Genomic DNA, 134,378 nt, shown 5'->3' with positions numbered 1-134,378 from the left:
CCTGCAGTGAATGACTCCAGAGAAACATGTTCAGAGGTGTATGACCATGTTCTAGTGTCTAACTACAGAACCTACTTTCTAGCTGAGGCATTTTAAGGTCAGTGCCACCACAGTTTTTCTGGTGGTTTTTTTCCCCTTTTTTCTTTTTTTTCTGTATCAGTCCAAAATTTCTTTCTCAGCCAAAAAATGATAAATTAAATTCTCATTAATCTGAGCATGAAAGATGGTCATATTTATTAAAAGAATCAAACACCAAGAGGATTAGTTAGGACAAAGTTTATAATTTGAAGTGCCGCAGCCAGACCCATGATGGTCAGTGACAGATATCCCTGCACAGGCAGGACAGTGGCACAGAGCCCAGCTGGCATCCTGGGGAGCATTTTTGGTGACCTGACCTCCCTTCTGCCACGGCCCTTCAGCCAAAGTCAAGGTTAACAGGTACCCAGGTACCATTTATGAGACTTGACTTATCAAGTTACCATGGACATGTGGCCGCTGCTTTCCCATTGCTCTTACTTTGCCAGCAGGACCATTCTGATGCCAGGGTGGTTTTCTGGCTTCCAGCAATGCCCTTTTTGTGAGCAACATGCTCTGTGGCACAGGTATGACTGTTCCATCTGTGTCTTTCCTCCAACTCTCCTCCAATATCTCATATTTTTCAGGAATATTTTTAATTTTCCCATTCAGGTCCATTCTGGAAGCATTGTCAGAAAGGCCGAATGGTCTCTGAATATAATTCATTGTTACAAATATCCACATGATATTCAGCCAAGGTCTCCCAATAAAGAAAGTGCAGCTTAAATTGCAGAGCACAACATTTTGCTGAGGTTCCATGGCAAATTTCCTCATTGTCTTCATGTCTTGCAGTGCCAACTGCCACTGACATCTAAGTGCTCAAAAATAAATACTCTAGTGTAGGAGTTTGAACCTTTCCCCCTGCAATTGGAATTTCACTTGGCTGACAAAGCATGGATTAAATCTTCCTTCTATGGCATATACCTAGAGAGGGTTTTGGAGCAAGAAAATGTTTCTGTTGACATTTCAGATGAAAGCAATGCACTCTGTTTTGTTCTACAGGTATTTCACATAAGGGCAAAGCACTGTAATATTCACAAAGACAGAGTTCAGTGGGGGTTTACAAGTACCTTTTATATCTGTGAACACAACTCCTGTGCTGCAATAGCATCCAGAGTCAAAGAGTCATACTGCCACAGGCAAGACTTGGTTTACTTTTGTGTCAGCAGAAAGGTTTACTTTCTTACATTACTTATGATTAAAATAGCCTTATTTAGCTGAAAAAGTCACAAGTTGTTTTCACTGGCAGGTTATTCAGGTAAAAGCACTAAGGATCATGAGGTGTTTCCAATGGAAAAGGGAAAGGCAAGTTTTTGAGACAACACAGTGGACTTAACATCTAAACTTCCCTTAGGATCATAGAGTGGCTTGGATTGGGAGGAACCTTAAAGACCATCCAGTTCCACTCACGCCTTCCACTATCCCAGGTTGTTCCAAATCCAGCCTGACCTTGGACACTTCCAGGGATGGGGCAGCCACAGCTTCTCTGCCCAAACTGTGCCAGGGCCTGCCCACCCTCCTAGCCAGGAATTCCTTCCCAATATCCATCTATCCCTGTGCTGTGTCCACGTGAAGCCATTCCTCCTGTCCTGTCCCTCCATGCCTTGTCCAAAGTCCCTCTCCATCTTTCCTGTAGGCTCCCTTCAGGTACTGAGGGGCTGCAATTTGGTCACCCCAAAGCCTTCTCTTCTCCAGGCTGAAGGTGGACCAAGACATTGAAAAATGGGTTTTACAAATGAATCCAAGCAGGAGCTTCCATCTCTGGTAGCAATAAGAGTAGCTCTCAGAGTGCTGCGTGTGCATATGACAGGTTTGACAAAAGCTAAACTACAACTCCAGGCCTGCTTCGCTCCCATGCATTAAAAAATCAGGCTGCAAATGATGTTTGACTCATTGTAAGGCCACATCCCAAACAGTGTCTGCCTCGGGGCAAACATGAAAACATTGCTGGGTGATGCTCCAAAAATCTGATAGCAAAGAAGATAATTCTGGGCACACACTCTGCTCCTCAGTTGTACAAAATCATCCCAAAGTGTGAAGCTGGCAGAGGATTGGGGTATCAGAACACCAGAATGTGAGAGGGGGGATTAAGCAGCGACACTTTCTCTTGAGCAAACGGCACACCCTTAAGAGCCAGATGGAAATACTCCTGCTCACCATAGAGCAGCAGAATATTTATTTTATTTTGTTTTGTTTTGTTTTTATTTTATTTTATTTTATTTTAATTTTATTTTATATTTTATTTATTCATTTATTTAATATTTCATATTCTATATTTTATTTATTTTATTTTATATTTTACATTTTACATTTTATTTTATATTTAATCTATATTATTTTATTTCATTTTATATTTTATATTTTATAATTATTCTATATTTTATTTATTTATTATTTTAGATCTTATGTTTTATTTTATTTTTATTTATTTTATTTTATTTTTTATTTATCATTTTATTTTAGTTTAATTTATTTTATTTTGTTAATTAAATGCTCTTTTTCCCCTGTCTAAAATGTAAGTGGTTCCAGTTCAAACACTGATACTCTTAAGTCCTGGCCAAAGGTGTTTCATCCTGAGGTCATGGACATCACAGATCTGCTTGCACAGCCAGCCCTTCCCTCTTTCTCCACAATGGATGGGCAGATGAGACTAAATTTTTTTTTCCAGTGCTGCAAAATTTGTGCTCTGCAACACAAATAAATAATTCAAAGAAATATTTGTGAGGTTTGCTTGTTGTTTTGTAACTCTGGGGAAATACAGACATTTTCCCCCTGGAGATGGCCAGGCTTTTTCCTGCTAACTTTTCCAGGAAGGAGAAAAAAAGCAAACTTAGTCCAGTCCTCAGAAACTGCATTTAGGATTTTGCTTCTGTCACTACTAGATCATCATTAGTGACAAAATAAATCTTTAGTGTTTGCTGAATTCTTGTTTAATTTATGGAAATCTGGAAAACAGAGGCTAAAATATGTACAGGTGCTAGATAATAAATTATATATTTGAAAAGATAAATGCAAAGACAGGAATCTAAGAAATAATTTATGTCTTTTCTGTCGCTGAGTTTTATATATCACTCCTCTGCCTGGAAAACTTTGTAATTATGACAATTAGAAAATATTAAATGATGCAAACATATTTCCCCTTTTTTTGTGCATTCCACATTGTTGCACACAGCGAATTTCTTTGTTATGTGTGTTTACTCCTTGGGGTTTTTTACCCAATTCCTTGTCAACCAGTCTGGTTTGCCTTGCCATGTGTTTACGAGGAGTTCACACACCATGAGAAGGACTCTCCACTCTCCCACTGCTCCACGGGGATTGTTGTCCCCACCACCTACAACAAAATTAAAAATTCTGGGATTTGCTGTAGATACATTGCATTCAGGTGGGGTTTTTTTTTCCTGGAACTGAGATGTTCAAAAGATGTTTTAAAGCTCTGACAGTCACTCCTCCAAGGCAGAAGAATGTTTTCACACCTAGATCTTTTTTAGCAAATGCCATAACCCCTTCAAGCCCTCCTTGACCTGCTTTGCTGCACTGGGGAGTGTGTAACACAGTTATGTGTAATATATATAAAATAAATATATATGGGTTATGTCAGAGTATGGGCTGCACCCTGGATTAAACCCTCCCAACTGCACCCAGCTTGGCACTGATGCTTTGAGAAGTTCCTGGACCAGGGATGGGAAGAGCTGGGATGGAGGAAAATCCTGGACAACATCCTCCTCTGTTACGGCTCTTCTCACCCTCCTCTCAGGAAGTGCTGCTGGTGCTGCTGGAGGTGGGATCCAGAATTCCTGAGCCTTTAGTTGCCCCTGGTGCCTAAGAATTTAATATATTTTGGTGGATTTGAAGTCACATAAGTTCTTCTGAACTGCTCAAATTCTAAGGGCACATATTAACTGTCTTTCTCGCAAGTTTGGGTGTTAGGCTCAGCCAAGGCCATGATGTTTTTGAGGAGCCACCTGCAAGATAACAGGAGACAAACAACAGAAGAAGGGGGCAGATCAACAGAGAAGGGGCCAGATCGACAGGCCCCTTTGGGTGGGCTCTCAGGGGAAATGAGAATAGTGATTGGATGGTAATATTGACTATAAAAGTTGTGAACTTCCTGATCTAGGGGTCAGACCTCTTGGGTTTGGACCTTGGAAGCTTCTAATAAAATTAACCTGTTTATCTTTCTCCATTAACTTGTCTCCAGAGTGTCTGTTCATAGGGGTACAGGATCCGGAGGCAACACCCCTCTGGCAGCTGTTCCCACAATTGTTTCCTTGGTGTCACTTCAAAATCATCTCACACTCCCTTGTGTTCACTGTTAAAGTCTCTGAATTTGTCTGAGAACATCCTTTGGACAGGGAATTCCTGTTCCTTTTGCTGCTCTGCAGTCAACAGAAGAACGGAGGCTGCTAAAAGTCACATTTTACACAGGACACTTGTTCTGTAAAGGCAGGAATAGCCATTATTTCAGCTTTGGGCTTTTAACATAAATGCTTTCCACACTGGTGTGTGGTTTTTAACCTCTCAATCCAAGAGTAATAAGCATTAATATTTATTAATGTTGATGCTTGAGAAAATCATAGAGGACTTGATGATCTTAGAGGTCTTTTTAAACCTAAACCATTCTATGGTTTAAGAGATGTGAGCAAAGGTTTTGAGCTGCACAAACAAGCAAGTGCATATGTAGGTCACCTCTTGTGAGGTTCACACTTTTCTTGCTGAATAAAGTGAGAAACAGAACATTTTTGACCTTGTTCTGCCATTGCAGAAAGGAAATTTTTAAAATATGTAGGAGATTTTGTGACAGAAATGCTTTGCCCCATTACTGATCTGGCTTAAGAAGGCTGTTCCTTGGGATCTGACTTATGAACATAAGACATTTTTACTGTGATGGTCTTCAAACACTGGCATAGGTTGCTCCTGTCCTGGGAGATACTCAAAACCAGACTGGACATGACCCTGAGCAGCCCAGTTTGGGTGGCCCTACTTGAACCAGATGCTTTCAAGAGGTGCCTTCCAGACTCAGCCATTCTGTGACTCAAAGGCAATGGCTGGTTTTGAAAGTGGAACCCATATTCTAGATTTTATTATAAAATTTGATTTATTGTGCAATTCAAAAGAAATATATTCAAAAGAGTTATTTTCAAAAGTCACAAGTAACAATGCAATGACTTTTATTTTTTTTCATCAATATTTTTATTCAGCGATCTTCCATAACTTATTTACACATGAAGATGGTCCAGCAAGGTTATAATGAAATTAATAAAGCTAATAAAAAGCCTTGTGCTGGAGCTAATTTAACCATAGGCAGTAGCAGGGTATTCTCACATTAATCAGCAACTCCCAGAATAAAACCAGCTCCACTGAAGTTGAAATCTGCTTTAGTGAACACCAGATGAGGATACTGATCATAAAACTACCAGAAGAATAGGTAAAGAGTTTTGGCCTGTGCATGCTTTGAATGCTGTATCTAAACTGAGGAAAAAAAAAAGAAGAAAAAAAAAGAAAGACGTTTTTAGAGTCCAATGTCAGCAGTTTAATCCCAAATCCACAAAGGGAAATACTTCATTGATATCAGTGAAGGTGCATTTATTTACTGGGGTTATTTAATTGCTCCACAGACACTTCAGCCAAACTTTGGTATTGCATTAAGGACCCTGAGAATACCCTTTGCTGCAAGGAGGGATAACAGCAGCTCATTATTTTTAATGGCACTCCTCCAGTGTGCAAGGTTGGCTTTTCAGGTGCCTGCACTGTACTGCAGTTCAGGATTAGAATCTGATTGATTTCACATCATTATGTGTGGTTTTCAGGTTGTTTTGGCTTGTAACACTGAAATACTGAGCCTAATGGGAAAATTCCATCCATTTGGAAGATGCAATATTCCCTTGCTGTCATTAAGGTCCAACTCCTTTTCAAAATGTATGGTTGGAGCCCAAAAGGAGTTTGGGCACAGGCCCATGAGAGACAAACAGAGCTACACTGAATTATCTTTCCCTAAATTCCATGTACAATTTTAACACCATAAATATGGATAATCAGGGAGACTTGTAAGCATGTCCACTCACAGACACAGAATAATTAAGCTTTGTCTGTTACCTTTTTTCCCAGTATTTTGAGAAATACTTCCGTTCTTCTTTCCTCCTTGGTAAAACATGTAAAACCAGAAATAAGTGAAAACCAATTTATTTATCCTGGTGAGAAAATCAGATTTGTATAAATTACATAAGTAGGGAAGAATCAGGGATTAATGCTGTGATGAAGACTTAAGTAACCCAAAGCAGTAAAAATAACTGTGCTGATTAACTTCCCAGCTTGTGAGAGCATTTCATTTGTTCCTAAAAGACACTGCACTGAGGGTCACAGGCACAGCTATAGAAGCTGCCCTACATTGACTGGATTGTTCCAATTAACCTGCACTTCCAGCTAATTAAGGACTACAAGAAAACAAAAAGAGGTCTAGGAGGGCTGGTGGGTTTCTCAGTGACAACTTCATGGTTTCAGGTGTGATCATCTTCTCCTGCCACTGTCTGTGTCATGGCTAAAGATGAAAAAGAAGCAGAGGCATTTGAGTCTTGTTATACACAGAGCCTTCTCCAAAGGGGTGTTTTAGCAATTGATGATACCAGCCTTAATTTTTTGATACAAAACAGGAGAAAAAAATAGGAATTTTGGCTAAAATGTATTATCCTCTTTTGTTCCCTACAGAAAAGGCAGAAAAGTGCTTCTAGTGGGTCAAATAATGGGCAAGTCATCAGCTGGTTGCAGAGAGCATTCATGCAGCAACACAATGGAGTGGACAGAATGTGAATTAGGCAGGAGGCAGGAGAAAACCCACCCAAAACAGGCAGGAATGGAGAGTGTAGGGAGTGTGACTGTTTTCAACTCACAATGTAATGCTAACACCAAAGTCTTCAGCATCATTAGCTGTACGGGAGGCAAAAAGCAAAGCATGCAAGAAATTGGTTCACAGATGCACTAGAGCAGCTTCAATTTAATTTGAGCACTGCAGACAAAGAGGCACTTAAAAAATATATGCAAGTTGCTTACAGAAATGCAGTTTGGGTTGGTTTGGGGTTATTAAGACAGCCATAAAGGAATATCACATTAAGGCAAAGGCTTTAGGATAACACGATTTGGTTGTACACAGATCTCCAGGCTGACTCTGAAAGGATATCTGCTTAACTTTATTGCATTTACCACTGGAATTGTGTTCATGTAGAACTCGTTTTGCAATTACAGGAAATAGATTAGATGAGAAATTTACGTCAAACACCAAAATATTAAAGAGCCTCATCAAAACCCCAAAGTCAGTGGGATGGGCAGCCCTGCAAGGAGCCCAACTGAGCTGGAAATGAAATGTTCCAACTCAGTCCAGCAAGGCCACTGTGATTTTAGCTGCAAGGGGAGGACCATCTAAGAGCAGACTTCACTTGCACACTGTGTTCAGCTTGCTGTTAGAGTGGGGTAAATACCTCCAGGAGCTGCGTGCAGGGCTGGCTCCTGTGGATCCAGGGCAGTCCAAACTGGCTGGATAATTGCACCTTGATCTTGGAATTCTCTGCACATCTGAAAGTGCAGGGACACAAGAACATACTGGTGCCTCTTGACTGAAAATGGAGGAAGACAAAACATGGCAGTTTCCCCAAGCCCACCCAAGACTTGGTGGTGCTGCAGCACTGCTGTCTGTCTGCAGGCAATTGGCTCAATGTGGAGATCTGGCCTTGCTGCAAAGCTGGCAAAGGGCATGGCTTGTTTTTCAATAATGAAGCTCCTGGCAAAGGGCATGGCTTGTTTATCAATAATGAACCTCCTGGCAAAGGGCATGGCTTGTTTATCAATAATGAAGCTGCCAAGAGGGAGAGGTTCCAGGAGGGTCCTCACATTTCACCACAAGTAGCACTGTGGAAAGTACAAACGGAATTGCTGCTGAAAGCTCCTTCTTCATCCCCCAGGGAATAAAATCCTCCTCCTCCCTCTGTGCCACGTGCCAACCTCTCTGCACCCACCTCGGGGACTCCTTGAGCCTTGGGCTGCAGCCACAACAATGTGCTGTTTCTGAGATACATCAAAGCCAAGTGATTTCTGTCTCCTTGTTGCCTCAGCTGCAGCTCCACCTGTCTGTCTTCTTCCTTCACCTTTCCTTCTTGGCCTCCCATTTCTTCCCTCTATCCTTCATTCTTAACAGGCTTCCTATTGGCACAATGGTGCCGATATTGCCTCATTTCCAGCATTGCCTGCATGTGTTCCTGCCACAGTGGAGCCCTGTCAGACCCACAAACCAAATAATAAATAGAAATAAATAGCACTCAGTAACACTGGATTAAAATTACACATTCATATATAATAAATACATAGATTCTATTTTTATATAAGCAAATATGTCATATACTAATCTTAAAATAGTCTAAATATCTTTTCAATTTTGTTTTGACACAGACATAAATTTAAACCTGTTTATCTATACACATACAGTCCCACATATTGTTTTTATCACTGATAGCATCATCATTTGTGGATATATAAAATAGATCCTGCAAATGCCAAGTAAAAGAAAGAACATTCCCAAAGCAAACACAGATCCTTAGAATGCAGAGATGTAAAACAAAACCTGCAGCTGTCTGTGACTTTGGTTTTCCAGGTACTGTGTAAATGATAACATGAGCTATCAAAGCATAGATCACACATGTTTAAATTGAAATATTCATTCTTGGGAGCAAACTTAAAGGGTTTCTTAAACAGTGGAGGATTTTTTTTTCCAAAAATTCAGATTCACAGGTGTGGATGAGTGGAACAAAGACCTCCAGTTCCTGAACTAAGGGCCTACAAATAAATAGCAAGTTCATAACATCCTTTCTGCTTCAGGTCCCACTTGATTTCATCAGTTCTGGGGCACTACAGTAATAAAGTAAAATACTCCCTTTCTGACATTTAAGTCTCTCTTTTGAGATAAGTGTAGAGGGAGAAAAATTAGTTAGGACACATTTAAATGATTCTGGTAGAGATTTGGAACAGCGATTGATTTGCCCCACCAGTTTACTCATAATTAATAGTAACTTAATGGCAGAAAAGTGGAATTTACACTGAGGAAACTGAGAGCAGTTTAAGAAAAATAGGATTAATTCTACTCCTTTCCTCATTATCTGCTAAAAAGTTCTTTTGTTTTAGGTTTATTTCTTCTGTAAAAAGCAAATGTGAACAGAGATTCTCAGGGCATTTGCCCTTGGTCAAACATTGGAAGCTCACACTGACTCCACTCATTTTAGTGGAACTTTCTGGATTTCTACAAATGTGACCAAGTAGAAGTACATGAAAGTTCCTCCTTTGATGGAAGATGTGCCAGGATTCTCTATGTCTATACAGTGAGAGTTTTCTAGTTCAAAAATCTCTGGTGTATCACATATTGGAGAAAAAAAGTGTATTAAGTTTTTGGCTGAGAAAGGTTTCCAGCGGGTTGCGTTTGAGTTGCAGGTTATTTATGTCTTTTGGCTAAATAGTGTGGTGGATAAAAGTATCTTCAGCTCAGGGAGAAGCAGTTTTGCAGATTAATGTTAGACTTGTTCAATGGAGGAGATCAATGTTAGTTTGTTAAGGGTTTCGCTGTAGCAATTTCAGTGAAAAGACTTTGAAAAGGGGACAACTGCATTTATGGGTCTGGGAATATAAATAGAGAGAGCACTTGAACCAAGAAGAGCTTTTTAAAATGTGGTGTTTAAGCTTGCTGTAATCCTGGTGCTGTATTCATTTGGGGGAATAATTTGTATTTGCTTTCCTGTGTGTTATGATGTTTCAGTAAAAGTACTTGGGTCTGAACATTTTTAAGCTTAAAAATTATTTTAACCTCCTCACTTGTGTGGAATTCAGCGATGTTTTGGCAACATGCTGTTAAAGAGGGAGGGGAAAAAATGATAAAAATGTTCTTTGACTTCAGCTGAACCAAAACTAAAGACATGTCAGGGGAGTCTGGAGTAATTCCACTCAAGCAGCTTCCTCCTCTTCCCTCCCTGCCAAGGCCAACACGGAGCTCCATCACTCACAGCCACCAGCTCTGCTCCACAGACCAGGCTTCTTGTCCCTCTGCTCTCCTCAAGTACCTTAGACAGGACAGGGTCTGGTTGAAGTCTTGAGGGCAACACAACACAGCTAGAACTTCTCAGAACTTGATCAAGAAATTGAGATTTTTTTTTGAAACCTTCCCAATTTCCCTACACATTTGCATACACTTATCCTTCTGATATTTTGGCCACCTCCAAGGTCAAAGCAGAATTGTGACATGGATATAAAATGGGAAGGAGGTGCTTTACATCCCCAGATTCAGTCATGAGGCCCTGGTAGCAGAAGAGGTTTTAGCTATTAACCTAAAAGTATTACTTAACTGGAAATTGCATAATAATTACATGTTGTATCTAACTGGAATTTCATATTGTGCAACAAGAATAAAGACTTCAAATTCCTGTCTAAAGGACTTTGTCACCATTTGTAATATTACTGTGCTATATAACAAGAACAGACTTTTATTACCCATCCCATCTTTTATTCCCAAGGTATTCCAACACATCTTACTAATAAATTCATCTAAATAAGGGCAATGCAATGAATGAACAAGCAAAAGTGGCAGACAGTAAGAGCTGACCAACATCTTACATATTAAAGTTCAGGGCATTCAAACCTGCTTAACTGGAAGAAAAAAGGTTGGCAAGAGACCTGGGCTTTTTCCCTGCTTTTTCTGAACACACTCCAAAAGCAGATTAAAGATTTGAAAATGTTGGTAAATGGAGACCAGCAAGGTGAACTGTAGTGAGATTTCTTGTCTGAAATATCAGCCAGAAATAAAACAACACTCCCTGTAAAACAGGCCATGATTTTGTGGGGTATAGTTTTCTTGATGAATTATTACATTGCAAGCAATAGAAGAGTCATGTGGATTAGAGCTTAATGTAAAACCAAAAACCTGGACAGTACTTCCAGGACAATTTTGGTCAGCTTAAATTTTTGTTTCCTACTCTTTTGTGTTTCAAAATGTCCCATTTCTAATGCTAAAATATTTTTCAGAACTACTTTGAGAAGAGGAACTGTTATAAATCTGAAAGTTTAAGGTTTAAGGTTTAAGATCCTCACCCACCATGAGTTTTCCAGTGAAAATTTATGAAAACACAACCTTCCACTTCCTGTCTTCTCTGACCAGTGCAGAAGAGAGGTCATATACACAATTTTTTTCCCCCTTTCAGAACAGTGCCATTCCTCAGTCAAGTGGAACTGCTGTGACTTCCCTTTGGGACCTGCTGCTGTGTCACTGTTACTTGCCGTGCCAGCAGGACTGTGCAAATGGAACTTGCTGGTGCAGTCTGAGTTCCTTGGCCAGTGTGGATGAATGTGTGCCCCAAGGGGGGTTGTTATTCTTCACTGCCCAGGGACTGAGTTTCCCACTTCAGGAGATTCCACCTTGTCCCGTGTTTTGAAGGGCAAGGCCAGGTTATAAAATTGTGCCAAGGTCCCCGAGCACAGCCCAGGGTGGTCTGATGGGTTCCTTCTCTGACTCCTACACAAAAGCACACACTGTCATTATTGAACATGCTCTGTTCCCGAGGAAAGGATGTCTTTTAGGTAAACAAACAAGAAATAAACATTGTGGGCAAAAATTCCCCATGATGCACGTAAAACATGCAGTAAGAAATGCAAAGTGGGGCACTAACCAGGATCCTGGCTGGGAATCTCGGCAGTGAGAACTCCTGAACAGCCTAAATTGCTCTGTGAACAGTAGAGGCAGGCTTTTCAGGAACCATTTGAGGCTGGCTGGGAGATATAATGTAGCTGCTTTTATTTCCATTGCACTCCAGCATGTGCTGCCACTGCTCCGAGAAGTTAATTTCTGCAACAATAGTTAGACAGACTGGAGAGGAATGCAAAGTAAACAAATTCAATTATTTCAATTTTGGATCTCAGCTATTCAATTTTAGTTCTGTTGCTAGGTGGGAGTCATTCTCCTCTTGTGCTTTTGCCTTTTTTTCAGATCAGCTCAGGACCCATATGTTTACTTTGTAGTGAAGAGCTCTGAGTTTTACTGAACCTTTAAAAACAAGATTGAAAAAATTATTTGAGAATACAAAGACACTGGGGAAAAATGACCTGCTGGTCAAGTCAAGGACAGGGAGTGTTAAGATACCTGTGACAGCTCAGAACTGGCCTTGAGTTTTCATCACTTGAACTTTGAGAGCACCTGACCCCAGGTGAGCACCCTGCTGTCCCTCTGCTGAGGCTCCTGGGGACGTGCACTGAGGGGACATGTATCCTGTCCCTCACCTGGCTGCAGAGGGCCAGGGTAGCAAACACACTGCAGAAACTCTGCCCTCCACCTTGTCCCCACGGGGGGAAAACTTCTCCCGAGCCAAGGAGGGGCTGTGGGGTGAGACTCACAGGGGCAGAACAGCACAAGGTGGGGTGAGCTGGCTGGTGGGACAGCGACAGCTCTGCACCTCTCCCTGCCCCTGTAGTTGTCCCTGTCCCTCTGTCCCTGCCCTGTCACAGAATCACAGGATCAGAGCATGAAAAAAACCACAGAAACACAAAATCCCAGAATAGCTGGGTTTGGAAGGGACTTCTGGACATCAGCCAGTCCAACCCCACTGCCAAAGCAGGGTCACCTGGAGCAAGTGGCACAGGAGCGCGGCCAGGTGGGTTTGGAATGCCTCCAGGAAGCTGGGATGACTTCAGAGAGGGAGATTCCTGCCTTCCCTGGGCAGCTGCTCCAGTGTTCTGCCCCTGTCCCTGTCGCTGTCCCTGCCCAGCGCGGGTCCGGCCGTGCCGGGGAGCACCAGGACCGCTCCGTGCGTGTGTGCCCGCCCGTGCCTTCACCAGCGCGCGTATTCCCGGCCCCGCCCGGCCCCGCCCGGGGCCGCCCCGCGGGAGGAGCCGCCCGTGCCCGTGCCCGTGCCCGTGTCCGTGCCCGTGCCCGTCCGTCCCTCGCTGCCGGCGGCGCGGGGGGCGAGGGCAGCGGCAGCGGCGGCGGCAGCGGGAGCCCCTCGCCATGGGCCCCGCCGGGGGTGTCCGCCCGCGCCCCGCGCCCGCGCAGCCCGGCATGAACTGAGCATGGCGAGCGCCCTCGGCCCGCGGTGGCCCCGCCGCACGGCCCCGGGCGCCGGTGGCGGGGGGCTCCTCTTCGTGCTGCTCTGCGCCTCGGCGGGGCTGCCCCGGAGCGGCCAGCAAGTGCTGCGGATCGGTGAGTGCCGCGGGCAGAGGCTGCGGGAGGGGACGGGGATGTTTCCCCTCCGGCGGGGAGCGTGTTGTGCCGGGCAGCGGGACCCGCGTCCCTCCTGCTCGGCGCAGCCCGCGGGCAGCGGCCGCTCCGGGGTTGAGGATGCTCGGCTAGCGGAGCCCGACTCCTGTGCCTGTCTCTGCTGCCCAGCTCCGCTCCCGGCTCCACTCCCGGCTCGGCTGCCCGGCTCTGCTGCCCGGCTCCTCTGCTTGTCTCTGCTGCCTGGCTCCCCTCCCGGGTCCGCAACCCAGCTCCGCTTCCCAGTCCGCTCCTGTCTCTGTTGCCCGGCTCTGCTCCCCGGCTCCGCTGCCCGGCTCAGCTACCCATTCCACTACCGGGCTCCGCTGTCGCGCTCCGTGGGGCCCCGCGGGTGTCACTCCCGAAAGTTTGCCGCGGTGAGCGACGGCAGGATGCGGGAAGTTGGGCGCGGGGCTCCCAGCGGAGCATCCCCGGAACCGCTCGGAGCTGGGGCTGTGAGCGCTGGTGCGCTCCGCGGAGTCGGCTCTAAGATGCCCCCAAAGCCGGGCAGGCACCGCCGCAGGAATGGATCGGTGACCTTAAAATACCCGCAGGGGAGTGCTGAGTTTCCCCTATCGGACAGGAGAACACGCGGTTGTGGCAGGGGAAGGGAAATCTTGCAGGATGGGGATGTTCGCCCCCCGGGGCAGGGGCAGCTCCGTGGGGCTGCACGGAGGTGTAGCTCCGGAAAACAGAATTTATTTGAGTGGAAAACTCCGCACCATGGAAACAGGGCTCGGTTCACAGGAAGCCTCTCTCCCTACAGTGGGTTTCTTGTGTCAGTCAAGTGCGATAGTGAATACAAAGTATCACAAGAGTTCGGGGTTAGGAAAAACTGTGGGAAAGATGTTGGCAGAATCTGCCACGCTTCTGTTTCTGTCTAACCCTCTTCTGCTTGACAAACATTGAATATGAGGAGGAAAAAATAGAAGAGCAAAAAAAGAGAGGAAAGAAGCTGCTTATGCCACCCGGGAGATGCATTCCGCAATTCCCAAAGGCGTGTTCCTGCTCGGAGCTAAAGATTGATGTCTTTTGACCTGGCAAACATTAACCCCACTCAGCTTTACTTTAAACAGCAAGGAGAAGCATCATTCCTCATGTGCTCAGAGAGCAAGGGACCCGATGACTGAAACATTTCAATAAATTAAGGGGCAGAGTCCTTCAACGTGCTGGGCAAAGGCAGCACAGGGTGAGAGAGGAAAGCAGAGGGCACTCAGCACCTTGCAACTGAAATTCTGTGAGAAGTTCCCGACTGTTTGTATTTAGCGTGTGCTCATTTCCCCCCCGAGGATTCAGGTGAAGTTGGTGTTTCTCTGCCCACCACTGCAGTGTAGCCATGCCCTGTTTGGAGCCCAGGGGAACCTCCATGCACACGCATAGCACATAAAACACAAAGCTGTGTGATCCCACAAACGGGTGAATTCAGGGCCAAAGAAACCGTGGGAAGAAAATAAACCATGTTCACATAACTAAGCCAAAAGCACCCAGTGGGATGCTTTGGAAATACACAAGCATCACTGCTGCCAGGCAGCCTGAACTTGGTTTTCACGGGAGTAACCTCTGCAGGAAGAAGGAGAATGCCTGAGTTTAGAGGGGTGCATATCTGCTGGAGTGCAGCCTGAATGGCTCCTTGCAGGATGAAACCTCGACAGTGACCCAGGCAGAGCTCTGGGATCTGCACTGCTCCCTCTGGCACCCCGGCCATTGCTTAACTTCTTTGCTGCCTCTCTTGGGTCTAGTAAGGCTCCCAGGCAATTGCCCAGGTTGCTTTTCCCTAAAAATGCTCTGCGTGGTGTGTTGACTCTGTGCTGCAAGGTCTGAGTGTGTTTGTGGTTCAGAGTCACTCCGTGCACTGATGGGACTCTAATGCTGACTCCCCTCTCTTACTCCCACCACGATATAAAGAGCCATTAAGTGTGACAAACTGCTCAGCTTTCAATCACAGCAACCAAACACTCATCCAGGGAGATGTGCAGCAGAATAAATGCTCCATGTGTGTTACGTGCCTGTGAATGCATAAAATGTGAAATGTATTCTTATTGCTATAGTTATCCTGCCTATAAAGTAATGATGTTATAAAATATTAATCCTTCACATCCGTTAACAGCAGAAGTTCCTCGCTGGAGTCTGTCACTCTGGGAGGTGACAAAGAGAAGTAATGGCAATAACTCCTCCAACACTCTTTGTGATAACATAATAAAATCATCCCAGAGCATTTCTGACAGTGAAGAAAATGCTATTAAGCCATCAGAGTTTCTTCTCCGTGTTTTAGTTAATTAAGGAAAGGGAAAGCAGTGCTATACAATGGTGCAGCAGTTTGCACTCAAATTATTATGCTGAGAGTTTTACTGCATTTTCCATTGTTAGGGAGCTCTCAGGTTTTTATTTATTTTTTTCTGGCTTATAATACAAATGAATGAATTCTCTTGTTGGTATTTAATTAGTTGAGAAAGGACATGCAAGCAATAGGAATTCCAGCTATTTTTCAGCATCTAGCTAATGACTCCTTTTCTAGCCCTCTAAACACAAAAATGAGGGATGAAAATGTGACCAATAAACCTGACTCATTAGGATAAAAGTAATTAATTTTGAGATAAGATACAGTTTTCAGTTTCAGGTAATAAAATAAAATGTTAATATCTTACTGAGTATTTCTTCCATACTCATGTGAAAAAGCTTTTCCCTTGATACATGAACTTATAGAGCTGTCCAAGGAAACAGCATTTTTATCTACACATTACCCACTAGATTGTATTATATAAAGGTATATTTAAAGTTCACAACCCCAATATTTTTGATTTAATACCAAGGAATTTCTAGTTTTTACACTAAGTCAACCTAACCTTCTTATCTACCCTACTTGAAATAGATGAACTGCAAGGAAGAATAGAAATTTAGTCAAGCAGGTGCTGAGGTCCAGAAACAGCTCCTGAAGAAATCTCAGCAACGAGAGAATAACTAATTTGTTAATGCTGGATCCAGAGCTTGCTCAGTTCCTACTGGACCTCCTTAAGGCCATTACAGTTTCTGATTAGGTTGTAGGAATATAATTCAGTGATATTATGAGAAAATTTATAGATGATCATCCTTGGAGCAACATTCCGGATTAGAACTAAGCAACAGAAAGTTATTAACAAAGCACTGGAGTTAATTAAAAAGAGAACAAATATCTGCAGGAAGTTACTTGGGTGAATCTTGGAATTATCTCCAAAATTAACAGCTCCTGGAGATGAACAAATGAGTAGGCTTTATAGGAATTGCTTTAGGTGATGAAATAGAAACCCTTTCAGTTTGTACCAGAAGTAATTTTCAGTAATTTGTGTGTTTCTGTAGTTAAATGGAGTATTTAAGCACAGGTTTGTACTCTGCATTGATTTATTTTTTACTTAAGCAAAATTCCTGAGGGTTTAGTGAATTGTGTTTCCCACAACACAGGATTAGCCCCACAATATTTCTCTCCAACTGAGAAATATTAGATGTAAACCAGACACACATAGGTCAGCCTAACCTACAAAAATATCATTTCTAATAAGTTGAAATTTTCCATATAGATTTCAAAATCTATGTCTGTATTTCCCCAAGCAGGGCTAAAGCTGTGAGTTCTTTTCCTGTGTGATATTACAACTTCCCCCTCATGAGAATGGTAAAGACAGAAACCTCATTGATTTCATTGCAAATCTGCTACTTTTTGTCAACTCTTTTTGAGATTTTGTTTGTGAAGGGAATTGTATTAATACTCACCTGAGCTTCATCAGTGCGATATTGCAAAACCCCTTCTTGGAAAGTCTCTATTTGAACATCATGAAACATGTTAATTTTTAGAAGTATTTCCTCCTAGATGTCTGCAAGTTTTTCTGTTTTATGATATTGTAGGCAGTGGGACTGCATTTTTTATCATCAGATGATGAGACATTAAGTGCACTTTGTTCACTGGATATTGAATGCTCAGTAGTTTATCAATTCACTGTGATGCAATCTACCTAAAGTTCCTTATTCTGCATTGGAAACTATTTTCCTGCCAATATTTCTGAAGGATTCCTACCAAAACATCCCCAATTGAATTTTTACTCATCTCCTGCCTTGTCCTGCCCAAGTGTGAGACAGTGCAGGTTTTGGCTTGCAGCATAAATGGTTAATGGGGTTAAAAATATTTTATAAAAGGCTGAGGAAAAATGTATTGCAGCACCTCAGCAGATCATTCCAGCAAGTCTGGACTTGTGCAAGGAGAGGTCAGTGCTGCCCATTGGCCTCACAGGGAGCTCAGGGGAAACCCTTGAGTGCAGAATGATTTGCACGTTTTCTTCCTAAATTATTAAAATCCAAATTCCATCAGCGATTCCTTTGTGTTCTGCCATTTAGGCTTGATGATGCCCAGGGATTACTTTGGGGTCTTTTTCTAGGTTTTTGTGCTGTGAAAGGTGTTGCTGTATCGAGTTGCTCTGTTGGGGCACAAGAAAAAGTTGTGGAGCCAGAGGTCAAGCTGATGCAAATGGGCTCCTTTCCTTAAGCTCAGGGTAAAACTTTTGTAAATCCCCTCCCTGACTTACCCACTTACCCCCTTCCTAATGTAGGATCTGACCAAGTCAGGTCCTGTGTGTCTTCAGCTCTTGTTTTATGAGCTTGAGTTGCTTCTGTCCTGGATCTCTTGTCCATAAAGGCCGGTGGAGAATAACAAAGAAAAGGTCCTGAGAGCAGAAAGTGAAATTAAAGAAGCAAAGTTGGATTTGTCTAGCTTAGACCACAGCTGGGAACTCAAGAAGCAAGGTTGGATTTGTCTAACCTGGACCAGAGCTGGGATGGTTAAGACAGTGTTGAGGGAGATAAAAACCTGAATATTACATAATGAAGACATGATAGTCCTGCACTTCATGTCACGGGAGATCAGTGGTTAACATCTCAGGGAAAAGTCAAGTGGGTTACAGGAAAATGAGGTGGGAGCAGCCCAGGGCATTGGTACCTGTGCTGGGATATTTGATTGTTTTCCCTGAAATGATGCAAAGTGTATCCTAAAGTGCCCCTGTGCAAAACACATTCATGGAGCTCCAGATGGGCCAGGAAATAGGACACCCTGCTGTGCTTCTCCAGGGCTTCGAGTGCATTTATGTAACACATGTGCATCCTGCGGGCAGCTAAGACTTCCACCAAAACAAAAAGTCTTCAAAACAGGGAAATGGCTGAAATTTTGTCAAAGGATGAGAGTTTTTCATCCAATATTTTGTTTATGCAAAGTGGTTGTTACTTACCTGAGTACTTTTCTGATTCATGCACAGTGCGGTGAATCGTTGCAGAAGGAACATTCCTTATATATAAAATAAAATAAAATAAAATAAAATAAAATAAAATAAAATAAAATAAAATAAAATAATAAATAAAATAAAAGAAATAAAAATAAAATGATAAATAAATTAAAATAAAATAAAATTTAAAAAATAAATAAAATAAATAAAATAAATTAAAAAATAAAATAATAATAAAATAAAATAAAATAAAATGCAATTTCTCTGAGTTTTATTTCTTGCTGTGTAGTGTTCAGGTGTAATAATTATATTTTCAATTCCCATGACTTGCCCATAACACCTAATTTCACTTATTCCAAGGGCATTTGCCTCAGCATCAGTTCTTGCTGGAATTCTAAGCTCCTCCATATGGCCCTGCCTTCGCTCAACATTTTCCATTCAAACTGCAAATACAATCCCAATGCTGTTTTTTCATTACAGTCTGCTTTGTATATCCTGGGCAGTAATAAAGCTTAAATTCTGCTCCCCCCTCAATACTTTAAACAACTGCTTCTAATCTTCTTTTCTGCGAAAGGCTTGATTTGACCAACCAGACCATAGATTGTACTGCAGGGGGAAAAAAATCCTATCCAAGAACTGATTAGTTTTACTCCCCAGCTTTGGGTCTGTAACCTGCAAGCCCAGTATGTCCTAATTTTTGGTTGATTTTAGATTTTAGTTTGCAGTAATGAGTTTATGATTTTGGGAAAGCTTTGCCGTGGGGATGTTATTACCCTTCCCTCTCCTTTTCTGCTGAAGGTTATAGGGTATTATCTAGAAAATTATTAGCTTTCAAATGATGAATTTTCTTACTCCGAGTGAAATCCAAATTGAAAATTGAAACTGTTTCATTATTCCAAATAAGCATTGTTTTCATTTCAGCTGCAGGGTGAGGATCTGATAGGGCTGCTAAAGTATTTTCTTTATTCCCTTCTTTTTTTTAAATGCTCTGGCAGTCCAGAAGGTTCCTTAAATTATCTTTACAGCTTCACCTGTACTAGTCACTAAATTCGGGTAGCACCAACACTGGGAAATGTGAATCACTTCTATGACCCAACAGTACGAGCAAAGAGTTAGAACTGTGTCAAAAGCTCAGTTTAGAGCTTCTTTTTTGGGTCCACCAGGCTTTTTACAATCACACCTTCTAGTTGTTGTTTTTTTCCCCATGAGCTTTCAGACTGCACCACCACAAGTTGAAAAGAGGAGCGTTATAAATTCTTTCAGCACTGAAATGGTTCCCACGTTGTGCCATCACACCTGCAAACTGGGTTTATTTCAAGGAAAGTTCTGTTTACAGCCCATTGCTTCTGGCTGGGCTTCAGGTGCAGCCATCCTTCCATATTGCTGAGCATCACAGAGGTCCTGGGGCAGTGCTGAGGAGGTGGAAGTGACAGTCAGTGTGCACAGGCACCTCCAGAAATACAGAGCAGGGCTTGTTTGGGGTGAGCAAATGTGCAAAGCCTGATGTACTCCCTACATATGTGGGGGCAGTGAGACATCCCACACCCTTATCCAACTCAGAATAGTCTGTGATTCTATAAAACTTATGGCAAAGAGACACTGTCTGGAAGTGTCAGCACAGATGCTGAGGCTTTGCTTTGGCTCTCAGGTGGGGAAGGACAGAGCCCCTCTGAATTCAGAGCTGCACCACTGAGACCTTCAAATCACTGTTTTTGCATGCTCTGCCACAGAAATAAATAAAAAACAAATCACAACAAACCAAACCCAGCAAAAACCCAACACTTTTTTCTTTTAAAAGATCAAGCATTCTGAAATAGAGTCAGAGCCACTGAGTGCACTGTAAGTAATGCAGGCTCTTCAATTCCAAATGTTTTGCACAGAATAAGCAGGAAAAGGCATTAGTGTATGCTGTGGATCAAAGAGGTTTGGGGGAAAAAAGCTATTTTAAAAGAACAACATTAGGTAGCTATATGAAAGGATGAATAAAAATTGAGGATACAAGTTTACTGTCTTGGGGACAGCGATGGAGCAGAGTCCTGACAGAGTCTTTGTGTGGCACTTCTGCTAAAGATCATCTTCCCTTCCCCTCCTGGGGGCAGAGTCTGTTTATAGGGAGGTGTTTTATGCCTGAACCATCTGGTTTGCCCATTGGAGGATTCTCTGAAGAAGGACAGCCCATGCCTTCCTCTCCTGATTTGGGTAGTGGCTGAATATCAGGTGCTGTATCTGACCTTACCCAGAAGACCCTCAGAGGCCATCAACACCCATGAAAGTACCATTTTCCTGCTCAGGCTTCTTCTGAGAATCTTTCCAGCACTGTTTGCCCTGTCCTGCCCAGCCTCTGGCTTTGCAGCTGCTCAAGGGGGTTCTGCTGCAGATCAGGTGTGCAAAGTCTCAGCAAGAGATGGAAACCTTTAGGGTACAGGAGAATTCCCAATTTCCACACACCCCCACCCCCATCTTGACACTCTCCCAGATTCCTCCACTACGGCACACATGCCCTCTGCAGTTACATGTGTTTCAAATACAGAAGCATTTGGTTCTTTATGCCCTTTCCAGAAGGGTATTCTGTACCTTGGGAAGATGGTTGGGTATTTTACTAGTCTGTAACTCACTGGAAAATGCAGAATTGCCCTGACTTATTCTCTTGCACCATGTTTGTTCCAGCACAGTGTTTCCCTCTTCTGCTCCAGGAAAGGGTCTAAGCAGTTGGGAAGAGGCTTTCAGAGCATTCCAGCTGTTTGCAGGGATGAGGCTGTACCACCAAAACTGCTGAAGTCTTCATCAAAACTGCAGTTATCCTTATAGAATCCTACAGCATGGCTGGCCAGGAATTAACTCTGGCTTCAGGAAAGTGCTTACAGTCCTTGGCTTTCACTGTCTTGGTCTCATCCCTGATGAAGATACGGAGGACTGAAAATTAGATGCACAGGAAGGAAAACAAACCCCAAAAATGCAACTTACACTTTCACAAAAACGATCTTTTCTCCACTTACATTCAAGAAAAAATACAAGAGAAGCCAAAACCACTTTAGTCCTTCTTCCCATGGTGCCAAAGACTTTCTCCTGAATGTCTTGAGGGCCCTGTGCCAGCTCAGTCATTTCATATAGGTTATGAATAGGAAAGTCAGGCCTGGAATGTGCAAAGTAGTTGCCGTGAAATAGTCGCTTCATTTTCGAGGAACTGCAAATGAATCCTGATTTCTTTGGAGCAGTCCCAGGAGATTAATCTCAAGACATCTGAGTCCACATCGAGCTCAGGGGCTGCCTATCAGCAGGCAGGAGAGAGGAGGCCAGGTTGCTGCAGCAACAGTGGGACATATGTAAAACTGGGTTTGATTATGTCAGGATCAGAGAGGAAGCTGTTTGAGAGTTAGGTCAGGTTTTTCAGCTGTACTCCCCTTTTCAGGGACTGTCAGTCACTGTCAGGGTGGCTGGGGAGGCGAAATGCATGATGAATAACTTCAGCAATCTCCTGGGGATTGCAGCTTAGCTGTCCACATGCAATAATATAGCTATAAGCTATTGAGAACTATTAAGGAAACCAGTAATAAGCCACTAAAGAATTCTTCCCTGCAATTTGGAGACAAAATTGCAATTTCTGATGCAAATAATTTTTTGGATCGCTTTTATTCATGTTAGAATTCAGAAAGAGCATAGCAAATTGTTTAAAATTCAGACAGATGATGTTTGATAGTCTGTTGGAATGAGAGATGAATGAGCAAATATCTTGTACAGGGCACAAGAAGGACGTGGAGTCAGTGCTGTGCTGTTCTCATGATTCTTGCAATGCCTTTTGTATGGCAAACTGTGCTCAGGCTCAAACAAATGGCTTTGTGACTAACTAGAATGCTATAACCCCAGTTTAGTTGCCCATACTTAAAAGGATTAAATGCAAAGTACTATAGTGAAAAAGTGCAGTAAATGAGGTAGAAATCTTGAAGAATAGTTATACAGTTAGGTAACAAAATGGGATTTTGAAGTTGCTCAGTCAACATTAGTGGGATATTTCCCATCTTTTGGTGTTTTGCTTTTCAATCTTAGGTATTTATACTAAAAGCTTTTGGTGTAATTCTGTGTCACTGTGTAAAACACAGTCCAAAATGCCAGGAAAATCCTCCCCATGCCTTACAGACCCAGCAATGGTCCCCAGTGCAGTGCAGGATGGAGAACTCTGTCACCCACCCCTGCAATGTGGCTGCTCTCCCTGTAGGTCTGGCCCTACAGAAGGATGAGACATTCTCCTGCTGTTGCTTTCCAGGGGCATTTGGTGATGGGAAACTTTTGTGCAGGAACCCCAAGGAGTTTATAAGGGAGTTCTAAGGAAGGTGAGTGTTGATGCAACTTCATGGAGTGGTGGATTTGCTGCTCTGCACAGGACCCTTTGAGCCTCCCAGCCTTGTCCCCTCTGCTTCTTCTCCCCCTTCCCTCATGGAGATGCTCAGCTCCTCCTCTCTCATGCTCTGATGTTCAATTCCATCCTCCCACCAAGGCCACTCACAGAATTTTAGTGTAAAAATGATGTCTTTCTTTTTACTATCTCTGATCCAACAACTCGTGCACAGAAAGGGTTTTATTCTTCCAAAGCTGCTCCCTTTCAGCTCCTCCAAGCCACCCCAAACCCTTATCAGTGGGGCTCTGCAGCTGCAGCCTGATGGGAGCTCCTGCCTTCCTGCCTGGAACTATCTTGGAAAGTTTCAAATTGTTTACTTATCTCCTCCAAACACATGCTAAGGGAAGTTAAGGCTCTGTTGCCCAAGGTGCATTTTCAATCAGGGGAAGAGCTGCTTCAGATATTTCACATTACATCTCCCAGCTTTATCTGCTGCTGTAAATTATAGAGCTGCTCCATTGAGCTGAATGGAGATTAAATTTTTGAACACTGTTTTCTGAAGAATGGGGATTTTTCTCTTTGAAATGAAGAACCTGTGGTGCACCAGTGTGGCTCCCTGCATGCTCTGCTGCCCAAGCCTTTCTCTTCTCTGTGAGGGTGCCAGGCTGTTCCCTGGGCACCGTGTCCTGTCACTGATCCATGGCCTGACACTAAAAACCATCTGCAGATGGAGTGAGCGTGGGATGAACAGCAAGTGGTCAGGCAAACTGCAATCCCTCTGCTGTCATCTTGGAATCAGAGCTGTCATGAAGGCAAACTAGCTGGAAAAAATTATCTTCTCACCTGTGCAGCCTCCTGTAGAAGCCCAGGGTATGTGTGATACAGGAATATATTTTAAATAAACAGGTGAAATAACTACAAACTGCTGTTTCTCTCAGGTGCTTGCCTGTGTCAGGCTGAATTCCTGGCTCCCAGCCCTCATCTCTTGGCTCTCCATCTGTGGGCACATCCCTCTGTTTCCTTCTGTGCCTAACACAGGTCCTTGGGAGGAAGCTGAGTGGGTGTCCTATTTAAGGCAACACAGTACCCACTGGATCCAGTTGTGTTGGAATACTCTGCACAGCAAGCTGGTGAGAAAGGCTGATGAGAGGAAAAGGAATTGTTCCTCACTTAAATCCTAATTGATTGATATGACAGACACTGTTTTAAGATGACTCGTGGGCTGATTTATTTCTACAAGTCCTTAAGAGAAAGGATGTTGAGATCCATCTCTGGTACTTTGCACAAAGGTCATTTCAGGAAGCTCTTGTGTGAATCTTTGTTCCTGAGTGTTCTCTGAGCACTAAAATGTTCCCTTGTGTTGTCAGGAAACGGGAATCTTATTCCTGGGAAGCTGTGCTTATCCTTGGCATGTTCCCTCTGTCCTGAGGGAATCACAGAGTCATGGAATGGCCTGGGCTGGGTGGGATCTTAAACCAGGGACACATGGGGTGATTCTTGGGGTCCAGGAGCTGGAGTCAATGATCCTGATGGGTCCCTTCCAACTCAGCATATTCTGTGATTCTGTGATTGCAATTCCATTCCCCATCACCTCTGTATTGCTTGGAGGGAGGAGGTAGAGGATTTGGGAATGAAGGTGTGAAGCTGAGTCTGGGTTAAGGGGAAAAGATGCTTTAATTTGCTTTTACTATCCAAATGTATTTTCATCAGAAAAATTAAATTTATTTTCCCCAAGTGGAGAGTGTTTTACCCACAACAATGACTGTGATCTCTCTGTCTTAACCTTGACCCGCCAGCTTTTAAATCCCAGTTTTCTCCCTGTGTGCTGCTGAGGAGAGGGAGTGAGAGATCCTCTGGGTGTGCATCTGGCAGCCAGCCAAGTCACCCACCACAAGTAGGGTGTGGAAAAATTGAGAAATACTATTTCCATGGCATTTACATTGGAATTGATAATTTCCAACAGCTTCTAATAAGAGCAGTGTGAAGCTGTGTGATGGCTTTGAACTGCTGGTGTTGAGATGAAGCTGCTCAGTGAGAACAGCTGACTGTGCATTTGCACAGGAAGAACGGGGATTTTTAAATAATTTAAAGAAGGTAATTCAGGAGAGGCAGAGCAAACTCTGCTGGGCAGCTTTAATTAAGGCTGGAATTCCAGACTTTTATGTTTGTACTCATCTGTTTGCAATACCAAGAGAGGGTATTTTATTCCAATCCTTAGAATGAGACTTGTTTCCTACTAAGTGGTGCTGCCAAGCTCATGCATCATATTTAAAACCACTTCCTACTTTTGACAGGGCTGAGGAATTGGGCACAGACTTTTAAAGGTTCAAAACTTGGTCCTTTTTCCATTGCAATCACTTTGTTATAAACTTCATTGGCCACAAGTAAAGCCTGATAAATTCAGATCCAGCTTCTCCAGGAAACTTCATTGACCTGAGCTTTAAATTTAGTAGATTAACTGCAAAACTTTGAAAAGCAAGCCCTTGCTCTTCTCTGTGAGTTCTTACAGAAAATCTGTGAGAAAATTGCGTACAAAATCATCTCGTCTGGTTTTCTGCCCTTTGTTCTAAGTGACAGGCCACTTTTTTCCTCAGAAAAAAAGAACAAATGACCCAAAGGCTACTTTAGCTCTGCCTCTCCCAGAGTCAATGGAGCTGCAGCCGTTTATAGTGATGAGGTTCTGGCAAGGGTATTATTCTGACAGAAGAGAACAGTTGGGCAAATTACTGCAGCTCATCCAAACTGCAAATGAAGATTCTTTATTCTCTTAGCTGGAGGAAATCAGTGGGGAAAGGTTTCCTCCAATTTCCTTTTTCTCCAGCTGTTGATTTTGCCAAGGTCTCCCACTTTTGGAAAGGTTTCCTTCTCTGCCCTGCGTGTTCTCACCAAGGCGTGGAAAGAATGCCAAAATTCACCAGTGCTATTGGGTAGAAGTTATTCCAGCTTCTGATAGTGCTGCAATAGGAGAGCTGAAATGTCTTGTAGCCAGAGTTTCTAGAAAAAATAACATTATTATTCACATCTAATCACGTGGCTGGAGCTAAGGCATCAAACAGTAAAAGCACCAACCTCTATTTATACAGAATATCTTGTTAGAAAGGAATTTTCCCTTGCTTTGTGCAGCTTAGCACAGGCCTTCTGATTCTGTACACGAATATATCAAATAAGGTCAAGTATGACACAATTTTGGTGTCATGCTGAATTCCTGGTGGAGCTAATATTGTTACAGGCCTGTTGTGACTGACATAAACCTGTCACATTTTCAATAGGGTGATTCATGAAAGGTACAGGAGAATCAATGGAGATAAAAATAGGTAATGCAATAACCCCATCCATCTCATCATAATTTTGCTTGTACTACACTGAGTAACCTGATTAAAAGGGTCATGTTTAAACGTAGTCTGGCAAAACTGCTTATAAAAATGGGAGTGAGAGAGGAGGACCCCCAAGGTCTGCAGGTGAGCCAGGGGTGCCACAGGGCCAGCATCAGTGAGCTCCCTGCATGGAGGGGGCAGTGGGCAGCCCCAGCATTCCTGAGCCCTGCTCTCAGCTGGAGAACTGCAGCCAGCCTGGCACATTCCTGCTTGGAGAGAGCCAGAGGGAGGTAAGAGACACAAACCAGTGTGCTGGGAAGGAAAAAATCTCCTTTGTATTCACACCTTTTTAAATACAAATAGATATGTACTATAATATATATAATAGGTATGTGAATACTTGGTACAAGGATCCCATGGCTTGTTATTCCCTCTGGATATTTTGTACCCATTCAATCACTTCTATCCCTAGTAGGAATGGTGCACTCTGTGTTTCAGGATGGATTTTGCTTCTGTCTTTCTTCATGACATACTTGGTGGGCTCAGGAGTGTGACAGCTGTTACCATATAAAATAGTTTCACAACTTAGTTATAATTTATTAATTTTAATTTCTGCCCCCCGTTATTGAGCTCTAAATGCACATGGATACTTTGAGTGAGGCCTGATGTAAATCTGAAGAGCTCCCTGACCTCCAAAGAGCCACAGGAATTCATGGCATCCAAGGATCAGAATTTGTTTGGTTTGTACTGCATCCCAAAAAATAAAATGTTAGTGCTCTGTCCCTTTTGCTGGGTAATGATGCTGCCTTAATTCTGAGACACACTGATGTCTGTATTGCAGAGGGATTTAAATTGTTTGCATTAGTGTTACCTACATATTAGATTATACCTGGAATAGCCAGAATACAGGTTCCCCCTATGCTGCACTCTTTGATAAAGTGTAATCAGAACCAAAGTGGTGTTGCTCATGTCATGAAGTTTGTGCCTTTGCCAAAGGTTACATCTGGGTGGGTTTGTGTTCCTGGTGGGGCAGGAGTGGGTTAGGACGTGCTGCCACTTTCATTCATGCCATCCAGCATTCTGCCAACAGAATCTTTCCTCCCCCTCCAGCCTGGGCTTGGTGCAATCAGGATGCAGACAAACATCAAAGGAAAAAGCTTTGATAGCAATTTCTGGAATATCAGACCCACCAGTGTAGCTCAGCTCTGTCTTCATTACAGGGAAACAGGTTTCAAGAATTCAAGGCTCCTAAGAAGCTCAGAAGTGCCCTGATGTTTGCTATTCCAAAAGTGTGATCTCCATCCTTCACACAGCCCAGAATTTGCACTGCTCTGTTATGGTGTGGATGATAAGCACAAAATCAAAGAGGGGATTTTTTCATCTCCCTGTAAAAACCCTTTACAACACAGAATATTCATCATAAACAGCAAGGCTTGATGTAGAAGGAAGGGAAAAATCCCTTGCAGAGGGGAGCAGTTGAGGGAGATGGTGTCCTGTGCTCCCTGAAGTGGTGGAATTGGAGCTGGGATGTGAGTGCCATTGTGACAGGGATTGAGGCTGCTGCACCCCGAGGAGAGGACATGGAGACATTCAGGCAGCAGAGGATGTATCTGTGTAGTGGTACCTGCATTTGGTGCCACAGCTGATGTGCATGGACATATTTGGGAGGGGAACAGCCCTTGGAGCAGGACTGGGCTGTTTGGCTGAGGTGTTTTGCTGACGTGTTAACACAGGTGACAGTCCTCCAAATTCCTGCCGTTTCTCCATCTGTGCTCCTTTGCCCAGCCCTAAAACCTGGAGCTGGAGGCTGCTGCTGAAGCCTGCAGGTGCTGGTTTTTAGGGGATTCAGGGATTGGAGTTGGGCTACAACAGCTCTGCACTGCACTCCTGCTATCTGCTGTCATCGTGGGCTCAAACACCGGTACACAAGGAGGATAAAGAAAAGGAAATAAAATGAGAAAAGCCTCAGATAAGAGGGAATTGGCAGGCTGATGCTAATCTTAACTATGTGGAACTGTGTTTATGCACGTTTTCTAGTTAAACTCAAGTGCTTTCCAACACACAGCGGTGCTTGAGAGATTACAGGGTGTGGGATTTATTGGGAGAACTGTCAGGAAAGTCTCAAACACACTTCTTTTATCCTGGCACATTGTGTTGTGCCCCGAACTTGAAAGAACACCACAGTGTGAACTCAGACATGCAGCAAATCATCTGAATGTGCTTATAAAACTACCAGGATGGTATCAGAATGTATTTGCAGCTAATGGGGAGTAAAGGATGTATTCATTTTCCTTTCAGTCTTTGTATTAAGACTCAAAGACGTTTGCTGTTTCTTGGTAGGATAAGGAGAAAAAAAAGAGATTAAATTATAAGAAAGACAGCAAGTTTCCTGTCTTTGTGAGTCTTTAAAATTCAAATGAGTGGCAGTGCCCAAGCAGAGACAGCTCTGACTGCTGCTGACAGTCGGTTACTTTTACAATCACCTTCCAGAGCTTTATTGCTTATCATCAGATGGAACAGTTGGCCCCAGTGGAAAAAACAGGTTGCTGCAGATGACAGGATCTTTACAACGGGCAATCATGATGGCATTAGTGTTTATCCACTGCAGTAAGTGTATAAATCACAGCAAATGGGCTTCCCCTCTGAGATCGAATCTGCTGCGTTATTTTTGCCCAGCCACAAATATTTATCCACCAAATGGTGGAATTGCCAGACACTTTTCGTGCCTAGTCCAGGAGCAGTTAGAGCTTACTGTCCACAGCTCACAAATCTGGTATCAGAATGCCACTGGGAGACACAGAGGTGAAATTAGAGGTGGTTTGTGGAGTTACTAGGGAGTTCTCTCCACTCTGAGTCTGTCAGTGGATATGAGTGTGGGCTTTGATGGGTGCTCTGCCTGCCGTGAGGTCTTTGGTGGGAGAGTGAGGGAACAGATTCTGCACATGGGGCTGCAAACTGTGCCCAGGTCATGTGGGAAGCTCACTGTTGTCAGCAGCTCAGAAACAGAAGGTTAATTTTACCCAGGTAGATACTGATATGCAGTTTTAGCTCAGTACTCAGTTTATTTTTACAGAATAGGCACTTCCCAGAAATAGTTACATAAATCAGAGGAATTACAATACAAGCATCCTCTGGAGCTTTTTCATTTCAGTTTTCAATGTCAGACAGTGTTCAGTGCTAGAGGTTGGAAAGGAAGAAATTAGAAACCCCAAAATGAAGTATTATGGAAAGATATCCCTCAAGAAACCTCTTCCCAGCTCCTTCCCCTCTGGTGTTTCGCCTATTCCCAACATGCATGAATTGTGCATTTAATCTTATCTGATGTAATCATGTTCTCATTCTCCCTGTGCCTCATCTTTGCCTGAATCCTGCTGATCTCTCAGTTCTCAGTATCACCTTGTAGCAACACATTCCCCAAGTTAATTACTCTTTGTGTCAAACAGCATTTTCTTTTCTCCATTTCGAATTTGGTGCTTTCCTATTTATCCACCCAAATGGAAAGGATGAGCTGGAGAGGATAATCTTCCCTCTGTATCCCTCTTGCTATTTTCTGTATCTGCATCCCATTTTCTCTGCCTGGTTCCATCTGTTGGCCTGTCCATCCCCAAAGCCTGTGAGCTGGGCTGGGGTCTACCCTTCATCCCCTTTCCTATTAACACTCAATCCCAATTTTTTGTAGTTAAACACGGAGCTGCTTTGTTGAGAGGAAAGGAAAGAACCAGCTAAGAGAACAGAGAGTGCCTCCTTTTCCTTCTGGAGGCACCTAATGGGAATTTCTTGTCCTGAGAGGGAAATTCCAAGGTTAAACAACAGCAGCAGAAATTTGTGCAGCTGTGCTTTGTGGTCTCTCCCTCCCCTCTGGCAGGAAAGGATGCCCTGAGAGGAGCAGCATCCTCTGGTCTCCCCAGAGAGCCCTCCCATTCCTCTGAGTGCCCTGCTGAGGGGAGCTCTCCCCTGTAGAGCCCTGCTGGGGCATTGTAGCACTCTGAGCTCACCCAGTTGTGCTTTTCATGGTGTTCCTCCCTCTGCCTCTCGAGGAAATGTTCTGGTACAGAGCAAAGCTGCACTCCTGTCAAAGAAAGCTGGTGCTTTTGGCCTCTAGAGATACAGCTCTACACAGGTATCAGCTCCTGTGCAGGCATCGAGGTAAAGGAGATGGTAATTTTCCATATGTCAGTCAGGACTCAGGTACAATATCAGCACTTCCATCTGACATAAAGTCACTTTTCCCAGAGTGGATTGTCCCACCTGCCAGACAAGGTTTCCTTTGAAAACAACCTCCTGCCTTTCAGTCAAAACTCTGTTTGCTGGATCTCTTTCTGTTGTCCTATTCTGAAGGGTTTGTTTATGAGAAGGAAAAGTTAGACTCTTGCTGTCTTTGTCCACAGGTGTCTTTTCCAACCCCAGTGTTTCTGTGATTCTGTGATTTCCACTCAGCCTGAGAGCAGCAGCAGCAGCAGCAGCAGCAGCAGCAGTGCCCTCACTGCTGAGCAAGCTCTGCATGCACACCATGTGCCCCAGATCTCAAAGAGGATACGATATGGCTTTGTGTGCTCCAAATTTTCTCTCAGTGCTGAATCTGTCACTCCCAGGCTCGTGTGCCAAATGTGTTATTTGGCTGCTGTCCTGCTTTGGTCCCCAACAAACTCTGGCTGTGCAAATCACAGCACAACCCCAACCCCCTGTCTGCTGGGGCATTTCCAACTGCAGCTTCAAAGAGAGCGTGGACAAGGCTTTCTAGGAGTGCAAACTCCATCCTCCTCCTCCTCCTGCTGCTGAGGAGGATGTGGGACTGCAAACTGGGGACACTGACAAAAGAGATGGCAAGAGCAGGCAAAGGAAGTGTGCAAAATTGGATAAGGAAAGCAGAAAATGAAAAAACAAATACACTGCCTGGAGGGTCATGTTGTGCACAGGGGAAAAGTGAATCTGGATGGGCAGGAGCCCCAGGAAATGAATCCCTGGGTGACTGCAGGCTGGTTTTGTAGGGAGGATTTAAACTGAGTTCAGCTTTGCCTGTTATGATGGGAACAAGTAGAAATAAACTGGAATTTCTGAGAAGTTTCTGTCTTGTTTTGGGAGAGGTGCATGAAGGCTGAAAGAGAAGAGGACACATTTTGTGTTTTCATTTTAAATTCCTTGATGATACCACGTAGTAAGACAAGGGCCAGACCCTGCATCCAGTATTCCTTTTTGTATTCCTTTATTTGAATATTCCTCTCTTTAAAGTGACTCTAAGAGATGTATCATGCCCTGGTTGGGAGTTAACCACCTACCAGGGCACTTTTATCAGGGTGTATATTTGGGCATCCTTGCTGCCATATGATTTCCCAACAATTTCTTCTTCAACCTTTTCCTTTTCCAGGGAGCCCTGAGCAGAAGGGAAAACTCAATCCAGTGTATTTGCCTTCCTTCATGCCACTGGCCCTTGGGGCTTTCCATTGGTTCTCAAAACTGGGGATTCTAAAAAATATCCTCCTTTGCCCTTTCCCCCCCCCCCCCCTTGTCACAATGGATGATGCCAATTTGGACACTTCATGCTTCCTGACTTTATATATTTCTTGAAATACGTTCAGAAAGGAGCTGGGGGCTCTCACATATTTAAATTCTTGTGACCTGTTAATGCTGGAGCAGTTTTTCCCCAGGTGATGTGATCTGGAAACCTACTCTGTGTCCTTCACTGACACTGTTTGCTGCTCCCTGTGGTTTAGCCATGCAGAAACCAAAGAAAATATCTACTTGGAAGTTTGTATTCATGCCTAGGAGATTAAACCCCTATTTATACATTTCAATCCTAAGAGCCATAAAGCTCTTTTTAGCTTTTTTTTTCCTCTTTTTTTTTTCCTTACCAGCTTTGTTTTTATTCCCTTTGTGCTGGCAAACACACAGGGGTTTTTGAGGTGTCAGTCTTTCAGGTTTGGGAAAACCTGCTGGAGTTGCACACTTTTGCAATGCACAAACACATTTCTCCCATATAACCTGTCAATATATGGAGGAAAAAATAATAACTAAATAAGTGAATAAACCCCCAAACAGCCAAATAAAATATGTAGTGAGCCTATAAAGAGTATCCTTCTCGTGAACCCTGAAATGGATGGCTCAGCACCATCTGACCTGATGGTGCTTTTAAGCACTGAAATGTCTCTCTTTTTTTTTTTTTTAATTAATTTTTCAGAAATAAATCTCTGTGGAGCAGAGAGAAAAGTGAGCTCACAGGAACACTGTGTGTGTGTGTCAGGTCACTTGGTGACTGTGCTCCCTGTTCAGGGGACTGGAGGAAAGAAGTGAATCCCCAAATAAACTCTGCCCATGTCCCTCTTTTAGCTGTTTATTTTAAAAAGTCCCTCTAGGAGCCATCAGTGCCTGGTTTGCAAGAGGGAACAGTGGGACACTGTGCTTTTCCTGAAAAGTGACATCACTGATATCCATAAATATCCTGGTGCTCCCAGCTGTCTGTGGGGTTACAACAATCCCTCTGCTAGGTGGGTTTATTCCTTCTTGTCTCTGTGCTTAGAGAGGAACAAAAGTCTGCTGACCCCACACTGAACATTTTTTTCCCCATAAATAAAAGTATTCTGCTCTCAGGATGTTCATCTGGAGTTTGTTACATATTTTATTTACACAGGGATAAATAGTGTATTTGATGGTTTGGTTTCCATTTGGTGGTTTGATTTCCATTTGATGGTTTGATTCCTGAATCAAAGCAAATTGAGGGACAAAGTGCAGTTTTATCTCATGGGGATAACTGTGACCTGATGAGGCATTTTCCTGAAAACTGGATCAGCCTCAAGAGCTAAACTGACCACAAAGGAAGTTTATGGGAAAAGAAGCCAATTTGACAGGATTCATTTGTCAAAATCAACCAAGTGCAATCCTGATGAAAAACTAATAACTGCATATTGTCCATGTGGAATTGTAGTAATTTTTGCTGCTGCTCTCCTGAGAAACATGAAGAGTTCCCCCAGCACCTGTCCAGGCTGAGAGGCATTCTAAGTGGCAAATAAAATCTAGTTCTCTGAAGAAGTTTTGGTTATAAGTATGTATTTGACTTGATAGCTTGAATGTAGGGAAATGACTTCAAATTGCATTTTGTGCTCATGTTCCAGTCCAGATTTTTCTGAGCAGATGCTGTGTTTGAGCAAAAATTAACTTGTTTGCTTTTCACTGTGTTTATTTATTTTTCCGTGATGCCTTTTGGATACATACACTAGTACACAGAACTGGCTTTTTTAGGATGGGTGCAACTTCTTTTCAAACACACAGCAAATTGGACACTTCACTCCAAGCAAACCTCAGGGGAGGCTCAGCAGGAGAAAAGAAATCAGTCCCTGGCACAAGAACCTTTTTGCTTCTCTTTTTGGGTGTGCTGAATGTCAGATAAAAGGGAGTCTGGTAACATGGTTGGTTGTTGGAGTTGTTCAAGTTTAGAAGAGGCAAATCTGGTTTGAAATGAGTTGTCCACAAATATCCCCTACCAGGAGCACTTGCACAGTCTTTGGAGAGGACTCAGTTCCTTGGAAGTGTTTAAGCAAAACCAGTGGACTAATCTGGTGGACTAATCTTAACTTTTATGATTGTCAAGAAGAATTTCTTCATAGAAAGGGCTGTTAAGCACTGGAAGGGGCTGCCCAGGGAGGTTTGGAGTCCCCATCGCTGGAGATGTCCAAGGAACGACTGGACATGGCACTCAGTGCTCTGGGCTGGGGGACAAGATGGACTTGATCTTGGGAGTCCTTTCCAACCTAAATGATTCTGGAATTACTATCTCAGCACTCTTGAGACACACTGTGTGTAGTGGCTGTTTGTGACTTTGTAGAACAAAGAAATAGATTTCTCATTTATTTATTTATTAATCAGGAATAATGCATTTTGGAGCTGGATTTGAAGCTGCCAAATGCGCTGCTCTGGGAGATGGAATTTTCTGTCTAATTTGGGATTTAAATGTCCTTGGCATCATGATGGGATTTCTAAGCATGGTTTTGCTTGGGGTTATGGGGTTGTATCCTGTTTCAAACTGAAAGAGAGTAGGTTTAGATTAGATATTAGGAAAAAATTCCCCCCTGGAAGGGTGGTGAGGCCCTGGCACAGGGTGCCCAGAGAAACTGTGGATGCCCCATCCTTGGAAGTGTCCAAGGCCAGGTTGGATGGAGCTTGAGCAACCTGGGTTGGTGAAAGGTGTCCCTGCCCATGGCAGGGAGTTGGATCTCAAAGATCTTTAAGGTCCCTTCCAAGCCAAACCATTCCATGATTCCATGTTTCTATAATTCTGCTTGTAGCCCTCCAGCTGAACCACAGGCATATTCTCCCAAATAGTTTGATTTCCTTTGTATGGGTCTCATATTTCAGATTGTGAAAACTTCAAACTTCCCTTTCCATGCAGCAAAGCCACGTGGAATGTTCTTCAAAATTCCCTGTATAAACAGGACACCAGAAAAGGTACCAGCACTGCCTGAAAACACCAGTTGTTTCCAGTGGAAGAGCTGCTCTGTGGGACTCTGCAAGGGCTCAGACTGCTGGGGGAGCTGTGGCTTGGATAAGTCCCTACCTACATCCAGGCCACCTCAGTAACATGCTCCCCTCTTTCCTTGCCTCTCCTGGGCACTATAGTGTTTAATATCTGCAATGTCTCTTCATGTATTCTTATTCCCAATGTATAAACCCTTCTGGTTTTGTCTCAGAGAGCTGCAGAATAACTTTGGCCTCATCTTCCCGATGTTTTCTTTTCCCCATGCACAGAGTCTGTAAAACTGGCAGCTCCCTTAAGCAGCTGGGGGGGGGTAATGACCTACCCTGTGATGTGTGTCCAGTTCTTTCCAAAGGTGCAATCCCTTTTAAGGACTTAATTTTCCTCTGGGATAGTCAGTAACTTTTTAGTGTTGTTTAATGACCCCCTCTTGCCTTTCAGACAGTGCTCTCTGATCTCTGTAGCACTGTTCATTTTATGAGCATTAAATGTGCTGCTTAGAGAAAGAACTAATAATATCCTTTGCCCAATTTCACATCTGTAGTTTCCTCTTCCTTGCTGTTGTTTCTTCCACCTTGCCTGCCATGACATTTACGTTATCCTGGCTCTTCTATGCTGTTGTAGCCATTTGATTGTTTTCCCATTTTTGCTGGATTTGACTTCCTCCAGGATTGTCACACTGCTCTCTCTACTACAGACCACTGCTCCCTGTCATTTGCTTTCTTCCAGGTGCCATTCAATAAAATCCTCATCACTTTTCTAAAGACATTTTCTATTGTTTAGTAGAAAATACCTTTTACTAGAAAATATCTTTCATTTAGGAGTTATCAGTTTGGAGCTGGTGAACAACTGGGGAAAAAACCCCTGAATCTAGAAAATAATTCTATAGATGAATATCTAACATAAAAAAAGGATTCCTTCCTGAGAAATCAGGCTGTTCTTCAATACTGGTGTGCAAGGCAGAACTGAAAATGGGTGTCATTCACCCCTTCAGCAGCACCTCTGCCTCCCTCCTACATTATGACACATTATCCTGGAGTATTTTGCCATGATTGCTGCCTCAGAGAGCTGGAATATTCACAGGAGGTTGACTTTGGGCACCAGCTTTGGTGCCTCGATGAGGAACCCAAGGGTCACATTGTCAATGGAGTCATTTCCCCCTAAGGCAGTGCCCTGTTTTCCATGTAGGTACTGCCTTTATTAGACTGAGCATTTAGACACCTTTTTTCTAGCTTTCTATCTGTCTATCTATCTATCTATCTATCTATCTATCTATCTATCTATCTATCTATCTAATGCATTTATTTATATATTATTTTTATTTAGACAATCACATGTCTAAGGTACAGTGGCGTGAATTCTCCACTTGCTTGATGTGATTTCTGCCTCTGCCATTCCAACTGACTCTTGGCTCAGCTGGTTTAGTGGAGTCTAAAGGCAGAAATATAAAATCACAGGGAACCTGCTCTCTAAATTTTTGAAGGAAAATCCGAATAGTGACCTAAAGATTATATTTCTCACACCCCCTTCTTATCTGATTTTATTCCTTTTCCTGAGGAACATGAAAAAATGAATAAGCCACAAATCCAATCTCTTCCTTATGTTCTTATCACAGACATCTTGGTGTGGGGTATTTTTTCTCATCTTGTGTTTACTGTAAAACTGGAAAATGGAAAAGTACAAGTATCAGATCTATCTGCTGACCCAAAAAATGACAAATTTAACCCCCCAAAATGGATGGTTTACTCTTGTGGCAAGATAGGAATTTATTTGTGTTAATAAATCCACGATTTTGAATCATATTTAATAAGAAAACAAAATCAAAATCAGTTTCCAAATTATCAGAATTAATTAAAATGTAATTATGTGTGAACTACCCTGAACTGATGTTCCTGATGAGCTGAGCTAATCCTGCACCACTTTCAACCTGAATGGAATTGAAATGTAAAACTCAGGTCTCTGGGAAGTTGAATATTCGGAGAACTTCGGGTAGATGCAAACACTGAAATAATGAAACATTTCCTGGGTGTTAAAGGTTGAACCAAAAGGCCACGAAAATCTTCAGTATAGTTTTTGAACACTTAAAAATTAATATCATTTTTTGTTGTGAACTAAGTGTGACTTAGTTAGGTGGCATCACTCAGAAGGGCTTGGGGATGGATCTGAGCTGGTGCTGTGGGATCAGCACTGCATTTCCATGTAGGATTCTCCGAGGGATAAACATGTGTAATCACTCTTTGTATCCTTTCCTGGTGCCTGGGGAAGTCCCTGTGGACAAAATACACACAGAATATAAATCCTGCATCCAGAATCAGTTGGTTTTTTCCCCTCACAATCCTGGAATGAATAAGTGAGGTCAAGCTCAGAGTGCCCATCACACTAATTAATGATATCCCTAAATGACAGATTGATACCCTAATACAGAGGCTGTGTATCCCCCTCTCCATAGGAAATTCCTCTTAAACCTTTGTGTGTCTTTATCCAGCTTGTCAGACAGCTCCACTTTTATGTGTATTGATAGAAGAGAACTGATTGCTATTCCTGGCCTAACATCTCACTCAGGTGTTGTGCCAGCACGCCTGGCATGTGTTTGGAGCCTCTCTGGAGTGTGGAGGCGAGGACAGGCTGAGAGGTGCAACATCCCGAGGCAAAATGGATGGGAAATCCCTCTCCAGAGCCTGCTCTTTGGGAAGAACAATGCCCTGCGTTCTGGGCACACAATGGCACTGCCAACACACAATGTTTCTGTCCTGATTAAGGTACTCCATGGATGAGATCATCCTCTGTTGCAGGATGTCTGCAAAGTGATGCTTCTGACTGTTTGGCAGGGCTGTTGTAAAACATTGTTCTGGAAAGCAGCATATTCAAAATTCCCCATATTTTTTCCCCACTCCTGCTAGACCATATGCAAGCAGACAGTTTGCAGCAGGTGCCAACTTCGGAATTACTGCCTGAGTAGGGAGTATTTTGATAAAAGCAAAACGCTTTCTGATGGCATTTCATGCCCCATTAGAGACTCGAGGAGCAGCCACTAATAAGGTTACACCAAACGTGTGCTTATTGCTGTCCTTCTTCCTCGCTGTGCCAACGTTTGCAGCCTTTCCCCATCAGGAGAGGCTCAGTCCTGCCTGTGCAGGCGCAGCACAACAGAAGGGGATAATGATGTGGGAGTGAAGTGGCAATGCATTATTCATGGCTGACAGCATTTTCCAGCAGCAGCAGCTTCCCATGGCAGAGAGGTCCTCGGGAAATTCATCGGCATCAGCTCGTTGTGTTGCTGCTTGGGTGGCAAACTCATCATTTAGGGCTGAAATGCCACTCAGAGAGTGGCACTGCTGGAGTGGAGGGGAAGGACAACTGAGTTCTGTGCTATGATGTTGAGAACTTTCAGCCCCAAAAATCTACTCTGGTGGAGAGTTTCTCCTCTAGCTCAAAGAAAGCCTACCTCCAGGAAAGATACAAATGTGTTGTACGTGGTAATTTAGTGTTGCCAAATTAGAGAATATAATAGAGTGGTGCAACTGGGTGGGGCCTACAAAGCCCACCTTGTCCAGCTCTCTGATCAATTCAGGGCTGAGCAAGTTCAAGTGTTATTAAGGGCATTGTCTAAATACCTCTTCTACAGTGCCAGGCTTGGGGCATCAACCCCCTCTCTAGGAAGCCAGTGCCAGGGTTTGGGCACCTTCTGGGTGAAGAAATATTTCTTAGTGTCAAGTGCAAACACTTCTCACAAACTCCTTAATGCCCTTTCAGCTCCATGTGTTGGCATCAGGTCAGGCCCCAGAGCCTGATCCTGCCCTGGGTGCAGCGGGGACAGATCCTGGGTTTGACCCAAAAGATCCAGTTGCAGCTGAATGCACTTTGTGAATCAGTTTGAGCTTGAAATTTCATTTTTTCTGTGTTTTTTTTTTAAGCTTCCCTTTCCTGAACGAATGCTCTTGTGTACTGTGCTTAGAGATTCCTTGCTATTCCAGCATCATAATAACAAGGTTTATTATGTTCTAACCCAGCGTGTTGTGACATTATTGGAAAATTATTGTTTTGTTTCTCCTAAACTCGAGATTTTTTTTTTGTAACAGTAATAATAATAAAAGACATAGAGGCTGATGAATTATCCACCATATCAAACTGCAGCACAACAGAGTCTGAAATAGCTGAGAGAGTAAAACAGAGAAATATCTCAATTTATGAGTGAAACACTAACACACACCCTAAACTTTTGCTACACTGTTCCCCTTCTGATTTTTAGTTTTCTTTTCATAAGCAGACAAGACTCACACTTCCCAGATGATAAATTTTAACCAGATTACAGGGATATTCAGCACAGGCTTTTTCTGGAACACATAAATTGTGTTTTATGTGCAGATTCAGGCTCAGAGAAAAGCAGTACTTCTCAGTCTGGTAAGAGATGAATTTCCAAATGAATAAATGATCACTATTGGGGCCCAGCTAGATAATAGCTGCCTTCTTGTATGATATATCAGGTGGAATAATCTGAAATTAAATTGCTGCTGCTGCTGCTGCTGTGCACTCAATGCTTTTCAATACATAATTCTTGTGAGGTTTACAACTTCAGCCACTGGAGTTGGGGTGGCTGTCCTTTGTTTCTAATTACACCAGGGGGTAGTTGGATATCTGAAGGCACAGTAGGAATGTACATTGGTGTCTGCTTTCCACCTGGGTGAGGGTCTGGCTCATCCTGAGATCACAGGAAGGAGGAAGAGGAATGGGGGAATGGCAGGGAGAGTTCCAAGGCTCGACCTGCTCTAACTTCCATAGGTGTGGATGTTGCCACATCTCATCTACTGTGGCCTCTGCTGAGGGAAATTCCCCACCTGGAACCCCAATTCCTGAGCTGCTCAGGGTTTTTTGTGAGTAGGAACTGCCAGCTGTGCAATTTGAGGCTTAGTTTGCTTCAAACCCTCCTTCTGGTGAGAGGATTTAAACCCAAGTGTCCACCTCAGCTGCTGTGATGCATCATCTGCCTTCCCCTTCTGAAATCAAATTCCCTTGGACATGAGGAGCATGGAGAAGTGAGAGCTATATGAAGAAATTCCTGGGTGAAGGTGGGGATATTAATTGTCTGTCACTGTGGCAAATATTTATGTCCCACAAGAGGTTGTATCTATTCCTGGGGACAGGCCAGGCAGTTTAACAGCTGTTAAGCTCCCCAGACTGCTCTGTATTAAACCACACACCCTTTGAATTTCTCTGGGTTTAGGGCACGTCAAGGACAGGATGTTTTATCTGCCCTGGGTTTGGAGGCTGTTGGCACATTTGGGCATCCTGGCTGTTTGTTATCCTGTCCACAGCAAAACATGGAGCCTCCAAACAGGACCTTGGTGGGATTGTGGGTGAGTGTGTGTCCTGCTCTGGCTCTCAGCTGGGTGGCTCCATGTCCACTTGTTCCTTGAACACCTCCAGGGATGGTGATTCTACCATCTCCCTGAGCAGCCCCTTCCAGTGCCTGGCCACCCTTTCCATGGAGAAATCCCTCCTGATGTCCAAAATATACAAATCTGTTCTCCTCTCCTTACCATTCATCTGCCATACGCTCCGTGTCCTCATTGGATGCTTTCTGTGCTTTCCTGTGTGCAGGATTAACAGGAATCCTCACTTTGTACTGCAGAATTTTGGAGACAATTTCTCTTTGATGAATTCCAGTTGCAAATGATTGTGGAACATGCATGAGGGACGGGTACCTTCCAATCTCTACTAAATCCCAAAGTACCTGGGATGGAAATTTTAATCATTATCTTCCCAAGTGCATAGGATGAAATGCAGACTCGCTGATTAGGAGGGAAATAATTTTATTGGCTGTAATTGGGAAAGTGGTGCTTAATGAAAAGGTACTTTTCTGTGCAAACATCCTTGAGGAATGTAAGAGAAAAAGGCCAGAAAAACCTACAGGATTTTCCTTCCATGCATCCCCTCCTCCTTCCAGCTTGTTTCGTGTCACAGGAGGCTGTGGAGAGGTTTTATCTTTGATTACCTGATGCACCTGGGAAAAAATGGGCAAGATTTTTGATTTAGTGTGAGCATCTCTGCTCTGCCTTCATCCCCATCCTTCTTCTAAGCTTGAGCAATAAGGTACCCTGCCAATGGGTTTCTGCCCTTAATAAAGATTACCACAGCTAATTTGATTATGAATTAAAATGTCATTAATTCTCTGATAATGTAAGTAGATTCACAATGAAGCTTTGCCCAGTGAAGATGTGATGAAGTCATTGAAGGGATCCGTTGCTTATTGTGTGCCCCCTGATTCTGTCCCAGATTTACCCAGAATAAACCAGCATTTTCCTGTCCTAACCCTTGGGCTCTCTGTGGATTCTGAGTCTCAAGGGGGTTTATCTCCTGTCACTCACCATCATTATAAGGAGCCAAATTATGCCCTCAGGTCACTCAACCCTGGGCCCTTCAAAGTGAGTGCAGTGAAGTGCAACCTGATTAGATGTGAGGAGTTTGCACAGGTCTCTCCAAGGCACAGGCTGAAAGTAGTGGAGTTACAGAATATTCCATGAGCTGCAGAATATGTTTCTGCTGAGGCTGGGAAGGACCCAGCTGTGCTGGCAAAGCCCTGGCAGAACTTTGAAGAGACAAGAAAATATTTAGAAGAAAAATACAAGATGAAGTAAGTGGGGCAGAGGAATTACTTGGCTTTGGTCCATTTTTACAGCCCATTTGATTCACATTTTCTTATGAACATTTCTATTAGTCTAAGGTTTCAGTAAAATAAAGAGTTACCAGGGCTTCTGGTGACTCACAACTTTTATATGTCTCTACCAAAGAGGGCATTTTGAAGCACAACATCCCAAATGGTTCAGGCACCAGATTAAGAGATACTCAGAAGTGCTAAGCAAAAGCAAACAGCAGAAATCACATGTCACAGAGGACAATGAAGGCTATATTAAAGGCAGCTTAAATTTTAATAAGAGTTCTAATTACTTTTTCTCATGCTATGTCAACATTACCGCAGGAAATCCAAAGCCTCATCACCTTATGTGTCCTTTTCAAAAATGCACTTCTTGCTTTGTCTTTTCAGACCTTTGCTGGGAGGGAAATGCTCAGTAAGGTTTTGGAGCTGGCAGGGATGCTTTGCCAGTTGTTCTTTGTGCTGCCAGTGCTGCCATCACATTACGTGGTGCCATTTTAAGGATCTGTTTTGAGGAGCTCCAGGTACAACCTCATGCCCACGAGGTCCAGTGGAACTAGGCAGTGGGCAGTGTCTCTGGAGGATAAATCCATGCCAAGCTGACTGAAAACTAGTCCTCAGTGACATCATTGGGCTCTTCTCTCTCTTTTGTGACAATAGTGTAAGTATTGATCAAGTTCAGTAAAACTTATCTCTGAGCAGACTGCAATAATTTCTCCAAATGACTCTATAAATTAAAGTATTTGCTCCGTGCTGAGCACCAAGGGAAGACAGATTGTAGCTCATTCACCATAAAAGGTCAGCAGACCCAAATGAAAATGCAAAAACATCAATTGTTTCCATTCACTAATCATATATAATTGGTCTGGCTCACCTGGACTAGAACACATTTGTTATTATAATGCATAATTAAAGTTCTTTTCATTTTGCTGCTTTCCAGTTGCAATTATCTGTCTTTTAACAAATGCTTGAGAAAGAAACTTCTTGTAAAATTGAAGATACATTTGACAAATTAGTATCATTAAGAAAATGTCCCTGAAAGAGGAAAAACTCTGTAAGTATGAACATTTTCAGTTCCAAGTTACTTTAAACTGTCCTCTGTGACTTCCATGAGACAGAAGAAATTCTGATTTTCTCTCCTATGGATGCATCCAATTTTCTGTTTGATTTTAATATGCTATCAGACATATTGGGAGATCAGCATCCTGAGAGAAATCATCACAGGACAAGGCTAATTCTGATTTTGACTAAGTTCAGCATTAAAATAAAACAAGCAAACACAGCATTAAGCAGTAGAAAGACATAATTTCCTTGAGTAACTTGAGGAGGTAACTTAAAGCAAGTGAGCACTGGATGTTTTAGTGTCCAACAGCATTAAGGAGGTGCATTATATGACAACACCTTTTCTGTTGGCCACTGCTGTGGGATGTCTTTTTGATGCCACACATCTTGTCTTAGCAGGAAGATTTTCCTGGTGTATAACTGATTCCAAGCTAATTTTAAATAATACTGAAAGTCAGTAGTGGGTTAGAGAATCATTAGTACCTTCAGGGGTCTAGAGATTAAAGATTACAATGTTAAGGAAATGCACGCAGCCATTAATGTAATTTGGAAGTGTAAAGCCTGTCTAATCTAATTTCCTATATTACATTATGAGATATAATTTTGACTAATTAAATGTCTCTAATCTCTTTGCTAGTTTAAGCTTCGATTAACCAATATTTGCTTTATTAGGATAAGATTAAATACCTCAGTTTCCATGGAAAATCTTTAAAAAGTTTAACTTCCCAATTGCAGTTGGAGCAACGAGGCAAAGGGATACCATGGACCATTTTAGAGAATCAAACTGTGTTCAGTGATTGAGTGCAGCATTTAATAACAAGCTCTATTAAACTGGTAAAATGATTTTAATAGAATGTTCTAAGCACAATACCTTGGCAGCTTTGTTATCCAGAATTCAGGGTGTAGAAAAAGCAAATGACTTGATTCTTGTCTGTTTGTGCAGCACACAATGGAAGGCATGTCTAAGGTTCACCTTCTGTGGGTTTTCACCAGAAAAGAGAATGGGTAAAATAACTATTTCTCCGTGCAAATAGGAGGCTCTGCAGAAAGAAAATGCAGCAGGACTGGAAGGCAATTTATTAAACTCCTCCACACCGTTAACTGCAGAATGAAAGTTGCATTTGGAGCCCAGGGAATGCATCAGACAGGACAGGATATAATAATGATAAACAAACTAGAAAGCAGAAAACTTCTCAGCAGAAACAAGAGGAGGCACCAGAGCAAAGCCCTGCTTCAAAATGTGGCTGCTATCAGATATTTCATGCAGCACAGCACAGCCTCAACTCATATTTAAGGCTTGTCAAAAATACCTATTCTCTGTATAATAAAATACCCCCAAACCAACACAAACAGTTTTTAAACAGTCACCAAAGGAGAGGCAAGAGCCTGGAAATCATTGCCTGTCATTTCCTGCTGAGTGATGAGCCCATATAACCACAGCTTCCCTTCGCCTGAGGGGTGGCCAGGAATCCTGAGCACTCACTCCTTCCTCTCCCTCTCTCCCTCACCCCACCTGAACCAGCACCATGTTTTTAGGAAAAAGAGGAGGCAGGGGTGGAAGAGAGGACTTTTCCCCCACTCCCCTCTAGAGCTTATCTTTTAATTCGTGAGGGAGAGGGACAGTGCTGGGATGGGAGGCTGCTCCACAACCTTGTTTTCATTGCTGCCTTTGATTTATTCATTCACATCCACATCTCCTTGTGCTGGTTGTGTCCTTCAGCCTTTCCATCCCTTTATATTACACCCCTCTATGCCACCAAAAATTGCTTTCAGAAAGAGAATCCTTGCTCTCTTGCAGCCTTTATTTTGCTCTCTGATCAAGCCTTTTTCATCTATTCTCTGCGCACAAGATGGATTTTTCCACCTCCTGAGAGCCTTGGCAGGGTATCTCTGCACACCTTTTTGGAATCTATAGATGATGAGCATTGTGTGCTGCGTTCCTGCCGAGCTCTCACCAGGACTCACAAGTATTTCCCACTTTCTGGGGGATGGAGCCAAACAGAGGCAGCCAAAGATTTCATTTTCCTCACTCGTGGGAGCACAGTCAAATAAGAAAATAAATTTCTACAGAAACACCAGTCTGGTGCAGTTTTGCCAGTTTATCTGAGCCCCAGAAACTGCTCTTCATTCCAAAGGGAACATCCCCTTTCAGCAGCAGCTGAGGAAGTTCAGTAGCACTCCGAGGTAAATCAGGCTGCTTCTTGTCCAGTCACCATCTGGCTGCTGATGGCACAAAACAGAATCAGGGGCTCTTTCTGTCAGAGCTGCAGACAAAAGACAAGCTTGTCAGGGGGAACGGAAGGGAGGATGACTCACTTATTCATTGAGAAACAAGAATTCAGAAAGGCCAGGATTGTTAGCACGTTCAGGTTGATGGCTTTGAAGGGTTTTCACTTTAGTATTTCAGAAATTGGGGTGGATTTATAAATTACAACCCTGCTGACAGGAGAGGAAGGCAAGTGCTCTCCTACATCCCTCTGGAGCATCCCTAAGAGGTGCACTTGATTCTCCTGTTAAAAGGCAGATAAACAACCACTTCTGGCCTCTGTCAGATCCTCGGTTTCCAGCGGTGCTTGACTTTTGTGTAAAAAGTGGTTGAAAACGCTCCAGGCAAGGTTTTTTGTTTGTTTGTTCAAAAAGTGTTTGGTTTCAAATCTGCCCTGCCAGTGTTTGGTTTTGGAGTTTTCTGCAGGCAGGTGTAGCCTCAAAAGAATCAGAGTGAAAGAATGGTTTGGGTTGTGAGGGACATTAAATCCTATCCCATTTCACCCTCTACCATGGGCAGGGACACCTCCCACTGTCCCAGGTTGCTCCAACCTGGCATTGGACACTCCCAGGGATGGGGCAGCCACAGCTTCTCTGCCCAACCTGTGCCAGGGCCTGCCCACCCTCCCAGCCAGGAATTCCTTCCCAATATCCCATCTAATCCAACTCTGTCAGTTTGAGGCCATTCCCCCTGGTCCTGTCACTACCTGCTCTTGTCCCCAGTCCCTCTCCAGCTCTCTTGTAGGCTCCCTTCAGAAGGAGATACAGTCAGAAGCATTTAATACAACCTATATAAATAAACTTCCTTTTGCAACCTCTGATGGAGCAACACTTAATATTTTTTTATGCTCACTAGTATTCCATATTGCAATTTTGACTTAACAGACCAAAGCTGGGCTATGAAGCATATAAACAAAACACAATGAAATTATTTTCCCCTGAAAATAATCTGTTTTAAAAGGAATTTCCTGACACTTTACAGTGTAATATGTACCATTTCACACATATTTACAGTAATTGTTTTTATTTGGGTGCCTGATTTAGCAAGGTGTAACACCAAGCAGCACTGCCTGTTTGATCACTGCTGTGGAGCATAAATGACCCAATTAAATGCATGTGATTGCACTAAATATTGATGTGATGGAAATAGAAGTTCGAGCAATTATTGTAAAACAAAGTTAAACCAGAAATAGAAAAGTTTCTGTAGCATAATTGCAAAAAATATTTCCATGACCTAACCTTGATATTACACAGCCCCTGTGTGTCACTTGCAGTGCTTGGAGGACTTTAAAAATGTTGGTTTTACTCCAAAACACTTGGTAAGAAAACCAGTCTTTGTCCACTGCTGAATTAAAGCAATACCTGTTATAATGCAGAGGAGTTTTTAGCAGTGGCTTGGGCCAGGGATGGGGAAAAGTTGTATCTAATAGAGATGACACAAAAGGATGTGGGTGGAGACAAACCTCTGCCATGCATTGGAGCTGGCCTTGGCTTTGGGTGTAATACTCCCAGTGAAAGGAAGTGACAAATGGCCTTTATTTTCCTCAAACAGTCCAAAGTACTGTTATTTTCTGCTTTATGCAAGCGCTGGCACGACAGAAAATCGATTCAGTGCTGAGTGAGGGCAGTGTCAGCTCCTGAGTCATCACCAGCTCCTGGGTTTGCCCTGGAATCTGCTGCTCCTGAGGTGGCCAGAACTGCCCCATCTCACCCTGCAGGGAATCAAGGAAAACATCCCTCCTCTAAAGGAATTTTTGGACATGGCAGAGACCAAAACTTTCCTGTGCATGGAAATCTTAGAGAAAACAGCATTGCTGATGAAGGGGAATTATCAGTTCTTAGTAAGAATGCATGAAGAACTAGGTTCATGTATCATAAAGCTAGGAATATTTATAAATATATCTAAAAAGCAGGAGGGCACATAGCAGGCAATTGTGCTTCCAGAACATAAGTCAAGTGTGTATTATTAAGCCTAAATAGCCTGGATTAATCAAATGTCATACTGGCACTTTTAATAATGACTTACATTGCAAATTCCATTACCTGGCTTTACCAGCCAGGAGAGAAGCTACAGAAGATCAATTAAACAAACAGGAAATTACCTTTTTTCTTTATAGTCCATGACTTTCAGCACTTACAATGGTGCCAAGATCCTGAAAATTAAACAGGCATTTGCATAAGATTAATAACTCACTTGCTTTCTGCCTAAGTCGCTGTGGCTTATTTAGGACCCCGGAGTTATCTAGTGCCTACTGGAGGAGCTGGGAGTGATGAGAGTGAATTAAAAAATGGCTTAATGTGTCAGAAAGGATCACAACATTTTAACATGGCTCTCTGACGTCTATAAATGCACCTGCAGCACCCCAGAGATTAATGAGTAAGATCTCAGCAGAATTAGTTTAAGTAGGACGCTGCCTACACGTGCTCATCAGAACTTTTGCTGCCCTGGAGCATCCCTGTCCTGGGAATGGGTGGGAATGACCTTCTTAGGGGGCCTGTAAGGAAGGAGTTTTCTAGTTTTGGAGACAACACACCCCGTCGCATGGGCGGAGAGCTCCTGTTTGAAGGCCAAGCTGAGGTGGATGCTGCATCTTAGAACTCATTTTCCTGCTTATGTCATGAATGCATTTTAAAGGATGCTGGTCAGAAGGATTTCTTCTGCCCCACAGAAGAAAGCAAGGGGTGAATTTTGCCTCCTTTCCCCCCATGGCACTGAGGTGAGGTCTGGGTTTCTGCCACCAGCAGAAGGTGGCATCAAAGGTCAGGAGATCTCAGGTGTGATGAGCTCCTGCAGCTCCGAGGCTGGATGAGGCTGGGTGGGGAGCAGCTTTTGGGATCTCAGGTGGTCTCCTCACTTCCTTGTCACATCTGAACAATGACCATCTCTGTCCACCTGCCAAAAATCCTTCCCCTTGGAGAGAGTTGTCCAGCACAACAACGGTGCTGCCACAGGCACAGGGTCCCTCTTGGGATAACACTAAAATAGAGTATAGGAGAAAAAAATGGCTTGACTTGACAACTGGAGGGGACTAAACATTTCTTGTCACTTATTGAATGGCCCCCCAGAGGGCCCTGGGGGATCTCTCTGAGACCGAATAAATGCAGTGGTTGTTACTCCTGGAGCTGCTTAGCAACGACTTGGAGGAAGAGAGAACTTCCTCCTCCTTTCAGCGCTGGCTCCTCGCAGGAGGCTTGGCCAGATGGTGCACAGAAGATTAGTGGGAAATGCTTTTCACATAAACCAGGAACCTGGACAAACTGATGCAGTTCCAGGTGCATTATCTGGTAATCCGTAGCAGAAGGTCATTCCAGAGGGAAGCACTGCTGAGTCTGACCCTGAAAACCTGCATGTGTCTGTGTGTCTGTGTGCCTGTCTGTCTGTCTGTCTGTCTGCAGATCCCCAGCAGTGACCTTCCTTCTTTAGGAAGGGAGCATGGAGGGGGCTGGGAGCAGGCAAAAATTTCTTTTGTGGCAGTTCTTTGAAAAGAGGCACAGAATGTGGGCGAAGGGGATGAGGGCAGCCACCCTCTTCATACAAGCTACATGAGAACTCAGTTTCTGTTAGGGTGAAGAACTGGGGGCAGCCTCATCCAAAATCAAAAAAGAAAAAAAACCCAGAGCAAAAACCCCTACCATTGCTCATTTTGCTACATGAAATGTATGCACTTTAAAAAAACCACCCTACAGTTCCTCATTTTGGTATTTAAAATGAATACATTTAAAAAAACGAAAATACCCAACCAAACAAAACCCCCCCAGCATTTGACAGTTAATTCCTCTGTGATTAAAGGATGCAAAAGCACATGAAGGGAAAACCAACTTTTGAGGGTGATTAAATGCTGAAATGAATCCAGAGTCATTTGATAACTCCCGAAGCAACTTAATGAGAATGTTCTTTCTAATTTTGATGGTCCTCAATGAAGGAAAACAGGTTGAAGAAAACCCCAAATACAGACTATATATATATCCATATGGGTATATAATAAGTATGAAAGTAGGAGTGATGTGTATGTAGTTATTATAAAAGTAGAAGTTTGAAAGTTTGTGTTGCTGCTGGTTTGGGTTTGGTTGGTTTGTATTCTGTGTGTTTCCACACTGAGATCAGGCTCAGCTGAGCACTTATTTGACTGGAGCTTCCCAAATGGATCACTCTCAGGAGCAGGATTAAAAAGGCAAATAACACTCAGAGAGGGATGTTGGGGTTGTGCACGGGACTGGATTGGCAAACTGCATTTCCAAAGGTCAGTTGGTCCCAGCATGTGCAGAATGTCTGCTCATACTAATTGAGAGGCATCTCTGGGAATGTCACAGACTGTTCTTTGGGACAGTGTGGCTTTTATTTTCAGGAATAAGGGAGGCTCAGACCAGGGCACTAAAACCAGCTGGAGGCATGACAGGAAAGTGCACAGAGCTGGTGTGCAAAGATGGTAATGCTGAGCCAGAGGGCTGGGAAATCACCATGGTGGAGAAGGGGAGTCTGGAATGAGCTTTCCTTGCCTTTCTGAACTCGAGGACCAAGTGGCACAAAATGCAACTACCAAAGGCCAAACTGGTAACAGCAACCACATAAAGTAGTTCCTCACACAACTTGCATTAAGCTGTGAAACTCCTTGCCAGAGGACACTAAGGAAGCCTTTCACAGGTTCAAAAAGGCCTTGGAAAAATCCTGGGAAAATAATCTAGTGTTAAGTCACAAACCCCAAGATGTTGCAGTCTGGTATCTGTGCTGTGAACACCGAATGGGAGGAGGGTCACAAACAGGCTGTGTTTCACCAGTGGCTTTCTTAGGGCTGGACCCTCTCCCTGCATTACTTGTTCTATGATTTCCAGCTCTGCTGGAGGATATGTAGGATAATCTTGTACAGAAGCCGTGTTTTCATAGCCAATTGCTTTTCAAAACTCTCCCACTTTCATCTGAACCCTTGGACATTGGTACATGTTTGCAAAGAGTTTGCAAAGCAACTGCTCATCTTTTTTGAAACATGTTATCATTAATAAAATCAAGGCTTCTCTCTCCAAAACAGTTTATACTCACATTTGGGCATCTATTCTACACAGAACATGCATCATGGTCTGAATTTCAATAGTTTCTTCATCCAAACAGGGAATGACTTCACTGTACCTTTCCCAAAGTGTTTCTTTTCCTCCTGCAGGTCTGGTTGAATCAGAGATATTTCACCACACACAGTGGGAATGCTCTTACACCTTTAGGGTTGTTATTTGCCTTGGAAAACCTTAATGTTATTCTTGAGCTATACAAGAGAAATAAACCCCAAAATATTTATGAAAATATATACATATTGTACAGAGTTTAACCAAAAATCCTTCTCAAGCCCTGAATAATATCTGCTTATGATTAAGGACAGGGTACAAGAGCTCTGCACACTGGAGCAGGTTGATACTACACTGGAAAATTAACTAATAAAACAGCAATGTGCTTTAATCTCAAGGGCTTGACGGAAAATCTTAGTTTGACAGTTCATATCAGAGGCCATTCTCTGACAAATTATTAGAAAATAGACTGAATACATTCTAGGATATCTTTTTAAGGCTAAATCTACTTGGAAATGAAAGAAACCAGGTTCCAATTACTCTTGTGTACCTCACAGCTATAAATGACTGCAGACTCTGTGAAGGGGTAGTTTATATTTAGATAGGAAACAAATAGGAGTTAAAATTCATAATAATTTCCTGCTTTGTTAGAGGAAAAATGAAAAGAAAGCAAATTCACAACTCCCACACCCCAAAACCTGCACCTAAAGGCAAACCCCAACTCTCTAAAGCTGAACTCAGCAAGGCTGAAAAATTTCCTTTGAGCCTAATTTTGGTAAGTAACTGAAAACACATTCCAAGTGAATCTAAAAATGAAATTATTGAATTAAGTCATCCTAGTTAACATCTAATCTACCTTTAAATTAATGATATGTATGCACAATTTTTATGCCATCTTAATACACTTCCGTCCTAGCATCTCCTTGGTTTTATTAAAATTTTAATAACTTTTTAAGCAAGGGGATTATGTCTGATATTGACTAAGTTCGGGCTAAATGAGAAGCTGGCAGTCTACATCAACAGATGAAATTATGCTTTCTCGAAATCTGACTGTTCATTTAATTCACAGTTCCAGACTAGATTGGCATAGACTGTTTTTCCTCTCTTTAAAGGTTATGGAGCTATTTTTAGGCTGGAATATATATCTGCAATTGATTTTGACAACAGTATCATTTAAGAATGCCACCTGATTCCTGTTGTGGTTGTGTTGTCAAGATCCAAGACGAGCCCCTAGAAACAAGCAGTGAAACTCTGGTGCTGTAGTGATTTTAGAGGTATCATTTGTAAACACTTCTGAAAGAAAAATCAGTGTATTGGTGGTCGTGAAGAACTCTGTGTTATCTTTGAAATGCCTCAGTTTGACACAGTATTCCTTTCAATCTTTACATCTTCAGGTGAAAGCCTGAGGCAATGAAGTGTGGAAAAAAACAGCATGGACAGAGCTGTGGTCTCTGAACATCCAAAGGCAGCTCAGCCCAAGCTGTGCCAGCCCAGCTGGGTGGCAGCAGATATTTAGTGCTGTGCTCTCCATGCTGCATTCCTTCCCTGGGCATGACATGGAAAAACTGAAGGAAAAATGCTTTCATCTATTACAAGCACTGCTCAGAACAGGTGGATGGATGGATGGATGTTAATTCCAACATTTGTCCATGGGCTACATCTTTCTTACTTTCTCCTTCTCACCATGAAAGCAGGACCTGGACCAGTAACTGCAGAATATGCAGTCAAATATACTGGCAATGATTTGGTGTCTCTCTCTCTAAAACACAGATATTTATCAAGGGTCAAAGTTATTTAGGTGTGAGATTTCATTGATTTTTTTTTAAATTCTGGTATTCATTCTGATTATCTGGAGGTGTAAGTGGTGTGTACTAGATTGCTGTCTCTTGGGGCAGGGATGTCTGTGTGTTTGAAAAATGTCTGAAAAGTGAAAGAGATTAAATAAACTAGCCAGGACACTGCTAGTTTGCTTGATTTTAGCACAGAAATTTCTCTCTGATAAAGGGGACTGAGTAACATTGGTTATAACCAGCATAACCAGTTGTAGTGGAAGATGCTCACCAGAAGGTCATTGCTGCCATAGAATCAGAGAATGGGTTGGGTGGGAAGGGACATTAAAGTTAATTTCATTCCATCCCCTGCCATGGACAGGGACTCCTTCCACCAGCCCAGGTTGCTCCAACCTGACCTTGGACACTCCCAGGGATGGGGCAGCCACAGCTTCTCTGCCCAACCTGTGCCAGGGCCTGCCCACACTCACAGGGAGCAATTTCTTCCCAGTATCCCACCCAAACCTATTCTCTTTCAATTTGGTTGTGCATTTAGACTTTGATGAAAACCAGTTTCACCCAAATTCAATGTAATTATATAACACAGTTTGCACTATGGCTAGAACTTCAACACGTTTTAAAAAGACCTTCAGTTCTTGGGACTAAAATTTTACCATTTATTATTCTACAGTTTTCCTGATGTACTTTATTATTCTACAGTTTTCTTGATGTACTTTCTTGATGGCCCATCAGGGAGTGAAAAGCAGGCAATGGTTATATGACAGCTTTAGGAGATTTGCAAAAATAAAGTATTATATGGAGGTTTTTATGACCTTTGCAGGGAAAGGCTCAAGTCACAAGAACAAAACCTGCTGTTAAAAGCCTTACCCCTTCCCTACCTCCTAGTGGAGAGCTGGCACCTCCTCTCAGCAAGGGAAGGCTGGGCAGAAAACAGAGCAGCAGCCTCCCTGCACAGTGACATGTGGCTGTCACAAGGATGTTATGGCCATAAACACTGGCTGGCAGAGAGAAATTTTGGAAGCCTTCACCCAGAAACCTGAGGGGTCTCTTTCCTCAGGTGCTTCCAACCAGCTGCTGTGCCTTGTACTGACTCCATCGGGGCAGTGCTGGGTGTGGAGAGAGGAAGGAGTTTATTTTTGCCTGCTTCCACCCACCTTCTTGTCTCTCACATAGATGGGAGTGGCTTCCAGACAGGTTTTCTGCATAACCAAGGGGCTGCCCAGGGAGGTTTGGAGTGCCCAGCCGTGGAGGTGCCCAAGAAATGACTGGCTGTGGCACTCAGTGCTCTGGGCTGGGGCACAAGGTGGGCATCGGGCACAGGGTGTGCTCAGTGATCCCAGAGGTCTTTTCCAACCTCAGTGATTCCGAGATTCCTTTTTTCCCACCACCTCCAAAGGCAATCTCATGTAGGTCTCCCCTGCTTTCCACCATGACAGAAGCTTGTAGGACCACATCAGCTCAGTTTTACCATCATTACTACAGAGAGAGCTGGTAGCCATCAGAAAGCTAAAGACATTACCCGTCAGTGAAGTCAGATTTGACTCATCTTTTCAAGAGATGGCAACAGTTCTTCTTCACCACAGTGGCACATTCCTGCCTTCCTCCCAAGAACAGGCTCTGTAACCTTCACTTGGTGTCCACATTTCCATATGTATCATGTCTTTATGTTCCCAGTCAGTGGGAGCTTTCTGGAACCTCAACTCTGAAGAAAGTTTAGCCTGTGCTTTCGAATTATTTTTTTTACATACTTTGAATAAAACATTAATTCCCTCTCCTTTTTAGATGGAATTCCTACTTCTTTGACACATTTTTAATTGATTTCAGAATGGTTTCCCAGAAGTATCTTCTGTCTGGCATTCTCTGGTAATACCAAATGGAAGATGTGGTGGAAAATGTTAGCAAGGCCCCACTCCAAGTATTTCAGTTAAGATAACAGTTAGAATCCATCCTCTAAATCCTGCCCTGGGATAACTTGTCCTAAAAAAGTCAAGATATATTTAATGGGATGTGCCATTATGCCTGTGCATATGTATATTATAGTATCTTCATCAGTACCATGTTATTGGCATTAGATTTCACTGTAGCTGCAACTGTGTCTGGAAAAAATAAAAAAAAATCAAAAGCAAAGACAGGGATACATTTCAGCATGGAAGCTCAGTGGGAAATAAAGATCTTATTTTGCTAAGTTGATGAGTCCATGAAGTTGGGCCCTGGTGATTAGGAGTCATTTGCAGAGGTCAGTACAGGGGAGCTGTCAGAAAATACAAAGTGATTTTGAGCAGAGAAGCTTTTCCTACATCTTAATAAATGTTGCATCACTCAGTGCAGGGAATATCTCAGCTCTCAGTGTTTCATCCTCTTGCCACCTGAGCAGCTCCCTCTCTGCAGACTCACTCACCTGAGTGCTTGAGGATGTGAGAATTTACACGTGGAAAAATCCCCTTTATATTTTTCTCCAAGAAAATTGACAACCCTGACAGAATTTTCCAGCTACATGGTGGCTTCATAGTGCAGGGGAAAATCCATGAACTCTATATTTGGGGTTCCTGACTCCTTTGCATGTTAAACACTGTTTCTCAAGGAGGTGCAGACTGTCCCTCCTTTAATATAATAGCTTCTGTTGTTGTTTTGTTGTTGTGGTGGTGGTGGTGGTGGTCCTTTTCTTTTTAACTTAATGGTAGCCCTATTTCCTTTATGGAAGTCTACTACTTTCAAATAAAATTATATAATACATATACCCTGTGCTTCATAAATCCAAATGCTGGAACATGAAAATAGGTTTTAGAACAACATTAAGGAAGATCTATCTTTCTTATGTGTACCAAAGGCACCACACTGACACTTTTAGGTGAGGGACCATAAGTTTGCCAGAACCACAGACCCCAGGGAAATTATGATAACAATAAAGCACATATTTAAAGAAAGAATTTTAAGATATTTTGAAGCTGTGTTGCAAAAAGATATACAGTAATTGTATAATTACTGTTCAACTTTGGGGGTTTTTTTGAGAGGACTTCAACTCAGGCTCTAATTTTATGGCAGCAATTTGCCAGAGACAGATTACTCTGGGCACACTTTATAGCACAGAACCATCTTTTTGGGGGATAATCAGGTAGGCAGAGGTCTAAATCTCAAAAAATGCCCTTGCAACCAGTTGCTATAAATTGTACCTTCAATTTTTTGCAGGCACAGATTTGGAGGCTAATTCTGAAAAACTGAGGCCTTAATATCCTAAATAATTTATAGGGAATGGGTTTGGGTAATTTGCAAGTTGTAAAGCATCATAAAAACTAAGGCATTTCCTAAGGCATTTCCTATATCCATCTGTCACATTGGTCAATATGGGCCAACTTAGGGTGTAAAAGCAATTTCAATACTAAAGAGGCAAAAGGGCTCTTTGCTGGTTGTATCCAAGCCACAGTGAGTCCCCTCAGCCTCCTTTCATAGAATCATAGAATGGATTGGGTTGGAAAAGCCCTCCGAGGTCATCAAGCCCAACCTTTGGTCCAACTGCAGTCCCTTTACTGATCATGGCACTGGATGTGCAGAGCATTTCACTCCTGCAGAGATGAATGATGTGCATAAACATCATTGAAGGCAGTTCCAGCGTCACTCCTGTCATGTGTGGTGGGATCTCAGGCACAGGGAATTCACTCCCAGCTTGGACATCCCCTGTGGTGCTGCCCCAAGCACAGCTCCCTTCAGATGAGGGCTCCAACATCTCCTGCCACAAGGCAAAGGGAAGCCTTTGGCCAAAAAGTGGCAACATCCACACCTGGAACATTAATTCCTTCCCAGTGGTGTTTAAAGCCTGGTGGCACTGCCCAGATTGGCTTGCTTGGCTTTGGTTGTTGGCAGTCCTGAAAGAGAGGGACTTTTTAAGGCTTGGATTTTATGCTGTTTGACACAATTTTCTGTAACTTCTGTGTCTGTGCAGAACAGCAACAGAAAAGTGTCTCCTGAGACTGGATGTGGCACTGAGTGCCATGATCTGGTAATCAAAGTGGGGTTGGATCAAGGTTGGACTTGATGATCTCAGAGGTCTCTTCCAACCCAACTGATTCTATGATTCTGAGATTCTGGGATTCCTGAGACAAGGAAATGGGCCAGAGGCAAATATCAGCTGCCTTTCCAGGAATTCTGTTGAGTTACCTGGCAGGTACTTCTACCTTCTGTAATTCCCTGTCATAGGCAGGAACAAGAAATCCCCCCAAAATTTAATTTCTTGTATCATGATGGTGGCAACAACCCCTTAGATGCAAAGCTCCCACCTTTTCCCCAAAAATGGAATGCAAGTGCCTGGGACAGACAAATAGGGAGGTCAGTATTTGAAGCTATAAATGGAAATGAGCAACTGTGGTTCTGCCCATCCTCCTGAATCCCTCCTGGTGTTATAAATGGGAATAGCTGACATTATAAATGGGAATACCTGATATTAGAGGCAGGAATACCTGGTATTATAAACAGCAATACCTGGTAATATAAACAAGAATAGCAGCCTTCGTGAAAAGCAAAAACTGGCCACAATCCAAAAGAGAAAGAGGGAATATATAAAACATGTAAAATGCATATTCCCTTTCCAGAACTGCACTGAGATAGAGCCTCAAAGAATACTTTTGCAAGGATCTAATGTGCAGAAATCCTGCTCTTTCTGTTTACTCTTTGCTACCAGTCCCCGGGAGGAGGTGTTGGAATCTGCAGGGATTGAGATGCAGAGCACAGACCAGCCAGAGCTGGGTGTAAATGTTCTCATTTTAAGAGATCAATCAAACCAACAGTTTATTTGCTGTGAACCACCAAAGCAGTGCAAAGGGGGATGTGTGTGCATGGAAAAAAAATGGGAGAAGAGCCTGTGTGATGCATTGGAAGGGAAAAGCTCAACCTGGAGAAGAGAAGGCTCTGAGGTGACCTAATTAAGGAATGTCAGGACCTGAACTTACAGGAAAGAAGGAGAGAGTATTTGCAGGGACCTGGAGTGACAGGACGAAGGGGAATGGCTTCAGACTGAGAGAGAGCAGGTTTAGATGGGATATTGGGAAGAAATTCTTCCCTGGGAGGGTGGGCAGGCCCTGGCACAGGTTACTCAGAGAAGCTGTGGCTGCCCCATCCCTGGGTGTGCCCAAGGCCAGGTTGGAGCAACCTGGGCTGGTGGAAGGTGTCCCTGCCATGGCAGGGGTGGCACTGGGTGAACTTTAATGTGCCTTCCAACCCAACCCATTCCCTGATGATACGATCATCTGCATTATTTCAGCTAAAGACCACTTTTCCCAAACTGCTGCCTGGCCTTTGTCCTAGAAAAGGCATCCAGCTGTTCACAGGACAACAGGAATGATGATTCAGGCTGGCAGGAACCTTGGGAGCTTGGGATAATTCCTGAATGTTACTTTGCAGCAAGTTCTAACTTGAATATGATCCTCAGAGTCAGGTTTTCATGAAACTGCTTCTATTTTCATGGAGCTGTAAACACCTTCTTGTTGAGCAGAGCTTGTTCTTCCACATTTCTTTGTAGTTACTGGAGCTCAACAGGGGCTTTGAATGGTTAAAAATAAAAAGAAAATAGAAGTGTCAGACTTTGAAGGGACAAGGGGACCTCAGCACGTGCTGTGTTGTGTCTCTGAGCCATTTTTCACAAGGTGCACTTTGCTGGATGAGGAAAATTGTAATTAGTCACCACCAAGTCTGAATAATGCAAAGGAATCACTTTCATAACAAAAGTCCTCACATGAAGAATATCTTTATTATTTTAAAAATGAAAATCTTTCATCAAGAAATTCCCATTTCTTCCTGCAGATGATTTAGATATAAGAACAGCTCCAACACATGGATGATTCAAATAGTCTCTTTAAATAAAGTCTTTTGATGAAATAAGGGAATTAAACATCAAAACCAGCATCTACCAATTGCAATAAAGTCCTTGCTGTGTCAGCTGCTCGGCTGAGCAGTAAAGAACTGACAGCTCCATCACTCAATTCATTATCCAAATGTTTCAGAGCGTGAGATAATTTTATTAAAACACTGATGTCAAAGAGTTATTAAGAAAAACAGCAGAAAATTCTTCTCAGTCTCATACCTCCATAAAAGCCAGACCTGTCTGCACTTTCTGTCTTTGTTTTGTTGGAGGTTTGTGATTGTTTGTTTGGTTTTTTTTCCTAGTACCAAGAACATAATTTCATGTGCTAAGGGGAGAAAACACTCCCAGTAATAGGACACCAAAGGAAAAAAAAAAAGAGAGGAAGTGAACTAACTTGTGTTTGTGTTGCTTTTGCACAACCCCCTTGATTTTTCATTTCAAATTTGATGAATATCATAGAGATGTTCAGGTAAAATTCATGTCACCATTCCCTAAATTCATTGGGCTTCATGTGGGGTATGTGACCAGTTTCTTTCCAAAACCTAAACACCAGGAAATCAATTTTTGTTGATTTTTTTAAAAAACGCACAACCTCTGCCCTAAAATATTTATGAACATTACACGGGGCTTTCAGAGAAAGAGATGAATCAATTCATTTATTTATTTTTAATTTCAAAAAAAAAGGCTTAAGCAAGGAAGGTGTTCATTCCCAGGGCACAGCTGAAAGGGCTCAGTGCTCAGAAAGCATTTGCCACATTAGGAGAGGAGGAATAGGTTTTGTGGCACCCTGTGGAGAGGGACAGGTGTGGACTCCACACTCTGCTCTCAAGAGAGGCATTTGCAGTAATAGAAAGGACTCTCAGGCAGCACAAGTGGGATCCATTTACACCCAAAAATGGGAAGGAGGAAGATTCACAGGAGCTTTGAGGTGTCCTTTGTGAATAGCAAATTAATGTGATTAGCTCAATTTTTAAATGAATCATCATCTATATATAACTCAGGTCATTTTCCTCACCCATTTTACAAATTCCATCTGGTTATTTATCCCTTTGCTCCAGGTAACAATTCTCAACCTCATTCCTGAGCACCTTTCCCTAAAAGCTAGTCCAGTATTTGCTGCCTCTCACGAGTCCCACAATCAAGAGAAGCTGCATATTTTGTTACCAGCTCACACACTTTGCCTTTCTGCTGGTTTTTCCCCCCAGACTCCTTGAACAGTTCCCATCTGGACTCATTTGCTATTTTAAAGGTGTTTAGTTGCCACAGAAAAAGATTTTAAAGTTATATGTCCCTTTACAAGGATACAAATTATACTCCAGAAGCTAAAAAGAAAATATTTGCAAAAAAAAAAAATGAGTGAGGAAACAGGAATTTGTCAGTCAGAAAACTTTGGATGATCTTTTAAATTTTTTTCAGTTTTCTCCTGCTCTTCATTTTTTCCCAATTCTTATACATTGATTGAAATGTATTAAGGACCAACAGCAATTTTTTATATTAATAAGCTAATTCAGCTCACTGCTGAAGCTTTAGTGAACAGAAATGAATTCTAAATGCCTAATAATATATTTTTACTGCCTTTTTCTACAATTCAAACCTTCAGCCTACCTTTGCTCGCAGAATAACATGTAGGACAAAAGATGTAGCCATAATTAAGCAAAGCCATCTGCTGGAGTGCTCAAAAAACAAATTTCATGGAATCATTAAGGCTGGAAAAGCCCTCTAAGATCCATCCCAGCGCTGCCAAGGCCACCACTGACCTGTGTCCCCAAGTGCCACAACCACACAGCTTTTAATCCCTGTCTGTTCCAGGCTGGACAACCCCTTCCATGAGGAAGTTTTCCCTCATATCCAACCTAATCCCTGTGCAGAGCCTTCCTGCCCTCCAGCAGATCAGCATTCCCACCCAACCCCATGCCCTCTGCCTGAGGGTGCCCTTGGTTTCCTTGTCTGTAATTTAATAACCTGAAACAGTTTGATGTTTCAAAGATTGTATTTGCTACACTGAATATAAAGACAAAGGTTTGTCTCATCAAATACTCCATATTTTGAAATATAATAATCATTAGGGAGCAAAGAAGAATCCAAATGCAGGTTGACAAGATATCCCCACACTTTGAAAAGTGGGAAATTTCACATGCAGTTTGTGCAAACTATTTTAACTCTTTTTCCTTAAAGCTGCTTGGTGTTTGCTCTCCTCTCAAAGTCATTTAGATAATTTCTATTTAATACTCCTTTAAATCCCAAGGGGTTTTCTCTAAGGCTTTTATCGAGCATTCAACCTATATTTTACATTTGTTTTACCTGCAGCATGCAGGAGAAATGGAATATACCTAGAATATGTGTATAAATAGCTTGAAATCAGCAGAGGGCACATCCCAGTTCTGAGCCTGAGCATTTATTGCAGGGCTGGCACTAGTGATGGCAATTGCAGCTGCTGGTGCCAGTCCTGTGCCCTGCCTGGAGGCGTTTTGCTGATGCACAGATCTTAGACTGGCTCCCTGAGGAAAAAGTATTCCCAGAGTGTTTCTAGGCTAGGAAGGAGTGCAATCCCCCTCTGGATGGGCTGGCTTTCATTAGGAAAAGGGTTGTTGGCAATGGGACGTAGAATTCTCCAGGCTCTGTGGTGGTTCTGTGCTCATGACTGAGCAGTCCAGCAGTTGGAGTTTCTGTGTTGTACCCCCACCTTCCCACACCCCCTGCCAGGTTCTTTGCCTCCAAGCAGCCAACAGCTGGATATTTTCCCCCACATGCACTGAGGAACTAATACCACACACAGGAGACCTGGAAGAGTAACCCATTCCTTCCCAGAGCTCCCAGAAACTGGGACAGAGCAGCCAAGTGTATGACAGAGCAGCCACACAGTATCTGAGGGACAGGTGGGACAGCAGGAGGAATTTCTGCATGGAAAGGGTGGTCAGGCACTGGCAGGGGCTGCCCAGGGAGGTTTGGAGTGCCCAGCCCTGGAGGTGCCCAAGGAAGGAGTGGCTGTGGCACTCAGAGCTCTGGGCTGGGGGACACAAGGTGGGCATTGGGCACAGGGTGGGCTTGATAACCTTGGAGGGCTTTTCTAGCCAAAATGATCCTGTGATTCATAATAATGAACTAACCACTGCTTGAGATGCCCTCAGTCTTTCCCAGGCCAGCTGGCCTTGTGCTCCAGGGAAATTCCACATTACCTTTGGTTATTTCCTCTCATCTGCCCTCTGTGTTCCCACCCTCCCCCTGGATTCAATGATCAGTGCTGTTAATGAGGGCCAGGCCAGTGAGCACTAAGGGGCCAATCCAAAGGCCAAAAGAGTTAATGGAATACCTTTACATATTGGATACTAATCCCATTTTCACTCTCAAACAGCTTCAGTGAAAGCCATGCACTCATCTCCCCTGTCACTCCTGAGATGTTCTGTGGAGAACATGCTGAACACCACACTATCTCCCACAGGGAGATAACATCCCAGGGAAGGTCACTGGGAGCTCCACACCTCAGATTAATCTTAAGCAGCTCCCAAATTTGATGGTGACACTTCTGAATCCCCAGGTTCCTGAAAATCATCAGCTCATTGGTGAGTGTTGATACAGATAGACAGAAAAACGGAGAGCTGAAAAGCTTCTAAAGGGATTGAATGACCAGTTCTTGCTGATTTTCATGGGAATTAGGTATCCAAAACCTGTTCCCAAGGGAAAGAGTTGAGGCAGCTTTAAAAATTGTGAATGTAACAATTAAATAAAAACCAAAATACAAGGATACAGCGATTTTGTTCTCTCAGCTGGTTTTACAGCAGTGTCTGGTTTTCTTGGAAACTGGTTAAACAAAATGCATGGAGAGATAAAACCAGGAGAAGAGCCCCCAGTTTAGATCCTGCAAGAGATAAAGGAAATGTCTGCAGAGGATGATCCTGAGCTGAACACAAGCTGCAGGGTAACACAGAAGCTTCAATCAGCTCCTGCAAATAGTTTGAGCCCAATGCCATAAGTGCCTTAAATTAAATCCCTCTCAACAGCAGCCAGTCCAAATCATTAAACATATGTCACGTAGCGAGCTATAATCACCACAAGTGTCGTCTCCACAGCATTTCATTTCCATGGCAAATGTATTGCAGTTGTTAATTTGACCATTTTTCAGTGTTCTGTGCCTCCCAGAAAACACACACAGTTCGAGGCAGTGCTTGTTTTGTCACTAAGTGAGAACCACACGTGCACACAACTCCGTCACCCACTTTGTTGTGACATATGAGTGTGGAGAAAAGCTTTCCTGCCACACAGGAGCATTCCCCCTCTTGTCTGAGATTTCTTCCTGCCCCTAGAATTTCATAAAGTTTTGGGCCAGGCAGGGATACTAATTGATAGGAAGCTCAACAGGAGCCAACAGTGTGCCCAGGTGGCCAAGAAGGCCAATGGGATCCTGGCCTGGATCCAAACTAGCGTGGCCAGCAGGTCCAGAGCAGTGACCCTTCCCCTGGACTCTGCCTTGGGGAGGCCACACCTTGAGTGTTGTGTTCAGTTCTGGGCCCCTCAGTTCAGGCAAGAGATTGAGGGGCTGGAGCGGGGCCAGAGAAGAGCAACAAGGCTGGAGAAGGGACTGGAGCACAAGTGCTGTGGGGAGAGGCTGAGGGAGCTGGGGGTGTTTAGCCTGGAGAAGAGGAGGCTCAGAGGTGACCTCAGCACTGTCTGGAACTGCCTGAAGGGAAGTTCTGGCCAGGTGGGGGTTGGTCTCTTCTCCCAGGCACTCAGCAATAGGACAAGAGGGCACGATGGGCTCAAGCTCTACCAAGGGAAATTGAAGTTGGAGATCAGAAGGCAATTCTTTGCAGAGAGAGTGCTCAGGCATTGGAATGGGCTGCCCAGAGAGGGGGTGGATTCCCCATCCCTGGAGGCTTTTAAGGTGAGCTTGGCCGTGGCACTGAGTGCCATGATCTGGTAAAGGGACTGGAGTTGGCCCAAGGGTTGGACTTGATAATCTCGGAGGTCTTTTCCAACCCAATCCATTCTATGATTCTATTAGAGGATCTACAATTATCCTCCATCAGAAACAAGCAGCTGAATTTCCTCCTCTCACCTCAAAACTGAGACCAATAACTTCAGTGTGTCTCTGGCACATCTTTCAGGTTGATTGGAATTAATGGCAGCCTGGCAGGAGTTGCATTTCTGTCTTATGGGCTTTAAAACTTTACCTGTTTTTCCTTTAAAAAAGGCAAACCCAAGCACCTGTTTGTGTGTTAGGGAAAATAATAACTAAAGACATTCCTGTGTTTGCTGCACTTCCTTTGAACAGCTTATTTCTTGACTTACTGGAACCAATATGGTCATAAAGGATGTGCACATGGGGTTAAATACTGGTTTTGTCAAATCAACGGGGAAATGCTGCATTCACATCATGTAATCTGAGAGAAATATTCTGTATTTTCCTACAAGAACCTGCCTGAATCTGAAGGGGTTACAGGATCATGTGCAAGACAAGGCGAGATCAGCTTTGGTGTCACTTTGAACAGACTTAAAATGCAGCTCCCAAAGGAAAGGTCAAATGCAGAGTTGTAGAATATCCTGAGTGGGAAGGGACCCACAGGCATCATCAAACTCCATTCCTGACCCTGCACAAACACCCCAAAAATCCCCCATGTGCCTCAGAAGAGCTTTTATAAGTGTAGAAAATGCCAAGAGAATTCAAAGTCAAATGAAAACGGAGTCACTGAGCAAGGACAGAATATCCAGTGGCTCCTTAAGCTCGATTTTACTTTTATTTTAAAGTTTACATTGCTCTCTCCTGATTGATGGTAACAGATTGAAATTATGGCCATTATGGCCATAATTTGTTCCATAAATTATGGAATTGTTTAATTGAATTGAAGCCATCCTTTACGCACTGTACTAATTGTAAGTAATTACAGTTTCCTCTTCATGGCAAGGTTATTTTATGGACTTATGATTGAAATTTCTTACAATGGAACTATGAGGCTAAAAAAACCTCCACAGCAGCTATATATGATGTAGCATCAGCTCTCATATTTTAAAAGTATGAGTAATGATTTAGTAACTCAGGTGGCCCTCCTGGACCTCAGAGATGTTGCATCCAGTTTTTTAGATAATTGTCTTGTTTTTTTCCTTTTAAATTAATTTTTTATTCAGTTTTGACCTATTTGTATAATTATCCAGAATCAGATTTTCCTGCCTTTTCTCTCAAAGTGCATATCTAACTTCCCTATCAATAAGTATAATAACTGCAACTAAGTATAGCTTTAATATAATAAATTAGTGGAGTATCTATAATAACATCTCTAACTAGGATTAATAATTCCTGATGAAGTTGTTCCCACTGCAGCTGTTGGAGTGGAATGTCTCAATCTGAGTGTGATTTCTGGTGAAAAACATTTCTATGTACCACCAGGTACATGAATTTTAAATATTTCATGTTTGGATTTTATTTGGATATAACATTCCTGGCTCAGGTATCCCAAAATTTGCCTACACAGTCTGAAGGTGGTTTACCTAAAATGGCCCTTTCCCGAGTGATTTGAGTTGGAGCCCCTCAAGTCCCAGATTCCCACACAAATGAAAATCTGGATTCCAAAGAACCTCTGGGGATATTCAACATTAAGAAAAGTGCTGATGCAATCTGGAAAGTCCCCTCAAAGCAAGAATTTCTAGAGTTAATTTAGACTCCATTGTGCAGAGGAATTTCAACACCATATGTGTCTCCATCAGGTGGTTTGTCATTGCTGGGGAGTCTTGGTTTCCTCTGTGCATTCCAAGTATTTTCATATCAGTCTTCCTAGAAAACAGTTTTCTGAAGAATTTATCTTTTTTTTCAGAGTGTGGAAGGGGGAACATTACAATAAAAAAGGAGTTCCAGGTTTGTTTTGGTTCCCATTTCAAATCTCTCTTGAGATTGTGCCATTCAGCACTTCATGTAAAGTTGTGATCAGGTGCAGGAGCATTTTGTTTACATTTGGTACTTTAATATTTGCAAATGTAGGTGTTGAGTAAGACATTTTTCAGACACAAATGGCCCTCAGTAGATTGAGGAACAGAAATATTCCAGGTTGATAATTACCAAGAAAGCCTTAAATTGCAGGCACCTCCAATAAGTGTCTTTTCAAGAGCCAACCATCATTATTATAAAGAAATATGGCAACTCAAGGCACAGGTGCTGATTAAACATTACTTGTAAGAGTGGATTGGTTGCAAAATCTGCACCCCCCCACCCTTAAAAGCATAATTTTAGATGAGCCTACTTAGACATTAGACTTCCTGGTATTTTCCTTTAAAGCACCTGCAATGCTGAGGCTGCAATAAAAATAATACCTTGCTTAGCAAAATGTCAGCTCCTTTTCTGTCTGCTCCTTTTTGGTACTCGAAGATGTGAGGATGAAACCACATTAATGCTGGTAAAAGAGGGGCAGGATAACCCAGCAGGGTGGAAAAAAATGCATTTCTGTGAAGTTTAATAGGCAAATGCTGAACAAAACCTGCAAATTTCTTCGTATCTCCCAAATTGTGGGTGACCATCAGCAAAGTGTCCCCACCCCAGTTGTGTGTTTGGATTTTCAGGAGAGTCATAAAAATTGACCCAGTGGCAAACCTGGGGTTGTGTCTTTCCCCTATCCCAAGAAAAGCTAAACTTAAAATGAAAATGAATTAAATTATGTCTTTTTGAGTTTTTGTTTTAAACTTCAGGTTTATCCTTCCTTAATGATACCCCTGACACGGTCTGAGGTCTGAGCAACTTGTGGCACTCTGAGTTGTGTCTATGTGTGCTACTATTAAAGAACCTTTTCCACAGAGCAACCTGCTCATGACAGACGTGTCCCAGTTCCCTTCTAAGCCAGGCCATGTTTTATTAGTGCACATCTTCTGGGTTTGGAGCATCCACCTTTATCCAACAGCTCTAACCCAGAGCTGGTGCTCCCCAGGGCTGGGATGTTGCAGGACAGGACCCAGGGAATGGCCTGGAGTTGTGTCAGGGCAGGTTGAGGTTGGATCTCAGGGAAAGGCTCTTCCCCCAGAGAGTGGTGGGCACTGACCAGGCTGCCCAGGGCAGTGGGCACAGCCCCAAGGCTGCCAGAGCTCCAGGAGGGTTTGGACAACACTCCCAGGGACAGGGTGGGATTGTTGGGCCTCCAGCCTTAAGCTGGGACTTGGCAGTCACAGCTAAGTCCTCTCCATTTCGGATCAATGCTTTTAAGCCTTTTCTCCAGAGTGAGAGGACCAACTTCAGACTCAGAGAAATCTGCCACGAGCAATTCCTGCATATGAGAAGGAAGGCAAAGTCAAAATTCACTGTGGCTTCATGCAGAGTGTGACAGCACAGCTAATGAAGTCTTTGTACCCTTAGTGTTTGAACTCTTGATTAGGAGATTATTTTTGCATGCTTCCTAATGCAAAGCATGAATAGCAATTTATAAATGAAGATATCTGCACTCTGGGGGCTCTTCGGCATCCCCCATGTCAATCATTTCTGGCTCACAGACAGCTCTGCCTTTTAGGGGAGTTGGAACAGCAGGATGGCAGAAAGAAAGCAGTGACTGACTAAAGTTTGAGTTTAAAATGTCCCCTCCACCACCTTTAACCTCCCTCCACCACCACCTCCTTTCTGCAAAGGATGTACTTGTGGATAGTCTGTGATCTGATTTTATCCCTGCTTTTTCAGGATAAGCTCAGATTTCTTCAGCTTTAATAAAGACCTTATGTTCCTAAGCATCTTACCCATAACGGAGCTTAATGGGCACTCACGCCAAGAAAGGCTGTATAATTTTTAAAGATATAACCCCGACATTTGAGCACAAAAATGCTGTTTACTGAATAGCACACATTTTGAAGTGTTGTCTTGGATTCTGAAAAGTCTTTCTATTCCTGTCTAACAGCTGGAGGAAAATGGCTAACCCTGAAGCGGTTTCACTGCGTGTGCAAACACAAAACTGCTTTGCAGTGGGGCTTTGTTCTCTCTCCTCAGGATTCCTCTCCAGAGTAAACTTTCCTCAGCTGAGTGAACTTTGATGTCTTTCTCTGGGTCATGTGCTGTCCCAGTGCAGAACTGCACATGCTGCATTGGTTGCTGCCCTCTGGGATGTGGGATGTCCTGCAGCCTCTGCAGAGCACTTTGGGAAAGCTCTTTGTGACAGATCCACCTCCTGCTTTAACCAGGTGCCTCTGTAAGAGCAAACGGCAAATTCCATTTTCTGTGCTGTTATTTCAGGCAGAGTCTCTGTTGCTTTGTTTGGTTTGAGGTTTCCTCGAGTGTAAGGTGCAATTAATTTGCATCTGCAAAAAATCTTACTATATTTTAAAGCACTCTAATATTTTTCAGATGGAAGCAGGTAAAAGCAGTAAATAAAAACCCCAGCAAGGTCTGCACTCAATGCCATCAGTCTTTTAGCCTTTATTCAACCAGCTTGCTTCCCACTCTCCTCATCTGCTTTGTATTTATCTTAAATTTTTTTCCTTCCTTTATTCCTTAATATAAACATTGATTTTTTTGTTTCTGTGGTTGTTCTTCCCTCCCTGCCTTCGTGTTGCCTTTCCATCCTCAGAAGCACCTTGTAGTCCCTCCCATGCTCAGCAATTAATATGTCAAGAAGTCTGGATGTCTCAGAGGGAAATCCTCCGACTCAGAATCGTAGGAAAAGCGTAGCTGTGAAGTAGTGCTTTGAAAGATTAAAAAAGACATGAGAAAGTAAGTTGCTTTTCCTGTGGGACTATTTAAGTCGTTACAACATGGTGGGAGAAATGCTGAGCCATGAGAGAATTTGATCAAACCCGACTGAAATCAGTAGAAACATTTAGAACAGCCCACAAGCAGTGCCCTGTCACCCATATATGACATATATGTCACCCTAAATCTAACCCTGGGCTCTGCTAGGCTCATCTGCCTTATTTTAGCTCCAAGAAATAAAAGGGAAATTATTCTAATTCCCTCCTGCTTCCTGCATGGCCAGAAATAGCAGCTGATGGGACCCAATGTTGCGTGTGTAACTGGGTAATTAGAACCAATTTTCTCCCTCTCCTGGTTTTGTCTTGTTGGAAATTAATGCTGCAGTGCCTGGATAGGTGGTTTGCCCAAGAGGGAATGGTTATGTGGAGGGAAGAACAGCAAACAATGTAAATATCTCATTTATTATCCTGCATTTTCCTGATTAGCCTCTGCATCAAGGGAGAGCAATAACATAAAGGCAGCAAGGCATGAGTTTTAAAACTTTCTATCAAATAGAAAGCTGGCACCTCTAAAATGAGACTTTAGTTTCTGATCAGTATTGCAAGAGATACCTAAATCAGGTCAACCAATTTTTTTTTTCTCTGTTAAAAAAGTTTCATTACTTTGAAATTCTATAACATGAATGATGCCAATTGTGCCTTTGGGAAATCTCTGCAGACTCACAAGTTGAACTGAAATACATCCCATTGCAAAAGGCAGCTCTTTGTGTCTTAATAAGCTCAACTTTTTACACATGTACATAACACGTATGTATTTTTATCCCTCTGCTTTCCAAAGGATAAAAGCATCGCTGAATGCACCTTCCTAGAACACAGATAATCATAAAAATCCTGGCCCTGGTTCACATAGAGAATGTTTTGGAGAGAGAAATCCTCTAGCATTTTTATTTAAGACTTTTCCCATCCTTGTGCTCTCCATCTCAGTCTTTACCCAGGTCTTGTTTGTGCAGCCCCATCGTGAGGGGTTTGCAGCATTTTGGCAGCCACAGAGCCCCCATGAGGGCTGAGACCAAAATGTGATCTCTACCAGGTTCATCACAGTGCAATTAAGCACTAACCATGTGGCATGAAAACAGCAGGAAGGCTGAGTCCCTCTGAGAGTTCAGCAAAGAATAAAGGAAATTTTACACAATGTTGTTCCAGCTCAGAGCAAAATGTTCACAAAAGCCACTGGATACAACCCCATCCTAAACACAGGCCCGGAGCTGGGTTTCAGATGGGCAGTTTGGAACCAAGGAGATGCTCAATTTGTCAAACAGGCTCTGACCTTTCTATGAACAAACCTAGTCCTCTTAAAAAGCCACATTTGTTGAGTCTGACACTTGGGTTACACTCCCTTCCTTTTTCAGGTTTCAGGTCCTGAGCCTGTCCCACATTTCAGCTTCCCAGTCCTACCACACAGTCACAGGAAGGAAAATGCAAAACCATCACCCCAAGCCCAAAAGTCAGCCCTGTATTTATTAAATTCATAAAATTATTCTGTTTGGCTGCAAATTTCTTAAAGTCTTGAGAAGGGGCAGTTAAATGCAGAGATGGGGATAAGGAAGGAAGGAAATCCAGGAGGCACCAGAGAGGGATATTTGCCTTTCTGTGCTCACTGGCTTTAGTTTTAACTTCAGGTGGCTGAAAGCCAAGAGGGTACAAAGGGCAAGGGTTGGGGCTTTGGGTTTTGTTTGAGGAGCATCCCAAAAGGAAAAGCCCACAGATGGCCAATGAGTTACAGAGGGAAAATTATCCAGGACCTGGCAGAGGCAATGGAATGGCAGTGACATTTGGCAGGATACAGCACTGAGGAATAAAATCCAAGGCACCCTGGCCAGGAACCAGCCTGGGTGAATGCAAAGATGATGGATGCCAAGGTAAGGACAGGGGCTTGGAAAGGGTGGGAATAGACTGGAACAGAGCACAATGTATGGCAGGCTTCCAAACCAGCTTTTGACCAGATTGAAGGGGGACTGATGGTGGGGAATTCTCTCTCAGCTCCACTGTGTATCAAATGAGGGCAATAATAGCTGCCTAACTCAGAGTCCCTGGTGCAGGGCTAAATTCAGCCATGCACACAACATTAATGTGTTCAGTTTGTGTTCTGCCAGCCAAAGGCAACCCCTGTGCCTCCAATTCCATGGACAGCCAGGGCAGCAAACCCACTGCAGCTGGATTTGTAAGTGCAAATTGCAATTGCTGTTTGTTAGAGGATTGGGATTGTTAATGATTCTTCCTGAGAAACTTTTCATACACACACTCATAACAGAGTAGTTTGCAGGTCATGTATAATTTAGAGGTAATATCCAGTTTCTGGACTAATCTTACACAGCCAGAGCTAACTTTTAAAGCACAGACACTGCTTAACTGAAAGTAATAATTCATTTGATTATCCTTTTCTGACTTAGCTCTGTGGGGAGTGCACAGGTACTGGCTCTCAGCTGGACACCTCGAGTCCTTTGGCAAGAGATGAGGATGGAAAAATATGCTTGGAGGGAGTTTCCAGTAGCAAGTGTTTTCAGTCCAGGTGGAACTCTGCAAGTGGGCATTATCTGGAGGAAAGATCTCCCTCTTTGGCTCTGCCCTGCTCCTTTCTGAGCCTGCAGCTCCCTCCCAGCCCCACTGAGCTGCAGAGGTGGGTGTGAGTCCCAGCCCATCCTGGCAGTGGAGCAGTGGGAATCTGTGTTGTACCTAAAGAGAGCAAGGGCAAGCTGTGTGTTAACGTGGCCTTATCCATCTCGTGCTTTCCCTTGGCATCAGCACCAGCTCTTGTTTTGGGAGGCTGATGACACAAAGCTGCACAGGCAATAGGATTTCTCCTCTCCATGGGTTTTATTGAGCTCTCATGGACCTCCCAGTGTTCAGGTGGTGCTGTGGAAAGGAAGGGAGGCTTCCCAGAGCACAAATCCCTGCAGGAAATATGTGTTTCCATGTGTCTGGAACCCCTGCCAGCAAACCAGCTGCGTGCCTGGCACTGCATTCCCTTTGGAAGCTGCAGGTGGCTCAAAGCCCCAGGGATGGACAGGGATCAGCAGGTCCTGTGCTGCCACATCCCTCACTCAGTGTGTCCCCTGTGCCACCAACACCTCCCCAGCTGATCCCTAGGCTGTGAAACAGGACATCCTTTGAGCAAGGAAAGGAAACCAGGACATCAGCCATGTAGAAACAGCACTTTATAAACGATGAAATACCCCTTTTTTTCTCTGTTAAAGGGAAAAATATCTGTGTCTTCACGAGGAAAATCTTAGTTGTTAACTGTATTTTTCCTCTACCACCCTGCTTAGTATGTATGTTTTAATATTTCAAATGGTTTTTTACAGCATGTTTGCTTTCCAACAGCAGTTTTTTTGAAGTGTAGAACCCAAATAAGAACATGAACAGCTCTCAGGTTATTTAACACCTCCTGGTTCTCGCTGGAATTTCTGTCAGAATATCAAAATGCTTGGTGTCAGTACTACTGTGGCTACTCTTGGAGCCTTAGTCATGTATGAATAGCTGATCTGTTGTCTTTAAATTGCTGGGAGATGAAAACCTGGCAGCAAATAAAAATCCCACCAACATACCTTTTAAATCTCATTGTGGCTCAACTTCTGGTCCTGGAATCCTGTATCTCATACTTAGCAATGGCATTTCCCCACCTCCGGTTTTCAGGCTGTCAGTCTTGTCTTTCCCTGTAAGAATTCCTCCATTTCCTTTGCCTTTCTGTAGTGTTTTCATAGAGAGTAACAACAAAAACCCCACCCCAATACAGTCAGACACTGTTCTTGTGTTTGCTGTGCTGTAGGTAAGGAAAATATCTCTACAGGTATGATAGAGTTTTTGAAAGTATTTTGAAAAGTTAACATTTTACTGTGAAAGCATCAAAGTGATGCCACTGACTGAAATCACAGAAATTCCCTCGAGGCTATTCAGGCAGTTCTACTATGTATGCACTGTTAAAAAAAAAGCACATTACATCTCCTGTAATCTGACTGAAAAATGGTGGGGAGATGCTTGGCATTGAGGGAACCTGCCCAAAGGAGCCTGAGGAGGCAGGTCCAGAACTGCCATCAGAGAGGGCAACAATTTTTAGCTGTTGCTGTTTATGGCTGGTTTTAAAACAGAGAGAGAGGATTTTGTGCTCTGCCTTGTCTTGAATGTGAGCCAAGGGAAGGTGTAGAAATTGCCTCAGCCATGAGCTTTCCTAAAGCTCTTCCAGGGCAGGATGAATCCCTGTAAATGAAACATTTGCTGGCTCAGAAGGACTGGAGAGGCTTTTCAAAGTGGTGTGCTGCTGAGGTGGGCTTTTGTATTTCTGCCATTTCACTTGCTGTAGGATTTTTCTGTCTGCAGAGGACAAGTGGAGCTGCTGCTCTGTCAGATTTGTCAGTCAGACTTGTCTTTCTCTGCCCCCTTTTTAGCCAAGCTCTCATTTCCTTTGACTTTCCCCAGCTAAATTCCAAGTAAGGGCAGGTACAGCTTTTTTCCTTCATCCTCACAGACATCACTTGACAAAGTTTAAGTGCTGAAAGGGAAAGGTTTCCTCTCACACATGTGCTGGAACAGGATTATCAGTCAAGTGAGCACAATTGCTGAGTTCTCCTCCTGATGTGCTCACACGTGCATGGCAGAGAGTGCAGTAGGATCAGAAGCTTCCACCTGGCATTGCTCCTCAGCTGGACCTGCTGGGAGGACTCAAAAATTCCCACTTTTCCCATGTACAAGCTGCCTTGAAAACCAGTGCTTGTTTTCATGCTTAGCCATAACAGCTAAATCCTGGAACATCATTTATATCTTGAGTTAACATCGATTCCCCCCCCCCCTCCTTTGCAGAATGCTGTGGCTAATTTGTTTTTAAAATGTTGTACAGTAATTACTTTATTTAAATGAATCATCTGACAAACAGGTTCTTCATCAAACTTGTCACTTATTCTGCTATTTTTCTTTTAACCTGGACCTTACAATAAATTCTGAGCTTGGCTGTCAGTCAGCAGCAGAAGGAGAACAGAAACTATTCACTGAATTGCTAGTTTTGATTAAGGATATATGGATGAAAACACTGCAGCATGGAACAGGCAGATTGTATCTGCTGCCTTGTTTGTGATGCAAATTTAAAGGCTAATTCAACTCTTTTTTCACACACATAGGTCCCAACAGAGAAATCAAACTCAAAGAGGTACAGTCTGAGCTTTTCGAATGCAACAAGCACAAACCACACACAGCAAGCAATGATTTACCCATAAACTCTCATGGACTTGGGGTTCACTTTGGGGTTTAATCTGGAGAACATTCAGTAAAGATTTACTGACTTGGAAGAGTGACTTTTGTGGCCTCAGAACTTTCCCATCCTATGCACAGCTGACTTCCAGAGAAAACTACTGGGATACATTTGGTGTGTGCATAATGCATCATTTTGATTAGTTTGCTTAGAGAAAACATCCACACAAAACTTTCCCTCTTTCCATCACTCCTTCTTTCCCTCCCCTCCTTCCCCCTGCCCAGGAGCTTTTACCCTTTTTCAAAAGGGACCAAGCAAAACTTCAGCAAAATTCTGCTAATGAAGTATAAATAGTTCATGGTTATACATCAATTAAAATTAATCTTCATTTAATAGGCAATTGATTGGAGGTCTGGAAATAGTTCTAGCCTTAGAATGAGAAAGTGCTTGTATACATATAAAAATGAAGGTTGCCTCAAGGGTGGTTGGATGAAGTATTCTTAATTTTTAAAAAAAAAGGTGGAAAGAAATACAATACACTGTGATAATTTCCAGGATGGAGGAGATTTTTTGCCAAGATCAAATGGCAAGAAACTCATCCCATTGGAAGTGGGGAGAGATTGTGGTCCCCCCGTCTTATTCCAGAGTTATCACAAGCAATCCCTTACAGCCAGTGATACCCACCTTGCCTTATGGAACAACACTCTGCTAATTCCATTGGGGTTTCAAGGAAAAAACAGCACTTGGACTTTTCTGGGCCAAGACCAAGCTGGCATTGTAGCTGACTGAAAATAATTGTCTTCCTCAGGTGAAAACAAGGAAAGAGAATTGTATTTAACCAATAAACTTATTGGTATCATCATTGGAGTGAGGAATTAGAGCATCTGAAAGAACAGATTTTAGATTTTTTTCTCCCTTCAGGTGATCTGGAGTTTGCAGCTCTGGAAAATCCTGCTGACTTTTAGCATTCCACGTGATGTTTTACATTTGCTTTCAAAACCTGCCTTTAAAATTTCCCCAGCTATTTCTGTGTGTCCCAGTCTCTTATAATCATTGTATGTTTTATGGGGGAGAGGGGAAAAAATCAGAAAGACTTTCAGGATTTAATACATCCATATAGTAAATGAGAAATCCATGCTCAGAAAGTATAGAGATATCTGGGCTCAAATTTCACATGGGGAAATGTGGAAATATGTAAGTGAGAAATCCAAAGTATTCTCTAGTGGTTTGCACTAAATGAGTAAATTATACTTGCAAAATCAAGTAGTGAAGCTGCAGATTGCTGTTTAGAGGAGCTTTTTTTTTTTTAATTAGCTGTGTTTGTTATGCATTCATCAAATCCCGGTGCCCCTGGACAGTCAGAGTGTGTTGTTGGCATCATAAAGTCTCTAGAGGGAACAGACATCCCAGTTTAAGTGGGACAGCCTGGACTTGAATCACAGCCACCTTCCCCATCTCAGAATTTGTGCCAAAGTTCGTTAAGCTTCCAAAATTCAGGTTGGTTATTTACAGTCCTCTTTTGGAAAGCTTGTTTCCAGGTTGAAAAAACCAGCTCCAACTCACCTCATCTCTTCTAGAAAAGGAGTGAGAAGTGTATAAAATTTCAGTTTGAATGGTATGAGAGAAAATTCTGACAAATTGAACAGCATTCAAGGAGCAGCTGCCCAGCTGGAACTGCACTGGATGTGTCTGGACACCTCTGGGTTCAAGTAGTTCAAAACAGATGGTAGAAGAAGAGTCCAGAGGAAGGATTGTGCTGGCCCAGCACTGTCCTTGCAAGGAGACTCTCAAACCAGTGGCATGATGGTTCTGGTGGGCACCACCCCACTGGAGATGTGACTCACCACCAGAGGGGAGTCTCTGCGGGAACAGCTGGGCCATGTTCTGTGCCACCAATTTCAGTTCATGCAGCAACGAGCTTGGAAAAAGTGAAAATATTCTTCTGGGAAATGACCAATGACATTGCCTAAGGTTTATGAACAAATAGAGTTCTGCTACAACACAGATTTCAGGGGGAAACTTCCAGCCATTTCTTCTCAAGCTCCACAGTCACTTCTGAGTGTGGATCTTGCACTGGCGGGACTTGCAGAAACACTTTAGAAAACATCTCCAGCATGTGTGAGTTTCATCTCCAAATACAGATTAGGTTGGAGCAGCGGGGACGAGACCTGTGAATATCAGTGCTTTCATTAGATGGAAGTTTTCACAAGCATTTATATTTTTTCCTTTGTAAAGCCTCAATAACAAACACGCGTCGTCTTTCCCAGATGTTTGTCTAAGCAACATTCATAATATTGAGTTAACCTGCAGTGACACTGCAGATAAAAACTAATGATCCAATGTGCTTCTGCTGCAGTGCTTTGAACAGGGATCTGGTTTTCCTTTATGAATGCTCAGGAATTATTGCTCATAATTTATTTCTCTCTTTCCATGTACTCTTTCCATAATCCTTCTCATTTATCTCTGTTCCAACAGGAGGGATATTCGAAACTGTGGAGAATGAACCTGTTAATATTGAAGAATTGGCTTTCAAGTTTGCTGTCACCAACATTAATAGAAACAGAACACTGATGCCTAATACCACATTAACCTATGACATCCAGAGGATTAACCTTTTTGATAGCTTTGAAGCCTCAAGAAGAGGTAATTATCTCAATCACTCTATCAGTAACATACATGTGTTATGCTGTACACCTTTCCTGCCTGAGCTCCTTTTCTGCTCTGATTGTACATGAAGAGCAACATCAAATTAATCTTTCAAAGATATTTGAACTCAGAATCAAGCTGGGCTTGGACTTGTCACTGGTTTCTGAGTAAACTCCTCCATCCTGCTTGCATTCTAAGAGCCCCAGATGGAAGGTGGCGAGTCCAACCCATTTCTCTTTCCAAAACATAGATTTGCCACCTGGAATTCTGCAGAAAAATGACCACAGACTCACAGGAAGCACAGTGGGATGTCCCAACCCATAATTAGCACAGATAGCCATTAGTCCTAACAAATTGTTGCTATTCCAATTCAAAGACCAAGGCCAGAAATCTCCCTGTCCTGCAATGTTAATACTCAGTGGCTCTGAGGCAGAAGTGAGTTTCTCTGTTATAAACAACCATAAGAACTGGGGTGGGCAAGTTTGGAAAATTTTTGCCTCTTATTTTATTTTCCTCATGAGGAAAATTATGGCCCAGTTTACTTGGATCTAATTGACTGGTAGACCAAAACAGAGAGGGGTAAAAAGTCACAAAATTCCTTAAGCACCAGGTATTCCTTTGCCTTTAGGAGGCAAGATGAGGTTTGATATAATGTTATATACAACAGCAGAGTTCCTGGAATTATGTTGGATAAAAGGCAAGAGATGTGGCTGCTGTAAGGCAGATGAAGGCAGGAAAATAAACATGTCTCACTTTACAAATCATTCTGGTGAGCTGTCACCTGTCTAACATCTAAGATACCAAATTCTCTTCATGGTGCTCTAGTTTCTCAGTAAGGAGGAAGTTTCAAAAAATATAAAAAATCACTTTAAATTATGTTTATTGCGTTCTTTTTCAATTATCAGATATATGTTCTAATCATATGCTATCAAAACTCAAGTGTGCTGGGTTTATAATCCTTGTAATCCAGACTGACACAGGAGTTTAGATTCGCTGTAGAGTGAGAGTCTCTTCTCTTGTGACTGTTGTGAAAGTACCTTCTCCATTTAATATGGAGGAAGGGATTGATTATAAATATTTTTGTCAATCTACATGCAAGAAACTCATGCAGAGAGTAGTGATTTCTTCTCATCATGAATTATTGATGGTATTTATGCAATTTGCACATTTAAAACTGTGATCCTTTAGAAAGGGTTCTGAATTAGACCTGGAAAGTGTGTGCATGTTATGCTGCCTGTTAAACACTCATTTGTAGACTGAAAACAGAAAAGAATTGATTTTCTGTCATATTCTGTTATAATCAGAGAACTAAATATGAATTTAAAAAACCTCAGCTCATTGTGGAGGTTTGTGTACTTAATATTTCACTTCAACACAGGAATTTCTAAATTCCCCATGAAGAGCAACCTGACAAAAGCACAACATTGCAACCAGTGCAGGGCTTTGTCCCACTCAATAAACCTTATTAAAAACATCTGCAGTAAATGTTACTAATGGACAAAACCCTAATATTGCTTCATCTTCTGTCAACCTGAAATCACATGGGAGAGAAAGGAAAATGAAAAGATACCTCCAGGAGGACTTCTTTGGGCTGAGATATGGGCACGAGGAGAGAGAGAACTTTGTTCATGTCAGTGTTTGACTGATTTGGGGAGGTATAAAAATGTCACTGTGTGTTGGTTCTTATTTCCAGTGTTGTTGCTGAGGGCTTTGGGCTTTACTGCCTGTTTTGTGCACACAGATTATGGAGCTCAGTGAGTCATGGTGCCCTTTACTGTTTTTGTTCCTTCAGTAGCTTGAAATTAAAGCTACACACAGAGGTAGAAACTTCTTGCCAGTCATGAAGGGAATCCATAGAGTGTCTGTTGTGACTCCCTGAACATATTTCCTGACACGCTGCCATGAAACTTAATTCCTGTGATGTTCCTTTGTAGCCTGAAAGCTCCTGGTTTCTCCAGGATAAAGCCATTCTGAGAAAGGCAATTTGGAAATCAATGTGAGCTGAAGATAATAAGCAGAGAAGCTGTTTGAGTTTTTATTTGTAGCAAGCAGGTTTTAGGATATAATAATAATAATCAGTAAAGCAGTTTTCAGAATCACAGAATCATTTTGGTTGGAAAAGCCCTTCAAGGTCAGCGAGTCCAACCTGTGCCTGATGCCCATCTTGTCCCCCAGCCCAGAGCACTGAGTGCCATGTCCAGTCACTCCTTGGACACCTCCAGGGATGGGGATCCACCACCTCCTTGGGCAGCTCCTTCCAATGATTAAAAACACTTTCTATGAAGGAATTCCTCATGGTGTCCAACCTGAGCTTCCCCCGGCACAGCTTGAAGCGTTCCCTCTCCTCCTGTCCCTGTGCCCTGGAGCAGAGCCTAACCCCCCCACCCCATGCCCCCCCCCCCTCCTGGCATGGATTGCAAAGCCAGAATCATAGAATCATAAACTCAGTTGGGTTGGAAGAGACCTCTGAGATCATCAAGTCAACCCTTAATCCAACTCCACTTTGATTACCAGATCATGGCACTAAGTGCCACATTCAGTCTCACTTTAAAAACCTCCAGGGATGGAGAATCCACCACCTCCCTGGGCAGGCCATTACAATGCCTCCTTTCTCCAGTCTGAGCCCCCCCAGCTCCCTCAACCCCTCCTCATTGGACTTACCCTCTAAATAACCTCTCAGTGCTCCAGGAACCACGTGCAAACCTCTCAGTAGTTATGGGAGCCACACAGTGACCCATTCTCACTTTGAAATGCTGGGGTTGAGTGGAGAAGAAAAGATCTCAGTAGGCACCACACAAGCTCCTTGCTCTTGCCAACCAGCAGCTTCTGTCCCCCCCCTGCTGTCCCCTCAGCGTGTGACCAGCTCGCCCTGGGTGTCGCAGCCCTCTTTGGGCCCTCCCACAGCTCCTCAGTCAGCGCAGTGCAGTCCATCTGCAACGCCCTGGAGGTGCCCCACATCCAGACCCGATGGAAGCACCCCACGGTGGACAACAAAGATGCTTTTTACATCAACCTCTACCCAGACTATGCAGCCATCAGCAGGGCAGTCTTGGACCTCGTGCTGTACTACAACTGGAAGATCGTCACGGTGGTGTACGAGGACAGCACAGGTGAGTAGAGATGGGGCTTCTGTTTGAGTGGGATTCTGGGGGAGAATCTGTGGTGGTTCAGTTTGTCAGAATTCCAGAAGAAAAGCCTCCTGTGAGGTACAGCTGTTCTGCTGCTGTTTTGGGTTTGGGGAAGATGTTCCCCCATCAGACCTTAAGGAGGCAGCAGGTGGAAGCCTTCAGGTTCTGGATATTCAATCCCATTTTGATTTGTGTTTGTGGAACTGATAACACAGCTTCAAACTGATCACAGAATCCCAGAATAGTCAGGGTTGGTGGAAACCTCTGGAGATCACCCAGTCCAACCCCTTCCCCAGGCAGAGTGACCCACAGCAGGTGACACAGGAATGTGTCCAAGTGGGTTTGAAATATCTCCAGGCAGGGAGACTCCACACCCTCCCTGGGCAGCTGTTCCAGGCTCTGCCAACTCCATGGAAAGAAATTCTGCCTTATGATGAGGTGGAACTTGCTGTTTCATTTTCTGGCCATTGCTCTTCCTTCTGTCACTGGCACCACTGAACAGAGCCTGGCACCATCCTCTGACACCCCTGGAGATATTTGTATGGACTGATGAGATCCCCTCTCAACTTTCTCCAGACTAACCAGGCCCAACTCCTGCAGTGTCTTCTTGTCAGAGAGATGCACCAGACCCCTCACTATCTTCGTGGCCTCTGCTGGACATTCTCCAGTAGCTCCTAGATAAATATTCCAGACAAAAAAGAAGCAGAGAGAGGTCCTTTTCAGCCCATCCCATCACCAAATTAGCATTCCAAAACACTAAGTGCTCTGTACGTGCTCAGTTACAAAAACGACTGATATAAAAGAGACTTCATTTGTAGAGGAATTTACAAAGTAATTAATCATCAATCATCTTATTAACTCAGAGTCAGGAAAGTAAACAGGTCAGCTTTGATCAATATAAATAGTCTTTGGATTTTGGGTTAGGGTGATGCCACTTAACTCAAGCTCTTTCTGTTTCTCATCTTTCATTGTTACACCACAAGAAGAAAGAACATATTAGCCTATTTTTTTTTCTTAGAGACTACAGTAGGCCAAGAAAGGCAGTGAAGGTTTCCATCCTCACTGAGTTGGTTTCAAAGCCCTAAACTGAACCTTTCCTCTCAAAGGTGAATGCCCCAAGCACTGCACTTGCCCAGAACCTCCCCACTCCCACCTGGAGCCACCCTGAGCACCTCACATTTCAAATCTGTCCCAAATCAAGGCTTGGTGGTATCATGTCCAAGGGTTTGGATCTGCTGAGCAGGAGGAAGAGGAAGGAGAGCACTGGAGGTTATTCCCCTGTGCTGTTGATCATCGACAGGCAGCTAATTTAGACTTTTGCCTCATCCTCCAGAAAAATAACTGCTACTTTAGTTTCTTCAGTACCACTCCTGGGCTTTATCTTTATGTCATGTGGCAGTAGGAAAGGTTGGGAAGTGCAAGGTCCAAGTTTGATGTGACCAAGGCAGATATTTTAAGGCATACAGTAATTTCTTTCCCCTGAAACAAGATGGAGGTGGGTTGGCAAATCATTTTCTTTTGCTCTCCACCACACTTGCATGTAAGTACTTTTAGTTGCTGGAAAGAGAAGCAACAGTACTTGGTCTGAGGCTGTGGAGAAGAATCTCAGCCTTCCCTCTTGGAGCTGCCATTAGTTATATTAGACAAGGCCCTGCAGCTGAGCACTTGGTACAACCAGCTGCAGCTTTCCAGCCAGATTCCACCAACTCCTCTCCTTGCTGGTCCGTGTTGGAAGCTTGTGCCTCATTCTAATAATAATGAGCTCAAATTGTTCCATATTTCCCCAGCGTGGCTTCCAGCCAGGCTCCAATCCCCCAGCAGTAATTTGCATTTGAATGCTCACAATGCTTAATATTCTATATTGATTGTTGATACTCGAAACCCTGCAAAGAACAGGCCTGGCATTGCAGGGGGAGGGAGAGATTAGTTTTTTCACAGCACTCTGCCAGTGCTTGACTGAAAGCCAGCAGTCCTCCACACAGCAATCCCTCACTAACCCCAGAAGAAATAGGGATGTTTTGTCTTGCCTTATACATACCACTGGACCATTCAACCAAGGACAAATATACCCACTCCCAGCAGGAGAGACAAGAGTTTTTCATTTTAATAATTTGTTTGATTTTTGTTCAAGAAGTGCTTCTTGCCTGTATTCTCTCTCTCTCTCTCTCTCTCTCTCTCTCTCTCTCTCTCTCTCTCTCTCTCTCATTCTCTCACTTGATGTAGATTTTTAAGGCAGCCTTTTGCTTTCACTCAGCAGGAGTTCAGGAATTTTTGTGTGGGTAAATTGCATTCGTGGATAATGAGAAAGAGGCTGTAATCACACACCTCGAAGAGCTCTTAACTATCTTCCTTAGGTTTTTAGAGGCAGTACGAATTACATAGGAGTGCTGAATTAGCTGGTGGAATTGCACTGTCTTTAAACACTTGGATAAGTCTTCAACTGGTTGAGCTCCCCTGACTTCAAATAAGGCATGTAAACCTGTGCCAGATGAAGAGAGAGTCTAAGAAATCATGCCCTTTACAGATGTGTTTACAGATGTAGAGCTGGATCTCAAAATATTTCGGTCCTTTATAAGGTCTCCCAGTTGCTGAGTGACCTTACATTAGGCAGGAAACTTAGAAGGAGGTTTCTTCACTTCTGTGTTCTTTTTGGTTGATATTGGAATAATAATTAGCTGCCAAGAAAGAAGCCCTATGTGCTTTTTGCATTAAACTGCTTCAATTTAACCATATTACAATGTGTTTACATTGTATTGCATCAATGCCAACATATCCTGTAGTCAACCAGTTAAAAACTCTTTTCAAAATATTCAGATGTTGAAGCCAAGTACAAACATGAAAATGCAAAGCTTTAATGATGTTAGTGGGAGTCTGGCAAATGGAGAGCTAACAATTATCCTTAGGGAATGTGAAATATGTTGGGAGCTGGTGAGAGACCCTGTTTCAGTGGGAATAAATACTCGAGGGTGGGTTGTGTAATTGTCTATCATTTTGCAGGTCTAATTCGCCTGCAGGAGCTCATCAAAGCCCCTTCGAGGTACAACATCAAAATCAAGATCCGCCAGCTGCCCTCTGGCAACAAGGATGCCAGGCCCTTGCTGAAGGAGATGAAGAAGGGCAAGGAGTTCTACGTGATCTTTGACTGCTCCCACGAAACAGCTGCAGAAATCCTCAAGCAGGTAATGGGAACGGGGTGGCAAAGCACACCCCAAAATTGCCATCCTCTCTGGCTTTCACCTGCTGGGATACACTGTAAGTGTATCCAAAGGCTTGCTAATAGCAGGGACAGAAGGTGTTGCAGCAGCCACAAGGCTTCCCAGAGCCACAAGGACCAGCAGCAGGGCTGATGTCCAAAGTCCATGTACATCCCACAGAAGGAAATGTGCTTTTTTTTCCATGCTTCAGGTTCTGCTTGACCAGGAGGATTGTTGCATTTATTTTAGCTTGTCCTAGTTTAATCAATAGAGCTTTTATTTGTTTTCCATAAAAAAAAGAAGTGCCCATTTTGGAGTGCTGAGCTGTTGCTTCTGTGGAGTGTCAGGTCATTCTCAGTGCTGACTACAGGAACAACAGGACATTAACTCACTGCAGACAAGCCTGACTCTGCCTTCATGTCCCTGTGACAAGCAAGATTTGGTCTGCTGGCACTGCCCCATTGCATTTCAAACTCTGGTACAGAAGTAGATGGAACAGAGACAGAATCAGAAATAAAAAGCATCCTTTAAAACAGGAAGAGAGAGGATGTTGTGGAAGGGCTGATACAGCTCTAACCTGGGTGTCAGAGCTGAGCAGCCACACAGGGAAAGGACAAACACCACAAAGCCTGAATTTAATGGGCTGGAGTGTTCCCAGGGTGGTGTAAATTAGAATTTACTGTTGTCACTTTGCTATGTAATTCTAGACAATCAAAATCTCAACTATTGGCTGCTACAACTCATTAGCCAAGGAAGCAACACATTGTTAATGCCATTTCCCTTTTTGCTGCATCTGTGGGTGTGAGGGGTGGTTGTTCTTGCTGTCAGCCAATCTGATGGGAAAAACTGATCCCAGAGAGGTTCCACTGACTAAATGCACAGACTTGGGCTGTCCCATAAAGGTTCCTTTCTCTTTCCATCCCAGAATATTTTACTGAAATATTTAAGCTATGCAGAGGAGCTTTCTGTGTCAAAGTCAGTAAGACAACTTACTGCATTAGTCTGTGGAGCCTGAAACCTTCCTCTCCAGGCTGGAGGATCTTGGTCCTGAGAATATGGACTTGCAGGATGGTGTCCTAAATCAGATGCAACCAGAGCAGCACAAGTTCCTGTGAGCTTGTAGGGTAGATTTATTGCTCTCAGGAAAGCTGGCCTCTACTAAATTTTAGGATTTACTCAGTGCAAGTTATTTATTTAAGCTACAGCAGGGGCAGATGCAGACAAGATGTTGGGAATGTGATGGAAGAGCAAAGGGAAGGCAGGAGAGCTGCTGGCCCCTCACTCTGCTCCCTGCAGGGCTGTCCAAAAGCATTAAAACATGACAAGCTGCTCCAAAAAGAGATTTCTGGGGGAAGAGTTAAACACAAGCTGAAAGTGCAGATGTCTGGCAACACTGCAGGAGGCACAAAGCTTCAAATATGCCAGGCTGAGTATGGAAAAAAAACACAAAATAATGAAACCTGGGTGTCAAAGGAAGAGGAGGGAGTGTTAAAAGATGCACTCAAAGAGGGCAAAGCAGCAGAAGAGTTTGTGTGGGATATGGATCAGGGAGACAATTGACAGGCTGCAGACACAGATAATGCTCTCTAGTGCCTTGAGAACTCAGAGAAGGATGGGGAATGACAGTGTGGGAGAAACCAGGAAAATTAAGAGAGGTGAACCCATGGCTCAGTGCTGAGGGAGAGGAAACAACATAAATATGGGCTAGAAAGAAAGGGAAAATGGCTTTTGTGGGAGGCAGTTGTGTGGCTGAGCCCAGGTGCTGACAGCAATAACTCAGGGGCTGAGGCTCCCACTGCCAGAGGCAGCTGGGAAATGTGAGGGCTCAGAATTCACGTGGGACTCCTTTGGTTGTAGGTTACATGCAGTGGCCTGTTCATGTTCTCTTCCCTGCACATATATAATTTTACCCCTATATAATTTTACCCTGAATGGAAGCAAGATACCAAGGAGAAATTGTTTTGAGAAAACACTGTGGTATTAGTAGAGAATATTTTTCACTTTGCAAAAGGTTCAATAAATATCATGGGGGAAAAACATATTGTTGTTAAATTATATAAGATTTCTAACAGGAGTAGGAATCAGTGTCACTTAAACCTGTCCCCAAAGCAACAATTTCTTGTCTGCCCACCGTATTTAAATAATGCAGTGTATTTTTATCCACCCATGGTGGCAGGGGCAGCTCGTGCCAGTGCTCAGGGGGCACCAGCTGTGGCACTGCTTGCTGGGGATGCCCAAAAGCTCTTTCTGGGAGCAGAGGTATCAGCACAGAGTTATGTGCTCTGTGAAGCTGTTTGGGAGTGTGGAACTTCCTGCCCAGCCACAGGACCAGGCTGTAGCATCAGGGGAGGTGACCCCTCCACTTGGCTCCTTCAGCCTTTGGTTTACAAAACAGCCCAAAAGACAGATTTCCCCTCTTAACTGAGGCCAGCTTTTCTTATTTATAGCTTCAGCTACAGCACCATCGAGCCACACTTGCTGGTGCACAACAAGAGCAGGCAAGAATCAATAACCTAATTGAAACAAAATACAAAGCCTGCACAGAGCTGAATAAATAACCTAGACCCTAAGCTCCCACATTTCCCCTTCTCCCTGACATGCTGCAGAGTCCCTGACCATCCTAATGAGGCCTGGCCCTCTCCTCACCCACATCTGGAAGGAGCAAGAGGAAATTGGGATTATTATTAACTGCTGCCTTTCCCAATAGTGACTTTGAATTTTCTCTTGGTGTTATCTCACGAGGGTCAGTAACCTCAGGGCTTTTCAAACCAGACATCCCACAACAGCAGAGCTGATGGAAGGAGTTGCCCCTGGTCTGTCACTCCCATCATCTCCTTGAACTCCTCAGCTGCTGGAGCTTTAAATCTCCTGAACACTGAAAAAATAATCTTTCAATATATCCTGCACATACTGTGCTTAGTCTGACATTGCCTTTTTGTATGAGGAACTTAGCAGAAGAGGTTAAGTTTTTATTGTTAACCTTCAATTTGTTCTAACACACCAAGAGTTGGCGTAGACTTTACTGCAGGAACAGAAATTATGTTCCTGCTAACCTTAAATTACCTACTCCTATCTTCACACCTCTGAAATAAATTTTAGGAAGTGTGCTGTATATTTAATCAGGGTTAGGACACCACAAAGTGTTCTGTAAAGATTTCTGTGTTCACTTTCACTAGGTGACAGACAAGGAAAAAAATAATTAATTCACTTCCTTCAGAAGTATGAAAACTAAGTGTCACCATGGTGTGCATTCCTGGTACAGTAATGAATGTGAGAATATAAATCCTCAGCTTTTGGACACTTGGGAGGGGAGGAGGCAGAGGGGTTTTATTCATTATGGTGCATCTTGCTGATCTTAGGAAACAGTGGTGGGATTAATTAATTGGATAACGAAGTGCATTCATTTAATGGTCATGAAATTGAATAATAGCATGAGTGAGGAAATGCAGAGTGAAAGCAAGCAAAGTATTTGATGCACTTCCCACCAATATCTTTCTCTATCACTCCAGTTCCAGCCCCCTTGAAGGAAGATTGACAACAGCTCTGAATAAGACAGGGATTTTTTTATAGGTTGAACAAATGCAAGTTGGAGCTGGGATATGATTCAAGCCAGGAATAGGGTACCCAAAAGAGATTTTCAGACATGAGAGAATATTTTTGTCTGGCTTCTCTCAACTTGCCACATATAATCTGACCACAGGCACTTTTTCAGATTCACATTGTTGTTCATGACTCACAGCTAAAAACACATAACTGCAAGACAAGGCCCAAACTTCTGATCTGAAATGGGCAATTAGGGATGGAAATCTCTTTATCTTGTATTGCCAACCATACTCGAGTTTGGGTGAAGAGCAAGTTTTATACAGGGTAAGATGGGTAGATGGGACCCACAAGGAGCATATTTTAGGCTGATTTCACTGGTTTACATTCTTCTGAGTTCCACAGTAAGTAAAAGCTGTTATTGTTTAAATAGGACATTTGCATCAGGTGCATAATTGCTCACAAAATTACACAGAAGGTTGTTTAAGCAGGAATGTGTAATGAAATCTCATTCCAATTTCCCACGGGCAGCTCTAAAACCATGGATGTTGCCTTTCCTTCTCTCTTCTGGGCCCATTTTCTCCTCTGAGAGGTCACTTGCCCTGTGGGAAGTGCCTGTGCAGCTGCTTTGCAAGGGCTTCAGAGGTGTCCAAACCTGAAATCCATCTTTGCCTCTAACAGGCTTTTATTATTGTGTCACTCCTGGGAGTTCCAGGATCTGCTCTCCCTGTGGCAAACACACAGCAGAAGATGAGATCCTGAAACTCTCCTATTAATGGGAGCATCCAACTAATTAGGCCTTGGGACCATTAATGTTTTGGGGTGATCAGCATGATTCTCAACATCCCTCTTGCTTTTGCTTTGACTTGATTTCATCTCCTGAGCATTAAATAGTCATTCATTGGTAATTTTATTTAGGAACCGTATTGCCCTTAAAAATAATCTAATTATTATTCAAAGTCTTTATGGCTCATGAATAAAAAGCATCCTGTTTAGGTCAATCTACAGCTCTAACTCACATGTCACAGGCATGTCTAAGTGCTAAATAGCTTTTAATTAATTATTGTCCTTAATGACTGATAGAGGGGAGGATGACCAGTTAAGGCTGTTCTTGTCCCCAGGGCAGAGCTCAGCGGCAGGTCAGGGCCCAGCCTGGGACAGATCCAACCTCAACTCTTGCTCTTTAAGCAGACAAGGACATTGTTAAGGTGTGTGTGCCACCTACAAACCCCCTTCCAACTGTCTGTATCTTCAGATGTTAATTGAGTCACCGTTAATATAGAAAATACAAAAGTGACATGTTGATTAAGCTTCCCTGGGCTGCTGCAATACTTTATTTGGAAAAATTTCAACAAGCATCTCTCCTGAAGCTTTTGGGTTCAGTGTCCTTGGCAATTCCTTCCAGCAATTGCCATTAGGAACCTGTGCCTTAGTTATAGCAGGTGAATCTCAGTTTTTATCATGAAATTGCCTTGGGCTTTCAGGGGGTTTGTTTCTATTTGTTTTGGGGGTTGATTGTTTGTTTAGGAGGATGTTTGTCTATTCTGGGGGGTTGTTTGTTTTGTCTGTGATTGTTTTTTGTTTTGAAGGAGGATCCTGTAGCATGACTTTAGAAATCATTATTATTCTCGACTGTGTGTGTGTCCTGCCAGCTCTGTTTATACGGCATCACTTGGCAATCAATATCCTCGTAAAAAGCTTTCATCAAAGCTGTGTTCAGGAGGCAAACACTCCTCTCAGGCTAAACCCCTTGGATGTGAGAGGAGAGCAGCAACTGGGCTACCGTGGATCAACCAGCTGCTTGCCCAGAGGCAGCGCTTCCCAAACATCCAGGCTGCACCCTTCCCAATAATTGCAGGGAATGTATCTATCTGCTTAATGCCAATTTGCATGTTAGGGCACTGTAGGAGCAGCCTTGTCCTGGATTTCCGTTGTGTTATTATTTCTGCCTGGGCAGATTGTTTATACCATCTGATAACAAGTGCAGGTTTGTCAGCTCTCCTGTCTCAGGCTGGAATCAAAGCTGAGAGGAATCACTAAGTTAAATCTGGGCATTTGTACCCTCCCATTTACAATGATTAGTAAGAACTTGCCTTCATATTAGTGCTCCACCAGGAAAAATAAGTTCAGGCTTAAGAGATTCTCACCTGAGCTCATCCCATGTTTGTTCAACCTGGCAGCTCCTTTGTGCCCCATATGCAGCAACTGGGCTGTTTCCACACAGGTTCATAAAAATCCCATCAAATTGGCCCCTCCTTCCCACAGACACAGAAATCCAGTGGCTCCAGGAGCGGAACTGAGTCCAGCAGGGTCAGCTGGGAAGCACAGCACAGCACACAAAATTTTCCATGGATGCTCCCACGTATCGTTATCTGTGCGTAAATAGGGCAGAACATCCACCCCCAGGATTGCTGCAATGCTCCTTTCTACAGGTGATAACTCTGAGAAACAGAATAGAAGAGGATTAATAACACAAGGAATAAAAAAGGCAATTTTGATGTGTAAATTCAGTGGAGCATTTCAATAAAATACTTGCCTTCTGGCTTGACTTTTAGTGGCTGGAAACGGATCGGTTGTTTGAGATGAACACTGAGCTGTTTTTATTATCTACTGCAGCTTAGGAAGTTCAGGTTCTTTCTTCCTTTTTTGTTTTTCTTTCTATTTTTATTTTTTTTCAAGTGAGGAATTGCCATACACAACCACTCTACTGATTGTCAGAGGATTTTGCCATGAAAGAGACTTTTGGCAAGGCAAAAGACGCTACTTCCCCGTCTGTCAAACATCTATTCAGGTTCTGCTGAAAGTGTCCTAAAATTGTATTAATGGCAGATACTTCCATTACTGTGATCAGGACTGAATAAGAGTTAACCTTTGTCTGTGTTACTGTCCTGATAATGAATTCTTCAGTAGTTTCCCGGCTCATGTTTCCTCCTCCTCTTCCCAAGATCCCAGAATACAAAAACTGCACATAAGCACTTTTCCTTACAAATTTTGTTGGCTGTTAGCAAATTCCTTTTTAGCGCTTCTAAACTGCAGACTAAAGAATTCTGCTTTTAAAAAATCAGCTTCTTGTTATCTCTGGTAATTTTTCTTGTCCTAGAAGCTTTGCAATCTTTAATCTCTTTTCTGGGCAGTGGTGATAAAAACACAATTTAAATACAACAGGATATATTTTTGCTTCTGGAGAAAAATGGAGGGTTTATTGTAGTCAAGTTTTCATGGCCTGTGATGTGCTGCTCCAGATTAGCTCTTGCTTTTCCAAAGCCAGTGCAGGAGACTGGGATATTTCAGAGTAAAGTGCATTCACCTTTCATTCTTCCCACAGATCCTCTCCATGGGAATGATGACAGAATACTACCACTACTTTTTTACAACACTGGTAAGAAACTCTGAAGATCTGGGGGTGAGTTTACTCCATTGCATAAAAGACAACTAAAAATCCCCCCCCCCCCTTTTCTGGGAGATCTTTGTTGCCATTATTCAAGGAAACCCCTGGAGAATGAGGGCTAACACTCCTTGGTGATATCAGAACCCACAATTTTGAAATTAAGCTGTTTGACTGTGTCTGTGGGGCTGCCTAACACTGTTATCTTGTGAAAATTAATTGCAGTGTTGTGACCTCCTCACTGTCCATAACTCCCTGAAGGGAAGTTCTGGCCAGGTGGGGGTTGGTCTCTTCTCCCAGGCACTCAGCAATAGGACAAGGGGGCACGATGGGCTCAAGCTCTGCCAGGGGAAATTGAAGTTGGAGAGCAGAAAAAAATTCTTTGCAGAGAGAGTGCTCAGGCATTGGAATGGGCTGCCCAGAGAGGGGGTGGATTCCCCATCCCTGAAGGTTTTTCAACTGAGATTGGCCGTGGCACTGAGTGCCATGATCTGGTAAAGGGACTGGAGTTGGACCAAGGGTTGGACTTGATGATCTTGGAGGTCTTTTCCAACCCAATTGATTCTATGATTCTATGATTCTATGATTAAGGAGGGACCATCAGTATACAGGTGGAACAGAGTGAAATGAAATAATGAATCAATGGCTTTGCAAGGGAGTTGAGGTCATGTTTAATTTTCTTATTAAGACACAAAAATCCCAAATGTATAAAAACCCTTAGGAATTTTATAGTAAAACTGTAAATCTATAAATACTTATTTCAGCACATTTTCTCCATATTTTAACTTACATGCTACATATAAATATAACTCAATTTATGCTTAAGGTTCGTTTGCTTTGTAGACTAAAGAGACAGCAAAGAACTGTTATTTCTAGAATAGTCCTAGAGGGTTGGATTGTATCATGTACATCAGCTTATTCTTTATTTCCTTTCCAAATAGAATTTTACCTGGAAGTGAAAAATATTTTGAATCCAATAGTCAGTTCATTAGTCAGAAGAGACACTCTGGCTGTTGGGAATTTGAAGTAGTTCTCTTTGAGGCCATTTTAACATCATGGAAAATGTCAAAATTTAGGATTTAGTGTGGAACTTAAAATTTTCTACAAGAAACAGTACAGGAATCTACAATAAAATTGTAACCACCAGTGATATGTAGGAGATAGTAGAGAGCACATACCAGAACAAGCACTAAGCAGTGCTGGTGATATCTCCTACTGTAAATATTTTGTTTTGATGCCTGATAGAGCCATTAGACATTCTGGCAGCAAGTCACCAAGGCAGGAGAAAAATGGGATTCATAAGGAGTAAAAGAGTCTGGTTCTCGCCATCACTTGGAATTTTCCTTCCCCAAGCTGTTGGTTTGTCAGAGCCATAAATTAGGATTAGATACTGCTGTGCAGGTTGGTTGCAGAACAGTGTTGTTGTGGGGAATTGATTTTTTTCATTGCAAAAAACAGATGTGTGGTTTGTCATCCATTTTCACACAGCTTTGCGTTAGTCAGGCTTAAAACTGAAGTGGTCATGGCCAGGCTTGGAGGACAGTCAGAGGGGAAAATCATGAGGGGAAAAAGCAGCACTTGGGTTTTAGATTGAAAAACAAATACAATTTGGGCCTGGTGGGACTGTGTGAAATTTTTTCTTTAAAAATACTACATCTGGTTTTGTAGGACACCTAGAAATTAAAATTACATGCAGGTTGGTTGCAGAACAGTGTTGTTGTGGGGAATTGATTTTTTTTCATTCCAAAAAGCAGCTGTTTGGTTTGTCATCCATTTCCACACAGCTTTGGGTTAGTCAGACTTAAACCTGAAGTGGTCATGGCCAGGCTTGGAGGGCGCTCATAGGGCAAAAAAAAGCAGCCCTTGGGGTTTAGATTGAAAGTCAAACACAAGCTGGGCCTGGGGGTGCTGTCTTGCTTTTCAAAATGCTAGCTGTGGTTTGTTTGTTCTCTTCAGGACCTCTTTGCCCTGGACCTGGAGCCCTACAGGTACAGTGGGGTGAACATGACGGGCTTTCGGCTCCTCAACATCGAGAACCCTCACGTGTCGTCCGTGGTGGAGAAATGGTCGATGGAGCGCCTGCAGGCGCCCCCCAAGCCCGAGACTGGGCTCCTCGATGGCATGATGACAGTAAGTGAGCCACCACAGGGACACAGACACTGTCCCACCAGGTGGGAGCTCATCCCAGTCCTGCTTTTGTTGCACAGCAGCATCCCCAAGGCAGGATTCCTTTTACTGCCTTCTACACATTTGTCCCCTGAACCAAAGTCGTGCTCACCTCTGTGACAAACCCCTCTAGAAAGCAGTGACAATTCTCCATCACAGTGCTGTCCAGCTGCCACCATTCTTCTTATTCCTCTCAAAAATCAAGATGCTGCCTCATTCCTCTAATCATGTTCTGCATGGAGTGAGGCAAATAACAGGAAAGAGGAACTTGGAGAGCAGATGTAGGTTTGTAACATGCAGGGAAAGGTATTGTACTTGTGGGCAGGGAATGGCATTTTGAAATGGGTAAAGTGCCCTTTCTCCTCATTTCCATCTCTACAGAAATCTGGCTTTCAAGACATAATTTAAAGATAGATGAAAGGTATCATCAAGCCAGGAAATTAGGATTTCCTCCCTAGCACTCCTTCAGGTCAAGGAAAGAATAGGAACAAGTATGGGGACAACATGACTCCATTCAGTTTTGCAGGGTGAAGGGTTGCATTTTTTTGCAGTATATGATGATATGTCTCATGTACTGAGGGAAGTTTGAATCGATAGGAAATAGAGATTATTGCAGATGATTGCAGGGAAAAATTTCAAATATCTTAACATCCTGAAGAGAAATGCATTACGTGTGTTATCTGTAGCCTTTGAAAACATTATGGCTTTTTTGGGCAGTGACATTGTGCTCACTCTCTGCAAGGCAGGGGAGAAAGATGTCCCCTGGAACTCCTAATGGGAATTCATACACAGATTACCCAGCTGGAACACTTGGAAAAACAAAGTTCTCACCAGACTCTTCTGCTCTCATGTACCTCTGACTCTTATCCTCTCCTTTACATCTCTATAATTTCTCAGTGTCCTTGATGCTCTAAAGCACCATCAGCACCAAGGAAAACATCCTTCCAGCTGGCTGTGATCATTGAAATATTCACAGCAGGTTCTGCTTCTTCAGTTTGATGGAGAGCTGCACCACTGCTCTATTTCACTAGACAAAAAGGCTGTCCAGGCTGCACAGTGCAAGCAGATCAGGATTATGTGTTAACTTAGGGTTTCTCCCCTCTGGGTTCATGCTGTTGTTTGCCCTGATGTCCCCTTGTGGGGACCCAGCAGGACACGACCACGACAGTTCTGAATTCATGTCTCACTTTATGCCCAAACTGCACATAGAGACACAGTTGTTCTAATGAGATTTTGGGCTTCTTTGCAGTGATTTAAGTAGGATACAGAAGTCAGAAAAAACAAGTTCAGGGCTTACTCATAGTCCCTCTCACCTCACACACAACACAGGCATCAGGGTAAGGTGACTGACTTTGGAAAACGAGGTGACCTGTTACACTGGGCAATGCCAAGCCCTAAAAGAGAGCAACAGTGAGGGAAGAAATAAAAGGGCAAGGGAGGTGATGCAACATCCAAGCTGCTCTGTGGAAGGAGGGATGAGGAGCAAGTTGCACAGGTTTTCAAACAGCCAACATGGAAACACTGCAGACTGCAGTATGTTGTCAAGTAAAAGCATCGGTGGTCCCAAAGAGGAGAGCAAAGGGAGGACACTGGAGAATATTTGCCAAGAATCTCCTTCCTGAGTCTCCAGGCCTGGGACACAGACAGGGTACATTGCAGTGATCACCTAAAATTCAGTCCTGAAAAGACTGTGCCCAGTCTGAGGAAAAACTGCTCTGAAGTTGGCTGACATTGGTGGGAATATTTTCATTGATTTTGAGGGATTTTGGATCAGACTGAGTGTGGTTGGAACAACTGTCTGTTTTAAGACACTTGCCAGTGGGAACAGCTGTTAATGTCTCCTCCTGCTTGACTCAGCATTCCCAATGTTTTCTGATCTCCCAAGTTGCACCAAGTGTGGGAGCAGTATTTTGGGCAGTTCCTGACTAGCACATCGAGAGCAATTCCTCCTCTGCAGTATATTAAAATTAATCCATACATTTACATGCATTTGACTGCCAGCAACAACTTCCAGTACTGGTGAGAGTCAAGTGTGTTAATTTCCCAGAGTAATTGCAATTATTCATTAGCTTTAACAGAAAGGTAAGCAGATCATTTGTTCAGCATCCTTTGCATTAAGGGACCATTCCCACCTCACACACGAGAGCACTGAAGCACAATGCAGGTGAAAGGGAGACCTCCTGAAATGTCCGAGTGATAAAGGGTCACAGGGTGTGTGATCTCAGTTTGAAGCCACACTTCTAAACCAAATAAACCCATTCTCAAAAGAAACACACATGCACAAGAGCACCCAGTAATTTTAGTAAATTAATCTATCCAGTAATATTTAAGTACCTGAGGGCTGTATCCATTTGCAATGAGAATTTAGATGTGTAAGTCCAACTTAGTCTCCAAAAAGACACCTCAAAAAGAGAGTTCACCTCTCCCTAAGACGCCACAGTGAGTGTGGCAGGGGAGCAGCCCAAGCCAGATCTTAGTGGGGCGAGTTCACACAGAAAAACCAAGGTGCTGGAGGGCAATGGGCACTTAGTAGGTACCTGGCTGGTGGATTGGTTTCCCCGGAAAGCAGGGTCTGCCTAACCCATGGGGAAGGAAGCAATCCCGCAAGTACCATGAGAAGAATGGTGATGGGGAGCTGGTGGGCTTCCTAAAACTCCTCTCCATGCCACAGAGCTGCCTGGGCACTCCTTCCTGGCTTGCACCCGCTGACCTCTCTCTCCCTGTCTTCCTCAACTGCCCAATGTGGTTTTCTTCCCAAACCTCACCTGAAAATGCTGTGAAATTATTATAAGCTGGAAAAAATATGAATTTTTGTTTCAGGTTTCCACAGAGAGCCCAGCAGTGGCTTTGCTGTCAGAGCAGCCGTGTCAGGGGTGGTCAGGAGAGCCAAGCAGGGAGCAGGCACCCAGATGCACATTAAGGAAATGCTTTGTCCTTCCCCCTGCAGACTGAGGCAGCCCTGATGTATGATGCTGTGTACATGGTGGCAGTGGCCTCCCAGCGTGCCTCCCAGCTGACTGTGAGCTCCCTGCAGTGCCACCGCCACAAGCCCTGGCGCTTCGGACCCAGATTTATGAACCTCATCAAAGAGGCAAGTGCAGCCCCTCAGCTCATGGTCAGCACATCCCTTCCTCTCCTCCCTGCTTGTGTTGCTGCTCCTTGGCATGTGCTGTGCTCTCATTCCTAGTGTTTTTCCTCACTTTCCTAGCAAAGAAATTTTGATTTACAGACACAAGGCTGTGGCTTCTGTTCTGGTGGAGGCTTTATCTGAATGTTATGTTAGTGAATAAATCATGCATAAATATCCATTATAGGTCACACATTTTTTAGAGGGATTTTATTAAATCACTAGAAATACTTTATCAAAATAATTTAAGCAGTGGGGAAAAAAGAGAGGGAGAAGGGTTAATAATGGAATTCCAAAAACCTGAATAAATGCAAGGGAGTTTTCAGAACTTATATCAAGCTATATTTGCATCAAATTGTATTTTATTTTCCCTTGCTTAATTGTTAAAATAAGTTCACTGTCTTGTCAAAAAAATAAGCTGCTAAACCCTGAGTGTGACAAAATCCCAGATTAACACACCCTGAGGCTTCCCAGCTTTTTTGCTCAGTTATTGGTTATTATTGATGTTTATATTTTGTAAAAATACAGGATAACTAACAACAGACATTCTAGAAATGGAAAGAAAAGGGAGCCTGCAGCTCTGTCCTTGCTTCACTGTGTAATTCCAGTTGTTTTGCAGATTGTTTGATCAGTAATCAATACCCAGGAACCAGTGCAGCCAGTATTGCTAAAGAAGGATATTGCTTCATGAGGCATTGCACTGCCCCATAAGAATCCATGCCTGAGCTGGCTTGATCCAGAGATCTCCTAAAAAATACACATTTTAGTTGAAATGCCTTTGCTCTTTCAAAAATTCAGGTTTCATAATGAATTTTAAATGGAAACTTTGCCTTTGGGGGAGAGTGTGGAAATAAAAATTGGAAATTATGTGGAGCAACCTGCATGCATTTTAACTTTCCCCCCATGCCCGTGGGATTCCTCCCAAAGCTGCATTCTTTGGCACCGTGGGGGTGGAGCAGGATCCGTGGGCTGAGGGACAGGGGGTCGGTGGTGGCACAGCAGGGCAAACGCCTGAATCCAGAAATACAGCGGGAGCAAACTGAAAGACAGGCCATGTGGTGGCTCCAGAAGGTGTTGAAGAGCTGTCATCACCCTCCCCAAGCCTCTCCAAGCATAGGTTTTGGAATTGCCACAGACGTGGTGATTCACCTACACGGGAAGCGTCGGAAGTTACTGAAACTCCGCACCGGAGGGTTTGAGGAACTTTGGAACTTTCAGGAACTTTTAAAGATTTCTTGGGCTGATGCCACAGTGTGGGCAGCAGGAGAGGGGGGATTCTGCCCCCCTGCCCTGCTCAGGTGACACCCCACCTGCAGAGCTGCTCCAGCCCTGGGCACAGCACAGGAAGGACATGGAGCTGCTGGAGTGAGTCCAGAGGAGGCACCAGGATGGGCAGAGGATGGGGCAGCAATGCTGGGAACAAAGGATGGGAGAGCTGGGATTGTTCAGCCTGGAGAAGGGAAGGCTTTAGGGAGACCTGGTGTGGCCTTCCAGGACCTGAAAGGAGCCAAGACAAAAAAGATGGAGAGAGACCATTTACAAGGGCCTGGAGTGGCAGGGCAAGGGGGAATGGCTGCAAACTGACAGAGGGTTTAGATGGATATCAGGAAAAAATCCTTCCCTGTGGCTGCCCTATCCCTGGAAGTGTCCAAGGCCAGATTGGACAGGGCTTGGAGCAACCTGGGCTAGTGGGAGGTGTCCCTGCCTGGGGCAGGGAGTGGAACTGAATCATCTTTAAGGTTTCTTCCAACCCAAACCATTCTATGATTTTCTTGTGAGCTTCTCCCGTTGCAAGTGTAAAGAAAAGACGAGTATTCAGTCCCAGTACTTAGAGATCTCACTTAAGAATTCAGGAAGACACTGTGAGATACTTTCCTCAAGCCCTGGTAAAGTTTATTTTTGATGAATTACATGATTAGGTTCCGATTCAACTTTCATTATATCCTGTAGCATTTAACATGTCCCCAGAAACATAAAAATGGCAGTAAATCCCCTGTGTGAAAGCCTGAAATCTCATCACTGTTACACAGTCACACAGTTCCCAACTGCTCAGGAAGTTCTGCTTCATTTCAGTTTGTTAATTAATGAGAATTGTGCAACTGCTGCTTGCTCTGTTTGCTGAACAGGTCCTCTAAGAGGCCTCCCATCCCTGATTTCCCTGGCAGGCAGGTGGGATACAGCTCTGATTTTGGAGCAGTGATGCTTTTCACTGTCTTTGCAGGCAGCAGGCAGCTGTTTTAGGACTCAATAAAAGCTTGGAAGTTTTACCATCCAATTCAGAAGGCCTGGGATGGACTGTTTGAGCTCATCCCTCCCTTGGCTTCTTAAGTAAAACTTTTGTTTCACCTGCCTGTCCAGATGTGCTGCACAAAGGGCCCCACCACTGCCTTGAAGTCAGAAATAAAATTACACTCCCTGGACTCAGACCCAAATGCTCCATTGTTTTTTAAAATCAGTAAAATCAAAATCAGAAATTCTGTTAAGAATTCAAATGGTATTTGAAGCGTGAGCCTCACCATTAGGTCCTGAAAATCCCCTGCAACATTTAACTCCTCTGACAAACACTCCCTGGCTCCTGTTTATAATTTAAATCACATTTGGGTTGTTTGATGGGAGACTGAAGGGAGGCAAAGACCACCTGCACTTTTCTGTACCTTAACATTTAATCATACACCTATGCAGAATGTAATACCTCTGCCTCCCTTTTTTTGTAGTGTGGAAGTAGGAGCTCCAATTCCTGCTTTCCAAAGTGAGCTGCATTTCAGCATAGAAATCTTTTCTCCACCAGGATGGAGATGGAGGCTCCTGATGCCATTTCCAAAAATAACCTGTGAGGTTTTTATTCCGGATCATCTCACATTAGCAGAGAAGCTGAGTGTGGGATATGTAATCAATAAATGGGAGCATTTCACAGCAGCAAATCTCCCTCTGGGGAGGAATTGATCTCTAAAGATCATATTTTAAAAAATGCTCCATCTCTCTGAATAAGAGATGGGAGTCACGACAGGCTGGAGAAGAGATTTTATGGAATGAAATGCATCCATGTGTATCCTCTCCTGCCTTCTTAATTATATTAGTACAATAAATAATAAATAACCCTGCAACTGTTTCACTGTTTACAGTAGAGACTTTTGTATATCCTCAGATCATTAAGATGGAAAATCTCACAGCAAGTTTGTTGCATTTATGCCTTTCCATTCTTCTTTATATTTATATTTAAGTTTACTTCAGTGTGTGCAAATTCCTGCTGTATTTCCACAAAATTCCAGATGCACCAGATTTGCCTGAGACATGTGATAACACCCCAGCATCTGAGATTAAACCCTGCAGATTCAGGGCTACAATTTAGATTTAACAGGAAGGGGAGACACCAGTCTGGAAATCTGCTGATTTTTAATGCAGCTTTCCTTCTGTCCTCTGTCTCCAACAAATTAAATGAAGCAAAGAATGATGTGCAGTAGAAAAGCCTGTAATTTAAAATTATATGGCTGACACACATGAAGGAACAATACCATCATTTACTGTCAGCTTTTCTTGTAGCTTTGAAGAACTTAATCTAATGTGGGAGCTCCCAAAAATAGACTATCGAAATTGTCTGCACTTTGAAACCCATAAAACACTTTCTTTTATGGATAAGCACCAGTTTTGGGGATGAAATGGGAGCTGGATGAGAGAGAGGTGGATGTTTGAAGGAAAACAAGCTGGGTGGGAGGATTGCAAGATACAGAAAACTTGAATTGTGAAGAAAGTTAGTTCTTGTGGTTGATTCTGCTGCCCTGAAGAGGCATTCCCAGCATGGGGAATTATCCTGGCCATGCAGGGATGGACAGAGTCCACCTCCTGATGCCAGAGTTTCAAACAAATGGTTTCACAGAATTATTTAGTGCTGCCTGGAGAAAAATGCGTCATATGCATCTTGTATGCTGTGCTTCAAACATGAATGTAAGATTCATATGCTTTTATTAGATCTCTGGGACTGAGAGAACTTTCCCTGAAAGTCTGGTTTTAGAGCTACCCTTGTCATCCATCAACACCTGTGAGCACAGGCAGTGGCAGTGCTCCTGCTAGGAATGATGCACCTTGTTGGCTTCCTTGAAAACATATGTCTTCATCCTTGGGGAATGCAGAATGAGTAGGAATTAGTGAAACAGTTCAGTGAAGTCCAGGACATTAAAAGGCCATTGCTGGTGGGGGACATTTAAACACAATATGCCCAAGAAACCAAGCAAGAGTGACAAAAGCTCATCTTGCCCTTGAAAAATCCTGATTTCTGGGTGCTGAGTAGCAGAGGCAGATTCTGTCACATGAGATTCAAGTGTTGAGAAAGACTTGGCGATTTGGGATGGGCAGAGACCCTCCTTCATGAAGGACCTTCTGGGTGCTCCTGTTCAGCACTGGGTGCCAGATGTTGCCCATTTTTCTTGGAGAACTGAAAACATTCTGAGTTGGGGCAAAGAGGGTCATTCCAGTGAGGTTGGTGGGTTTAGGTGGTCACATTCCAAAGTTTAGACCCACAGCTTGGACAGAGCAGTAATTTCTCAGTGAATTCTTATGCAGAGCAAAACTTTCCTGTCTTTGGGCACATATAATACATATTTTATCCTCTCTTTCTCCTTATTCAGCCTATCTTTTTTATATACAGTACTAGACATATGTAAATCAATATATATAAACTTTGACAAACTTGTAAACTCGAAAACATATTGGAGTTCAAGTTGAAGAAAGTGCTTTTTTAGTTAAGTAACAAAGCCACATATGCTTAAAACAATATTTGGAAGGGATTCAATGCTGCAGGGAATTTAAAATTCAGTACTTGTCATGGCTTCAGAGAAGTTGCTTCTGGTTGTTACAGGGCAGAGTGTTGTTGTGTTCACACAGGCACGGTGGGATGGCCTGACTGGGAGAATAACCTTCAACAAAAGTGATGGCTTACGGAAGGATTTTGATCTGGACATCATCAGCCTCAAGGAGGAAGGAACAGAAAAGGTAACCACATCTCTGGCACAAATAAAACAACAAAAAGTGTGACAAGGGCATGGGAAATTCCATTCTCCTTAGCTTGAACTTCCTGTGCTTGGGGTAAAACCCCCACTGCACTCAAGATCATTTGAGTCAAAGTGGAAACAAAGCTACTAAGATTGTTTTCTTATTTTACAGTGCATGGTGTGGGATAGGAATTTGGGGCTGGCAACACTTATCTGATGGAAATAATAATTATAAGGGTACATTATCTTCAGTTCTTGCTGCTGTAACTCAGGGTATTCAGTTCATATATAGAGACAGATATATTTATATAGATATAGAGAGAGTTATAAATGTGGCACAGGGGAAAGAAGGTACTTGAGTAACATCCTCAAGAAGAGTTGAGATGTTAAAGATTCTTCAGGTTTCTGAGGTTACATTTCTTTGTTGCTTCTCCTACAAATGTGGGCTCTCCACGGGCACCACAGGGCTCCCTCCATCACTGCCCAGGGGTGGCTGCCCTGGTGTCCCAAAACCCCTGGCTGGCACAGGTGGCAGCACCAGCTCATGGAGCTGCAGACAGTGCTCTCTGTACGCTGACTTGATTCTGGAGGATAATTCCTGATGGGTTAATTGATGTTTTAACTGTAATTGCTCCCACACAGCTCTCCAGACAGATTCTCGTTTCATTTTTAATGAAGCACTCTATTTATTTTCCTCTGTCCCAAGGCTGCTGGCGAGGCTTCTAAACATTTATATAAAGTGTGGAAGAAGGTTTGTACACAGCCAGGTGATGCAGAAACCCTTTGGGCTGGCTCTGCAGACCCAGCCTTTGGGTTTTGATAGTTGCTCTCATGTTGCAGTTTAGAGACAACAGTTTGAAAGCAGGAATTTTTCTGGTAGGATGAATGTATTTCAACTTGAGACACTGTAATTCCAAAGAGTAAAAAAACATCTTGACAGGATTCAGCTTTTTCACCAAAACTGGGAGGGTGTTATTTATTAGTTTATTTACTGGGGCTGTGCTTTTCCCTCCTTCAAACAGAGGCTGAAGCAAAACCAGTCCTTTCTCAGCTGCTGTCCTTCCTGATTCACCTAAGATTCACCATAAGTGGTAAATTTAGACTATTTTGGATGTGTGTTGGCATCAGCTGCAAGGACTGGTTTAATGTGCAGGGCTGGGGGTGTTTTGCCTCCCACAAAATGCTCAGGGCTGGCAATGTTTGAGCATTAGTGCCTCAAAATTTTGATGAGTGTGTTATTAGCTCCTTACAGAAAATAATGCAGATGATTAAGTGGGTGCTGTCATTCACTAACATATGGAAATTGGAACTAAGCTTGTTTATAAAAGATGGAAATTATCCCAGGAATCTCATCTCTCTTTTAGCATGAGGTGCTTAAAGCGGGAATCAGAGACCAGCTCCATGCCCTGCTCCCCACCGGAGTCACAACCTGTGGTTGCTGTTCTGTAAGGAGTGGATAAAAACTACCTCCACCAAGTTTAAAGTGTTCTGCAGACATGAGGCAGGAATTTTTATAAGGCTTAGAATTGTATTTTGTGCATAGTTCCCACAGATCCCATTATTCCTCACCCCTCCCTCAGACACAGTTAAAAAAAGCTTTTGGCTTTGTGTTGTTTTAGAGAGGGATTTTAATGCTCCAGAGCAGGGCATCCTAGAGAGCTCTTTTTGTGTTCTTTATCAAGCACATACATCCTTAATAACCTTGTTTCAATCTCCAGTGGATCAGGCTAAGGCATGAGGGCCCCTCTTTCCCTCGTTACTGGTGAATAGATCATCCTACCTGACATGCAGAACCAATCTCCCTTTTGTCTGTAAGGCATTTCGTGTTATGCTGAATTGATTTAAACCAAATTACAGTTGGTTCAGAGCACAGCCTTGCTGAGAAGGGCATATGACACCTCTCCAGCTTGTCACTAAACTGCAATAAATCCCCTGGCCTCCCCACAGTGATGTCCAACCTTGACCTCATTCTTCCAGCACCCCTCTGACCTCCCCATCCCTCTAACCAAGGCTGACCCGCAGTGTCACTCTGTTAGCCAGGTGTGCAGTGGCTTCCTGGTGCATTTTGTATGCACTGTGAGTGTGTTGCTCAGTGTTCTTCATGGTTGTTCTCCTCCTCCTTCTCCCTGCTGCCAGCCAACAGAAGCATCTCAAGTCAGGAACAACGAGCAGAAGGGCTCCTCCACCCTGGTGCAAATCCAAGGATAACACCCGTTGTTTACTCTATTCCTGGCTCGGGCTATCATAATATCCAACATTTTATTTCCTGTGTACTTTCCAGATCAATCTCCCAACCTGATCTCATTTTGGAAACAAAGGGAATGACTGACAAATGCTTGAAATACTTTTTTTTTTATTTTAAAATTAAACTTTTTAAATGGTTGTCCCCCTCAAGCAGAATTTGTGGAAAAAATCATGAAAGGCACCAAGGGACACAAACTCAAAGTTGCTTTGAAATGGTGAGTTACTACCCCAAATCCACACTCAGCAGGCACAAACAGCCTGAGCCAGCTCCTTGCCTGGAGTGCTCTCCCATCAGCTCCCAGCCATGCTATGTGTGTAAAAACAAAGGCAAAAATACTGGATCTGCTTTCAGACTCCACATAAATAAATATTTATCTCAACAAATCAACTTAGTTATAATTTCTGCCCCCACAAAGTGTAGATACAAATCCACTGCAATCATGAAGGTCTTTCCCCTGAAGCTTTGGTCTGGGCATTAAATACTGCAATTCTTCGGTGTCTCTGGGGCTAGAAAGGAATTTGCCTTTGGCCACATATTTGCTGAACAAACACTGCTCAGTGTGTGGAATGGTATCACCTCTGTCATATACAGTAGTTGAGGAATGACAGAATAATCTTTGCTAAACCTGCTGAAGGCACAGCAGAAGCAAAAGGCCAAGTGCATCCATCATTCTGCTTCAGTGTATTTACTCAAGCTTTTAGTCTGTTGTATCAGACGAGAGAGGTCTTGCCATGTGTCTCAACTCTACCATTTGCAAAATTAAAATCCAAACCTCATAGAGATAGACATTTGACATTTTTTTAGCAAGAAACCAAGTCTCTGTGTTCCACTTTTGCAGCAAACAGGTGACAGCCCTGCAATGACAGTCCTTACACTCCAACAACTTCTGCATTTGCATTTGCAGTCCATTCCCTGGGTTTTCTCCCTTTGGTGTTGCTGCCTCACCCAGAGCTGCAGCTGAACCCCCTTCTCCAGTGCTTTGTCCCTCCCTGTGGTCCCCAGAGCCACCAGGGCAGGGTTTGGGGACACACTGGGGCCTCTCACCCACTTTCCTCTGTACAGATTGGGGTCTGGAACTCCTACAGTGGCCTTAACATGACGGACAGCAACAAGGACAGGTCCACCAACATCACGGATTCCTTGGCAAACCGGACTCTCATTGTCACCACCATCCTGGTAAGGCTGGCAGGGCTCTCCACTGGCACCTTCACCACCTCCACCCTGCACTCTGGGCTTGTTCTCCTCCACACTAAACACTGTTGTACTAAACCAGCCTGTTTTCAAGCAAATCTTTTGATTTAGACTCAGAATTGACATGAAATCCCTCCACAAGATTGACTCAAAAATCCCCCACTGCCAATGAACGCCTCCCAGGACCCTCTGCCTCCAAAATTGCTTCAATATTTCAGAGACAAACCCTGTGCACTTCTCCTCCCAGAAGAATTAACACACACAAATACTCGGCTTTGTCGTCAGTTCTTATACATTCTTTCATTTTATTGAAAATGAGACAAATAGGACTGAAAGAAAGTAGCCAACAACAGAGAGAGAGGTTGAGTTATGCCCTCACTGGGATGAATGGAATATGTGCAGCTGGGTGGTTCTGCCCTGTGCTTTCTGCCTGCCCAGTAGTGCCACTTCTTTCAATTACTCTGCCTAATTCCTCAGGAGGAGGGAGAGAGCTCAAAGGCTCCCTTCTCCACTACTTTTCTATTGCCAAAGGCCTTTTGCCACATTAAGCTGCAGAAACCTGCTTGCCCAGATCATTTTCTATCCAAAATCCTTTGAAAGGAAGAGCAACAAGGTACTTTGCACTCTACCTGTGCTGCTCTCCATTCCCTTGTGTAAATACCTGTTCCACTCACAGACATTTGCTGCTTTGAAGTTTTTTATCAATAAAGATTTATTTCTCACAGAATATAAAATGTCTGGTTCCCCTAATGGTTCTTTTTCTGTTATTTAAACTTCCCTCTTCTTCACTATCCCTTCCTGTCCCTCAGAGTGCGACAATGTAGGGTCCAGATCTTGGGGCTGATTTTTGAGCTGCTAGGCTGTAACTAAAGCTGAAAATTAGGGCCCTTATGCTTATGACTAATTCATAGTGAAGTTGTTAACACACCTAAAAGAGCTTTTAACAGACACAGTAAATTGCTGCTTTCCATCCACTTGCAACCCATTTAGAAAATATTAACATCCTGTAGAGGAACTGATATAATCTAAACCAAACTCATTTCTCCTCCTACATGTCTACTGTCTTTTTCTGTAGGAAGATCCCTATGTTATGTACAAGAAGTCTGACAAGCCCTTGTATGGAAATGACAGATTTGAAGGTTATTGCCTGGACTTACTTAAGGAGCTGTCAAATATTTTAGGCTTCATTTATGAGGTCAAACTGGTTTCTGATGGCAAATACGGAGCCCAGAATGACAAAGGAGAGTGGAATGGGATGGTCAAAGAACTCATAGATCATGTAAGACTGAACACTTCTCTCTTTATTCTGCTTTCACCTGTGGTATTTTATATATAGGCAGCCCAACTGAGATATTTGCTTTACTTTTCATAGTTTAGAACCACTTTATTGCCACTCATTTTATTATATTTTATTATTATAGAGTCTTTATTGCCACTTTTCAGAGCAGGAACATCTCATCTAAGAATTTACAGGTGTGGGGAGAACCTCCATGAGTAGAAGGTGCTGAGCAGGCACATCCTGCCCATTCCTTGGCTGCAAAATCCACTGGTGGAACATGAACTTCCATCTTACTCATGCCCTGTGCAGCCTCTGGTCTGAAAAGTCACTGGTGAGAGTCACCAATGTCCCTCTGCCTTGCAAAAAGATGAGACAGAGTTATCACATCCCCCCCAAATGCCCCCAAAATGCTGAATTTTCTTCCATGCTTTGGATTTTTAGTCAAATTTGGTTTAGTTGTTAATACTCAGGGAAGAAATGGAGGAAATTGCAGTGTGTTTGCTGAAAGACAATGAGTGTTTTCCCCTTTGTGTTTTCAGAAAGCTGATCTGGCTGTTGCTCCTCTCACTATCACCTATGTAAGAGAGAAAGTCATTGATTTTTCCAAGCCCTTCATGACGCTGGGAATCAGTATCTTGTACCGGAAGCCCAACGGCACAAACCCTGGTGTCTTCTCCTTTTTGAACCCCCTTTCTCCTGATATTTGGATGTATGTCCTCCTGGCCTGCCTCGGGGTCAGCTGTGTCCTCTTTGTCATTGCAAGGTAAGTCCAAGAAATAGTTTTGGAGGTCTCCACTTTAACCCCCTCTCCTCCCACAGGTGTTGTGTGGGCTCTGTGGAGAACAGAGGGTGTAAAACTGTCCTAAGGGGTTTATCCTAAAATAAACCATTCTGCAAAGTTCCTTGGTATTTTCACATCAGCAGTGCTCTCACTTTTATACATTACAACGTGGTGAGGTTTTGCTTTCCTCAAGGGCTGAAGGCAGAGAAAAATGTGATTTTTGTTGGTGCCCCCCAGCTCACAGCCCACCTGGGGAAAGGCAGTTCATAGGACTGGCATGCAGGCTCTTCCCCTTGCCACTCACAGTGCACTCAGTGAAAAGGTAACAAAGAGACTGTGAACATATTTATGCTGAAGGATTTAAAGTAGTTCAGAAGTGCAAAATAAGGCAACTGGGAGCCTGAGGGGACAATCCCAAGGTGAAACACATCCAAGGCTCTGCCCTGGTGACACTCCTCCTGCCACTGGCAGGATCCTGCTGATGCTCCTGTTCATAACCAGCAGGAAATAAGCATGTACACACCACTTTTCCAAAGAAACTCAAAGCTGGTAACTCTCCTCAAGGCTCTGCACAAAGTTTCTGGGCCAGGGGACACTGGGCCAGCAGAGAACTCTGTACCTTTGTTACTGAACTTCACCTTAAATTATCCAGACAGCTGATGTGGTTCCACAAACTGGGTACCAGAGTCTTCCCGTGGCCCCAGAGACCATGAACCACAGCCTGGGAAGGCAGTTGCTCGAGGGCTTTGAACAGGAACAAACCAAGCATGAAAGAAAATGAACTCAGAAACTTGTCACAGCATGTTGGCCATTTCAGGCACACTTTTTTTGTACTCGTGAATAAAACCCAGGCTCTGAACTGGCATCATTATTCAGATAGTGGTCTTGGAATTTCATTCCCAGCTGTTTTATTTATCTCATCCTATCCTTCATTTTTGCCTTTAATAATTTGAAAATGGATAGTTTTATTAGAACTTTGGGTGTTTATACTGAGGATCCGTAATTAAGCTTTTCCCCACCTCTATTAAGTGTTCTTTTCCATATACAACAATATATTCCATTTTAGTAAAGTATATGGAAAATAGCCTGAGAAAACATTTATGCCATGAAATATAAGAAGAAAAGTAATGTATTATTGAAAGTCCACAAATTCTCTTGTGGGGAAAGGCTGAGAGAATTGGGATTGTTCAGCCTGAGAAGGCTCCAGAGTGACACAAGTGTGGCGTTCCATAATCTGAAGGGAGCCTGCAAAAATGATGGAGAGAGATTTTCCATGGGCCTGGAGTGACAGGACAAGGGGGAATGACTTCAAACTGGCAAAGAGTTGGTTTAGATTAGATATTAGGAAGGAATTCCTCCCTGTCAGGGTGGGCAGGCCCTGGCACACGTTGCCCAGAGAAGCTGTGACTGCCCCATCCCTGGGAGTGTCCAAGGCCAGGCTGGAGTAGCCTGGGATGTTGGGAGGTGTCCCTGCCCATGGCAGGGGTGGAACAAGATGATCTTTGAGGTCCCTTCCAATCCAAACCATTCTGTCATTCTATGAAAGGAACAGAAATGCCGCAGTTTTTATTGCAAATGATGGCACTCAACTTTGAGAAGTCAGCAATTATATATTCCAGTGTATACATATACACAGTTCAAAGGTCATAAAATAGCTGTAATCTGAACCATTAATTCTAGTAATTGAACACACTAGGCCTGACCTTTTCTGTGTGAGCCAGGTCAGATTAAACTGTTTCTGCTCATCCTCCAATTCCCTGCTTTCTTTTAATCAAGAGACACAGCCCTGCAAAACCTTTGCTCACTTGAGCAGTTCTGCTGGCAGTGACTGGCCTCAAACACACATTTCCCCATGGCCCAGTGACCATCCCTTGTCCCAGGTGGCCAAACCTCTGTGAGTTCTTTGCTCATTTCTGTGTTTTTAAACTGGTACCAAAGTAGAGACATTAGTGGGATTTGTTTTTTTCCTTTAAATCAGTAGAGTGGGAGGAAGGAGAAGGGAATTAGAATCCAGTTGACAAGGTGGTGATTGGTCAAAGGTTGGACTAAATGATCTTAGAGGTCTTTTCCAACCTTAATGGTTCTGTGAATTAAAGGAGGAGAGGCCATGGGTTAAGTTATCAGTGTTGGCCTCAGCTAAAAGAAGAGTTTATCCATCCCTGGCAGCTGTGGGGCTGTGTACAATCAGTCATGACTCCCCACAAGCTCTAAGTGGCTCAGTGTGCCATAAATAATAACTCCTACTGTACTCAAATCATGATCTCATTCATGACTAATATTAAATCTACTCTGCTCTGACAGATTGACTTTTCTGCAGTTGTGTGCCAAGACTGAAAACATCCCACAACCCTCAGAACAGTGGAAGGGAAAGCAAAGCCTGGGTTACCTTCAGTGCTTCTATTTTTTAAAATAAGGGCATCACATTTGCAAGAAGAAAGAGGCATCAGAGCCCTTGGTCTGCTCACAGACATGTGGCCAGGAGCAAGCAGAGGCAAATGCACCATGCTCACAAATCATTGCCTGGGAAACTGTTTGTTTTTCTTTCTTGGTTGTTAAATATTGCCCCAAACCACAGCGTGTCCTTTTGGGTAAATCCATAGGGTTGCCCTTTTCCAGCTGTGTTCTGCTAAAACCCCGTAATTCCAGGGGAAGCATAACCAATGAATCCCATTTTCCCTGCAGATCTGTGTCTCCTGGTGGGTTGTGATCACCAACTGAAGTCAGTTTGTGTGTGTGTTTGCTTTCCCTGCAGCTGGAGGATTTCTGGGGGATCTTTCCCATGTGTATTAAGTGATACCTAAGGAGTTGTGAGCTCATCCTGCAGCTCCTCCCCTAATGGGGCTGCTACTGCAGTGCTTCACAACATGATGACCTCTAAGGTCTGTGCCTATTCATCAAACAGGGCTAAATTAGGTGGCTAAAATTAATGGCCAATTAATGGCTAAAATTAATGGCCAGTTAATGGCTAAATTTAGCTAAAAGGCTCACATGTCACTATAGCTACAGACACCAAACACGTAACACACAGCATGAACCCAGACTTGCAGCAACAGGAATAGATGAAGTTTGCACCTCATTCTCATAACCCACCTGCTCTAAGAAAAGAGGAGAAGAACATCCCAGTTCAGCATAACATTTAACATCATTTTCTGAATGCTTAGTTTTTTTCTGGCACAAACGCTCTCCTTGAGCTGATGCCTAAAAGCAGTGCCTGTTAAAATGCAACTGCATAGGCTGAAGAAGTCCACAAAATTGTGTTCATGTGTCATGTTAATTGAGGTTTATAAATATTAAGCTAAGCCCTTCTTGCTGCCCACATCTGCAGCTGTCCATGTCTCCAAATACATCGAGATTTCTGTGATATTTGCAAAGTCTTTCAGCAAATAGTGGTTAGATTGGGTTTAAGAACCTCAGGAACCATCCACTTTTTAGCACTGCCACAGTAAATTAAACAGTAAGCTGTATTTTTACATCAGTTAATGGAAGACAAATACTTGGGAATACTTTTCATAGTCTGGGATCATCTTTCTATCACTTCTTTTGACTTTTCAGCAGCTGAATAATTTCTCGTTTGTCTTTGAGCCTTGTGTAGCCCTCTAATAGTTACATTCATTTTTGAACTCAAAGACTGAAGTTTTTATCGCTGTTCCAAGTACCTGCCAGTGAATGAACAAGGTGTTTCCTGCCAACATTTCCTGCTAATGCCACGTCAGCTGTGCTGTACATCAGTGAAGGTAGAGCCAAGTAGCTGAGGTGAATAATGTCACACAGAGCCTGTGTTAAAAAGGTGCTTAGTGACCTTGAGCATCTCATCTTTACCAGAAAACTTAGCACAGTGACTCCTGAAGAGGGAGAAAACCATGGGGAAAAGGCCAGGAAAACAGAAGGCCTGAGCATTGAAATGGAGCTGAATTGTAAACCAATCTCTTCGTATAGCTCAGCACAGCAATGGGAACACAAGCAGAAAAGCAGCTTTTGTTTTGAAGTGAAAAAGGAATATATGCCCTACTAACAAAATACATACCATCCTTTGCAGTCTGGCAGAAAGAGTTTTGCTGCCAAAATTTCTTTGCCACTTTCTAGCAATGGCTGTTTTGCTCTTGCTGCAATGGAGATGTTTCTGTCCAACCTACTGAATGTGGTGGTTGTCTGAAACTCTGCAAGGTCCCAGCCTTGGGCTTTCCAGGCAGGTCAGGCAGAGCTATTCACTGCTCTTACTGTCCTGTGGGAGCACTTTGGGACCCTGTTGGATGGGACCTCCCCACTCCTATGGTGTTGGCAACCCACTGGTCCTAATTCTGGGGCTCTTGCTGAGGATGTGTTTCCCCAGGTGTGCATGAACTGAACTGGGAACAACTTGGTTACTACACAGCACTTGCTTCCATTATTCTGGCATAAATCTGAAACATGACTTGGTAATTGCTTTCCTTTTAAGGGGTGGATGCAGAACTGTTGTGTCTTGAACCTGAAAACTGCATCTTTTGTCCTGATTTTTGAGCCTCTCGTTCTGGTGACGGTGATACTGTGCAGCTGATTGCACCCTGAGCCACACTCTGCCTCAATTAGTGGGTTCATTATTACCAGAGCTCGTTACTTCGGCTGAGCAAGCCGTGCATAAACTCCATGCTTGTTTATATTGTTGGAACAGTAATTAAAATGTATTGGCATGACATTGCCAAGGAAAGCTGCATTCCCAACCTTCCTGAGGAAGCAGGCAGGGAGCCACACAGCACTGGGGAGCAACAGCAGGCCAGGTGCCCTGGGGAGAAACAGCCCTTCTCGGGGTTGTGCCAGGTGCTGTGCAGAGCAGGAGGGGCACAGGGAGTGGTCAGACCCCAGTTCTGCCATTAAAGGCAGAATTCTCTCCCAGCAATGACACTCACCTGTCCCTGTGGTTTGGGCGCTCTGCAATTGCCCCTGAATGCCTTCCACTGTGGGCAGCCTTTTTTCCAGGGAGAGTACATTCAGCATCTTGGCTGAAGCTGGTTCAGCTCATGCTGGTTGGCTTCACAGCACTGCTACTCCTTTCCCAGCTCCCAAAATTTCCCAAGGATCAGCTATGTGGCTTCCAGTTGTCCCCCTGGCTCTGCAGGAGCCTGTCAGCAGAGCAGGCAGGGAGTTGCTGCAGCCTCTCCCTTGAGGCCTCTGCTCCAAGAAGAACATAAATATCCCTGTCCAAGATGCAGAGTGTGCACTGGGCATGAGATCTGCCAAGGACACCCTTTGGGCTGGGGTTTCCTTTCCCTGTGTCCCCCTCGAGGTCCCCACGCCGCGGTGCTGGGCAGGTTTGCTGTGTGTACTCGCTGTTTACAGACTGTTTTTGTTGACCGCCACAGGTTTACACCATATGAGTGGTATAACCCCCACCCGTGCAACCCAGACTCAGATGTGGTGGAAAACAATTTTACTTTACTAAATAGTTTCTGGTTTGGAGTTGGAGCTCTCATGCAGCAAGGTACACCGGTTACACTTCGTTATCGCACACGTCCCACAGTCTGCTCAAGGGCTTCTGTGCTGGTAAACTCCACCCTCTGTAAATGCAACTTATACTGTAAAACCTGATCTCAGAGACTGGGAATAGAAGAGAGGAAGAGAAGGATGTGCCACTGCAACTGGGAGCAGGCAGAGGAGGGGAACCTGTGCAACCCAGGGCAGGAGGAAGGAGGGGAAGCATCAGAGAGAAAGGGAAGCAGACAGGGCCACAGGGGAGTTGCTGGAGCTGAAATGTAAAATAATTGCTAGAGGGATATGAAGTGCTTCGTGCTTAAGTTGAGTTTATTGGTATAAAAAGTTGAGCAACAGGAAAATGTTGGGCTCCATCCTGATAGTAACAACTTTAGCCACCCTAGAAAAACTTTCCTATCTGCCAAACAAGGAGAGATGGTCTTTCTTCAGAAGGGTTGTTAAGTTTGCTGGCACTTACAAACATGTTGCTTAAAACTAAAATCAAAACCTCTTTCTTATGGCTTTTCTGCAGGTATGAGCCCCACCCTTCTGTAAATGCATCCAACCCTAAGAGCCTTAACCCAGTCACAATCCCTGTTGCTGATGACTTTGGAAACAACTGGCATTTTACTCAGTTGACAAGGAAGGGCAGTGAAGTGTATTCCATATGGGAAGTCAAACAGATATATGTACTAAACACAATTGTTTGTGGTGTTTATGTTCTAAAGGTTCCAATTAAATCACTATTTACCAAAACTGGGCTCCACTGAAAAGAATGAAAATATTTTCTGACAAACATTTCAAGTTGAATCAAAGCTGAAAAAAAACCCCAACCCACCCCACGACAACAACAAAAAGACAATCCAGAGGAAAGCCCAGCAGTACCTTGGTAATAAAATCCTAAGCATTTAAGTAAGGAATATAAAACCATCTCTGCATTCATACAGGTACAGTTTATTCTTTCCTCTTTAACAGACATGAGTAGCAGTAAAAAAAAATCATGAGGAGGGTTTTTTCCTAGCTATGGTAGAGAACAAGGTTGGTATTGTACCAAAGATGCACTTGCTTTTAGTGGTGCACTAACGTATTGAGAGGACATAGAGTTTCTCCCCAGAGATTACTTTGAAGGAGTTTGGATGAAAGAAGAGCATTTCTGTATTGCTTTTTCATTTTGTTTTCCTTCCAATTTATCAGTCAAACACAGGCAGAGGTTTTACAGTATCAGGCAGGTGTGTGTATCTAACTGTGATTGCCCTGTGTGTGAAAGTGCCCCAGGACTCTGTGTTTCCATGTACTGCCTTTTTTGGAGTTTACCATCATCCACAGCAAACTGTGGGATGCAGTGTCTGCTCGTTACCACTACCTTGGGTACATGACAGTCAGCCCCAACCAGACTCTGCTTGTCTTTTAAGAAGATTAAAACCAAACCAAAACAAAGAAAGAAAAGGAAAGAAAGAGAGAGAGAGACAAAACCAAAAAACATTTGTAAGGCAACACAAATGTTTCCATGTACAAACTTGTGGTGTGATTTGTCTGTGCATCATTGTCAATGTGAAGAGTTTGGACATGATGGGAATGGTTGGGAAACTCTGCGTCCAGCGTTGGGCTCTTTCCTGTTGGCAGCAGCTGCTTGTTGTGCTTGATTGGAAGCCACTTGTTTTGAAATTTTAAAATGTGATGATCAGACTTTCTCTTTTCTACAGAGCGTGAGCAAAGTCTGGATCAGGATTGGCTGTCATGTCTGCCATAAAAAAAGGCACTAGAGAGACTTCAGCAAGTATTGTCTCTGCCCCCGAGTCTTGCTGGCAACATTTTTATGTAGATGCTGCTTCCCCTGTTTTTCCCCTGGAAGTCTCAGATGTGTTATGCATATTCTGAAAGCATCCAAACAGGGCACATTTCATCCAATTCATTCAGAGAAAGTATCACTCAGAAGGGAAAATTTTCCCTCAGAGCCCCAGTTCAGCCAGGGAATGGGTCAGACCAGGAGCAGCTGTTTCAGGAGAGTGTGTGGGGTGAAGTGGGTGAGCATGGAGCACATCCTGGGCTGATCTCACAGTGTGGGCAGCAGGTGAGATCCCACCTGCAGAGCTGCCCCAGCCCTGGGAACAGCAGCACAAGGATGTGGAGCTGCTGGAGAGTCCAGAGGAGGCCCCGGAGCTGCTCCAGGGCTGGAGCATCAGTTGTGGGGGGTCACCTGGGGAAGAGAAGGCTCCAGGGTAACATAATTGCAGCCTTCCAGGACCTGAAGGGAAATGACATGAAATATGGAAAGGGACTTTTTACAAGGGGCTGGAGTGCCAGGATGAGGGGGAATGGCTTCAAACTGACAGAGGGTAGGTTTAGATGGGATATTAGGAAGGAATTCTCTTTTGTGAGGGTGATGGGGCCCAGGCACAGGCTGACCAAGGAAGCTGTGGCTGCCCCATCCCTGGAAGTGCCCAGGGACAGGTTGGACAGGGCTTGGAGCAACCTGGGCTCCTGGAAAGTGTCCTTGCCCTTGGCCGGGGATGGAATTAATGATCTTTAATGTCCCTTCCAACCCATGACGTTTTTATATCTTAGTATATACTAATCCTTTTTACTGGCCCTCAGGAAGGTGAACATGGAAATAACCACGGGAGTCACCAGAAGAGCTGCTGGGCCCACTTGGTCCAGGCAGGAGCAGGATGTGTTGTGCTCCTCACTGAACAGTCGCTCACTGCACAATTAATGGATTGTGGGTTCAGAGCTCAAGTGAACTGAATGTATTCTGTGGCTTTCCCACAAACACTTTTTTGCTGTAGGAGGTGACAGGAGGTTTGGTGTCTCACCCCACAAGGGCAGCACTCAGGGCTCCTCCACCTCCTCTTGTGCAGCACTGCCAGAGTTCGTGGCTGCTGCTTGAGGTGTCTGCAAGGTACCCACTGCTGTGCATCCCCAGGGTGTGTCAGAGGCAGGTGTTGCAGCAGGGTCCAAGAGCAGTTCTATTGGTTTGGCTGCCTAAGCTTAAAAGCAGTAACAACCTTCCTGATGACCTGAATCAGCACTCCCAGAAGCAGCTCGTGTGGGTCAGCCCCGGCTTAGAAATACAACCACATTACAAAATACAGCAAGAATACAAGAAAAATCTAATCTGAAGAACAAGAAAGTACAGACCACAAATATAAACCCAGACAGAGCTACAGCTCTGGAAACAAGTACATTTGGACTTGAAAATTTAAAGTGAGAGGTTTTGCTTTGAGGCTGCTCTCACGGTTTGGCAGGTCTGTCAAACTGCTCCAGCCCTTGGGCCATGCTTAGCCTTGACTTTAAGGACATGCCTGTTTGTTTACAAAGCTGAGTCAAATGTGTTTGCTGCTTGTTTGGGAAGGTTTTACCCTGTCAGTCTCTGCCCCTAAAGTCACATTCAAAGTTTTTGCAAAGTCTGAAAATATTCTCTGAAACATCATGAAGTTTCTTGCTGGACTCATGAAATAGCTGGAGAGAGATAATACATCATGTTTTTCCAGTAATAAAAATATGTTTGTTACATCAAAAGCTTTACTGTGCTGAGCTCTCCCTTCACAGGCACTTAAGTATTTTCTTAAGTCCATCCTTCATAAGGAAAATAATTATGAAAAGGCTTAACTTTGGAGTCAAAAGTACTCAAGTGACTGCCTAAGAGCTTTGCTGAACCAGATCCTTGAATCCCACACAATGAATGGAGTTCAATGGGGATGCACCTAAAAAAAAGAGCACAAAGTTTGTTTCAGAGTGCTTAGATATATAAGTACTTTTGTGCCTTAAATACAGGTTATCTGAGCTGTTTGGAAACCATCTCAGTGCACGTAACACCACATGTGCTGCTCTGTGGGGTTTTATGACAATGACACATTTGAACAATGCTCTTCAGAGCCAAGGCAGGTTTTTACTTGGAAAAGTCAGAGAATCTGAGATGCTTGAGGGTTTAATATTTGAACAAAAGCAAAACATAAGGTGTGATGTGCAGGCAGATCTGCTAACCCTTTGCAGCAATAATGAGTGTTTTAAATACACTGCGTGAAACTTTGCTTCGCCCTGGGGATCCAAAGGATCCAGATTGACCCTCTGAACTTTCAAATGTGAGGCTCACATTTATAAAGGGAGGTTTTGGGGGTTGGAGCTGAGGCTCACGTGGGTCGATGAGTTCACTGGGGCTGCATTGATCGCCCTGCCTCTGCTCAGGTATGTCAATAGGAGGCACAGGGCAGGCTTCTCCTGGAAGGCTTTTCTGTCAGGCAGCTTGTAAGAAGAACAGCATTCTGCTAAAGATCCCTGGTTAAAAAATTGATTACAGTGCATGGGCAAAAAGGGCTTCAGGAACCAGACAAAAGTACTAGGATGGTCTGCTGGGGATGGAGAGGTTAATGCTGGCTAGCTCAGGGATGTAATGGGGCTTAGACCCAAGGATAATTCCATTTGTCATGTGTCATGGCATACATCCCCTTCACAGTGTGTTACCATTATAAATGTCAGCTGTGCATCTGTGAGATTATTGTTTAAACCATTTTATCATCCTACAGCTCATAAAAGCATTCTGTGCCTAAAACCAGTCTGTGGCATCAGGAAGGGCATCTTTCAGCAGCATTTTAATGTGATTGTTTTGGTGGTATCGTAACAGGATCAGAGCTGATGCCCAAAGCTCTTTCTACCAGAATAGTTGGAGGAATATGGTGGTTTTTCACCTTAATTATAATCTCATCCTATACTGCCAACCTGGCTGCCTTCCTGACCGTGGAGAGGATGGAGTCCCCCATCGATTCAGCAGATGATTTGGCAAAGCAAACCAAGATAGAGTACGGGGCTGTTAGAGATGGATCCACAATGACCTTCTTCAAGGTAAGATGGCACCACCCAGCCCTGGAGGCTCCCAGTGCTCCAGGAGAGATGGTGAGGAGGAATCACAGCACTTGGCAGCAGTAGCAGAGTAGGTAAATACATCCTCTAACCAAATCCATGGTGGAGCCTCCAGCAATATTAACCATGGGAGGTTTTTCCCCCAAGGCACAGGGTAGGACAGTCTGGTGCTGACTGCAGTGAGGGGCAAACCCATCTGCCCCCTGAAGGGAACCTGGGGATATTCTCCTCCAGGTTGCTTTGGGGTGGGATCTCATTTTCTTCCAGCCACTTGACTAAAAAGTGGTTGGAAAATTCTGCTTGACCCTCTGAAAGTCAGATTTGCACAGTGATACTGATGCCAGCAGCCCAAAGGCAACTTGGTTTGTCCCTTTCTTAAATGCTCCGTGGTCAGTATTACATAGACTATCAGCACAGGGACCACACTCAAATGAACACATCAGTAAGTAAAGGACAATTTTCTGTGCCTAATTGCTTTGCAGATAACTGTGTTCTTTTTTTTTTTATTATTAGTATTAATTACCTGCAAAATGGATAATCTCATAAAATGTCAACTTAAAAGCCAACAAGCTATAAATATAGAATACATGCACCAAACTCCTGTGACAGTTAGAATTAATTAGCAGCCCCATCAGCAGTCTCAGCAGGGAAGGTAACACGGGATGAACTGATGTCAGGCTTTCCCCTGGAGCATCCAACGGTGGTGTTTATAGACATGCAGTGTCTTTGAAGCGGATGAGACACTGTCAGGAAGCAACATGTGAGGAAAAATAACATGAGGTGCTCCAGCCTGAGCCCTGCCCTGCCTTAACCACAAGCCCTTAGGAGGCAAAGGGGAATGACAGTCATCCAGAATGTTTCAATCACGTGATAGATGTTAGGGTCCAGCAGAGGTCATGAAGATGATGAGGGGTCTGAAGCACCTCTCTGATGAGAAAAGACTGTGGGAGCTGGGCCTGGTTAGTCTGGAGAAGGTTGAGAGGGGATGTCATCAATCCATGCAAATATCTCCAGGGGTGTCAGAGGATGGTGCCAGACTGTTCAGTGGTGCCAGTGACAGCACAAGGAACAACAGCCGTAAACTGACTATGAGGAAGAATTTCTTTCCATGGAGATGGCAGAGCCTGGAGCAGGTGCCCAGGGAGGCTGTGAAGTCTCCCTGTCTGGAGATATTTCACACCCACTTAGACATATTCCTGTGTCACCTGCCCTGTATGACCCTGCCTTGGACTGGGTGATCTCCAGAGGTCCCTTCCAACCCCAGCTAATCTGGAATTCTGTCTAGTCTGTCTCTGCTGGAGGTGCCAAGGGACAACTGCCCTTGTAATGTCTCTGCTGTGGCTGAATAGAAATGTTTCTGTGCAGAAAGAAAGCTACAAACTACAGTGGTTTTCATTGTAGCCAGTTCTTGAAATGATGAGCTGACATTTCCATTAAGATGGAAACCCACCTGGAGATATTCCTTGGGGCTGTGTGAGGCCAGGACCAGGCTCTCCTCATGAGTATAAGGCAGCAGGAAGCACCTGTGCCATCTTTTGAAAGACTCTGAGAAAATCCCTTGACCTGAGAGCTCTTCCATGCCCAAAGACAGTCCCTGCCATTGATATTCTGAAGTGGAATTCAGCATCAGAGACAAAACCTGGATACCTGTTGCTTCCATGTGTTTTTAGAGGAAATAGCTTCTGAAGTTCAGCATGAGAAGTTCAAGCAAATTCCTAGAGCCGTTTTTGGTTTTACGCTGATTTCTTTTTGCACCATTAATCCTTCAGGCTGAAATATGAAGGTGTAAAAGAATGTACAAGCCTTTAAAAGAAAAATTTCTGGGTGAGGTGATTAAATATTTATGTATTACACATGCTGGCTTACTTGTACCTGAAATACACGTGTACACAAGCAGGAGGGAAAGGACACCAGTTCTTGTACAGAAATTGGGGATGGATTCCCTGGCAGAGTGAAGGTGACAGTGAAAGATGCATGAAAAATACAATTTAACACACTTGTAAACACACACAGGACAAATACACAAATAAAAGGTGTTTTTATTTTCATTGCAGGAGCCCCTCCAGATCCTCACAAGATTAGGGGCTCTTTGTGGTGTACAAAACTTAAAAATCCTGGAGTAGGTCTGTGGACAATAAATGTGACAGGTGCTTTTTTGTGCCAAAGGAAGGCTCTGGGCTCTGTGAGGGCATAACTTTGCCTCCCTCAGACTGTAAAACACTGCATATACTTCCTGAGCTAAACACACACACCTTCTAGGGAGAGACCTGGGAATTAGGGGAAGGCAGGAGTAGGGATTTCTGGGCAGCAGTTACTCCATTCCCACACTCCACATGTGTTACAGTGTATTTAAGGAAAAAGCATCTTTGCCATAATGCTCTAGAGGTAACTCTGCCTCTTTTTTGGGAGCTCTGCAGCCCTGACCTGGCCTGGACAGTGTCCCCTGGGCTGCCCTGGGGGCACCCCAATGCCCAGGGGTACCCCCAAAAGCCATGAACCTGTGGCTTGAGGATGGAGGAGCTGAGCTGGAGTGAAAGGTGCTTTTCATGCTGGGCAGCCTGGGCTGCAGAGACAGTCCTGTCATCTGGGAGTGCTGCTGTGACCCCAGGGAAAGGGAAAGGAGGAATCAGCAGCAGCAGGACAAGTGCCCTGCAGGGCTGGGTGCACTAAGGGAGGGTTCCTGTAATACAGGCTGAGGAGTATTTGACAAGTGTAGTGTGGGTGCTGGTGTGATTCTGTGCCCTCTTTCCCTCCCCAGAAATCCAAAATCTCCACGTATGAGAAGATGTGGGCGTTCATGAGCAGCAGGCAGCAGACAGCCCTGGTGAAGAACAACGACGAGGGCATCCAGAGGGTGCTCACTACAGACTATGCCCTGCTCATGGAGTCCACCAGCATCGAGTATGTGACCCAGAGGAACTGCAACCTCACCCAGATCGGGGGGCTCATCGACTCCAAAGGCTACGGCGTGGGAACACCCATTGGTAAGGAGCTTCCTGGCACAGCTGTTGAGGAGCACATCCACAATGTGCCCTTCAGAGGCTGAGGTGGCCGTTTGAATCAGTCCTGGGCTTCTAGAAACAGGACAAGGGGAATGGCTTCACACTGACAAAGCCAGGGCTAGATGGGATATTGGGAAGGAATTACTGGCTGGGAGTGGGGGCAGGCCCTGGCACAGGTTGGACAGAGAAGCTGTGGCTGCCCCATTCCTGGGAGTGTCCAAGAACAGGCTGGAGCAAGCTGGGATAGTGGAAGGTGTCCCTGCCCATGGCAGGAGAGTGGAATTGGATGATCTTTAATGTCCTTCCCAATCCAAACCATCCTGTGATTCTGTGATTCTGTGAAACAGGAAAAAATCTGTGTCTCCACTGTTGATTATTCACATGAACACAGCACAAAAACTGACACTGTTCTTAGTTCTCTACAATTAGAAGATCTCAAAAAGGGCACTGGATATGCTAAAAAAGGTCTGCTGGAAGGAGTTCAGAGAGACTGGGAGTCTTAAGACTCTGCTTACTCAAAACACTGATGCTGAACCTTTCATTTGGTTCTCACTGTTCTTATGTGTTGCTTTGGGGCCATGAAATGAATCAGAAATTCACCTCCTTTCATGCATCTCTATTTGAGGTGCATACAGAGTTATAGCAACGCTTGGGTTGGAGGGGAGCTTAAAGTTCATCTTGTTCCACCCCTACCATGTGCAGGGACACCTTCCACTAGACCAGGTTGAGGACCTGGTTCATCCATTGCTTGGCAGAGCAGATAAAAACAAGGCAGAAACACCCCTGCACTTGGAACTGTCATTCTTTCTGCTGCTGAGTACCTCAGACAGATTGTCACACAGACAACATCCAAAGTGTATTTTTCCACTGGCTGTGTGAGAACAGCCTTCATACCCCAAGGAAATTGATACAAAAGCTAAAATCCTGAAGAAAGACAAATGTATGGCAAGAGTTTCACTGCAGTTATAGAGCTGCGACACTTTAAAGCAAGAACAATGAAGGAATAATTGAAACAGATGGTAATCCTCAGAGAGAGTGCATCCATTGGAAATAACAGCTGGGAAATATATTTATAAGATGTTTCTTGTATGATAAATGCACCTTTATTTTTTCTTAAGGAAGCCCAGCAAAATCCAGGGGACTAGATACCCCCAAGCACTGCGGAATAATTCGGTACGATCCAGCATCTTATAAACCATTGATTTCATGAACAAGATAAACCTTCCACTATTCAGGTGGAGCCCAAAGGCTCTGTTATTTTTCTCATAGCATTCAAGAGTATTGATTGCAGAGGCTGTATGGAAAATAAAAAGACAAAAAAGGTTTGGGTTTGACCCTTAACACCAAAGTTTCAGCAAGTCTTAACTGGTCTGCAATCATTCCTTCAGAGGAATGTACAAACACAGGGTTTGCAGCAGCAGCAAAATATGCCTTGAACTTTAAAATTTCCAGTGAAGGAGCCGAATATCATTAAATGGCTCCCAAAGAAACAGGGAGGAGAATTTTTGAAGGTTCTCCAAATTCAGGATCACTGTCAGTGCTGATGCAGGTAATTCCAGCACTAAAGCTATTCCCAGTTACTTGGGAGAGTGCTAAGAAAGTAGATAAGTGCATTTCTTGGCCTAAGAGGTAGTTTATTAATAGCTCAGAGGCCAGGAATGATGTGTTGAATATTCAAAGAGGTGCTGAGGTGAATTTGTGTGTGGTTTTGGAGCTCCCCAGTAAAACACCACCAATCCAGCACTCCAGGCACACTTGACAGACTTTAAAAGCACAAAGAAATATGGATGTGTCTGTTACCCTCAAGATGAATTGGGATAATCCTGAAGGCAACATAAACATCACGAGAAAGAATGAACATCTCCACAAATCCTATGTTGTGACTCTGTGCTCCTCCAGTTTACCCAACAGCTCTGTCCCTTCAGACAGTGGGAATGGATGAGTCCCACACTCTATCAGAGCCACAAACCTCTCCTAAGGTAGAAACAGTTCTGCTCTCTCTTCTACAAGGTGCTGTTTTCAGTGGCAATAATTCACTTCTCTGTGTAAAGCCAGTTGTGAAGGTGTTTCTGGTTTGTTTTCTGCGGTGTTATTTTTGAGTCTTTAACAGCAAGCATCCAAATCATCTCTTCTTACAGCAGGCATATTTCCTTTTCAACGCTGCCTACCTCAAGCAGTGACTGCTGAGTGCTGCCTTCCCAGATGGATTTGGGATCATCTGACACGTGTCTCTTGGCATCTGTGGTCACAGCATGGCCTGGTGCTGGCAGGAGGATACACTGAGAAGCAGCTGAGTGTTGGCACAACAAATGGAGAAATGCAATGTTTCTCCTGCTGATTCTCCTCAGACAGGCTGGGGCTAAAGGAAATGGGAAGCAGAGAGGGGCACTTGGGTTCATGCTACAATTATTTTTAATTATGTCCTGCATGGCAATATAAGGAAGAAGCCTGAAGATGTGAGGCTGAATTTCCAAGGCTATTTTGATGCATAAAGACACAAGTGTGGTGCTTCAGTGAGATTTTTCTAAAACACCTGTGCCTATGTAGACCCCACAATATCTGGAATTCTGGCACATGATCTGCCTTAAAAATTTACCTTGATCAGATTGAGAATTGCAACAGCTTTAATTTGCAGCAAAATGTGACTTTTGGTGAAGTGGCAGTGTAAGAAAATCTTAGAATCACAGAATCACAGGAAGATTTGGGTTGGAAGGGACCTTAAAGATCGTCCAGTGCCACCCCTGCCATGGGCAGGGACATCTCCCACTAGCCCAGGTTGCTCCAACCTGGCCTTGGACACTCCCAGGGATGGGGCAGCCACAGCTTCTCTGGGCAACCTGTGCCAGGGCCTGCCCACCCTCACAGGGTAGAATTTTCTCCTAATATCCCACCTAGCCCTGCCCTCTGTCAGTTTGAAGCCATTTCCCCTGTCCTGTCACTACCTGTATGGTCTCATTAATGTGCTAAAGGAGAGGAAAGGATGAACAGGAGTCAGCTATATGGACAAAAGGCTTTCAACACTGCATTTCAGCCCAGCTTCCAGTTGTAGGAAGTCCAGCATGGCAGGATTTGGGGCCTTTGGAGCGAAAAAGCCTTTCACAGAATCACAGAACCATTCTTGTAACCCTGTCCGGCTTGGCTGTCATAAACCCCTTGTCCCATGAAGAAAAGTCTCTCTCACAAACAGTCACTGCAGAGATTTGGGAGGATGGAGAGTCAGAGCAGAGTGTGTGAGAGGCAGATCTAACCAGAACCACCCAATGTGACCCCAGTATTTGCCAGATACTGTACAGGCCCAGGAGTGCTGCAGGACCTGCACACACATCATTTGCCAAGCTGTTGGCCTGCAAAGCATGAAATAGGTGCTATTTTCAGCAAGTCACATTAAAAATGACTATACAGCCCCATGTTCTTATAGGCTGAAGTGGAGTTGTGGGTTAATACAGGTATAAATGAGAGGAGAAAATCTTTGAGTGACTGTGGACTTCTCTCAGCAGCCACTCATTTACATGCAGTAGGAAAAATAAACAGATGTTGAAGTCAACAGACGAGATGCAAAGCGGAAATTCTCAAAGGGTGCCCAAAGCAATATTCAAATATGGTGTGGAGGAACTACTGAGCAAGAAAACCCACTGCCAAAGCTTAAATAAACCTCAGTAGGAGACCCTGGAAATGATAATGAATTCTCAAATATCTGCACCAGTGGAGCCTTCTGCTTATAAACCCCCAGGGCAGACACCAAGTTCCCACCTGAGCCGTAGAGAAAACAAAGCTTTCCAGCAGGAATGATCAGTCCTGTGGGAAGGCAGCACTTTTGCTGCAGGTGATGGCACTGACAGGCTTTGCTCTCTCCTTGCAGGTTCTCCTTACAGAGACAAGATCACCATCGCCATCCTGCAGCTGCAGGAGGAGGGAAAGCTGCACATGATGAAGGAGAAGTGGTGGCGAGGCAATGGCTGCCCTGAGGAGGACAGCAAAGAGGCCAGTGCTCTGGGGGTGGAGAACATCGGGGGCATCTTCATCGTGCTCGCTGCAGGGCTGGTGCTCTCCGTGTTTGTGGCCATCGGGGAGTTTATTTACAAATCAAGGAAAAACAGTGACATTGAGCAGGTGAGTCAGCCCCTTCCAGCCCACCTGGGCTCTGATCCTGAGATGAGCTCACTTGCTTAAAACTTGGTTGTAATAATGCCAAGGTCATGGGTTCAATCCCCTGTGTGGGCCATTGACTTAAGAGTTGGACTCGATGATCCTTGTGGGTCCCTTCCAACTCAGAATAGTCTGGGATTCTGTGATTGTGGGTCTCATTGTGCAGTGTGGGTTTGGTATTGCTGAACTCTCAGCAGGCATTTCTGGCTCTAATAACTAATAATTTATTAATAAGGACAGGGAAGTGCTTCACCCGCAGTCCAATTAGTGCTGCTTAGTAGGGCAGCACACAACAAGGGCAATTAATTTCTTGAACAGTTTCTGCTTGATCTTTAAGACTTCAAGTATAAATTATGTTGGAAAGGGATGAAACACAACTGGGGGTTTGGGTTTTGTTTTTTAACGTGGCATTAACATCATCCCTTTGAGTAACGCAGGAATGGATGTCCAAATCCCCAAGTGTAATTTTCCCCTTGCTCTGGAGAGCAATTTTTTCCAGAGTCAGAGATTTACAGGCTGTGCTGAAGGATGCACTTCAAAGCAGGGAGAACTCCTGAAAGGTGATGGATGCCACTGTAAGGGAAGATTATGGAGCCAAAGAAATTCACTGAAGTGTAATGAGCAATTTAAAAGGGCAGAGGCAAAACAAAGGAAATGCTGTGTATAAATCATGCCTTGAGCATTACTGCAGTTTGTGAGAAAGAATCAATCATTAAAATTGAGTGTAAACACCCATTTAGTGACCCACCAGCCCCTGTAAATGAACCAAGGCATGAGCAGGAACTTGGAGTCTGTTCCTGAAGCTGCCAGCCCTCTTACTCTGGCTGCCTGCCCTGGGGCTGGTTTGTCCTGGTCATGTTCTGACCCTGCTGTGGCTCAGCTCCCCCAGCTGCCTTCATCTCCTTCACTTCAGCAGGGATTTCCACAGGGACAAAGGCCACACCACACTGCAGGGTTGGTGGGTGGCCCTGATGCTCAGGGTGGCCCCTGACTCACCAGAAGGTTCATGTCCCCTCACTTCAGGTTTCTAAGACTTGAGGCATCTACTTCCAAATGAGTTGTTTAAGCTCATTTTGCACTTCAAGGTGTGAAAGGAGCTTTTCCATGGGTGATTCATCCTCTTCATCCAAGGTGTGATCCTGCAAGGCTGGTGAGATGAATGCCAGAAATGACTGTTGAGATAAATGACCTTAACAAAGGCATCAGGGATGAGTGGGAGGAGAATGTTTTGAATTCGCTCTGGGAGGTGCAGTTTGCCCCAGGTACAGCAGTGGGGGTGGCACAAGGCAGGGATTGACACCATGGTGACCAGGGCTGAGGGCCTGGAGAGGACAACACCTGATGTGGGACGGGATGAATCACCTACAGGTCCCTGCTGCCAGGAAGGGAATGCCATAAGCTAAGGCCACACTGCTCATACAGCTGAAGGGAAGGGAGCTGGATCCTACTGGGCATCTTCATTGTCCCAGAGGTGTTATTCTGGATCCATGACACCTGATGTCCATGTCAGTGGGCTTGGTCCTCCCAGTATGCTGTGGGAAAGGGCAGTTCCTGGTCATGCAGGAACATCCCCATGTCTGCCTGAGCAAGCCCTCGTTGAAAGCCATGGCACTGTCCAGGAACAGCAGGCACAGCTCATGTGAAGCCACCTCAGGACATACTAATCCAAGTGTCCCTGTTTTGGGACAAGTCACAGATAAGGGATTAATGTATTTGCACAAATTGCAGCTTTCTGATTGGTATTTGCCCCATTTTAGCACAAAATGCACAAAGAGTGTATTGATATCTTTGTTTCCTTCATGTCTCAGGAGATCTTCTATTCAAATACATTTTAAAGAACAATTCAGCTAATTAAGATGTTTAGTATAAATGCTAATATGGTGCAGAATATCCTGCAAACTTTTCAGGAGTCTGTGAAAGGCAGTGCAATCCTGAAGCCAAGACTAAGGCAGAGCCAGAGCTTTAAATCAGGGGGGAATGTTCATTTGGGTGAATATCACAGAGGCCATCAGGGTTCTGTATGTGTGTGTGTACATACACCAATCCTGGTTCCCTACAGGGAGTTTCTTAAGAAGGAAAATCCTTGGGTGAGTTAATGTGGTTTCTTTTGCAGAAGCAATTTTACAGAGGGTTGAAACCCAATGATTCCAGTGTCACTTTCTGGTTTCTCTCAGATAGTTTTCTTTTTCTTCTGGTGAAATAAGAAGCTTAGGTGGAAAATGCTGTACAATCTGTTAAATCTAAGCTGAACCAAGGCATTGAATACACCTGTGACTTTTCTGTTTCCATATCTAGAGCCTCTTTTGGTTTAAATCACCTTTAAATCTCATTCTCATGTTTGCTTTCGATTTTCCTCCTTTCCTCCATTTATTTTGTGCATTTTTCTTTTCTTGCATGCAAGGCCTTTTGTTTCTTTTACGGACTGCAGTGTAAGCAAACCCACCCGTCCAACTCCACCTCTGGCACCACCTTGTCTACGGATTTAGACTGTGGCAAGTTAATCCGAGAGGAGCGAGGGATTCGGACACAGCCCTCAATCCACACTGTGTAGTCAGGAGAGGAAAAAAAAAGGTGTGTCCCCTGGAAAACATTAAACCTGAACAGCTGGCACAGAATGGCAAAGGTTGTACCCACCAGCACAGCTCCAGAGTGCCTCTTGCTTCAGCAGGAGGCCGTGTCAATTGGCCAAGTCCCTGAAATCTGGGCAGTTTAAATGCATATCACAGAAAATAATTACACCCACAGCCAGCAGCAAGTGCAATAGGCTGTGGTAGCTTTTAAGAATTATCACATTCTCTTATGTGCAATTGTCACCTTGTCTTTTCATGGGGTAATTCGCCTCTCTCAGGTAAGACAAATTATTTACCTCCTTTTCATCTCCTCCCCAACCCAAATAAAACAGTAAAAGCCTCATTACTAAAAGCGTGGAGAAACATTTAGCTTGGTCTCTGCTGAAGCATTCAGCAAGTGGGCCAGGCAGCTCTTTACAAACCTCCAAAAACAACCTGCAGGGCTCCATTAACTTTCTGAACTCCTCTTACAAGCAGCCAGAGAGTTTTAGCCAGCATATCTTATTCCCAGTGTCAATATTTAATGAATTTTAATTCAGCCATTTAAAATTCATTAGTCAAAGCCTCCAAGTAACTATCACAGCACAAAATCATATCTATCAGTTAAATTTTATGCCATGTAACCATTAAGAACATGTTCAACAGGAGCACCCTCAGGCAACACTGAGATATACCATTAACAGGGTAACTCTGCTCTCCTGCTTGAGCAACTCATGATGTTCACCGTGAGGCTTTGTAACATAGAAAACTCCTCTGTGGAAAAATCTGGATATCAATTTATATCAAGCAGCAAAGCCTTGGCATTGCTTTGCATATTTAAACACTTGTGGAATTTTTTTTATGTAGCAAGTTGGCATTGGATGCTTTTTATACCCTAGAAGAATAACAGTTGGATTTTTAATAGTCCTGAGCCAGTTGGGGGACTGACAGGGCAGGAGACAATGGACTCCATCTGGTTTTGTCACCAAAAAAGCATATGACAACACTCTGAGATACAGAGTGTATAGAAATGCCAACTTGTAGGATGTCACGAACTGTGGCAAATCACCCTGTTTCCAAAACCTGATTCCCTTGGATCTATATCCCAGCTCATCTCCCACCCCTCACTCCTACTTTCTGTTTCCTTGCCCAGTGAAGTTGCTGCTCATCACACAAGTTAATGACCTGTTTTATTGAGGGACATTTCTGCACTTCTCTGCAATTAGAGCACTTGTTGGAGTGGATATCCTTCCCACTCGATTGCTGAGCTGCTGCAGCAAAGCCCTGCTCTCCTGGAATTCTCTCTCTCATACCTGGCTCCTGAGAACAGCCAGAGCATCCAGGAACCTGTGCTTTCCTTCCATTCCTGCTACAATTTTTGATCAGCATTGTTTGTGCTGCCTGCAGAATTCAGGGGTGTTTGTGGCTCCACCAATTCTCTGCTCATCTACAGATGTGTTTGTGCTCCACTCCAGATGCTGCAAGAATTTGTCTTGCTCAAAATGGCCTTTCAACTTGTTTGAATAGGGCCTTGAAAGCTTTGGTTCTTCATAAAATGCTCCTTCTTACCAGCAAAGACCTGAATTAGATCGTCTGTGTATCTGATTTAAGAGAGCACTTTTTATTTGTGGCTTCCCAGTAGAAGAGACTTAAAACTAATTAAATTCAGCTTCTCTCAAGTCTCAGAGGAGAAGGAAAATGTCTAATGTGTTTATCTCCATCGTTGCTCTATGCAAGAAATCCTCTGGGCTGCAGCTTCAGTTTTCTGATTGTTTCTCAGATTAATGCAGAGTCCAGAGAATTTCTGTCACTTTTTAGGTAAACATTTTCACATCTGTCAAGGAAACAGTCCCGTTGTTACAACAGCCATAATTCCCCTGTCTCCAGCTGTCCCCACAGACAACCTCACAGGCTGGGAGGAATTCCCTGTGAGAATTCCAAAGAGCTCCAGCCCCAGCTACCAAAGTTATCAAACAGCCTCCCTGGCTCCTTGGAGCTGAGTCAGGCAGAGCTGATGAGCCACCTCAGTCTAACAAATCCAGGTTTGTACAGGCAAGTTTTGCCAGGATTGCTGTGGCTCCAGGGAAAGGCATAACATCCCCCATGGAGTGTGTGGGCCCTGGGACAGCTCCTGCAGAGACACTACAGGCTTCAAGATCCCCCTGGATCAGAGCCCTGAAACTTCACATCCTCAGCTCTTCAGGGGAAAAAAAAAAAGAATGAGAAGGAAGACATCCCCTATCTCAGTGAGGTTCTTGCAAAATAGGATGTTTTTGTGAAGCTGTCATGTTTGCAAATTCCCCCTCTTCAACAAACATCAGCTGCAGACCCTCTGTTTTCAGGTTCTGTCCTTGTTTGAGCCATTCACTGGAGAGTTGGACTTGATCTTTGTGGGTGGCTTCCAACTCAGAAAATCCTGTGAAATGGAAGAAATTTCCTGTGAAACCCCTTCCAAGCACAGTGTGGCCATCTGTGCCTTCACTGGGAAGTCTCATTTGTGTTTAGAAGGTTTAGGAGACCAGCAAGAACCTTTAGCGATTTTTTTTCCTTGCAAACAGGAAACAGAGAACCAGTTTTACTAACTGAGGAAGAGTTAAATTAATCCATGGATTATTGTCATGCTGTTCTGACAATCAGTGCTCAATAGACTCTGCCAGGTTAAAGGAGTTAATTTGATGGTCTCCTCATGCAATGAGCCACCAGGGACAGAGTACTCACATGGATTCCTAATGTGCTGCAACAGCAGTTTGCTCACTAGGAAAAACATTAGGGATATTTTTCCTTTGATGCACTAGGCACAAAGAAATCCTTTTTTTTTCATCGGAAGACACATCAGTGTCCCATGTCTTGGTCCTTCACAGCAATGAGGGCACTGCAGAAGGAAAATCCTGCCTTGCACTTCCTCCTCTGCCCCTGAGCTGGGCAGAGGTTCTTCCACAAAAAAATCTGGCCCACATCCTTTGACTTTCACAGTTCTCAGTTCTTCAACACAGCACACTGGGCTTGGGGTGGTTTTTTTATTATTATTTTCTTGGGTTTGCAAGGTATTAATAAAATGCAATTGAAAGGTCTTGTCCCCACTGGTAGCCCAGCAGCAGAAACAGCAGACTGAGAAATCCTGCCTGTAGGTTCTTTTTTCCAGTCTTGTTTCTACTTTATTTTATGCTATTTTTTTTTAGAAATTTTGGAACTGTAATTATCCCAAAGCTTAACACAAACTTCTGTCTGGAAGGATTTGGGACCTTCAGGACTAAGCTTTAATAGCCCCCTGAAAGGACCAAAGGGCAAAGAGTCTCACATCCCAAGGAAAGCAAGACCTGTTCTGATTTTACAGGGTGACATTTCCTTTTACATGCCATGTCCTGCAGCATTTTGACACTGCCAGAATAAGAAAGTTAAGCTGACTAAAAGCAAAATGTCAAACTTATCACTGTTGTGAAAGGTATCACTCTGTGCCTACTCTCCTGTCATGCTGGATGAGACCTCAAAGGTGGCCTGAACAGCAGGTAAAAAAGGAGGTTTTTAAAGAAACACTTTCAGTTTGGCTGCCTCAATATGAGACTAAAAGAACAGCATATTACCCTTTAAAATTGAATTTTAATGTCAACATCCCCTTTCAAAGGCTACTTTAAAGGTGCCCTCAGGTTATTGAGGAACAATTGGGCAAAAGTCTAATTCTTAGGCAAGACCTAAACATCAAAGCCATTCCTAAGAATAACTTGAAGTCTTCCTGATAATTAATTTGTATTAAAATTCAAGCCAGTTGGAAATGGAACCATTGGGTACTTCAAAATCCTGGAGTGAGGTATTAAAACCCTGCCAGAGTTCATGCCAGCAATAGCAATGTGTTTTAGACATCTCTCTGCAGATGGAGGGGGACCTTCATGGGACTCTTTTGTTGGTGTGAAATTGAAAGGCATTATGATAATTGCACAGTCTGAATAATATGAACCCGTTTGGAAAATTAAAATCCAAGCCTATTAAGAAGGCAGTAAAATGTACTATTTCATCAGCAGAAATCAGCCCTGTCTGCACTTTGCAGAGACTGATGGCTGTCATTAGACACATAACATTAGTTAGGTTAGCAAGAACAACAGGGAAAGAAAATGAAAATAAACCTGATCAGTTCCACAGAGGGTTAACGTGATCCTGTCCTTATTTACCATGCAGTTCTGGATTCACTTTGTAATCTAGATTTTACAAGCTCAATTAAAACTAAGGCAGTAGAGAGCAATAATCCACCCCAAGTCAGCCACTTAGAGCATTTGGGTTTATTGCTTTGGAAATAAGTGGTGCTACTCTCTAAAAAAGCCTGGAGCAATGTAGAAGTTGTGTCTGCATTAGGATGATACCTTCCTCCTGCTGTTCCAGAGGGCTGAGGCTGCAGCACACACCTCTGACTAACTCCTGTATTATATTGTGTAAAGGGGGTGTTTAAATTATAATTACATCAGCCAGTGCCTGGCTATTACCAGACAGTAGTTTGGAAACAAAAGCAGTGCAGTGGCCTATCCCTATTACATTTAGTATGAATTAAGAAGAGTTTAATTGATGTATAACTCAGAATTTTAGATGAACAAAAATGAAGCACCTCAAAGAAAGAGCATATTGATCTATACATTTGAAATAATCTGAGATCTCAGCCTGTGTGACCCACATTATGGGGAGGAAGAAGCACAGTCTGTTTTATTATCCGACTCCATGAGTTGTGAAGTGCCCAATGGTTCCATTTCCAGCTGGTTTGGATTTTAAAATAACTATTATCAGAAAGACTCCAAGCCTGTGGGATTCACTTCTTTGTGATCCCTTTGCTTCCTTAAGCAAATTATTTTCCCTTGATCCACATTAATCTCAGGCTCAGTTTTGCATTTGAAAACATTCCTGTAGAATAGTTGGACACTAGGAAAGCTTGGGGTTCTCCTTTTCCAATAATATGTATTTTTTCACCTTTTTAAGTCTTGTATAGCTGAGGGCACTGTTGGATAATTGCTGGTTATGAACTGGGCACTGCCCACCTTGCGCTGGTACCACTCTGGAAGGGCATTTCTGTTTGATACAGAGCCAAATCTGTGCTGCCTCTGCCATTTGCCATTTGCCAAGAACTGTAGTTTTATCCCAGTGTTTTAAAGCTGGTCAGTTCTAGAAAGGGTTTGCTAGGAAGGATTTATTCAGCTTGATGAAGGTAAGGTGGTTAAAGTTTTGTTTCATGCTGCTGCCATCACTTCATTTTATATATAAATAAATCATTCATACATATTTGCATGGAACAATTTTTTTTATTTGCAAGATACTTCCAGTTAAAGCCTCTTTTTGTGTTTTATTTGTGTTCCATGTAATTATTCCAGCTGTAGATTTCAAAAGATGTTTCCACTTACCCAAAATGTCTTTGTGAATGTTGTGATGGTGGGAAGATTTCTTCTTTCACTCTAAACTATTCAGCTCCCTTTTTCCTGTGGTAATTATCTCTTTTCTTCAACACACAGCATTTGAAAAGATTCTTTCCAAAGAAAGAAGAAGATTGAGGGCTGTGCTATATTTTAGAAATAATTTTCTGAGGGGAAAGTAACTCAATCACAAAAAAAAAGTCTGTTCTTTGTTTTTTCTTGTATACTGTTTTGTGACTAAGATGTGTGGCATTTAAAGCAAGATCTCTGTTCTTGTAAGGTCAGGAGAAAATGAAAAATGGTAAGTTTTATGATATGAAGGCACCAAAACATAGCAAATGTGTAGAATTTCAGGAACATTCATAATCAGCTAAAGTCAGTGGAAGCCAAGTTGGGAAGGAAAAAAATATTTATAGAGTCACCGGTTCTACCTTGGGGGCTTGTTCAAAGCTGTCTCAGCAGAGAAGCTCCCTGAGCCCTTCTCAGGTCTCTGCTTCCCTCAGCCAAGGGTTTGGTTGGACTCTCCCCATGCTGGGAAGGGGTTTAATGCCATTTCCATCTCCCCCCAGTGTCTTTCTTTCAATGCCATCATGGAGGAGCTTGGAATTTCCCTCAAGCACCAGAAGAAGCTGAAGAAGAGGTCGAGAACGAAGGGGAAATCCTCATTCACGAGCATCCTCACGTGTCACCAGAGGAGGACCCTGAGGAAGGAAACCATCGCCTGAGCACCGGGAAATACCAGGCACAGAACAGAAACAGAGCAAAACAAAACCAAGACATTGCTGCCTCCAAGGGTGGGACTGCTGCAGTGGGGACTTGGACGTTGTTCTTCAGGAATTCTCTGTGGTTTCTTGTTTTTATTTTTAACCTAGAGGTACAGCAGTCGGAATGCTCACCTGGACTGAGGTCCTACTAATCCTCTGGGAAGTGGCTCACTCTTTCTTTTGGGATGGATTTGTATGCTCACCTGGTTTGCATCTCTCCCCCCTCCCTGTGCATTGCTGTGTGTGCTTTCTAAATAAATCAATAAACTACAGACAGGGTTCTTTTTTCCAATAAGCTGGGAGTGGAACTTGTGGTTTTTCCCCCCTTTGGAAGAAAAGATTGCAGTTCTGTTGAGCACAAAGAACTCAGTTCTTCTGAGTTGTTTTAGAAGCCAGGACCCAGACAGCCTAAGTAAAAATTCGTACCATTGACTCCTAAACCATGACTACAAAAATGTATTAAATACAACAATGAGGCTTTTTTATTTTGTCTATATTATAAGGATATGATGATATTGTAGCATCTTCAGGCTCATTTCTGTGAGAAACATGTTTTTCTTTATTTTTCCCCTTCTTCACTTCTTTTAAAATACAATTAGTAGGTAACACCATGGCTCCAGGTGCTGTGTGCAACCAAAATCACACAGTGCTCACCAGTGGGCAGGGGAAAAAACACTGACATGATCACACTGCTCCTGATAACAACAAAGCAGCTCCTGACTTGGAAATGCAAATCTCTTAGAAATTAGGGCTGAGAATATTCAATTTATAACAAACTTTGGCCACAAAGATAACAACATTTGACAGGAATGCAGCTTGGGAATTGAAACCTTTTCTTGCAGCTACTGGGGGCACCAATAGAATGCTTTAGCAGCAAAGACAATTATATTTTTTATTTTGTGAGGAAAACTCTGTCTGAAGAAGTGATGCATCAGAGCAGCACATCTCCCCCTTCCCTACCCACAAAACTCTGCCCCTTGATATTGCAGTGAGGTGAAGCACATTTATATTTCTTTCTGTGTTGTCTCTGTGATTAAGCCTGGTGTTCCTGGGGCTTTATTGTGCCAGCTGGTTTGCTCTGGAGGTGGCTGTGGAAGGAAAAGGGACAGAATTCAGGCATGTCCACACTCCAAGGGGCAAGGGTGGGTGTAGGACACGTGTGCCCCTCATGCCCAGCAGCTGGAGCTGTACCCCTGCCTTCCTACAAGGTTAGTTATACAGACCTGCTCTTCCAGGGCTATCCCACCACATCAAATCCTAAGGCAAGGCTGGAAAAAAGGAGCCAGGGGAGTGGAGCCACTGATTTCTCTCCTGCACAGCACAGGCAGCTCTGTCAATAGTGTTTCCTTCAGCTCGTGGCAAGGTTCATTACCCAGTTGCTTCAACCAAGTGTTAAGTTTTATTGTCCTTCTGACATTCCCCCAGGGAACTTCGTGCTTACCATTGATTACCTTTCCCTTGTATCCACGGACGTTTCCTCTGCAAAAGGAGAAAGAAAAGGGAAAGCCTTTGAGAGGAATATCCCCCCTCCACCTTCCCCTCACCCCATCACTCCCCCAGCCCCCTGCCAGCCTGCAAGGGGTGGTCTTGCTTACAAAGCTCTGCTCCAGAAGTGGCAATTTCAATCTTATTATATACTAAAACCCATCTCCTTCCACTCAGCCCTTCCACAGGGATCCAGGTTTTTGCTGCTATCCATGTTTTCCCCAAGGCTCTCTGTCATTCCTCCATATCCTTCTCAAAATGTGATGCCCCAAACTAGATCTGCTTTTCCACCCCTCAGAGCTGGGTAGGAGAACGTCCTGTGTCTCAAAGGCCATGCAGGCCATGATAGGGGCAGTGAGAATTCCAGCCCAGGCTTAGGGACATCACCACGTGGAATTGTACATTTTTGGCTTGGGTTGTTGGGGTTTTTACCACACTGAGCTGTTTCTCTGGTTGCCTGAACCAGCTCAGTGGTGCCTGTAAATGCAGCAAACACACACCCTAAAAACCATCCATGAGGGAGACTCAGAGGGTGGAAGGACCTCTGTAGACCCTCCCAGCTGTGGCAGTGAAGCTCTGAGAGAAAGGGACAGTTAATGGCACTCCTGGCTGCTGTCCAGTCTGTGTCCTCTGGCCTGGTGCCCTATTGGGATGTGAAAATGTCATGAGTGCCGGATCAAAGGCTTATCAGAGACCTCTTCCCTCACCCCCAGGGCCTGCTGAGCTCTTAAAGAAGGAAATTCATCAAATTAACAAGACCAGGCTTTGGCAGATTCATATTAATTCTTGCTCATTTCCTACCACTTACTTAAACCCCAGTGATTTCATGCAAGTGTTTGTCAGGCAACACAAAATTCCCTGGATTCCTTTTTAACTTCTTTACAGGAATTAATATTGCTGTTTTCCAGCATTTCTGCTGGGCTTTGTCTGTACTTCAGGAGTTCCTCAGAAAGTTTGGAGCACTGAGTCTCTGGAAAAGAAAGAGAAGGGTCTCTTTAAAGTGGCTTCAGTAGGAGGCTCAAACATTGATGGCTGATTCTGGGAATTTCAATCTGCTGTATACATTGGGTTGGTAAGCAATGATTAAGAAAATCAGCCCCTGGCTGTGAGATCTCATAGAGAATCTTCTAATAGGTAGTTTCATTTATTTATGTCCTCATCAGGTTACAAACAGGCCATCCAGCCCACCAGCATCACTCTAATGCCACGACTGAAAAGCAGATTATTATTTTTCAGTCTGTGTTAACTCTATTGCTCTGCCATCCACAGCCTCCAGCCAAGATATTTTTAAATGACTAGGTTAAAAGTGATAAAAGATTTATGAGCAAGATTTTTTTTTTAACTTCCCATCAGTATTAGTGGTCTTTACTGCTTATAAAAAGCTACAGGGGATAAAAAATGAAGTTCTCTGCTGTCTGGGAAGAAAGTGTTTCTCTCTCTCTCTCTCTCTAGATATAGATATAGATATATAAAGAGCAGTACAGCACCACTTTGTTGGCCTGTAATTCTCATGCTAATTGGCCTCCTTTTAGGAAAGTACAGAAAGGATTAAGATGAGGCTGTGATGGAGTTCAGAGGACTTTTGTTCCCAGTGATGCTCCTGCCTCAGTGACCCTTTTCCTGGGATGTCCCTGTGCCCCCCCTGGCCTTGGCTGTGGGCACAGCTCAGAGCACCTACAGACCCATGGGGAGCTTAAACCCACCGTGTCTCCCACCCTGACTGAGCAGGATATTTTATATTTCAGCCAGTAATATTGCAGCTGAGGAAAACACTCAGGGATGCATTTAAATCCCACTGGTATTTAAGGATTCAACCCTGGGCTGTCCTGATTCAGAGCTGTGACGTTTTCTACCCCTCTCCAAAGGTGTTTAAGTTGCCAGCTTGGCTCAAAGGCTGCTCAGGCAGGTCCCACCCCACACCTCCATGCACAAATACTCCTCTGTGCCTGCTGCGTTCCCAGCCAGGCCACTCTTCCTATTCTCTGATTGAAAATGTTCTTCAAGCACCAAATCCTTTCCCAAAGAACCTCCCCTCCTGCAAACCAAGCTGTGGCACTGGAAATGTTCTCCTTGGCTTCAGATGCTCTTTGCAAATTCACTCCATGACTGAGAAAACTTTGTCCTGAGGAAGGAGGGACAAGCACAGGGCAGTTGTACATATTGGTGTAGCAGCAGATGTGATTGCAGTGACCTTCTTGCTATATCCCAGCAAATCCTGGTTTCCTGCCTTTTTTTCCAGTGTGGGAGCATGAGAGAGAAGCCTGGTTAGGAAATCCAATATCCTCATTAGATCTCTGTCTTGGCAGCAGCAGCTCTGAATCCTTGTTGGTTACAGAAGATAAATACAATATTGATGGGTGCTGCTGGCTGTGTTATCTTCCAGAAATGCCCCTGTTTTCCTGTCAGGTGGTCTTCCCCCTACACTCTGTGGGTTTAGGAAGCTTTGAACATCCTTATTTAACACCCCTTAACTTCCTTGGGAAAGTGGGGAGCCAGGCTCACTGGAAAAGAGGGAATGTTGGCAATACCTGAGTGACTTTGAGGGGCATGCTTAGGGGTCAGCCCCAGAGTGTGGCTCTGAAGATGCTCCAGAACAAATGAGGATCAGCTCACCCCCTTTGGAGGCCTCTCATGGGTCTGCTCTGAACCTCTAATCCCACAGGGCATTTATTGACTGCTGAGCTTGTCTCTTAATTACTCACTGCCAAGCTTGCAGGAGTCAGGATTTCTCACCCATCAGAACAGACACAATTTAGAGATCCATCACTTGGAGCTGCTGAACAGCCACGGTTTCATTTATTGATTGATAAAGATGCATCTGCTTTGCCTGCTGATGGAT

General features: G+C 43.6%; 1 protein-coding gene across 5 annotated transcripts; it reads left to right on the top strand.

Moving 5' to 3' along the window:
* Positions 1 to 13,013: 13,013 nt before the first annotated feature.
* On the top strand, positions 13,014 to 130,326 carry GRIK1 (glutamate ionotropic receptor kainate type subunit 1). Of its 5 annotated transcripts, XM_071564478.1 has the most exons (18): positions 13,014 to 13,285; positions 74,716 to 74,883; positions 77,739 to 77,996; positions 81,012 to 81,193; positions 88,074 to 88,127; positions 90,090 to 90,263; positions 93,247 to 93,390; positions 98,305 to 98,412; positions 99,118 to 99,162; positions 101,719 to 101,832; positions 102,923 to 103,126; positions 103,666 to 103,889; positions 109,244 to 109,362; positions 113,974 to 114,191; positions 116,968 to 117,193; positions 121,071 to 121,321; positions 123,759 to 123,928; positions 129,860 to 129,944. In XM_071564478.1, the coding sequence occupies exons 1-17, from the start codon at positions 13,156 to 13,158 to the stop codon at positions 123,906 to 123,908; spliced, it is 2,769 nt and encodes a 922-aa protein (XP_071420579.1). In that variant the 5' UTR covers positions 13,014 to 13,155; the 3' UTR covers positions 123,909 to 123,928; positions 129,860 to 129,944. The 5 variants fall into 5 exon arrangements, with proteins under 5 accessions (XP_071420579.1, XP_071420569.1, XP_071420608.1 ...); XM_071564468.1 differs by lacking the exon at positions 123,759 to 123,928 and having other exon boundaries at positions 129,860 to 130,326; XM_071564507.1 differs by lacking the exon at positions 99,118 to 99,162.
* The last annotated feature ends 4,052 nt before the right edge of the window (positions 130,327 to 134,378 follow it).

This window comes from Pithys albifrons, chromosome 1 (assembly GCF_047495875.1).
Source record: "Pithys albifrons albifrons isolate INPA30051 chromosome 1, PitAlb_v1, whole genome shotgun sequence".
Taxonomy (NCBI): domain Eukaryota; kingdom Metazoa; phylum Chordata; class Aves; order Passeriformes; family Thamnophilidae; genus Pithys; species Pithys albifrons.
The sequence above is the reverse complement of the archived record's forward strand: the minus strand, read 5'-3'. Positions and strand labels throughout refer to the sequence as shown.

Coding starts and splice junctions, on each gene's coding strand:
- GRIK1 (XM_071564468.1), top strand. CDS start 13,156: ATGGCGAGCGCCCTCGGCCCGCGGTGGCCCCGCCGCACGGCCCCGGGC. Junction 81,194..88,073: donor CTGCAGAAATCCTCAAGCAG/GTAATGGGAACG, acceptor TTCTTCCCACAG/ATCCTCTCCATGGGAATGAT. Junction 88,128..90,089: donor ACTACTTTTTTACAACACTG/GTAAGAAACTCT, acceptor TGTTCTCTTCAG/GACCTCTTTGCCCTGGACCT.